General features: G+C 44.7%; 1 protein-coding gene across 1 annotated transcript; it reads left to right on the forward strand.

The window, feature by feature from the left end:
- The first annotated feature begins 17,014 nt into the window (after positions 1 to 17,014).
- Positions 17,015 to 96,523, forward strand: hk1 (hexokinase 1). Its single transcript, XM_052027599.1, has 18 exons — positions 17,015 to 17,451; positions 26,391 to 26,553; positions 32,663 to 32,811; positions 46,946 to 47,065; positions 50,278 to 50,373; positions 61,430 to 61,529; positions 62,287 to 62,470; positions 63,364 to 63,519; positions 65,300 to 65,533; positions 70,137 to 70,441; positions 74,759 to 74,907; positions 81,565 to 81,684; positions 82,754 to 82,849; positions 84,291 to 84,390; positions 87,649 to 87,832; positions 89,228 to 89,383; positions 89,485 to 89,718; positions 95,680 to 96,523. Exons 1-18 carry the CDS (start codon positions 17,389 to 17,391, stop codon positions 95,819 to 95,821), a joined length of 2,751 nt encoding a protein of 916 aa, XP_051883559.1. The 5' UTR covers positions 17,015 to 17,388; the 3' UTR covers positions 95,822 to 96,523.
- The last annotated feature ends 21,410 nt before the right edge of the window (positions 96,524 to 117,933 follow it).

A 117,933-nucleotide genomic window follows, 5' to 3' on the forward strand; every position in this document is an offset into this window, starting at 1 on the left:
AGCAGGTATAGGCAACTAGGAACAAATGAGGTACTTGAAGAGTATAGAAAAAGAAAATACTAAAAAAGGAAATCAGGAAGGCAAAAAGAAGACATGAGGTTGCTTTGGCAGATAATGTGAAGGTAAATCCGAAGGGTTTCTACAAGTACATGAAGAATAAAAAGATAGTAAGGGACAAAGTTGGTTCCCTAGAAGATCAGAGTGGTCATCTATGTGTGAAGCCTCAAGAGGTGGGGGAGATCTTAAACAATTTTTTTGCATCAGTATTTACACAGGAAACGGGCATAGTGGATATGGAAGGAAGGGAAACAAGCAGTAGTGTCATGGAACATATAGAGATTAAAGAGGAGGAGGTGCTTGCTGCCTTACAGCAAATAAAGGTAGATAAATCCCCTGGGCCAGATAAGATATTTCCTCGGACATTGAGGGAGACTAGTGTAGAAATTGCAGGGGCCCTGGCAGATGTTCTTAGCCACAGGTGTAGTGCCGGAGGACTGGAGGGAAGCTCATGTTGTTCCATTGTTTAAAAAAGGATCTAAAAGTAAGCCAGGTAATTACAGGCCAGTGAGCCTGACATCAGTAGTTGGTAAATTATTGGAAGGTGTTCTGAGAGATCGGATATACAAGTATTTGGACAATCAAGGGCTGATTAAGAATAGTCAGCATGGCTTTGTGCATGGTAGATCGTGTTTAACGAATCTTGCAGAGTTTTTTGAGGAGGTTACCAAGAAAGTAGATGAAGGAAAGGCGTGGATGTTGTCTGCATGGACTTTAGTAAGGCCTTTGACAAGGTCCCACATGGGAGGTTAGTTCAGAAGGTTCAGACACTAGGTATCCATGGAGAGGTTGTAAATTGGATTCGAAATTGGCTGTTTGGGAGAAGACGGAGAGTGGTAGTGGACGATTGTTTCTCAGACTGGAGGCCTGTGACTAGTGGTTTGCCTCAGGGATCTGTGCTGGGGCCATTGTTGTTTGTTGTCTACGTCAATGATCTGGATGATAATGTAGTAAATTGGATCAGCAAGTTTGCTGATGACACTAAGATTGGAAGTGTTGTGGACAGCGAGGAAGGCTTTCAAAGCTTGCAGAGGGATCTGAACCAAATGGAAGAATGGGCCAGAAAATGGCAGATGGAATTTAATGCAGACAAGTGTGAGGTGTTGCATTTTGGAAGGACAAATCAAGGTAGGACATACACAGTAAATGGTAGGGCACTGAGGAGTGTGGAGGAACAAAGGGATCTGGGAGTTCAGATACATAATTCCCTGAAAGTGGTGTCGCAGGTAGACAGGGTTGTAAAGAAGGCTTTTGGCATTCTGGCATTCATAAATCAAAGTACTGAGTATAGGAGTTGGGATGTTATGGTGAGGTTGTATAAGACATTGGTGAGGCCAAATTTGGAGTATTGTGTGCAGTTCTGGTCATCTAACTATAGGAAGGATATCAGTAATATTGAAAGAGTGCAGAGGAGATTTACTAGAATGTTGCCGGGTCTTCAGGAGTTGAGTTACGGGGAAAGATTGAACAGGTTAGGACTTTATTCTTTGGAGTGCAGAAGAATGAGGGGAGACTTGATAGAGGTTTACAAAATTATGTGGGGTATAGACAGAGTTAATGCGAATAGGCTCTTTCCACCTAGATTAAGAGAGATAAGTACGAGAGGACATGGCTTTAGGGTGAAAGGGGAAAGGTTTAGGGGGAACTTCTTCACTCAAAGAGTGGTGGGAGTATGGAACGGGCTGCCATCTGATGTAGTAAATGCTGGCTCACTCTTGAGTTTTAAGAATAAATTGGATAGACACATGGACGGGAGTGGTCTGGAGGGTTATGGACCGGGTGCAGGTAAATGGGACTAGCGGGATAATGTTTCAGCACAGACTAGAAGGGCCGAATGGCCTGTTTTCTGTGCTGTAGTGTTCTATGGTTCTATGGTTCTAATGGTTCCAAATGTTAACATTTGGAAGTGTTTGGTTTAAATCTGGATACCCTCAACATTGCCACTGTTTACATACTGGTTGTTTGACTCGAGTAAAAGATAGTTTTGGTACTGCACACCAAGTACTGAAACAGCAGCAGGGCGGAATAAGAAGCTGAGACCCTACACCTCTACTGCACAGCATATTAAACCATGGAGTGAATGGGGAGGGAAGAGTGGACCGACAGTGAGGGTCACAGCCGGACCTATGACTAACTGGACCCGTTGTTTTAAGAAATATTGCTCCATTCATAAAATTTGCAAATGTATAACGGTACATTTATATGTCACCATTTTAAAATAGCTGTATTTACATTACATCAGCAGGACAATATTATTTCTTTACGTGTTCCCTCAACAAAGCCTCCCGAGGGGATTTTCACACGTGGGATTCAGCCGTTCAGCAAGTCCGAAAATGTGGTCAGAAACTGCACTGCTCCCGGATTCCCAGTGCCAGGATGCGCCGACACTCTGTTTCTCCCCAATTCCTGGATCTGCGAAGGGCAGATGCTGCACTGGTCCCGGATTCCTGGACCTGGGATGTGCAGGCACTGCTCTGCTCCCAGATTCCCGGACCTGGGATGTGCAGACACTGCGCTGCTCCCGGATTCCCAGACCTGGGATGTGCAGACACTGCGCTGCTCCCGGATTCCCAGACCTGGGATGTGCAGACACTGCTCTGCTCTCGGATTCCCCCCCCTTTCAGCTGAAGATGGGTGGTCAGTCCAAGGGAAGGATTTTCCCTTCCTGGAGGACTTGTTACTCGCCTGTGTACAGTCGAGGGAACATGTGGGGCAGGCACTGGACACAGCTTACCTCCCACACACACTGTGGCACTTGCTCCCCCTTCAATCCTTTGTCTGCTGGTGTCACAGAGTTGTCCATACAGCAGACTGGACTCGTCCATGCCAACTGAGATGTCCATCTACCCTAATCCCATTTCCTGCATTTGGCCCATATCCCTCCATTCCCTTCCTATCCATATACCTGTCCAATGTTGTAACTGCACCTACCTCTACCACTTCCTCTGGCAGCTTGTTCCATACACCCACCATCATCCATATGAATCTCTCACCTTTCACAGTAAACCCATGCCTTCTAGTTTTAGACTCCCCTGCCCTTGGGAAAAGACTGTGACTACCTAGAATATCTATGTCCCTCAAAATTTCATAGACCTCGATAAGGTCAACCCTCCTTCACTCCACTGAGAACGATCGCACCACCAAGCAGGGTAATGTAAGAGACTGCATTACTCCTAGTCCCTCACAGCAGGGTCAAATGGACACTGTGTTACTCCTGGTCCCCAAGAGCAGGGTCCATTGGACACTGTGTTACTCCTGGTCCCCCAGAGCTGGGGTCCATTGGGCACTGTGTTGCTCCTGGTTCCCGACAGCAGGGTTCATTCAGACACTGTGTTACACCTGGTCCCCCACAGCAGGGTCCATTGGACACTGTCTTTCTCCTGGTCCCCCGGAGCTGGGATCCACTGGACACTGGTTACTCCTGGTTGTGCACACCTGGGATCCATTGGACAATGTGTTACTCCTGGCTGCCCGGAGCTGGGTCCATTGCACACTGTATTACTCCTGGTCCCCCAGAGCTGGAACCATTGGACACTGTGTTACTCCAGGTCCCCCGCAGCTGGGACTATCGGACTATCAGCTCCTGGTTCCCCGGAGCTGGGGTCCATTGGACACTGTGTTACTCCTGTTCGCCTGGAGCTGGGTCCATTGGACACTGGGACAACACCTTCACCACCTTAACTGAACTCTCTGCTAGGACATTAGATTTTGGGTGACATGGGCTTGAGGTTATATGTTGAAACCCCCAAACATTGGCAAAGGATTCAAATTCACTGCTCGAAAATTGTGGACCATTGTCTGATACTACTTCACATGGAACTCCATGCCTCGCAAACACAGCTTTCAGGAACATGGTAACTGCTTTGCTGGACGTTGATTGCAGTGTCGCAACCTCTGGGTAATTGGAAAAGTTTCTGTTACAACAATATGTCTCTTCCCATTGCAGTCAAACAAATCCACTCCAACTTTGAAATACGGCCTGTCTGGTACAGGGTGTGGTGTAAGTGGTTCTGCTTGCTGCTTTGGTCTGTAGGTAAGGCATATTTCACATGAAGCAGTAGTCCGGCTTATGTCTTGGTTCATTCTTGGCCAGTACGTCACTTCATGTGCTCTACGTTTACATTTTTCCTCCCCAAGATGCCCTTCGTGTATCTTCTGGAGTACCTCCTTGCGTAGTGACACTGGAATCACAACCTGTTCCCTTTGAAAACCATATCTTTCACTACTGACAGTTCAGCTCTGCATGCCCAATAATCCCGAATACACATTGGACAGTCATCCTTTGCTGCTGGCCATCCTATCCATATTGTATCCTTGAGTACTTTCATTGTTTCATCTGCCTCTGCTGCTTTCCTAATCTGCTCTGTTCTATCTGGAGATACTGGAAGAGAGGTGACTATCATGTCAACATAGGCCTGTATATCTGCAGTAACCTGTTGGTCACTTTTTTTCTGTCTTGTCAACTGCTCAAGACAGAGCATCAGCAGCAAACATATATTTTCCCGGTGTGTAGATCATCTTCACATCATATTTCTGCAGCCTTATCAACATGCACTGTATCCTCATGGGACAGTCATTCACTGGTTTGGACATAATTGAGACCAATGGTTTATGGTCTGTCTCCACTTCAATAGCTTGCCCATAAATGTACTGATGGAACCTTTCACATGCATATGTAGTGGCGAGAAGCTCTTTCTCTATTTGTGCATAGTTGGCTTCCACACTTATTAAAGCCCTTGATGCATAGGCCACAGGTTGCCATTTGCCATCATGCTGCTGCAGTAGTACTGATCCAAGGCCGTGCTGGGACGCATCAGCTGATATCCTGATACACCTTTCCGGATCATAAAACTTCAGCACGGGCTCTTCAGTTAGGACCCTTTTCAATGTCTGGAACCACTCTTCTTGCTCATGAGACCAAATCCATTCATTTTGTTGCTCAAAGAGTGACCTAAGTGGTGCTGACACTGTTGACAGTTGAGGGATGAACTTGGCCAGGTAAGTCACCATCCCTAAGAACCATCTCATGTCCTCTTTGTTTTGAGGCCTTTCCATGTTTTTAATGGCTGACGTCTTTCTTGGGTCAGGCTTCACTCCCTCTTCAGATATGACATCTCCTATGAAGGTCAGTGTCTTCACACCAAACTCACATTTCTCTTTATTTAATTTCAAATTGACATTCCTTGTCACGTCAAGCACTTGTCTCAGTCGAGTATCGTGTTCCTCCTTGGTGGACCCCCAGAAGATCATGGTCTCAACACCAGGTATGCCCTCGAAAATCATGTGGATGGTTTTATGGTAGACTTCTGGTGCGGACAGGATCCCATATGGCAGCCAAAAATAGCGATATCTTCCATGTGGTGTGTTAAAAGTGCACAGTCTCGAACTTGCTTCATCAAGCTTCATCTGCCAAAACCCAGACGATGCGTCAAGCTTGCTAAACCATTTGGCACCTGAAAACCGGGACATGATCTCCTCCCATGTTGGCAATTTAAAATGCTCTCTCTTGATGGCTTTATTGAGATCTCTTGGGTCTAGACATATCCGCAATGCTCCATTTTTCTCTCGCACAATGACCAGCGAACTCACCCAATCTGTTGGTTCTTCAGTTTTCTGTATGACATTCATTTGTTCCATGCATGCTAGTTCTTGTTTAAGTTTATCTCTAAGTTGAAACGGAACTTTCCTGCATGCATGGACAACAGGAGCTACTGCCTCATCTATGTGAATTTTGTGTACACCAGGTAAGCATCTGAGCCCCTCAAAGACATCTGCATACTCTTCCATGAGTGTTGTGTGGTCATCTTTGGTATGTGAAGCTACTATGAAAACTCTTTTCACTCGGTTAAGCTTTTCACATGCACTCAGACCTAATATTGGCTTTACTCTCTTTTCTACAATCAGTAGCTGTGATTTTAAGTGCTGCCCTTTGTGCTTAAAGGTCACCATACAGCCCCCTTTTACTGGAAATTTCCCTCCAGGGTAGCCTGTCACTTTTAACTTCACAGGGTAAATCTTACTCTTTACTGTGAGAGTCTTATAATCAGCCATGGATAACAGATTCACCTGAGCTCCGGTGCCAAGCTTGAATGGAATTACTGCCTCATTCACAGTTACTGGAACAACCCATTCTGTTTTACCAGCAGCCACAGTCTGTACAGAATCCACAAAGAATTCCTCCATTTCCTCATCAGCTGTGTGCACCTTTCTCTTGTTAGCCCCAGCTTTGCAGCACCTTGCAAAGTGATTCTTCTTCCCATAGCTATTGCAGGACTTCCCATAAGCAGGGCACATCTTTGGAAGGTGTTTATCTCCACATCTGCTGCATTTGATGTTTGATTTGCTGTTGCCTTCGGAAACGCCTTGGGAGCTGCTTCTCTGTTTTCACAGCATGTACTGTTGTGTCTACTCTGTACAGCTCTTTAGCTTGTGCTTGTGTGGTTTCTGCTGACCTACACATATTCACTGCCTTTTCCAGGGTCAAATCTTTTTCACGCAACAGTCTTTCTCTGAGTCCGTTATCTGGAATTCCACAAACTATTCTGTCTTTAACTAGTGAGTTTCTCAAATCTCCAAATTCACAAGACTTACTCAGTGTGTGAAGCTCAGCTAAGTATTGGTCGAAGCTAACAGCTTGTTCCTGATCACAGGAAAACAATTTATATCTCTCAAATGTGATGTTTTTACTTGGGATAAAATATCCCTCAAATTTTTCCATCAAGGTGCCCAACTCAAAAGCTGTCTCATCAATTAGAAAGCTGTTATAGATGTCCAAAGCATCTTCCCCAATCACGTACAGAAAAATAGACGCTTTCAATTTTTCATCGTTCCTTCCCGCTCCACTAGCATCTAAATATATGTTGAATCACTGTTTGAAGCATTTCCAATTATCGGCTAGATTGCCAGTAAACTGCATAGGCTTGGGAGGACTTAGAGAACGCTTCCCGGGGCTCCCGCTGGCTTCTCCAGGATCGTTTGTGTTACCGCACTGGACGCCGTGAGGCGCCCGTCTCCGCCACTCCGGATTCGGGGATCTGAACCTGATTCCCTTTCGATCGGCCCAGGGCAACGGAGGCCATCGCCCGTCCCCTCAGAACGGCGCTCGCCCATCTCTTAGGACCGACTGACCCATGTTCAACTGCTGTTCACATGGAACCCTTCTCCATGTTCCAACATGCCAGAGGCTTGTCCATAACGGGAACTCTCGGCCTCTCGCCTGAATCACTCTTGACAAATCCAGTGACTGCTGAACTTCAGGAACAATGTGCTCCTTTGCCACGCCGGCTGGCTTTTTCTCCATCTTCTTACAGCTTTTCTTTCGTACTCACTGAGTCTCTTTCTCAATTGCACACAGTATTCATTTACTTTCCGTGTTCAGACCTCACACCAACTTCTGACACCATGTTATGTTTGTTCTTCATCACGAGACAAACTTGTTTAACATCTGAACATTTATTAAAAACAACAAAACAGCAAACTACACAGACTTACACCACCAGGCTGGCTGGCTTTTCCCGCTCTTTCCAGCCACTTCCTGTTCCCTCATGTGACCCCTTGCATTGCCTGCTGGGAACTGTAGTTCTTTATTATAACTACATAATAACACATAATAACACAGGTCCCCCACAGCTGGGGTCCATTGGACACTGTGTTACTCCTGGTCCTGCACAGCAGGGTCCAAAAGACAATGTGTTCCTCCTGTTCCCCTGGAGCTGGGGTCAATTGGATACTGTGTTACTCCTGGTCCCCCATGGCAAGGTCCCTTATAATCAGTGTTACTCCTGGTCAGCTGGTGCAGGGTCCATTGGACACTGTGTTACTCCTGGTCCGCTGGTGCAGGGTCCATTGGGCACTGTGTTACTTCTGGTCCCCCGGAGCTGGGATGCATTGGACACTGTGGTACTCCTGGTCTCCTAGAGCTGGGGTCCATTGGACACTGTGTTATTCCTGGTCCCCCATAGCTGGGGTCCATTGGCATTGTGTTACTCCTGGTCCCCCGGTGCAGGGTCCATTGGAGACTGTGTTACTCCTGATCCCCCGGATCTGGGGTCCATTGGACACTTCTTTACTCCTGGTTCCCCACAGCTGGGGTCCATTTGACACTGTGTTACTCCTGGTGCCCCACAGCCTGAGTCCTTTGGACACTGTGTTACTCCTGGTCCCCCACAGCTCGGGTCCATTGGACACTGCGTTACTCCTGGACCCCTGGTGCAGGGTCCATTGGACACTGTGTCATTCCCGTTCCCAGAGCTGGAGACACAATATCCTGTTTGTCGGATGCTGTTACTCTCAGTCTCCCAGAGAACGGTGGCAGCACTGCCCTGCATGTGTGCCTTCATCCTCAGAGGATAAGTAGCTGAGAGCATTCATCCACAGTATCTGCTTCTCTTTCCTCTTGTCTTGCTGTGGTCAGAAGCCAGTTTACTTACGGAAGGCACTTTGCACATTCTTCCTCTTTACCACCTGCTCACCCCCTGAGGCCTCCTCCTCACTACCTCCTGGAGAAGAGGTTGGGTCTGTCCCCTGCACCTTGACAGCTTGAGATGGATGGACATGCCTCTCTTTACTGGTGATGTTCTCAGCTGGAGCCTCAGAGAGGACAGAGCAGAGGAGAGGGAGGTTTTCCTCCCTGGAGGGCGTATTGCCAGCTCTCCTTCTTATTGCTGATGTGTAGCTGAAGGAACATCGGGGCAAGCTCTGTAACGCGGCCTGCTTCCCCACACAACAGTGCAGGCACAGTCTTTGCTGTTTATGTAAGTAATGAACTGCTTGATACAGTGAATGGCATAACGCTATTACTGCGCCAGGAACCCACGTTCAATTCCTGCCTCTGTCTGTGAGGAGTTTGTAGGTTCTCCCCGTGTCTGAGTGGGTTTCATCCGGGTGCTCCGGTTTCTTCTCACATTCCAAAGACGTACAGGTTAGGAGCTGTGGGCATGCTATGTTGGCACCAGAAGCGTTGGCGACGCTTGCGGGCTGCCCCCAGAACACTCTACACAAAAGATGCATTTCACTGCGTGTTTCGATGTACATGTGACTAATAAAGAAATCTTCTCTTTTAAGAGAATTGATACAGCCCAATCGTTCTCCCATATAGCAAATAATTTTGTATATCGAATGATTGTTGAATATCAAATGACACCTATCAAATATCTGCATTATTCATAAAACATACAGTAAATCTATGGGGAGATATCATTCTCTCCATTCACTATATGAAACAGTTCAGTACTTACAATGTTTAATGTTCAGTCCTCGAACACTGCATGGGTAAAACATGCAGAGGCTGTTACGCAGGGCCCAGCCCCTCACTGTCCAACAGACTGGGATCTTTCCCCACAGAGCCTTTGCTGTGGCTGCACCAAGCTTCAGGCTTGAAGCCCAAGCTTCAGCAACTCCTGCTCCTTGGGAAGTGCTGGTCTCCAGGCATCTCCTTGCACTGGAAGATCAACAGCTGCAGGCAGACCCAAGTGCACCTCTCACTGAGATTGTGATCTCCCCGCAGCAGTCAATGTTTGTCTCAGTGTGTTTCCTTGAGCACAGTGTTACACAGGTGCTTAGGATGGATCTCAGCAAATACCATGGTATCTCTTTCCAGACACTCTTGGCAAACACACAGTCCATGCAGAGGCAGATAAGAGGTGGATGATTGTCTCATCTGCAAAGCAGGCACCTCAAGGGCAGATTGCGGGGGGATTAAGGCTCGAGTTGTACATGACGGAGCTGATGGGAAAGGCCCTTCTCACCACCAGCCACGTGAGGTCTTGGTGCTTGTTGAGAGCTCTGGTGATGAGACATTCTATCAATTGACTTTGACGGTCTACCTGGGAAACAGGATCCACCGTCCAGAAGGCATAGCCTGCAGGATATTCTGTGCTAACCACTACCTCCTGGAAGTGTGGGAAAAAATATTTTTAGAGTCATAGAGCAATACAGCGTGGATACAGGCCCTTCAGCCCAACCAGTCCATGCTGACCGTGGTGCCCACCCAGCTAGTCCCAATTTCCTCCGTTTGACCCATATCCCTCTAAGCCCCGCCCCTCCATGCACTTATCCAAATGCTTCTTGTACCTGCCTCAACCACTTCCTCTGGCAGTTTGTTCCATATACTCACCACCCTCTGTGTGGAAAAAGTTGCCCCTCAGGTCCCTTTTAAATCTTTCCCTTCTCACCCTAAATCTATGCCCCCTAGTTTTGGACTCCTGTACCCTGGAAAAAGACTGTTACCATCCACCTTATCTATGCCTTTCATGATTTCATAATATAAGGTCACCCCTCATTCTCCTATGTTCCAAGAAGTAAAGACCTAGCCTGGCCAACCTCTCCCTACAGCTCAGGCCCTCCAGTCCTGGCAACATCCTCGTAAGTCTTCTCTGCACTCTTTCCAGTTTAACCATGTCTTTCCTATAACAGGGTGACCAAAACTGTACACAGTACTCCAAGTGCAGCCTCACCAATGACTTATACAACTGCAATACAATATCCCAAGTCTGATACTCAATGCCCTGACTGATGAATGCTAGTGTGCTAAACACCTTTGTCGCCACCCTGTGATGCTCCTTTCAACGAATGATGCACTTGTACTCCTAGATCCCTCTGTTCCAATACAATCCCTAGTGCCCTACCATATACAGTATAAATCCTACGCTAGTTTGACTTTAGAGCCATAGAATAGAACCATAGAACAATATAGCACAATACAGGCCCCTTGGCCTACCATGTTGTGCTGACCTTTAAACCTCGCCTAAGACTATCTAAACCCTTCTTCCCACATATCCCCCTATTTTAAATTCCTCCATATGCTTATCTAACAATCTCTTAAATTTGACCAGTGTACCTGCCTCCACCATTACCCCAGGCAGTGCATTCCATGCACCAACCACTCTCTGGGTGAAAAACCTCCCTCTGATATCTCCTTGAACCTCCCACCCATTACTTTAAAGCCATGCCCTCTTGTATTAAGCATTGGTGCCCTGGAAAGAGGCACTGGCTGTCCACTCTATCTATTCCTCTTAATATTTTGTATACCTCGTGTAACCCGTCCTCTCTGTACAGGTCCCACCTTCCCTGGAAGAGATCCCAATGATCCACAAATCTAAAACCTTCCCTCCTGCACCAACTCTCAGCCACGCATTCATCTGCCATCTCCTCCTATTCTTACCTTCACTATCACGTGGCACTGGCAGCAATCCTGAGATTGCCACCCTTGAGGTCCTGCTCTTCAGCCTTCCGCCTAGCTTCCTAAACTCACTTTTCAGGACCTCATCCCTCTTCCTACGTACGTTGTTGGTACCAATATGTACCATGACTTCTGGCTGTTCTCCCTCCCGCTCAAGGATACTGTGGACCCGATCAGAAACATCCCAGACCCTGGCACCTGGGAGGCAACATACCATCTGGGATTCATGCTCAGTTCCACAGAATCTCCTATCTGTTTCCCTGACTATCGAGTCCCCTATCACTACTGCCTTCCTCTTCTCCTCCCTTCCCTTCTGAGCAGCAGGAAACAGTCTCAGTGCCAGAGACCTGGCTACTGCTGCTTGATCCCTGCAGGTCATCTCCCTCAACAGCTTCCAAAGTGGAAAACCTGTTACTGAGGGGAACAGCCTCCATTTCCTTTCTGCAGAAACATTTCTTCAAAGAACAGGTCCACCTGAATGGAAGATTGTATGGCAATGAGGCCAAGCCCATCCTTTGCAACACTGGGGACAGGTAGAACCTCAGCAGGTAGCAACACTTGACACTTGTGTACTTCAACTGAACACAGCTTATTGCAGCCACACATAAAGCTGGCGCAATGTGACCTGTGGAACACACCCTGTCTTGGATCTCCAGATGAAAGGGAAGGCTTGGGTGACTGCCACGGCAGAGAGGTGGGGTATGGGCCACCCCAGTACTACAGCAATGCTGAGAGCACCTTGCACCTGCTGACCGGGTTCCTGCCCGCCATTGAGAGGGAGTGCCGTTCCCACAGTCCCATTTTCTGTTTCATCTTGGCTATCTGCTCTGGTCAATACTTGTCACAGGCCCTGGCTCCTCTGAACCAAATTGCCAGCACCTTCAGGATCTGACAACGAAGAGAAGGTTCAGTTGGGGCCAGTTGTCAAGGAACATGGCGTCACTCTTGCTCCAGCTGACTCTGGCCCCTTGAGTCCAGTTCAAACTGGTTGCAGGTGCTAATCAATCTCCAGGGTGACTGTGGGTCTGAGCAGAAGTCGGTGATGTCCTCCGTGTACAGGGAGCTTTTGGCCTGAGTGTCTCCACTGCCTGGCATTGTCACTCCTCTTCCTAATCAATATACCAAGTAGCGAGGGGAAGTGGACAACCTCGCCTGACTCTGCATTTGATGGGGCAGCTTTCTGCTGCCCACTCATTAATTCGGACTGTGCTATCGCCTGTGTAAAGCAATTATGTCCAATCGCTGATACCCTCCCCGAGACTCATTTTGGAGAGCACATCGATTGTAAACGTGTGTGATAATCCATCAAGGGCCTTTTCCTGGTCCAAGCTGATCAGGCACGTACCAATCCCCTCTCCCGCACGGAGGGAATGGAATCCCTGAGCAGCACAAGGCGGGCAGACGTTTTCCTGCCTGGTACAGTGCAGGTCTGGTCTGGGTACATCACCTGCCTCAGGGAATCTATTGGTGATAAATTTGAACAGAATTTTGTCGTCCACTTTCAATAAACTTTATTCATAAAAATATGCACAAAAGTAGCATCGTCCAGTCTGAATGTTCATAGTGTTGTCAAGTCCATGGTGTCATTGAGTTAATATATTCTATCTTCAAAGCTCCAGTGCCACTCATGTGGCTTCTCCAATACATCCTTCAAGTGCTTGAGAGGCAGTTACACAGGACCCAGCCCCTCAGAGTCATAGAGTCATAGAGTCACAGAGCAATACAGCAGGGATACAGGCCCTTCGGCCCAACCAGTCCGTGCTGACCACGGTGCCCACCCAGCTAGTCCCAATTTCCTGCGTTTGGCCCATATCCCTCCAAGTCCCGCCCCTCCATGTACCTATCCAAATGCTTCTTAAATGATACTATTGAACCTGCCTCAACCACTTCCTCTGGCAGCTCATTCCATATATTCACAACCCTCGGCATGAAAAGGTTGCCCCTCAGGTCCCTTTTACATCTTTCCCCTCTCACCCCCTAGTGCCCCCTAGTTTTGGACTCCCCTACCCTAGGGAAAAGACTGCTACCATCCACTTTATCTATGCCCCGCATGATTTTATAAACCTCTATAAGGTCACCCCTCATTCTCCTATGCTCCAAGGAATAAAGACCTAGCCTGGCCAATCTCTCCCTGTAACTCAGGCCCTCTAGTCCTGGCAACATCCTTGTAACATCCTTCTTTTCTGCACTCTTTCCATTTTAACCACATCTTTCCTATAACAGGGTGACCAAAACTGTACACAGTACTCCAAGTGTGGCCTCACCAATGACTTATACAACTGCAACATAATGTCCCAACTCCTATACTCAGTGCCCTGACTGATGAAGGCCAGCGTGCTAAACACCTTTTTCACCACCCCGTCTACCTGTAATGCAACCTTCAACGAACTCTGCACTTATACTCCTACGTCCCTCTGTTCCAATACGCACCCCAGAGCCCTAACATTCCAGTGGCGGCAGGAACTTAGACTGTGGCTGCACTGAGGTTCAGTGCGTCCCTCAGCACATACTGCTGCAGCCTGGAATGTGCCAGTCAGCAGCATTCCCTTATGGATGTCTTACTGTACTGCAAGACCAACAAGTTTTGGGCAGACCAAAGAGCATCTTTCACTGAGTTGATAATTTTCCAGTGGCACTCGATGTCAGCATGGGTCCCTGATCTGAGATCAGATGGCTGTTACACGCACTTGCGTCCTTTTCCAGACCTTCTTTGCAAATGCACAGTTTGTGAAGAGAAGAGCAATCATCTCATCCTCATCTCAGCTGTCTCGAGGGCAGCGTGCTTTGGGAGTGAGACTCCAATCACGCGGGAAGGATCTGACAAGGAGGGCCCCTCTCACTGCCAGCCAAGCGAGGTTTGGTGCTTGTTGGGGAATTCTGTCGATGAGGCATTCCGCCAAAACACTTTGACAGTCAACTCAGGGAGCCAAGCCACAGGATCCAATGTGTCCTTCTCCCACAGGGCCTGCAGGATATTCCATGCCGACCACTGCTTGGCCGGCGGTCAAAGGTGTTTTTCTGAAGGAACTTTCCCAGGAAGGACAGGCAGTGTGGCAATGTCCAACTGAATCAAATATTGCAGCAAACAAGATGCTGGAGGAGCTCAGCGGGTCAGGCAGCACCTGTGGACAGTCAACATTTCGGTTTGAGATCTTTCATCTGGACTGAAAGACAAGTATAAAAATGGTGAAGGGAAGGGGTGGAGCAAGAGCTAGCAGGTGGATCCAGGTGAGAAGGGGTTGTAGGGAGATGGAGGAGGGTGGAGTGGAAATAGCGACAGGGGCTGGGAGGTGGCAGGTGGAGGCGACAAAGGGCTGCAGATTTTGAAATCTGATAAGAAAGGGAGCATGGAATCAGGTAAGGGAGGTGGGGAGAGCAGATGGGAACCAGTGGAGGAGTGCGTGGGTGACGGGCAGATGGACTGGGTGGAGGAGGGGTAAGAAACAGGGTGATGGGGGCTGGGGGTGAATGTGGGAAAAACTGGGTAGATCAGGAGGAGGGAGAAAAGGGACCGAGGGGGAGCAGTTTACCAGAAGATGGAGAATTTAATATTCATCCCATCGGGTTATAGAGTCCGCAGGTAGAATACTGGCCCATCTTTTGTAACACTGTGGACAGGTAGAACCTCAGTGGTTCTAGAACATTGAACAGTACAGCATTGGACAGGCCATTCGGCCCTCGATGTTGTGGTCTTGATGACAATTTACACTAAATGTCCTCCTCCCGTGTATTATCCATATCCCTCCATTCCCTTCATATTCATTTGTTGATCTAACAGTCTCATAAACTCCACCAAACTGCCTGCCTCCACTACTACCCCTGGTAACCCATTCCAGGCGTCCACCACTCTCTGCGTAAAAATCCTGCCCCTCACGTTGCCTTTAAACATCCCCCCTCTCACCTTAAGCGCATGTCCTCTGGTTTTTGACATTTCTACCCTGGGGAACAGATTCTGACTGTCTACCCTGTCTCTGCCTCTCATAATTTAAAAAACCTCTATCAGGTCTCCCCCTAGCCTCCAATGCTCCAGGGAGAACAACCCAAGTTTGTCCAACCTCTCTTTATAGCTCATATCCTCTAATCCAGGCAGCATCCTAGTAAACCTCTTCTGCACCCTTTCCACAATCTCTACATACCCCCTCTAATGGGGCAACCAGAACTGCACACAATACCCCAAGTGCAGTCTGACTAAAGTTTTACATAGCTGCAGCATGGCTTCCTTACACAACACCCCCACCAATGAAGGCAAGCTTCCATACGCCTTCTTTATCATCTTATCCACTTGCGTAGCCACTTTCAGTGAATTACGTACCTGGACCCCAAGATCCCTCTGTATCTCAATGCTATTAAGGGGCCTACCATTAACTGTATACTTTCTCCTTTCATTTGACCTGCCAAAGTTCAACACCTCACACTTGCCCAGATTAAACTCCACCTGCCACTTCTCTGTAACTGATCTATATTTCTTTGATAGTCCTTTACACTGTCCACAACTCCACCAAACTTGCTGACCCACCCATCTACATTTTCATCCAAATCATCGATATATATCACAGACAACAGAGGTCCCAGCACCGACCCTTGCAGAACACCAGTGGTCACGGACCTCCAGCCAGAATAACAGCCTTCCACCCCTACTCTCTGTCTTCTAGGGGCAAGTCAGTTCCAAATCCAAATTTGCAATTCAGCCTGGATCCCATGCATCTTTATTTCTGAATCAACCTACCATGAGGGACCTTGTCAAATGCTTTTACTAAAGTCCATGTAGATAACGTCCACTACCTTACCCTCATCAAGCTCCTTTGGCACCTCCTCAAAAAAAATCAATCAAGTTTGTAAGACATGACCTGCCCTGCACAAAGCCACGCTGACTGTCACTAAGCAGGCCATGCCATTCCAAATGTGCATAAATCCTATTCCTCAGTAGCCTCTCCAATAGCTTCCCTGCCACTGACAGGAGGCTCACTGGCCTATAATTACTTGGATTATCCCTACTTCCCATCTTGAACAAAGGCACAACATTTGCTACTCTCCAGTCCTCCGAAACCTCGCCTTTTGCTAGTGATGACACAAAGATTGTTGTCAAAGCCTCAGCAATCGCCTCACTTGTTTCTTTCAATATTCTGGGATCTATGCCATCAGTCCCTGGGGACTTATCCACCTTAATGCTTTTCAGAAGACCCAGCACTACCTCCTCCTTAACCTCAAAATGTCCCAGCACATTAGCACGCCCCACTCTATTCTCACTATCCTCCAATTCCTTCTCCTTGGTAAATACTGACGCAAAGTTCTCATTTAGTACCTCAGCCACTTGCTCTGACTCCAAGCACAAATTCTCTCCTTTATCCGTGACCTACCCTCTCCTTAGTTATCCTACACAGAGCTTGACTCAGCCATACGTGAAGGTGGCCATCAGGATGAGGGTGATGTTGGGTATACTTTTCCCCTCTGTTGTCCGGAGTCGCCCGTCCATCTGGAGAACACCAGGTCCCGAGATGTTCTCAGATTACAATGTGGTGTTTATAACCCTGTGCCTGCCACGCACTTCACAGTCCAAATCATTTATTTTGCAAGGTTAGCTGTAGTGCAAACAAATTAGGTCTCAAAAATCATAAGTTCCAGACTGTCTTGGATGGTAGGGAGTCGAGGAATAAATTGTGCCAAATCATTTTTGAAGAGAAGTCTTTTTATTCAAGACACGCACCAGCGATACTTGTTTGATAGCCTTATGTTAATTTGGCTCTATAATTCAGAAGACCTGGTGAAACTGGCCACAGCATCTGGAGCCACGGTCACTGGATGCCAAGCATTGGTGTTCGGACGTGAGGAACGTGCATTCACTCACCCCCACAGCTGAGTGGCTTCCTGCGTGGAGACGGTGGGTGCAGCCACTCACAGCTCCAGACTTCTTCTTGCCTTATACAGCAAGGGCGCTTTCTACAAGCCGATTACAACACAGGAAGTGAGTTGTTTCTGGGCTGCTGCCATATCGTCCCGAAACGGTCGCTGCATCTCGACCTGTGGCGGGGAGAAGGAAGTGGGTGCCAGGGTTGTGAAGAGGATACACCCCCCCCCCCCCTTTCTTCCTGCTCACCGAGGGCCGCCCCGAACTTCCCCTTCCAGGCGTTTGAGCCCTTCACAACCCCGGCAGGATGATAGCCGCACAAGTTTTGGCCTATTTCTTCACAGAATTAAAGGCCGATCAAGTTAAAAAGGTGAGCTTTCTTGTTCGCATCATTATTTGCGTCAATGTATCCTTTATATGTGAATTTTAAGCCAGGGGATCTACTTTATTTGAATGCCCTGTTAGTCGCAGGAAATGAGGTATAACGAGTGAAACGGGGGTTTATCTGTTAAATTTATATTGCTACTTTTGCAATCTGATCTAGGAATATAATTCTGAAAGGATTTGTAATGGCTTCCTTAATCTCACTGCAGTGTCCTTGAAACCAGCATGGCGGTGTCATTCATACTGTACAGAGAGGGCTGTTTTATGTTGGCGGATGCTTTGCTTTTTATAATCTAGGGGCTGGTGGTGACCAAAGATCATGTGTGTATACATTATTTTTTTTTGGAAGTTTAAAATCTACGGAATTGTTTTCTGCCGGCTTTTGCCCTTCTTTCCATAGTAAGTACCAACGCACAAGGGCCTTGCTTAGGATTCCTGTTTAAAAAGCTTTAACTCTTGCCCACCAAATTTCATTTCAGTGTTGGATGTGCCAGAAAGCAGCATTATTAATGAATTCAAAAACGAAATAATTTGGATGCTGGAAAACCTAAAATGAAAGCAGGAAATACTGGCTGAGCTGCATCAAATTCATTATTAATGGGAGTTAACTGATTTGAATGATACCGTTTAAACCAATGTAAATACTGTTTTTTTTCCCTGGGAGAGATATTGCCATAACTCTCACTAATTTAAATAATTATGTTATATTAGGTAAATTATGAAAGCTGAGAAACAGAAACAAGTGTCTACAGCTAAAATAAAACAGCAATTGTCACAAAACAGTATTAAGATTTACTCCAAAGAAGCTGAAACAAAGGATTTATGGAAGAATTCCGAACTATTCTATTCTGCTTTGCCTTGGGCCTGTTTAACAAATGATGACCTTTATGCACCATCTTAATGCCAGTAGTTTGTTCGTGAGGTCATTTCACCACTCCCTTTTCTTCAGGCCAAGTAGTTTTTTAACGCAGCTATTGTACCCTCTATAGCCTGCTGTTTAGCTCATTGGTTTGAATGACACACTTTCACTGGCTTGCAAACCCATGCTGGACTAAATCTGACAAAGGAATGTGATTTTAATTATTCATCTGCAATATTTGGTTTAATAAACCACTTCACAAACTGGAGAAAGAGGATTCCCCACCTCTGACCTTTAAAGCAATCGCATTTGTTAACTCAGTCCATGGAGCTCAAACAGTTGATCTGATATTGACCATATCAGTTGTGCTGCCTGTATATAGTGGGAAGCTCACACAGTTTTCTGAGACTTTTGCACAATATATTGTCCCTACAGAAAACCCATTCAGCTACTTGAACTTTCATCTCCTTATTGTGGCCTAGTGCATCCAAAGTGTTGTATTCTGAATGAGAAGAGTATGTAACATGTGAGCACAGTGCAGCTGCATTTGTTAAGTCTCTTTCTCAGTTTTTATAATCTGTAAATAATTCCTTTTCAAAAATGATTATAAGCTGATAGTTTAGTTTTCATTCCGTGACTTTGCACAACTCCAAGCTTTGGAATTCAAAATCATTTTAACTTGGTGTTGAGCAATATTTTACCCATTTCCACTCTCAGGAAAATCTACTCCTGACTTGTCAGCAATATTGATACCTTCTTTTGCTAGTGTGAAGATCTCCAAATAACGTCAACAGTAGTGTGGAATCCAAAATTACAGTTCTTAATTTACTGAGAATTCTAACGACAGTTCTAATTTATCACTGTGACCTCAAACCAGCCTCACGTTTTTGCCTGTGCACCTGCCCAACTCACTCTCATCCTGATGGCCACTTTGTGTGTGGCTGCATTGGGTCATTTCAGGCTGCTGTTCTTGCTTCTGATCTCTCCAATCTCATGTTTGCTGCAGCATCAGGATGATCATCAAGCTTTGTGCTCATTTATCTATCCTTCCTTTAGTCCACAGGAGCAGGAAGAGAGGGCCTGTGATCCCTGAGGTTGCCCTGAGGTGATCTCTCCAGGGACACAACTTATGAGTCATTTGCTGCACTCAAGGTATTGTCCCTGCAGAGATCTCCCTGGTAACCTCCTAGATCATCACCATGACCCCCTCGTTGAAAGAACATGTCCCCTGAAGACACTGTTCTTCACCAAGCTTTGGCTCTGACCTCTTGGTAGCACTCTTCTGTGACACCCTACCTTCCCATCATTACATTCGTTAAGGAGCTGTAACTGGAGAAATGCTGTTTGAATTGTGGTATATTCCTCTTGAAACTGGCTGTGAGATCACACTGGCTGAGTTTTGCTGACACAGGGACACCTGACAACAGTGTTCTGTGAACCATCCTGTTGAAGATCTTGATTTTTGTGGGAAGTTCCATAGCACCAGGATGACCCAGAATACAGTGTTAATGCAATTAAAATGTGACAATGTAATATCTGTGCTTGTGTGTTAATGCTAATAATGTATGCAAAAATGAAATGAAAATTCAAGTTAACAGTTCCTGTTGGTTGAGGGAGGAATCATCACAGAATTTTTAACTAAAAAACAAATTGTATTTATGTTGCACTTCTAACAAAAGAGAGTTATGAGAAACCAATTTTGATGCCAAGGGCAAGTGTTTTTAAAAAGGATGGTCAAAGATACCGTTTTTAAGGAACACATGATTAAGGAAAGAATTTCATAATTTAGGGCCTTAGCAACTGTAAATGAGTCAGTAATTGGGTAATAATTAAAACGGAATCATCAAGAGGCCAGATTGAGAGGAGAACAGGTGATGTGAGCATTGTATGACTGGAGAAGGTTATGGAGACATGGAAGGGCTAGGCTTTAAAAGGATATGAAGACGAGAATTTAATACAGTGCATCTAATGTGCTTGTACCATTTTTGTCAGCCTGGACCACAAGTGTGATTAAGTGACTAGAACTGGATACAATTTGGATGCAGGCAGCAGACATTTGGAACGTGACCTTAACTAGGAGAATGGGAGCCCTGGTTAAGGACCACTAAGATATGAGTTGGAATTTAAGTCCAAGTTAATAAATAAATTTGGAATAAAATCTAGTCACAGTAACAGTGACTGTGAAGCAACCATATTACTATAATCATACATCTCATATAGTTCCCTACCACAGAAAGGCATGCTTACCCAGTCTGGCCCATGTGACACCAGATCCACCAACACCGATGATTCTTAATGCCCTAGGGGGATGTTTAAGGATGAAGAGCTTTGTCAACAATATTCATGTTCCTTGAACAAATAAATCTCTCCCTCAGAACTGTAATGGAATGGTGGACTTGGCAATCAGCTCAAAATTCTGATAGTGAAACAACCAAGAGTGGTAAAGAATGAATTGCCAGTTAAATGTGGCTAAGGAAATGGAGCTTTCACGCCCCAGCTCTTCTCAGTTCATCAAGTCCATTATTTTCAGTTCATTAGCCAATTTATGCCTTCCCTAAGTAGGTTGTTTTGGATTCATTGAGCATCTTGTACATCCTCAAACCTTAGCAGTTGTCTTTCATCATTTACAAATCAAGATGTTGACACACTATTGATCTGGGGACATTACATTTGCCTGCCATTCAGCAGGTATCTCCTATCATCACAGCAGAACTCTGTTGCAGGCCATTCCTGAGTTACGAATGCCTGACTGATGGATTCCCATACTGTACAAACAAGCTCTGTGTCCACTTTTAGTAATTGTACTTCCTTATTGGTCTTGTGTACTTTTAGCGCCATTCATTACAATACTGTGGAGGTATGGTTAGCATATCGAGTGATTTTTGTCAATTTTTTGACGTGTAGACAAAATTGAGTCATATATATCTGCAAAAACAGAACCTGTTCATTACCCAGGGACAGCCTGTATCTTCACTACATAGTTAAATGAAATGGCTGATGCTGAACTAAGATGGTGAGTGTATTGAATAAGCTGTGGAGCATTTCAGAGACTCGCTTTAAACAGTGACATTACAGCACAGTCACAGGTATGGTTCCCTCTCTTTGGCCTCGGGACAATACACTAACTTCTGTAACAAGGAAAAGGGGCAGTGTTTGTGTGGAGAACTGTATTGTGTGGAGACAGGGTGATGTGCAGAGAAGTTAATCCAAAACTTGGACAATGAAACTTGTGGCAAAATTTTGCAGCCATACTTAGTTGCTACCTGGCTGGTAAGAGCAAGGAACCTAGACGGTTAAAATAGTGATTGGATAATTTTCACCTAACTCTTGAATATATTCATATTCGCTTTTCTTGTTGCTGGGAAGATGTTTCTCAACATTGAAAAGCTAGATATTGTGGTCAGTCAGGTTAAAATTTACCCCTTGCATCGGCTTGGCTGAGCATAATTCTCCCTATCAGCGAGCAGCAAAGCATGGCAGAGGAACCTTAGTCTTTTGCAGTCCCCTCTTGTTGAACAGGAAACCTGTTAACCTGTGTACAAAACAACAGCAAAGTCTTCTTGAACACAGTGACAATCAGTGTACCGTAGAAAATTGACAACACAGAACGAGGCTGTTCCATGTCAGTCTTCAACTACTTTTGCACTAGTTAACTGTGGTATTCACATTCACATCTCCTTGAGACACTGAGAGAGGCCATCGAGTTCGTGTCAGCTCCTCAAACGACCCCCATCAATCCTATTCTCCCACTTCCCTGTAACCTATCCTTTCTCGCTTGCCCATTAATGACCCCTGATTCTCCAACCATCATACTACACTAGGGGCAATTTGCAGTGGCCAGTTAAACCTACCAACCTTCTTTGGGATGTAGGGCAAAACGAAGCACCTGGGGGAAACCCATGCAGTCATGGAGGGAATACGCAGACTCTCAACACACATAACACAAGAGGCAGGGACTGAACCCAAGTCACTGGAGCTGTGAGGCAGCTGCACTACTTTCAGCATCCTTATTGGTCAAAAGGGTTTGAGGTTTCTGCCTCCACCGTCCTTTAAGGCCGAGGTCCTGACCCACACCACTCTGTGGATGAAAACATTTCTTCTTCAGCTCCATATAAATTTTTCTACCAATTACTTTAAGTAAGCTAAGAAATCTTTATTAATCACATGTACATCGAAACACACAGTGAAATGCATCTTTTGCATAGAGTGTTCTGGGGGCAGCCCGCAAGTGTCACCACGCTTCCGCCGCCAACATAGCGTGCCCTCAACTTCCTGACCCGTATATCTTTGGAATGTGGGAGGAAACTGGAGCACCCAGAGGAAACCCACGCAGACATGGAGAGAATGTACAAATTCCTTACAGACAGCGGCCAGAATTGAACCCAGGTCGATGGCGCTGTAATAGCGTTATGCTAACCACTACACTACCGTGCCTTCCCGGTATTGAAGCTTCCTGGTTGTTGAGCTAAAAACCATAAGTCCCTCTGATTTCCTCCACCTAGGTCCCTCTGATTTCTTCTACCTAGACTCCTCTGCCTCCTTTGTTTCAAAGAAAATAACTCCTGCCTCAATTCTATTAACATCCTCATAAATATCCTTAACATCCTCATAAATATCCTTTACATCCTGTCTTGCACCTCTATTGCGCTGACCAGGACCATCCACATTACCAATGTTGAATACGGTTCGAGCATATCCTCCCAGCTCTTGTATTCTTTGTTGAGGCTAATTGAAGGAAAGCACCCCATGTGTCTTTTCAACCACCTTATCGACGTATCCTGCTACCTTTTAAGGATCTGTGGACATGTTCTCTCTCAATGCCCTTTGGTTTATTGTATTTTTTCCTTGTCTCGTTGCAACTGCACAATACTAGAAGTCACCCGTTTAAGGTGCGTGGAGGAAAGTTCAGGGGACATGTCAGAGGAAGGTTTTTCACACACAGAGAGTGGTGGGTGCCTGGAATGCACTGCTGGGGGTGGTGGTAGGGGCCGATACGATAGGGTCACTTAAGAGACTCTTAGATAGGCACGTGGAGGAAAGGAAAATAGAGGGTTATGGAAGGTGAAGTAGTGAGGGGGATAGGTTGAATGGGATAAGGTTGAATTGAAAGAATTGAATAGGTTGGCACAACATCATGGGCTGAAGGGCCCGTACTGGGCTGTACTGTTCTATGTAAAATATATAGCACTTCTTTGTATTAAATTACAGTTACTGCTTTTCTGTGGAACTGACCAGGCCATGTATAGTCTATAGTCTAAAGCTTTCCTCGTGGCCAACTGCATGGCCAGCTTTTGTATAATTTGCAAACTTATTTTATCAATTCCCCTATATTCCAGTATAAATCATTAACATGTGTTGCAAAAAGCAAGGAACTGAGCCCTGTGGAGCAGCCTTCCAGTCATAGAAAAGCCTGACAACCATTACAATTTGTTACCTGCCACTGAGATGCTTTCGAACCCAATTTGTCACCTTCTCCTGGACGACTACTTTTTTGACCGGTCTGCTAAGTGGGGTTTTGTCAACAGTCTTAATAAAATCCATGTTGATTCCATCAAAAGCAAATACCCTCACCTCCTCAGTGTAACAATGGAAGGAAATTTCCAATTAACTTGAACTTTCCTGTTCCAGTTGAGTACAGATCAAACCTCCTCCCTGCCCCATCCTGATGGAGAATAGATAGTCCAGTTGTCTCATGGCTCCAGTGACCTGTTTGGTTCTGACCTGGGGTGTTGCCTGTGTAGAGTTTGCATGTTCTCTCTGTGACTGTATGGGTTTTTCCTGGGTGCTGCAGTTTCCTTGCTAATTCCAAAGATATGCTGGTTGTTAGGTTAATTGGCCATTGCAAGTATTGGTGGCTGGTGGGAGAGTCAAGGGGATATTAATCGGCATGTGTGAGAGAATAATTTACAAGTGGAAGAATGGGATTGCTGTGAGAACTGGCATGGACTTGATGGGCTGAATGGCCTCCTGTGTCATAAAAATGTGAACTTTGGGCCTAACCCCATAAATATAGGGCTACCTGACCCCATGCCACTTGTTGGGAAACATGCACTCCCCACACTTTATCCATTGGGATTGAAATGCAAGGGGAAGGAGAAGAGGTGATGCTCTAGTTGTACGTAGTCTTGGTCAGATCCCACTTGAAGCACTGTGGGCATGGAATGGTGGTGGAGGTGCATTGGTCTAGGGTGGTACTGCACTCTGACCAGAGAGATGCTGAGATTAAATTGGAAAACAGGTTGCACAGACAATAGCTTGTACTTCATTGAGTTTGGAAGATGGGGATGATCTGATGAAATCCGGAACGAGGTTCCATCATCTTTAGTTAGAGATGTTTAATTTCTGAATGAACCTAAGAAGGGTGAGGGAATTTGGAACCAATAGCTGTGGATACCTGAGGCCAATGGGAACTTTCAGGTGAGATTGAAAGACTATTGTTTGGTATGGATGTGGAACCCATGTGGGTAAAGAGGGTATAAAGCCATCCTGCTATGGTCAAACAGTTCAAGACACTTCAGGTGCTAAATAGTCTATCTGTTCCTAGGATATTAGTCAGTCAAATAATTTACTTGGTCTATTTTGCAATCTGTTTGGTTATTTCTCAGAGGAAAAGCTTGGTAAATTTCAGAGGTGTTCTTTTAAATCTCAAGCAGCTTCTTACTTTGACAAGTTTAGCATGATTGGAATATCGCCACGTGGGTCAATGAGGTTTCACTACTGCTTTGTAATGGCGCAGAAACCTTGGCACACCTCGCACAAAGGCAATCGAGGAGAAAGCATTACTTTTACATTGTTTGAAGAAGCATAATGCTATAATGCATGTTTTTCCACTAGAAATAAGTTGTTAATGAGCTGGTATTCTGTATATTGAAGGAGTATTATAGTTTTTCCTCAGCAACTGAAATACTTCACATTCATTGCATTGTTAAGTATTACAGCCGAGAAGACCATTTGTTCCATCAGGCCCATATTGTCTCCCAGCAGAGAAATCCCATTAGTTCCAATTCTTCGCACTCTTGCACCTTCTTGCTCTCTCTCACAGACCCACTTACTCCCCTTTGATTCATTTTGCTACTTACTTGCAGTGAGGGGTAATCTTTCCATATTTTCCCCATGACGTGGAAAGGGGCCATTTGGCCCACTGAGTCTATACCAGCTCTCAGAGCAAACCCATCAACCTCTTTCCCTTCTTATTTCCTTGTAACCTGTTCTCTTGCATACCCATCAACTCCACCCTGATCCTCCTGCTATCCACCTACAGCAAGAGGTAATTTACAGTGGTTAATTAACCCATCGTCCAAAGTGTCTGTGGGATATGGAAGGAAACCAGGGCACCCGGGGGAAACCAATGCAGTTGTGAAGAAAACATGCAAATTCCCTTCAGACTGCACCAGCAGCTGGAATTGAACCTGAGTCACTAGAGCTGTGAGGCTGTAGCAATATCTGTTGTGCTATTGTATTGTCCCCATTTACGGTAGTAATATAAACTCCCAGTGAATCTCGCTCTGTACAGTGAGAAATAAAACCTCAAATACAGATGTGGGGAGATGGAGTTTTAGAGAGGAATTGTTTTTGGAGGTACTTGGATGTAGGGAAGTAAGCTGAGCAGAGACTGAATTAATGTTATTAATGTGAAAAAGAGCACTGAGGAACTATAACATTTTTATCTATTATTAGATGAAGATAACTTCTGATTAAATTGAATCAGAGTCTGATTGTTCTGCACATGCTATTACATTGAGTTATATTAGGTCCATCTTAAGTGAGATTTTGCGTGTGTGTGTGTATACATACATGATTTTCAATTTGAACTCACAAGGGAACATGTTGCACCTTTGCACTGTGGACTTTACAAGTCATGAGGCAACTCCCAGAACTGTGAAAAGTTCGGGTTTCATGAGGGAGGAGCTTTAACCACAAAGCTTAGAATGGTTTCTGTGGTGGGTCATTCTAATCCACATTATGCCACTGCACAAGCGCACCACATCGTTTTATATTCATCTTGTTCAGTAGGTGTTCTTGGCTGTAAATACAACTTGATAAAATATTGTTATTATTTTCAACAGATTGACAAATATCTATATGCAGCACGCCTCTCAGATGAAACCCTACTTGATGTGATGGCACGGTTCAGGACTGAGATGGAGAAAGGACTAGGGAGGGACACTAACCCAACAGCAACAGTCAAAATGTTGCCCACCTTTGTTAGATCGACTCCTGATGGATCAGGTGAGGTGCTGACTATACTGAATTCATCTTGCAATAGAAAAATCTGCATCTCCTGCATGGGAGGATGCTGTGGGTGGAGGTGATTTAATGGGGAGGGGAATATACATCTGGTGTTGACATTGCATTGATGGTTGCAGAGGGGTGACCCGATAGAAGTATATAAAATTATGAGAGGCATAGATAGGGTAGATAATCTGAGTTTTTTTTCCCAGGATGGAAAGGTCAAACATGAGTTTGAGGTGAGAGTGGGAAAATTTAAAGTTTTGTGAGGCAAGTTTTTTTTACACAGAGTGGTAGGTGCCTGGAATGTGCTGCTGGGGAGGTGGTAAAAGATATGTAAGGCATTTAGACAGACACATGAACAGGAAGGAATAGAGGGAGCAAGAAATAATCTGCTGGAGGAACTCAGCGGGTCTGGCAGCATCTGTGGGGGGCGGGTGGGGAGAAGGAATTGTTGACGTTTTGGATTGAAACCCTGAAGATGTCCTGATGGTCGTCCATGAGGGTGGAGGGGAAACCACAGTTGCTGAATAACAAAGACATCTGATGTGGAAAGTGGTGTTGTTGCATCAGGTGTAGAAGAGCCACAGAACGTGGGACATTGGACATGGTGTGGGATGAGGTCTCCTTCAGTAACTTGTGGGCTTGTTGTGGATAGTGGTGCCCTGAGATGGACATAAGAAATTCAAAAAGGAAAGGTCCGTTATGGACTGTCTGAATGAGTTGAAATTGGCAGAATAGATGATTGTTTGTATGAAATGAGGAAGCAGTGCCAATACAGTCATCAATATAACGGGAGAGATTGGAGCCATGTGGTTGGTCCCCATGACAGCATCTTTGATTTAGAGAAAATATGTTGCTGAGAATTTCAATGTGAACATAATTTCAGCCAGGTGAAGGAGGATGGTTGTTGAGAGGAATTGGTTCAAGATCGAAACAGAGGGCTCTCATAATTCTGGTGTGGGATAGTGGTATACAGGGATTGAATATCCATGGAGGAAATGAACTGGTTGCTGCCAGGGATCTGGAACCTATTAAAGTGGTGGAGGACAGTTCAGAAACTTGGGGGGCCATTCTGTTGCACAGACTGTCCCAGAAGAAGTAGAAGTGAATAAATTCCTTCAAATCCACTGTTAGATAGTCTTGTTTCAGAGGAGGACATTTTGGGATATAGTGTGTGGTATTGGTTTATTATTGTCTTGTGTTGTCTTGCATACAGTTCATACAGATCAATTCATTACACAGTGCATTGAGATAGTACGGGGTAAAAACAATAACAGAATATGGAGTAAAGTGTCACAGCTACAGAGGAAGTGCATTGCAGGTAGACAATAAGGTGCAAGGTCATAACAAGGTGGATTGAGAGGTCAAGAGTCCATGTGATAAGGATATTTGGCACAACGGCTTCCTATGGTCCACAATGCTTTCTGATATTGGGATTTGCCTCACCTACTGTTTGGTTGTGATGTAGGCTAATCTTCACAGCCCGATTGCTACACTTAGTCAACAACTTCAGTATTGTTTTTGGATGGAGAAAGGTGGATTGGATGGACTTCTTTCTGCCTGGTAACTTTTTTGTGCATTGTTCAGAAGTTCCATGATAACTGGAGTACCATCAGGCCAGGAGAGCCACGACAGTCCTGCACCTGGCTTTGTGACCTGTGATATTTGGCCAGGTTTGGACTTATCATTAGCATTCCACTTAAAAACCAGACCATGTTACTGGCAGGTGAAGACAGCTGAAACATGTTCCCAGACTTTTATTTAGTTGGACAGACAGGATTAGTCTAACCGGTTTCACTGGAGAATAAATTTAAAGGAGAATTATTGTTCCAAATGGTGGGTCACTCAGGATGGGGAAGTAGAAATATCGGGTTGTCATTGGTACATGTAGAAGGGTCACATGGGGTAGGATAGAATTAATGGGCATTACGGTTTCTGAGTGTGAATAGATTTTTTTTAAATAATCATGGTCATTATGGTAGTTCAGCAAACTTCTTACCATTATTCCCCAATTTGGGAGGGTTACACTGCATTTTTTTTCATATTAATATTTTAAGTGTGGCACCTGGATGAATTAAATGTAAAGTTAAAAACTTGAGCACTGTAACTCAAAGGAATCTCCTCCGTTCTCATTGCCTTCATTCTATTGTTACCAGATTTGTACTTCTGAATTATAATTTCGCACTTTATCTCATTGTTTCAATCAAATTCTGACAGCTTGGACTTCACTGGGTGTCTCTGGGAAATGCTGTGGTGTTGCTGACTCGCATCGCCTCACTGCACAGAGCTAGATTTGAAGAAAAGCAGGTTCAACAGAGCTTTCCAGAGGATGCACAACTCACTGTTTGTTCTCTTTTATTCACAGACTATTAATGCAATTAAAATTACTGCTGTCAATAGCTTCTTGAAGTGGCCTGTCAAATTAATAACTGGAACACTTATCCTTTGCACAGTTACTTATACAGATAACATTGCCTGATTCTTCTGAGTGCTGAATGTTGTGTACCAATCTGGTGTGGTGTGTGTTTTATCCTTGATCTGGCTTTTAGCACGATCACATTGTTGGAAATAAGCCAAAAACTGTCATCACTGAGGGAAGGAACAAGTTGTATTTGATCTGTATCATTATCATGCCCATAATCCTTTCTTTAATACAAATTGCACTGCAGATATTGCAACTTTAGTTATTTTACCATGTTTAGGTTGTGCATAGGACATTCTTGTACATCTGTTAGTGTATTTCAGATTAATTCCCTGTGTAGCAGCATTTTTTTTGAGGAAGGAAGAGAGGGATCAATTAAAATACAACTGAGAGAGTCTTGCAGGTAGCTTGGGAAATGTTAGTCAATACATCTCTTGAAATGAGCAAGATTAAGTCCATTATCTTATCACGTTTCCTTCATGCACTGTTTCAGTCTTGTTTTCACTCTGTTAATCATCTCCTCAAAACATTTTCCAATATCGTGAGCTTTTGTGAGCAGCTTGAGTATCACTGGGAGGGAGCAGAGGTCACGCTGGGAGCTGGATGATGGCAGCATCTGGCAATCAGAAGGAGCATCGTAACGGAGGCTGGTTATTATGGCTGATGCCAGCACTGCAGATTTCTGTGACGGGGTGATTGGTGGGAGCCAGTGGATATTCTCTCTCTCTGAGGGTGGGCTGCCTGTTTTACCTGGAGTCTAAGTTGGATTTGCTGGGACTCAAAGTCGGAATCCCACACCCTCTGCCCTACCTCAGACTGAATGTCTTCATTTACTGTCAGTCTTCCTCAAAATTGGTATTGGTTTATTATTGTCACTTGTACCGAGGTGCAGTGAAAAACTTATCTTGCATACCGATCATACAGGTATAACACAGTGCAGTTACATTAAGTTAGTACAGATTGCATTGAGGTAGTACAAGTAAAAACAATAATAGTACAGAGTAAAGTGTCACAGCTACAGAGAAAGTGCAGTGCAATAAGGTGCAAGGTCACAACCAGGTAGATAGTGACGTCAGAGTCCATCTCATCGTATGAGGTAACTGTTCAATAGTCTTATCACAGTGGGGTAGAAGCTATCCTTAAGCCTGGTGGTACATGCCCTCAGGCTTCTGTATTTTCTGCCTGATGGGAGAGGAGAGAAGAGAGAATGACCCAGGTGGGTGAGGTTTTTGATTATGCTGGCTACTTCACCAAGGCAGTGAGAGATAAAGACAGAGTCCAAGGAGGGCAGCAGTTTCTGTACCTCCAGTTAGTGCAGATTAACATTTCACCAGACATCCTGTTAAGCAGGCAGATTGTGTATGCTGAAACAGGCCAGATTAAGTAAATGAGCTTGTAACACAACGGTTACACATTTCACGTCCGCTTTCTCCCATCTAATTGTAACCTGCCTGTGTCAGTCAGACACCACATGTACATCACGCATACCCCCACTCCAGCACTGGTTGTTTTGCCCTCCTGGTTAACCCAGGACTGCAGTTCTCTAAGGGATATTCTGGCTGAGGTCCACCATCCCGATGTGGACTTGCAGTTTAAAAACCTGGGGCTTATCTGATCTGCGTGACATTACAAGATCCCCTTGTAGCTTTCCTTGGTCTTCTAAATTATGATACTGTCTATTTTGATTTTTTTTCCCCTTGCACTATAGATTCGGCCCATTGAGACTATCCTTTTGAGCAATCCCATTTCCCCCACTTGTTTCTCTGTAATCTTTTTCTCTTTCCCATGCCCAGTAACACTTTGCTGATTCTCCCACCTCCCATCTTATTCTGGGGTTATTGATAGTTGACAATTAACCTAACAACGAGCCATCCTTGGGACGTGAAGCAAATTGGAGCACTTGGGGAAAACCCACATGATCACGGAGAATATGCAAACTCCTTGCAGACGGGTAATTCCAAAGCCTTGCAGTATCAGGGGGAGGTGCTGTTGTCTCCCTGCTGGAGTGTGGAGCTAAGTAAATCCCGAGCTCTTGAGGTCTGCTCTGGCTACACGTCCAGTGAAGGCCTCTCTCCATCACCAAGAGCCAAGCCTCCATGTGGTGCAATGGTTAAAATATGATGGGGATTCCATGAACCAGGTGAGCTTGCAGAATCCTTGGGGAATTTTGTACTTTGGAATTTCAGGGCATGACTGACCTTGTGATTCATGTTAAGTGCGAGGTTCATTGAGTGCAGACTTTCACTCACTGATCTGGAGGCTGAGGTGATGAGGTAACAGGCTCAGGAGACTGGCACGGGCCAAGGTCAGGTGTGTGGCTGGGCCTTGTGCAAAGAAGGTCACAGATCATTAGCACAACTGACTTAGAGAAATATAGATTCCATTTTTATTGCCCTTTGGACAGCATGATTAGTGGTTCAGAGCTGCCTGTTAACCCTGAGGAGATAGAGATCCTCTCGTTCAGGATCCTCTGCCATGTGTGTCCTGCCTTTGACCCTTGTACTATAACTCTAGCACAGTTGTCCAGTTCATCACAATGGTAAATTGCACAATTCTATTGAGTTTGTGTGATTTGCACATAAAACATTGGAATTCCAGTATAGCACACAGAAGTGTTGTTCTATGCCAGAGAAGCAAAGGACTGCAGATGCTGGAATCTAGATGAAAAACATGGTGATGCTGGAGGAACTCAGCAGGGCAGGCAGCACCCGTGGAGAAAAGCAGGTGGTCAATGTTTCGGGTTAGGACCCTTCTTCAAGACTGAAGATAGGAAAAGGAGAAGCCCAATATATAGGAGGGAAAAGCAGAGCAGTGACAGGTAGACAAAAGAGGGGAGGTGGCATGGGCGTAAGGTGGTGATAGGTAGATGTAGGTAAAGATAGTGATAGACAGGTGCGGGGGAGGAGGGGAGTCCATGCTTCTTCTTCCCTTCCCTAGCCTACCTCTTTTTTTTCTCCCCCTTTTTATTTTCCTTTCTCTCCTTACTTTTGACTCATCCCCTGGTGAATCTGCTCTCCTCTCCCCTGCACCTGACTACCACTGTCTCCGTGCTCCCTTTTAAGACATTCAGCATATTGCATTTGGCCCTTAAAACAGAGCTGTGGATACCTGGTTTGTGTCTTGGGCCAGGCTGCACTCTACACTTAAGGCTGTCAGTAAGAGGAAGATAAAACCTCCCACGTTGATTGTGACAGGTGGGAAACTGCAGCCGATGACAGAGGCAAATGACAACATTGCTGTTGAGTAGGAGTGGATCAAGTTGAGGGTTGGTGGGTTCAACAGCTCCACGGTGGACCCAGCCATGCAGGCAGGGCTGCAGAATCTCGTCGTCACCCAGTCACCTGGCTGCTGCAGCGTTTGTGGAGTACTCAGCCTTTCCTGAAGGGCTTGTCTGGTCATCATTGGAACTGCAGTAAATGACGAGCCTCGTCAATATTGGTTGAAGTTGGACGTGCATCACTCGTGCAATTGGAAGGATGCCAATCAACTACATGTGCTGATATAGTTGATTGGCATCTACATGCTCTTGGGCTGGAGGGGGGGTTGTTTGAATTGGTGGGGTAAGTGTTTGTGTTCTTCCTTGTGGCAGAAATGCAAATTAGAATATGTTCCCAGGGGTTTAATTCCAACGTTCAGCAGCCACCATAACTAAACAATCATTCTCTCCTCTGATGTGCCCTACAGAGAAAGGAGACTTTCTTGCTTTGGATTTAGGAGGGTCCTGTTTTCGGATTTTGCGCGTGAAGGTGTCTCATGAGCAACAGCAGAAGGTGGAGATGGAATCCCAGATCTATTCTACCCCAGAAGATATTATGCATGGCAGTGGCTCACGGGTATGCATTTATTTTATTCACTTTTTATTAATTTAACTTCTTTTCAAAGTTGCAATTGAAATAAAAGGAGAACCACAACATAAAATAAATTCTCTTTGGTTGAAAAATTACACAGGAGTGTATTTTTGAAAAGCCATCACACTTCCTTCTATTACCCTTCCCCTTCCACAGCTCCAAGGTTTTCTTTTTAAATTATGAAATATAAAGACTCCATTCCCTTCCATATAATTCGGGTCATGGTAAAATACAGATTTCAAACTGTGTGAATTTCTGTGAAGGGAAAGAGCTGTCCTTCCTCCTTGCTTGGGACTATTCTTCCTCAGCCCACAGCAGCGACACTCCGGATGCTGCGGCCTTTTGTCACTTTCCCAAATAGCCCATCTCCACGAGTTACATACTAACTTATATCGGCCACTGGATTATTGATGGCAAAACGGCACACGTCTGCATGCGTGATCCAGACCTTTGATATTTTCTGTTCCCCAATCTGAAGGTATGGAGGTGAATTGGTTAACAGTGGAGTTAAGCTAAACTGGCCTTCGATGAAGATGGGACCAGGGACCAACTGCGTCTTCTCGTTATATTCATTTTTGGGATGAGGCCATCACCAGTGAGGCCAGCATTTATTGATAACCCCACCTGAAGGTGGTGGTGAGCTGCTTCCTTGAACTGCCTCAGTTACTATGGTGAAGATGCTCCTGCAGTGTGTTGGAGAGGGAGTTCCATGCTTTGAGTCCAGTGGTGTTGAATAAATTTCCTCATCAGGATGGTGTGTGATTTGGGGCATGGTGGTGCTGCCCATGGCCTTGGTGATAGAGGTCACAGGTTTAGGAGGTGATGTCGATGTAGCCTAGGCATGTACCTACAGTGCATTTTATGGATGGTGCACACAGCAGCCAAGTGATAGAGGGAATAGAGACACAAAAGACTACAGATACTGGGATTTGGAGCGAAAACCAAACTGCTGGAGGAACTCAGCAGATCAGGCAGCATCTATGTGTTGGGGTGGGTGGGGGGAGAGGGAAGGGATAGTCACTGTTTTGAGTTGAGACCTTGCATCAGGACCAGTGCCAGGTTTCAACCTGACATGTTGACTATCCTATTACCAGTCAAGTGGTTGCATTGCCCTGAATGGTGTCAAGCTTTTCGAGACTTGTGCTCATCCAGGCAAATGGAGAGTGCTCCATCACACTCTTGACTTGGGCCTTGCAGGTGGTTGAAAGGCTCTGGGGGTATCAGGAGGTGAGTCACTTGCAGCGAGATACTCTGTCTCTGGAGCAACAAACAATCTGCTGGAGGAACTCAACAGGTCAAGCAACATCTGTGGGAGGAAAGAAATTGTCGACGTTTTGGGCCGAAACCCTGCATCAGGGTTTCCCATGCCTTCCTGCAGGTATCCAAATGTAACACCTCATTCTTCTTTGGATTTAAATTCCTTGCGCCATTATTCTGGAACTAGAATTCTGGAATTAAACTAGAGCTTTCCTCCTTGCTTCAACAACATGTGATTTTTTTATATATCATCTTCTTTCTCATGGCCATTTAGGTCTAAATCATTAATATTTAGTATAAAAAGCCTGTGACCAAGTACTGAGTCCCTTTGTAACTCCACTGGTACAGCCCTCCCAGTCACAAGACCCCCATCAGCCATTGTCCTTGACTTCCTGGCGCTGAAGCAGTATTAGATCCAATTTGCCACCTGGTCTTGGATTCCATGGCTTTTGACCAACCCATCATGTGGACCTTGTCAAAAACCTTGTTATAATCCCTGCAGACCAGTCACCAGACTACGGGAAGAATGTGACGACACTGGAGATTCACCAGAGTGTTAACTGGATTAAAGGAGGCTGAAGGGTGACCTGACAGAGGTGTATAAAATTATGAGGCAAATGTAGAGGGTAGATGGTAAGAATTATTTTCCATGGTGGGGGTATGTAAAGTAAGTGGGCATTGGTTTAAGGTGTAAGGGAGGAGGTTTAGAGGGGATCAGAGAGGAAATTTTTTCACATGAGAGTGGTTGATTTCTGTAGCACACTGCCGCGAGAGGTAGTGGAGGCAAGTACAAATGCCACATTTAAGGGACCTATAGACAGGTACTTAGATAGCTAAGACATGGAAAGCTACAGACGTAATGTGGGCAAATAGGATTGATGTAGATAGATGCAATGGTTAATATGGACGTGCTGGACTGAAGAGCTAGCTTCTGAGTCATACGATTCTCCATGACTACATGAAATACACAGCTCATTACATTCTCAGAAATACGCAGCTGATTTAGTCGGAATGACCTTCCCTTAAATCCGCACTGGCTGTGCCTGATTTAATCCGTGCCTTTGTATTGGAAGGTTAGAAAGGGATTATAATGGATCCTGATATTGTGCCCATCACTGAAGGTGGATGAACGGCCCTGTAATTACTTGCTGTACCCTTCTTCACTTTTTAAATAATGGCACAGTGTTGGCAGTTCTCCAATGCTGGCACCACTGCTGTAGCTCAGGAGAATGGAACATTTGTAGTCAGAGCTTTTACAATTTCCCTGCCAACTTAAAAGATGCTAGCTCTTCTACTGCATTTATTCCATCCACTCCTTTCCTTGCTTAACTCTAGCATCAGCTTCATCTCCCCAACAGCCCCTTTTTCTGGAGAATCTTTTCCCCATCCTCCACTTCCACACATCTGTGGATCGGCTTCCCTCAGTGAGGAAGAAGTGTCCTTCGTGTGGGGAAAACAATGCATGTTGTGGATTGAAAGATCATCTCTACAAAGAGTGCACAATGAAAGGGGTGTCAAATGTCAATGGAATGGATGAGCTGTACAGGGACAAAGAAACGAGGTCTGATCAAAAGCACCAGTTGAACTCGATGTACCTGGTGTCAAATGAGAGTTCTGTGGAAGGAAGGAGTACCTACTTGATGCATCCACACCAAAATGTTGGTGAATGGGAAACTAAGGACAATGCATGTTTCTCCTGATTCCTTACAACATAGAAGGCCATTCAGCCCATTGAGTTTTTGTCAGCTCTCCGAGCAAGCCCATTTCCCCTCTTATTTCTAGTCTCCCTCACGTACCCATCAGCTCCACCCTGATTCCTCCACCACCCACCTACGCCAGGGGCAATTTATACTAACCAGTTAACCTGACAACCCGCACGTTCTTGGGTAAGGGAGGAAGCTGGAATAACTGGGGGGGAGCTACATGGTCACAAGGAGAACATGTAAACACCACAAAGAAAGCACCCAAGGTCAGGATCATAAGAACACAAAATAGGAGGAGTAGGCTATTCAGCCCTTCATCTCTCCTCCTGCCATTCAGTATGATCGTGGTGATCTGCCTTGGGTCCTCTTCCGTGCCAGGTCCCCCATTCCTTAGAATTCCCTAATCTTTCAAAAAATGTATCTACTTCCTCTTTAAATACCTGGGTTATGGAACTGAGGTAGCAGCGTGCCACTGCGCTGTAAGCCATCAGTCTCAAGACAGTGCAATTAAAGCCAAAACGTGATGTGCCATTGACATACAGCAACTACGCCAAAGCTGTCTGGAGGATACTTCCTGAAGGCAGTGAGCCCAAGAAGCTGGAGAGGGATGTGGTAAATAATAATGGCGACTAGACTAGTACCACACCCCAGCTCGTACAAGGTCACGGTATCGGAGGATGTCCATATCAGAGTGCTTTGTCAGGAGAATCAATGAAGTGCCCTGCTCGATGGAAGTAGACATGGAGCTACCTGAGGAAGCACCACTAACCCTGCAGATCAACAACATCACACTGCAACTAGTTAGCACCAAATCTGGAAGGGCCGTCAGTTGCCCTGGAAGACTTTGTGGAAAAAGCACGTATACTGGGTAGTTATTTCAGATATATGTATTCCCACTTTAATTACTAAAGAAGGGATGTACATATTTTGTTTATAACATCGAGTGTGAATCCTGTTAAATACTGCAGCATGTGACCAACTTTTCTATATGTTGGAGGAGATTTTTCAGGTCAACTGGTTTTCGCCAGTACTACACTATCTGGAAGTAAGCCACAGTGGCGATGCTGTCTGTCATTGTTAGCTATTGTTTAGTAAAGTTAATTTGAATCAGTTACTATTTTCCAGTATCTTAGTGCTGAGATGGGACTTTCCCCCACCCCATGCCAAGCTGGAGGTCAACCCTCTGTTCCAAACAGTTGTCAGAAACCCTGAACAGCTGGCATTTCTCCTGTAGAACTGCTGAAGAATCATCCCCTCCCATCCATGGAATTACATTTGTTCAACAGCTGGAGCCCCTCACCCCCTGCCCACAAAACAGCTGGTGCCTCTTCATTCACAGAAAAACCTGGAGCCTGCCCCACAGCTGACATCATCCAGAACTCCATGTTGGATAACCTACCCCTCCCTGCACAGCTGCTCTTGCCCCGGGTACAACAGCTGTACCGAGAGGAGGTAGATACATTTTTGAAAGATCTGGGGATTTAGGGCAATGTGGAATGGCTCCAAGGAGATGAGGCCAGGAGCAGATCAGCCATGATCAAACTGTACAGCAGGGCAGGTTTGAGGGGCTAGGTGGCCTAATCCTGTTCCTATTTCCTTGTGGTCTTCTGTTCTCATCCCCAAGGTTCTCCTCCAGTTAAATCCATGGAGCCTGCCTACCTTTTTATTCTGGGTTCTGCCCTCTTTCTTTCCAGTCCTGATGAAGGGTCTCAGCCTGAAGCGTCGACTGTTTATTTCCCTCCATAGATGCTGCCTGACTTGCTGAGTTCCTCCAGCATTTTGTGTGTGTGTTGCTCCAGATTCCAGCATCTGCAGAATCTCTTGTGTCTCCACAAAATCAATGCATGGGAAACTCGACACCAAACCTTGCTGTGACCACAAAGCTCAGTGCCATGCCTGTTGATTTTGTTAGTATAGAAAGGAGGTCTAACTGCCATTCATTTTGGCAGGGGCTGAATTTATTGGCCATGTCCCTGCAGCACCAGAACTGATTTGATGAAGACTGTGCTGAGATTCCACACCTCTTTGCTGGAGTCTTTAGCTGAAGCACTGTTTCTATTGGTGTCTGGTTGTATGTGCTAAAGTTGAAAATCTCAAATCTCTGAAGGCACTGTGTTAAAACATCCCTTCAGAATTTTTTGAATATCCTTGTAAGAGGCCCTGTTCATGTACTAGGGAACATGTATTTCTTACATCTGTGGCCCTTCTACCTGCAGAGACATTGCTTTCTTCTTGCCACAGATGGCCACGTTGTTCTTTGCCCTCAGAGTGGGACCTCGACAATGTCTCCACACAGTCCATGTGTAGGCAAATTGTTATTTCACCAATGTATCTGCTACGTTCATCTTTTACTGCTGTGCCTGGTGAACTCCATTGTCCATTGTCTTTGCTGCTGAGTGCTCTTTGTATATTCTGCAGACACCAACATTTCAAGCTCCTTCCCAGTGCAACATTATTTGGCTTTCTTCAATTGTTGCTCAGTAACAGGTAACAAGGATGGAGCTTCTACATAACCTCCAATTTGGAGAGAAGCTGAAAACAGGCAGGATGGAAAGAAAAAGGGAAGAAACCCCAATGGGAGCTCTCCCACATGGAAATTTCTGCCATCTGTATGGCTGGATCTTTGGGTGTTGGATGGAATTATGAACCATTGGTTGAAATCATCCTCAAACCAAGGGCTCACCACTGATCATTCAGGATCAACAATCCCTTGAGGTCCACCTTCTGTGTTCAATTCTTCCAGCTGTTTCTCCATAACATGATGTTATGGACCACCCATCACTATCTGATTATCATAATTTATTCCAGAGCAAACACATCCACACAGACATTGCAACAACTAAGGCACTTGCAGATATTAAACTATTTGGCCTCTGCTGCACTAGTGGTCACTGTAAAAAGTGCTGCTTTCTGCGCTGGTGCTTCTGTGAAGTGCAACCTGGAGGCAGCAGTAGAGTACCATTTGGATATCCAGCTTTGACACCCAGATGCCACATCTCAGTGGTTTGATTGACGGGCATTGGCAAGGGCACTAGTAGAGTTAGCAGGAGTGCTGCCATTCAGAGAGAGACCACTATGTCTACTTCCATCAAGCAGGGCACTTCACTGACTCTCCTGCTGCCTGATTTCCAGGGTATTGCAGACTTTGCTCATCCTGCTCAACCACGTAGTGTAGGACAGACTTTCGAGCACCAGAGGCACTCTGACAGCTCAGCTGAGAACCAGAGGCACTCTGACAGCCCTTTTCAGCTGAGAACCTCAGAACTACCATGACAGCTGCCTGAAGTTCCACTATAGTTGTGCTCAGCAGGGCCACTGTACACCTTTGAAGGTGGCTGCAAGCTGTTCTTTGAGCATTGTTCCTAATCAGGGCTTGCACGTGAAAGCCTGCAACTCCAGGGATATTTGAATTACAGTAATTAGTTCCAGAATTCTAGGTTGAAACCAGACTTGTAAACACAGCTTTGTCAAAATAATCTCCACAGGGAGCTGAACCAGAAAGTATATTCCAGGATTTTTAAATGAGATCTAAATCATGTAGAAAAGGCAAAATAAAGATTGACTAAAAGAAGTTTGGATTTAAGAAAATAAAAGGCAAAGTAAAATCAGAAACTTAAAATTTTCATTATTTAATATATAAAGGAGACCTCTATAATTAAAGTAAGACCAGAGAGACTATTTATTTATAATTTACTGTGTGCCAGTGTGGCACTGCTGTGTAGCACTGACTTGGCATGTCCTCTTTGACACTCACCTACTTTTATTGATGCACCATAGAAAGCATCCTATCTGGATGTATCACAGCTTGATATGGCAACTGCTCTGCCCAGGACTGCAAGAAACTGCAGAGAGTTGTGGACAAAGCCCAGAACATCATGGAAACCAGCCTCCCCTCCACAGACTCTGTCTATACCTCTTGCTGCCTTGGTAAAGCAGCCAGAATAATCCAAGACCCCACCCACCTGGGTCATTCTCTCTTCTCCCCTCTCCCATCAGGCAGAAGGTGTAGGAGCCTGAGGGCACATACCACCAGGCTCAAGGACAGCTTCTTTCCCACGGTGATCAGACTATTGAACGGTTCCCTTATACGATGAGATGGACTCTTGACCTCAAACTACCTTGTTATGACCTTGCACCTTATTGGCTACCTGCAGTGCACTTCCCTGTAACTGTGACACTTTACTCTGTATTCTGTTATTGTTTTCACCCTGTACTACCTCAATGCACTGTGTAGTGAATTGATCTGTACAAACAGTATGCGAGACAAATTTTTCACTGTACCTTGGTACAAGTGACAATAATAAACCATTTCCAATACCAAAACCAACAAAGATGGTCAGCATGGTTTCACTAAGGAGGAATCCTGTCTGGCCCATTTGATTGAATTTTTTTGAAGAGGTAATAAAATGTGTTTATCAGGTATGTGTGATTGGTCTGGTATGGACTTTAGTAAGGCTTTGACAAGGTCCCAGATGGGACACTGGTCCATAAGGTTATAAACCAGGGCAAGTTGGAAAATTAGGTCCAAAATTAGCATGGTAATGGGAGGCAGCATGTGATGGTGGAGGATAATTTTTGTGATTGGAAGCCTGTGATCAGCTGGAACCCTTACTGTGTGCTGTATACATTAACTGTTTGCATATGAACGTAGAAGATATGATTGATAAATTTGCAAATGACATGAAAATTGGTGGTGTTGTTAATAGCGAGAAAGGTAGTTCTAGGCTACAGGATGAATGCAGGGCAGGATGGGCACATCAATGGTAGCAGGAACTAAATCCTGGTAAGTGTGATGAATTTTGGAAGATACAAGGATAAGGTGCTAAGCAATATTGAGGAACAGAGAGACCTTGATGTATAAGTCCAAGGATCCTTCATGGAGGCGACATAGGAAGATAAGGCAGTGAAGAAGGCATTTGGGATTAGCCAGGGAATAGAATACAAGAGCAGGGAGGTTATAAACTTCCTAAAACATTGGTTAGGCCATGGCTGAAGTACTATGTATGGTTCTGGTCACTGTACTATAGGAAAAATGGAATTGCATAGGACTGGGTGCAGAGGAGGTTCATCAGGATGTTGCCTAGGATGGAGCGTTACAGTTATGAAGAGACACTGGCTAGGCTGGGTTTGTTTTCTTGGAGCAGAGGAGGCTGAGGGGGACCTGATCGAGGTTAGAACCATAGAACAATACAGGCCCTTCGGCCCACCATGTTGTGCCGACCTTCAAAGCACTCCAAAGACTATCTAACCCCTTCCTCCCACATATCCCTCTATCTTAAATTCCTCCATATGCTTATCTAACAATCTCTTGAACTTGACCAACGTATCAGCCTCCACCACCACCCCAGGCAGCACATTCCATGCACCAACCACTCTCTGGGTGAAAAACCTCCCTCTGACATCTCCCTTGAACTTCCCACCCATTACCTTAAAGCCATGCCCTCTTGTATTGAGCATTGGTGCCCTGGGGAAGAGGCACTGGCTGTCTACTCTATCTATTCCTCTTAATATTTTGTATACCTCTATCATGTCTCCCCTCACCCTCCTTCTCTCCAATGAGTAAAGCCCTAGCTCCTTTAGTCTCTCCTCATAATTCATGCTCTCTAATCCAGGCAGCATCCTGGTAAATCTCCTCTGCACCCTTTCCAACACCTCCACATTCCTTCCTATAATGAGGCGACCAGAACTGGACACAGTACTCCAAGTGTGGCCTAACCAGAGTTTTGTAAAGCTACATTGTTACTTTGCGGCTCTTAAGCTCGATCCCACGACTTATGAAAGCTAACATCCCATGAGCTTTCTTAACTACCCTAACTACCTGTGTGTTAACTTTCAGTGATCAGTGGATATGAACCCCCTGCTCCTCTACACTGCCCAGAATCCTGCCATTTACGTTGTATTCCACCTTGGAGTTTGTTCTTCCAAAGTGTACCACCTCACACTTCCCCAGATTGAACTCCATCTGCCACTTGTCAGCCCAGCTCTACATCCTATCAATATCCCTCTGTAAGCTTCGACAGCTCTCCACACTATCCATAACACCACCGATCTTTGTGTCATCTGCAAACTTGCTAACCCACCCTTCCACCCCCTCATCCAAGTCATTAATAAATATCACAAAAGTAGAGGTCCCAGAACCGATTCCTGTGGGACACCACTAGTCAGAGCCCTCTAATCCGAATACACTCCCTCCACCACAACCCTCTGCTTTCTACAGGCAAGCCAATTCTGAATCCACACGGCCAAGCCTCCCTGGATCCCTTGGCCTCTGACCTTCTGAAGAAGCCTACCATGCGGAACCTTGTGAAACGCCTTACTAAAATCCATGTAGACCACATCTACTGCACTACCCTCATCAATCTTTCTGGTCACCACCTCAAAGAACCCTATCAGGCTTGTGAGGCAAGATCTTCCCTTCACAAATCCATGCTGGCTATCCCTAATCAATCCACGATTCTCTAAATGATCATAGGTCCTATCTCTTAGAATCCTTTCTAGCAGCTTACTCACCACAGATGTAAGGCTCACTGGTCTGTAATTCCCTGGACTATCCCTACTACCTGTTTTGAATAAGGGGACAACACTCACCACCCTCCAATCCTCTGGTACCATCCCTGTGGACGACGAGGACTCAAAGATCCTAGCCAACAGTTCAGCAATCTCCCTCGCCTCCCAAAGCAGCCTGGGGAATATTCCACCAGGTCCCGGGGACTTACCTGTCCTAAAATTTTCTAACAGCTCCAACACATCCTCTCTCTTGATACCTACATACTCTAGAACATTACCCTTACCGATACTGTCCTCAGTGTCATCGAGACCTCTTTCCTTGGTGAATACTGAAGAGAAGTATTCATTGAGAATCTCACCCACTTCCACAGCTTCCAGGCACATCTTCCCACCTTTGTCTTTAATTGGACCTACTTTACTCTCGTCATCCTTCTGCTCTTCACGTACGAGTAAAAAGCCTTGGGATTCTCCTTAACCCTACTCGCCAAAGCCTTTTCATGTCTCCTTCTCGCTGTCCCCAGCCCCTTCTTAATTTCCTTCCTTGCTACTCTATATTCCTCACGAGCCCTGTCTGATCCTTGCTGCTTACACCTTATGTATGCTGCCTTCTTCTTCCTAACTAGTTGTTCCCACTTCTCTTGTCACCCATGGTTCCCTCACCCTGCCATTCCTTCTCTGCCTCACCAGGACAAATTTATCCCTAACATCCTGCAAGAGATCCCTGAACAATGACCACATCTCCACAATACATTTCCCTTCAAAAATGTCATCCCAATTTACCCTCTCAAGTTCTCGCCTTATAGCCTCATAATTTGCCTTTCCCCAATTAATTATCTTCCCGTCCTCTTTGCTCCCATCCCTGTCCATGACAATGCTAAAGGTTATGGAGCAGTGGTCGCTGTCCCCCAGATGTTCACCCACCGATAGGTCTGTCAGCTGACCCGGTTCATTACCTAATACTACATCTAATATGGCATTCCCTCTAGTCAGTCTGTCAACATACTGTGACAGGAATCCGTCCTGTACACACTTAACAAACTCCGCACCATCTAAACCTTTGCCACTAAGTAGGTGCCAATCAATATTTGGGAAGTTGAAGTCTCCCACAATAATAACCCTGTTATTTTTGCATCTTTCCAAAATCTGCCTCCCAATCCGCTCCTCAGTATCCCTACCGCTACCGGGGGGCCTATAGAATATTCCCAGTAGAGTAACTGCTCCTTTCTTCTTCCTAACTTCCACCCATACTGACTCTAGGGAGGATCCTTCTACATTATCCACCCTTTCTGCAGCTGTAATAGTGTCCCTGACCAGTATCGCCACCCCTCCTCCTCTTCTCCCCCCCTCCCTATCCCTTTTAAAACACTGAAAACCAGGAATATTCAATATGCATTCCTGCCCTGGTGTCATCCATGTCTCTGTAATAGCCACAATATCGTAGTCCCATGGATGTACTTATCCAAGCTCTCAGTTCATCTCCTTTATTCCTGATGCTTCTTGCATTTAAGTAAATACACTTTAGCCCATCCACCTTTTCTACTTTTATACCCTGTACTCTGCTTCTCCTTCCTCAAAGCCTCTCTGCCTGTTAGATCTAACTTTTCCCCATCCCCTTCTTCCTCTGACCTACTCCTCCGGTTCCCATCCCCCTCACAAACTAGTTTAAACCCTCCCGAACCACCCTAGCAAACCTGGCTGCAAGGATATTGGCCCCCTCAGGTTCAGGTGTAACCCGTCCTCTCTGTACAGGTCCCACCTTCCCCAGAAGAGATCCTGATGATCCAAAAATCTGAAACCCTCCCTCCTGCACCAACTTCTCAGCCACACATGTATTTGCCATCTCCTCCTATTCCTCCCTTCGCTATCGCGTGGCACTGGCAGCAATCCCGAGATTGCTACCCTTGAGGTCCTGTTCTTCGGCCTTCTGCCTAGCTCCCTAAACTCACTTTTCAGGACCTCATCCCTCTTCCTACCTATGTCGTTGGTACCAACATGAACCATGACTTCTGGCTGTTCTCCTTCCCACTCAAGAATCCTGTGGACCCATCAGAGACATCCTGGACCATGGCACCTGGGAGGCAACATACCATCCAGGATTCATGCTCACTGCCACAGAACCTCCTGTTTCCCTGACTATTGAGTCTCCTATCACTACTGCCCTCCTCCTCCCTTCCCTTCTGAGCAGCAGGACCAGTCCTAGTGCCAGAGACCTAGCTACTGCTGCTTGATCCCTGCAAGTCATCCCCCTCAACAGCCTCCAAAGCAGAAAACCTGTTATTGAGGGGAACAGCCTCCAGGGTCCTCTGCACTATCTGCCTGTTCGTTTTCTTTTTCCTTTTCTCTCCCCTGACAGTCACCCTTCTGTCTACTTCCTGGACCCCAGGAGTATCTGCTCTAAGGGGGGGTGAGTGTCTCCTGATGTACAGCATCTACATAACTCTCTCCCTCTCTGATGCTCCGCAGTGTTTGAAGCTGCAACTCCAGCTCATTAATTTTTAGCTGAAGTTCCTCCAGCCTCAAGCACTTACTGCAGACGTGGTCATCATGGAACACAGCAAGTTCCACGAGGTCCCACATCAAGCAGCTGCAGCACACCACCCTGTCCTCCATCCGAACTAATTCTTTATTTTCCCCCTACCTAGTTTCTCCTACTTAAAAATTTATAACAGGTAAAACCTTACCTTTACTTACCAGCTACTCTCCCGCCTTGCCCCTTTAAGCCGAAGCCCCTTGAGCCAAAGCCCAAATCACTCTGCTCCCACTCGCTCTGCTGCCCGCTCCGATGCTGCCCGCTGGATATGGCAGGTTTTTTTTTAAGCTGCCAGCGCTTTACCTGTTGACGTCACGCGCCTGCGCAGTCCTGCCCCCACTATTCCCGATGAGAACTTATATTAAAAAAAACTTATAAAAAATAACCTTATAAAACAAAACCTCAAATAATGAAAACCTTATAACAAAAAACACAAAATTTTGAGGATTTATAGCAGGAATCTTTTCCAGTTATCAATTCTATCCAAAATTTTGAGGGTTGGGCATTGGACGTTGTCTACATGGACTTTAGTAAAGCATTTGACAAGGTCCCTCATGGTAGAATGGTCTAGAAGATTAAATCACATGGGATCCATGGTGTGTTGGTAAGTTGGGTACAAAATTGGCTTAGACAATAGAAGGTAGTGGTGGAGGGATGTTTGACTGCAGGTCCTGAGCAGTGGTCTTCCACGAGGATCAGCACGGTGACCACTGTTGTTGGTGACCACGAGGTTGTTGTTTGCAATATATAAATGATATGGATGAAAATGCGGGTGGGCTGATTTGTTAGTTTGCAGAAGTCATGAAGATCAGTGGATTTGTGGACAGTGAGGAAGGTTGTCAAAAGGATGCAGCAAGATATAGGTGGGCAGAGAAATAGCAGACGGAGTTTAATTCAGACGTGAGGTGGCACATTTTGGGAGGTCAAATGCAAGAGGAAAGGCAGGACCTATAGGATCACTGATGTACAGAGGGATCTTGGGGTGGGAGTCCATAACTCCCTGAAAGTGGCAACTCAAGTGGATAAAGTGATAAAGAAAGCATACAGCATGCTTGCCTTCATCAGTTGAGGTATTGGATATAAAAGTTGGCAAGTCATGTTGCAGCTGTATAAAACTTTGATTAGACCACATTTGGAATAATGTGTACAGTTCTGACTGCTGCATTACAGGAGTGCAGGCTTTGGAGAGGATCCAAAAGAGGTTCACCAAGAGGCTGCCTGGATTAGAGAGTGATGACTGTAAGGGGAGATTGGACAGACTTGGATGGTTTTCTCTGCAGTGTCAGAGGCTGAGGGACAACTTGACAGAAGTACATAAAATTATGAGGATAAATAGTCTTTTCCTAGGATGGAAATGTAAAATACTGGAGGGTATAGGTTTAGGGTTAGAAGGGGAAAGCTTAAAGGAGATGTGCAAGGCAAGTTTTGTTTACATAGAGAGTGGTAGGTCCCTGACAGAGCGATATGGACCACGTACAAGCGGATGGGATTGGTTAGGCATCATGGTCGGGGCAGACATGGTGGTCCGAAGGGCCTGTTTATGTGCTGTACAGTTCTATGTTCTATAGCAGAGGGTGTAAAGGGTTTGGAGGGGGTCTGAATATTTTCACCCGGGGGCTGGTTGGAGTTTGGTGTGTGCTGCCTGAATGGATGGCGGGGACAGGAACCTCCCACAACAATTAGAGATGTTTTTAGATGAACACTTGCATCACCAAGGCATAGATGGTTATGGACAAAGAGCTGGTAAATGAGATTAATGTGGTTGGGTACTTGATGGTCAGGACGGACTTGGTGGACTGTCTGTCTCTATGAATTACAGCAGTAGAACCAATCCAATCAAACAGGAACCAGGCCTCACTGTAATTTTAAATTATTCAACCACAAATACATTTTAGACTCTCTCGTTGGCAGTTGAGAACTCTGGGATATCCTCTGGTTGTGCAAGTCATTTGATTACATCATTTTATGTTTAGTTTTACCGACCCATACCTGAATGAACATGCTGTGTTAACATTTGCAGCTCACATACAATGTGTAAGATGGCAAGGTTTTGAGTTTCCCAAAATCCATAAGGATCTGAGCAAGGTTTTCTGACCTCTGTGCCTAACACTCTGCCCTGCAGCTCTTTGACCATGTTGCCGAATGCTTGGGAGATTTCATGGAGAAGCAGGAAATAAAAGACAGAAAGCTTCCGCTTGGTTTCACCTTTTCCTTTCCCTGCAGACAGACCAAACTGGATGAGGTGAGTGTGAAACCGATCAAAGTTAGCTCTAGTGGGGCTGTGTAACAAAGTACAATGTTCAGGGTTGTAGAGTTTAAGGTGAATAATATCTGTCACTGCTGGGTCAAGCAAAAGAGTGTGTCACAGTGAGAAATTAATTGTCTCTCTGCTGAGTCAACTGTTGGGGAAGGAGAGAATTAATCAAATCATCACGTGGGCTGCCACTGGCACATTGTAAGTAATTTCCTATTGTGAGAAAATGAGTAAATTTGGATGCAACAATGACTAGGCTGCAGAATTAAGATTGATGAAAGCACTGGTTAGTTTAGGCAATTAATCTAATTAAAAGATATTGTACTCAGTTCATTTCAGAGAGCCTTATTAGTTGATAATAAAATCTTCATCAAATGCTGGAGATGGAAATGGAATGATGCACATTTGTAATTAAAATAAGGAAAGATTGGTAGTATAACGATGCAGGTGAGCAGTAACAAATTTGCAAGAAGCACGAAAGGAAAAGTAAGAAACTTTAAAGCTCATGTTGAATGGAGCTGCATGAGGTAATACAGATACCAATGGAATGTCACCTGGAAATGGTAACAAGAAGGTATAAAAAGTGGATGCTGCAAACAGATTTAGGATTCAAAGGTCTAGGCTGTTATGGTTTATGTCTCAGATGCAGCTCATAAATGTGTTTGTATATTTGATAACTGTAATGTCTGACAGTCATTGTGGTGAATCCTATTGATTTGAATAGCAAATTATGAATCTGCGCATACTCTCTAACGTGGCAGAGCCCAGCCCAACAGGAACATAAGCTCCAACTGACCTCCCTTCTCTAGCCAAATTATGCAGAATATTTATTGCCCCAGTCAGGACGGGTAACAAACAGTTGAATCTGAGACCTCTATACTTGCTGTACTTTTGATATTGCAATCTCTTGATTCATCATCCGATTCAGACAATGGGCTTCTCCAAAGCATGTTATAAGAAGAAGCTATCATGTTATATTAGGACTAACAGAGGCTTCATTTGTTTATTGGAGACTGCAGATGATGGAGATCTGGAGCAACAGATGAAATAGCTGGAGGAACTCAGCAGGTCAGGCAGCATCTGTGGAGGGAAATGGACAGTCGACGTTTTGGGTTGAGACCCTTCATTGGGATCTGATCTGTGCGAAAAGCAGGGAGGAGAGGGGAAGACGTGCCTGGTGGTAGGAACCGGTTGGGAATGGCAGAGGTTGCGGAGAATGATGTGTTGGAAGTGCAGGCTTAAGAGCTACTATACCGTCTTTTCCCACACCTTACAAAACTGAAATTACGGAAAAAATTTTTGGTTTTAATCCTGGTCAGAAGGGCTTGATAGCAATAATTTATGATTTAATTATGAAAATTAGTTCAGAACCACTGAACAAAATTAAGAATGAATGGGAAAGCGAACTCCAGACATCTATACCTGCAGAGACTTGGAAGAAAATTCTTCATTTAGTTAATACATCTTCAATGTGTGCCAGGCACTCTTTGATACAGTTTAAGGTAGTCCACAGGACCCATATGTCAAAAGATAAGTTAGCTCGTTTTTATCAACATATAAATCTTATATGTGACAGATGTAAATCGAATGTGGCTTCTTTGACACATATGTTTTGGTCTTGTCCTCTTTTGGAAAAATATTGGAAAGATATTTTTAACATTATTTCAAATGTATTGAAGATTGATTTACAACCTCATCCTATCACTGCAATTTTTGGTTTACCAAGGATAGAATCTGGCCATCTATCTGCCTCCGCTAACCGTATGATTGCCTTTGTTACATTAATGGCCAAACAATCCATTTTGCTTAAATGGAAGGATCCAATACCCCCTACTACTTTTCAATGGTTCTCTCAAACTATATCATGTTTAAACTTGGAAAAAATTAGGAGTGGTACTGTCGATCCTTCACTTAAATTTGAGGAAGTTTGGAGTCCATTTATTCAATATTTTCACATGATATAGATCCCCTTATAATAACCTTTCAATTTAGAGGAATGGAGTTGATGACATAATATTGCTCTGTTTCTATTGAGAAATTTTAGTCCAGTTTTTTTTGGGGTTTTTTTTGAATTTTTTTTCTTTAGCTTAGTTTGGTTTGATATATTGTTTACAATTTTTCTTATTGGTTTGGGTTTCTTTTTCTTTTTTTTATATTTTATAATAAATCTTTTTCTTTTATATTATATTCATTCACTAACAGATCATTGGATCTACAGATTTTTTTATACTCTGTTGTTCTTTATGATTATCCATGTCATGATTGCTCTCCTGATCTCTTTGTATTACATGTACAAACATTGATATATTAATCTGCATTAATTTGAAAACTAATAAAAAGATTGAAAAAGAAGAAGTGCAGGCTTGTGGGATGGTAGGTGAGGACTAGGGCAACTCTCTATCCCTGTTATGTCTGGGGCGGGGGAATTGGGGGAGAGGTACGCGTACTGGAAATAGAAGAGATGGGGGTGAGGGCTCCATCGATAGCAGTGGGAGGAACCCTGTTTTCTGAAAAAGGAGGACATCTCAGATGTGCTGGAGTGGAAAGCCTCATCACAAGATCAATTGGAGTGGAGACGGAAGAACTGAGAGAAGGGAATTGCATCCTTGCCGGCAACAGGATGGAAAGAGGTGTAGTTGAGTTAACTGGGAGTCAGTGGGTTTGTAGAAGATGTCAGTGAATAATCTGTCTCCTGAGATGGAGATGACGAGATCAAGAAAGGGGAGAGAGCTGTCGGAGATGGACCAAGTGAACTTGAGGGCGGGGTGGAAGTTGATTGCGAAGTTGATGAAATTGATGAGCTCCGCATGGGTGCAGGAAGTGGCACCAATGCAGTCGTTGATGCAGCGGAGAAAGAGTTGGGGAGCATTAGCGGTGCAAGTTTGGAACATGGATTGTTCCACATAGCCAACAAACAGGCAGGCATAACCAGGGACTATGCGAGTGCCCATGGCTATACCTTTGGTCCGGAGAAAGTGGGAAGAGCGGGAAGAGAAGAAGGGTCTCTACCTGAAACGTTAGCTGTCCATTTCCCTCCGTAGATGCTGCCTGACCTGCTCCTTCGTTTGTTGCTTCATTTATTTATAGACTTGTCCTTTTCACTTTTTACACTTTGATTTCAGTGCATGTTTCCATTCTGCATTACTGAAATATCAGTTGCAGAAGTTGCTAGGTATTCAGCGAGTTTTTTTTTCTATTAGGGTGTTCTGATCACATGGACGAAAGGTTTCAAAGCAAGTGGAGTGGAGGGATCTGATGTGGTGAAGCTCCTGCGCAAGGCTATTGACAAGAAAGGGGTACGTTTAACACTGCGTGAAATAAATAATCCATTCCTCCTTTCTCACTGCAGCTGCTGCACTGATACGGACACTGAAGAATTCAGACAATGGACATTTCCGGAATAGATAATGTCAGAACTAATGCTGTCGTCATCCCAGCACGTGCATTGACTGCTGAGAATATTCCAGTGCATCTGTCATGTTGTTATTTTGTCCATTTTCTATGTGCCCTTTTGATTATGGGACAGCCGGAGCAGAAGTGTTTGCTGATTATTCCCTCTCCTGCTTAAGATTTCTGATGCAGTTCCATTAGCTTTCAAACGCTGTAGAGAGATGGTAAGGTGGGCAGATTTTTTTAAAATTCATTTACAGAACATGGGCATTACTGCAGATTGGTTGTCATTCCCTAAGTGCCCTTGAAGAGTTGGTGGTGACCTGTCACCTTGAGATGTTGCAGTCCTCCTGATGAAAGTGCTTCCATTGTATTGGCATATAGAGGTTTCCAGAATATTGACCCAGCAATGGGATGTATTTCTAAGTCAGGATAGTGCATGACACAGAGGGGAACCTGCAGGTGGTGGTGTTCCTAATTGCCTGCTGCTGTTGTCCTTTCTGGTGCTAGAGGTTGCAGGTTTGGGAGGTTTACTGTCAGAGTAGCCTGGGTGGGTAACTGCAGTGTATTTTGAAGGGAGCCCACGGTCTGTCTGCAGTGTGCTGGTCGTAAAGGGAGTGAACGTTTTTGTGGCGGATCAGGTATTTATTAAATGGACTGCTTTGTCCTAGAAGATGATGAACTTCTTGACCTGTGTTGAAGTTGTAAAGGGAGAGCTAGGAGTAAGGGAAGCAGGGGGTGGGGTGGGGTGGGGGAGGCACTGCACCTTCCAGAAGTAAGGGTCATCCATTGGGTTTAGTCCAGGATTGTTTCAATGGAGTAGAAAAGAACACTGCAAAGAAAAAACAATCAGTTGTGAATTTAAAATAATGAAAGAACTTCAAAGGATTTTGTTAATGTCCTTTCTTGAGAAGATAGTTTTAAATTCTGCACTTCACCTGCACAGTTCCATAGGAGGCAGCAGCTTCTGTTACTTTGCCTAATGGCATTCTTTATATGTCGGCCAATCCAGTGTGCATCAGCTGATTTGTTTTTCCACAGAATCTGTCCTTCCCAACAACTGCACAGGTTCACATTCTAAAGGGGATTATGAAGTAGAGCAAGATACTGAGCAACGTCAATGTTACAAAACTATTGCAAAAGCAAATACAACAGACGCTGGAATCCTGAAATATAGCCTGAGAATGCTGGAAATACTTTGCAGGCCAGTTAGCATCTCTAGGTAGAAAAGCAAAGTTACATGTCAGGCGGATGATGAGGTCTGCGCAGCATAAGGGAGGGAGAGAGTTATGTAGACACGGTCCATCAGGTGACAGTCACCCCCCTTAGAGCAGGTACATCTGAGGTTCAGGAGGCAGATAGAATGGTGACTGTCAGGGGAAGGAAGAGGAAGAAGAAGTCAGGCAGGCAGACAGAGCAGGGAACCCTGGAGACTGTTCCCCTCAGTAACAAGTTTTCTGCCTTGGAAGCTGTTGAGGGGGATGACCTGCAGGGGCCTAGCTGCAGTAACCAGGTCTCTGGCACTGGGACTGGTACTGTTGCTCAGAAGGGAAGGGTGGGAAAGAGACATGCGGTAGTGATAGGGGACTCGATAGTCAGGGAAACAGATAGGAGGTTCTGTGGCAGTGAGCGTGAATCCCGGATGGTATGTTGCCTCCCAGGTGCCAGGGTCTGGGATGTCACTGATCGGGTCCACAGGATTCTTGAGCGGGAGGGAGAGCAGCCAGAAGTTGTGGTCCATGTTGGCACCAACGACATAGATAGGAAGGGGGATGTGGTCCTGAAGAGTGAGTTCAGGGAGCTAGGCAGAAAATTGAGGAACAGGACCTCAAGGGTAGCAATCTCAGGATTGCTGCCAGTGCCACGCGATACTGAAGGCAGGAATAGGAGGAGGTGGCAGATAAATGCGTGGCTGAGAAGCTGGTGCAGGAGGGAGGGTTTTAGATTTCTGGATCATTGGGATCTCTTCTCGGGAAGGTGGGACCTGTACAGAGAGGACGGGTTACACCCGAACCAGAAGGGGGCCAATATCCTTATGGCGAGATTTGCTAGGGTGGTTCGGGAGGGTTTAAACTAGTTTGTGAGGGGGAAGGGAACCGGAGGAGTAGGTCAGAGGAAGAAGGGGATGGGGAAAAGTTAGATCAAACAGGTAGAGAGGCTTTGGGGAAGGAGAAGTAGAATACAGGCTATAAAAGTAGTAAGGTAGATGGACTGAAGTGTGTTTACTTAAATGCAAGAAGTGTCAGGAATAAGGGGGATGAACTGAGGGCTTGGATAAGTATGGGGGACTATGATATCGTGGCTATTACTGAGACGTGGCTGACGTCAGGAGAGGAGTGGATATTGAATATTCCTGGTTTTCGGTGTTTTAAGAAGGATAGGGAAGGGGGGAGAAGAGGAGGAGGGGTGGCGATACTGGTCAGGGACACTGTTACGGCTGTGGAAAAGATGGATGTTGTAGAAGGATCATCTCTAGAGTCCATATGGGTGGAATTAAGGAACAAGAAAGGAGCAGTTACTCTACTAGGAGTATTCTATAGGCCCCCCAGTAGCAGTAGAGATATAGAGGAGCAGATTGGCAGGCAGTGTTTGGAGAGAAGCAAACATAACAGGGTTGTTATAATGGGAGACTTCAACTTCCCAAATATAGACTGGTACCTGCTTAGTGCCAACGGTTTAGATGGGACGGAATTTGTTAAAAGTGTCCAGGAGGGATTCCTGATGCAGTATGTTGACAGGCTGACTAGAGGGAATGCCATGTTAGATCTAGTTTTAGGAAATGAACTGGGACAGGTGAAGGATCTATTGGTGGGTGAGCATTTGGGGGACAGTGACCATTGCTCCATAACCTTTAAAATTGTCATGGACGGGGACAGGTGCAGAGGGGACAAGAGGATTTTTAATTGGGGAAGGGCGAACTATAAGGAGAGAACTTGGGGGTGTAAATTGGGATGTCCTTTATGAAGGAAAATGTACCATGGAGATGTGGTCGCGTTCAGGGATCTTATGCAGGATGTTAGGGATAAATATGTCCCGGTGAGGCAGAGAAGGAATGGCAGGGTGAAGGAACCGTGGGTGACAAGAGAGGTGGAACGACTTGTTAGGGAGAAGAACGTAGCATACATGAGGTATAAGCAGCAAGGTTCAGACAGGGCCCGTGAGGAATATAGGGTAGCGAGGAAGGAACTTAAGAAAGGGCTGAGGAGAGCTAGAAGGGGACATGAAAAGGCCTTTTTCAAGTACGTGAAGGGTAGGAGGATGGCTAGGGTAAAGGTAGGTCCGATTAAGGACAAAGGTAGGAGAATTTGCGTGGAGGCGGTGGAAGTGGGAGAAGTTCTCAGTGAGTACTTCTCTTCGGTATTCACCAGGGAGAGGGCTCTCGATGATGCGGAAGGGAGTGCTGGTAGGGGTAATGTTCTCGAGGTTGTAGATATCAAGAGAGAGGATGTGTTGAAGTTGTTAAATAATATTAAGACAGATAAATCTCTAGTGCCTGACGGGATTTTCCCCAGGCTGCTTCGAGAGGCTGGGGAGGAGCTTGTTGAACCGTTGGTAGGGATCTTTGAGTCCTCGTTGTCCACGGGGATGGTGCCAGAGGATTGGAGGGTTGCGAATGTTGTCCCCTTGTTCAAAAAAGGTAATAGGGATAGGCCAGGGAATTATAGACCGGTGAGTCTCACGTCTGTGGTGGGTAAGCTGTTAGAAAGGATTCTAAGGGATAGGATTTATGAACACCTAGAGAATCATGGACTGATTAGGGACAGCCAGCATGGCTTTGTGAAGGGAAGATCTTACCTCACAAGCCTGATAGGATTCTTTGAGGAGGTGACCAGGACGATTGATGAGGGCAGTGCGGTGGATGTGGTTTACATGGATTTTAGTAAGGCGTTTGATAAGGTTCCTCATGGTAGGCTTCTTCAGAAGGTCCGAGGCCAAGGGATACAGGGAAGCTTGGCTGTGTGGATTAGGAATTGGCTTGCATGTAGAAAGCAGAGGGTTGTGGTGGAAGGAGTGCCCTCGGATTGGAGGGCAGTGACTAGTGGTGTCCCGCAGGGATCGGTTCTGGGACATCTACTTTTTGTGATATTTATAGATGACTTAGATGAGGGGGTGGAGGGCTGGGTTAGTAAGTTTGCGGACGACACTAAGATCGGCGGTGTTGTGGATAGTGTGGAGGGCTGTTGGAGCTTACAGAGGGATATTGATAGGATGCAGAGCTGGGCTGACAAGTGGCAGATGGAGTTCAATCCGGAGAAGTGTGAGGTGGTACACTTTGGAAGGACAAACTCCAGGGCAGAATACTGGGTAAATGGCAAGGTACTTGGCAGTGTGGAGGAGCAGAGGGATTTGGGGGTTCATATTCACAGTTCATTGAAAGTTGCCTCACAGGTGGAAAGAGCAGTTAAGAAGGCCAATGGGATGTTGGCTTTCATAAATCGCAGGATTGAGTTTAAGAGCTGCGAGGTGATGATGCAGCTTTACAAAACTCTAGTTAGGCCACATTTAGAGTACTGTGTTCAGTTCTGGTCGCCTCATTATAGGAAGGATGTGGAGGCATTGGAGAGGGTGCAGAGGAGATTTACCAGGATGCTGCCTGGATTGGAGGGTATTGAATATGAGGAAAGGCTTAAGGTGCTAGGGCTTTATTCACTGGAAAGGAGGAGGATGAGAGGAGACATGATAGAGGTATATAAAATATTGAGAGGAATAGATAGAGTAGACAGTCAGTGCCTCCTTCCCAGGGCACCAATGCTCAAGACGAGAGGGCATGGCTTTAAGGTTATGGGTGGGAGGTTCAGGGGAGATGTCAGGGGTAGGTGCATGGAATGCACTGCCTGGGGTGGTGGTGGAGGCAGATACATTGGACAGGTTCAAGAGCTTGTTGGATAGGCATATGGAGGAATGTGAGATGGAGGGATATGCGGGAGGAAGGGGTTAGGTAGTGTGAGGGTGGTTTGATGGATGGCACAACATGGTGGGCTGAAGGGCCTGTTTTGTGCTGTATGGTTCTATGGTCCTGCAAAGCGAGTTAGGTGCTAAGTTAGAAGACACAACCTCCAGGGTGGTGATCTCAGGATTGCTACCTGTGCCACGTGCTGGTGAGACAAGAAGTAGGAAGCTAGTGCAGTTTAACATATGGCTAAGGAGATGGTGCAGGAGGAAGGGCTTCAGATTTTTGGATCATTGGGCAGGTGGGACCTGTACAAACACATACGGTTTGCACCTGAACTGGAGGGGGACCGATATCCTTGGGGGAAAGTTAGCTAGTGCTGCTCAGGGAGAGTTTAAACTAGAGTGGCAGGGCAGCAAGCTGAGTGACTGTGGGGAATATAGATGTTAAGCCTAGAAGCAAAGACAGACATCGACAGATTGATGAGCATGGTGGGACTAATGTTCTGAGATGCGTCTATTTCAATGCAAGGAGTATCGTAGGTAAGGCAGGTAAACTTAGAGCATAGATCAGTTAGTGGAATTATGATGTTGTAGCCACTAGTGAGACTTGATTGCAGGAGGGGCAGGACTGGCAGCTCAATGCTCCAGGGTTCTGATGTTTTAGACGTGATAGAGGGGGAGGTATTAAAGGAGGAGGGGTGGCATTACTCATCAGGGAAAATGTCACGGCACTGCTCAGAGAGGACATACTGGCAGGCTCGTCTACTGAGGCAATATCAGTGGAACTGAGGAATAAGAAAGGGATGACCACGTTAATGGGACTATATTATAGACCTCCCAATAGTCAGTGGGATTTAGAGGAACAAATTTGTACAGAGATAGCAGGCAGTTGCAAGAAAAATAAGGTGGTGATAGTAGGTGATTTCAACTTTCCACATATTGACTAGGACTCCCATACTGTAAAGGGTTGGATGGGATAGAGTTTGTCAAGTGTGTACAGGAAGGTTTCCTCAATCAATATGTAGAGGTCCCAACTAGGGAGAGTGTGATACTGGATCTCCTCTTAGGGAATGAGACAGTGCAGGTGACAGAAGTGTGTGTAGGAGAACACTTTGGATCTAGCGATCATATTTCCATTAGTTTCAAGATAATTATGGAGAAGGCTAGGCCTGGTCCTTGGGTTGAGATTCTAAATTGGAGTTAGGCCAATTTTGGTGGCATCAGAAGGCAGGTGTGGATTGGGATAGGCTGTTTTCTGGCATAGAGATGTTTGGTAAGCGGGAGGCTTTCAAAAGTGAAATATTGAGAGCACAGAATCTGTATGTTCCTGTTATAATAAAAGGCAAGGCTAACAGGTTTAGGGAACCTTGCTTATTGAGGGATATTGAGGCCCTGGTAAAGAAAAAGAAAGAGGCACATATCAGGTATAGGCAGTTAGGATCAAATGAGGCACTTGAGGAGTATAAGAAATGCAAGAGAACACTTAAGAGAAGTCAGGAGGGCAAAAAGAGGATATGAGGTTGCTCTGGCAGACAGGGTGAAAGAGAATCCCAAGGGTTTCTATAGCTATACTAAGAGCAAAAGGGTTGCAAGGGATAAAATTGGTCCTCTTGAAGATCAGCGTGGTCATCTATGCATGGAGATGCGGGAGATCTTAAATGAATATTTTGCATCTGTTTTAACTCTGGAGACAGACACAGAGACTATAGAACTGAGGTAAGAGGGTAGTGAGGTCATGGACCATATCCAGATTACAGAAGAGGAGGTGCTGGTTGTCTTGAGGCGAATGAAGGTGGATAAACCCCCAGGGTCTGACAAGGTATCCCCTCGGACCTTGTGGGAAGCTAGTGCAGAAATTGCAGTGGCCCTGGCAGAGATATTTAAAACGTCCTTAGCTACGGGTGAGGTGCTGGAGGACTGGAGGATAGCTAATATTTTTCCGTTGTTCAAGAAAGTCTCTAAGAATAAACTGGGAAATTATAGGCCAGTGATCCTGACATCAGTCATGGGTAAGTTACTGGAAGGTATTCTAAGGGACAGGGCATATGATAGACAGGGCCTGATTAGGGATAGTCAATATGGTTTTGTGCCTGGTAGGTCATGTCTAACCAATCTTAGAGTTTTTTGAGGAGGTTACCAAGAAGGTTGATGAGAGAAAGGCGGTGGACGTTGTCGACATGGACTTTAACAAGGCCTTTGACAAAGTCCCGCATGAGAGGCTGCTCCAGAAGGTTAAGTCGCTTGGAATTCAGGATGAAGTAGCCAATTGGATTCAACATTGGCTCAGCGGGAGAAACCAGAAAGTGGTAGTAGATGGTTGTCTCTCTGACTGGAGGCCTGTGACTGATGGTGTTCCGCAGAGATCGGTGCTGGGTCCATTGTTGTTTATCATATATATTAATGATTTAGATGATAATGTGGTAAACTGGATCAGCAAATTTGTGGATGACACCAAGTTTGGGGGCATAGTGGATAGCGAGGAAGGCTATCAGAGTTTGTAGTGTGATCTTGACCAGCTAGGAAAATGGGCTGAAAAATGGCAGATGGAATTTAATGCAGACAAGTGTGAGGTGTTGCACTTTGGGAGGACAAACCAGGGTAAGACTTGCACAGTGAATGGTAGGGCTCTGAGGTGTGCGGTAGAACAGAGGGACCTGGGAATACAGATCCATTCTTCCTTGAAAGTGGCATCACAGGTGGATAGGGTTATAAGGAGAGCTGTTGGCACTTTGGCCTTCATAAATCAGGGCATTGAGTACAGGAGTTGGGATGCTATGTTGAAGTTGTACAAGATGTTGGTGAGGCCGAATTTGTGCAGTTCTAGTCAGCTACCTACAGGAAAGATAATGTGATAAAAATCCAATGGCTGCATATTGATCCTTGGGCTGTTACCAGCTCCTTTCTGGTGCAGAGTGGATTGCAAAATTACCTGAGTAGCAGTAACTGAGCTTTTAAAAGGTGTGCATTTAAGGTGAGAGAAGGTACGTTCAGAACAGATGTGAGGGGTACATTTTTGGCACATGAATGAGAGGAAAATAGAGGGATATGGGCATTCTGTAGGTAGGAGGGATTAGCTATGTTGGCACAACATTGTGGGCCGAAGGACTTGTTCTATAAGCTTGAAAGAGTGCAGAGAAAATTTACAAGGATGTTGCCGGGACTTGAGGACCTGAGTTATAGGGAAAGGTTGAATAGGTTGGGACTTTTTTCCCTGGAATGCAGGAGAATGAGGGGAGATCTTACAGAGGTATATAAAATTATGAGTATAGATAAGGTGAATGTATGCAGGGTTTTACCCCTAAGGTTGGGTGAGACCAGAACTAGAGGTCATAGGTTTAGGGTGAAAGGTAAAATATATAAGGGGACTCTATGAGTGAGTCTTGGAGCCTCTGCAAATATTTATTATACTTCATGTTAACTCAAACAGTTTGAAATTTGTCAACTTTGTTATTGTATAGAGAATCTCCTCTCTGGTGAAAAGTATTGCCCCTATTTCAATATTGCTTTCTAAGGAGTTGGAAATGGTGCTTTATTAAAAGAACATTAAGACATGCATCCTTCCTGTGCCATGTAATACTGTACTGGTGGACAACAGATATATATGGAGAGCAGCTGATCACATGGACACAGGAAGTACACATTCCATATTATGTAAAGAACACATGTTAAATCCTTTCTATAATTAGGGGGAGAAAAGCAAAAAAGAGCCTAACATCCAAAGGAGGTCTCCAGTCTCTCTGTATTTTGGCACAATATTCTCCAGATATTTGTGTGAATGACTGACCCTACAGGTCCCATCTGTACCTGTTCCGGGACTCACCTTCAGTTTGTCTGCCCACAGCAGTGCCACCCCTGTGCTAGAAATCTCCTTTTTGTTGCATCCACCACCTGTGCTGTATCTTTATTGGTCTGCATGCTGGAATGCACTACATAAAGGAAAACCAAAATAACTGCAGATTCTAGAAATCTGAAGTAAGAACAAAATTCTGGAAACAGTCAATAGATCATGCAGCAACTGTGGAGAGAGAAACAGAATTAATGTTTCAGGTGGAATGAATGACATGGATTGGTGCCAATTGAGGGAGAGTGACGAAGGTTTGTTCATGGCAGCTTGTCTGTCTAGAGGAGGTGTAATTAGAGGGAATGTTGGAGAACAAGGAGACAAAAAAAAAGCAAGGCAGTTGCTGGAAATCTGAAATAGAGGAGAATGTCCAGCAAGTCAGGCAACGTCTGTGGAGACAGAAAAACTGGGTCATTTTTCTCTTTCCATTGATGCTACCTGATGTGCTGAGTGTTTCCTGCATTGTCTGCTCTTACTTAAGTTAGCAACCTGCTTCATTAAACAACAAGATCTGTCAGGCAGAGATGCATTCTTTCTCTTCTGTGTGGAGAATGGGATGGGATTACTTTATGTTTGGAAAGCCCTTTGGAAGGGTACTAGGTGAAGGAAGCTAGAGAAGAGCAAGGCATGGTAACCCCTTGTGAAACGTCACTGGCAATGAAGAATTGAAAACAGACAATTGATGTGGCTGAGAAATTGGCAAAGTAGTAGGAGGCTGAAAGGAGGGTATTGGACAGGCACTGATATGTGCAAGATGTGGCAAATGTGCAAGTGGCATCCCACAAGAATTTGTGCTGGTGCTTTATATCAGTGTTATCAACGATTTAGGCAAAGGGACAGAAGGCCACATATCTAGTTTTATTGATGATGGAAATATAGGCAGAATGTGAGTAGTGAGGTTGTAAACATAAAATTAAAAAGAAATATTATTAGATTAATTGAATGGGGAATAAAAGTGGCAAATGGATGTCAATATAGCCACATGTGAGTTCACACACTTTAGCTTTTCCAAATGGTGAAAAGCTAAAAGCAGTGAAGTTCCAGAGGGTAAGGTATTGGGTGTGTGCTTCATTAAAATGACATGGACAGATACAGAAATATTCAAAAATGCTAATGGGATGGTGACCTTTGCGGGAGGGCAGCACCCCATGGAGGACCAGAAGGTGGTAAATATGTTGCAGCTTCACAAAGTATTGGACAAGCCACATCTGGAGTACTGTAATCGGGTCTGAGCACGTACAGTAATCAGGTCCGAGCACGACATCTATGAAAGGATGTCTTTTATAGACATAGAAAAGGATGTCTTTTCTCTTTTAACCTGTTTGAATTGTTTTTGAATCTCTCTGACTGTCCAGAGAGATTTAAAAGTAATTCCAAAGCCATTGACAGTTGGGAGCTGTCAAGGGTCACCTAGGAGTGGGGTTTTAGGATCCACTGACACTCAGAGCTGTGTGTTTCATATTTGCACTGATTTAGATTTGCTGTCAGTTCTTCTGGTCCAAGCCTACGGGAACAAGGGTTGTGGCTACAGGGAGGCCTCCTGTCTCCATGTACACTAAGTGAAAACCAGCACCAGATTGGCCAAAGGTGCCGGAAGACTGGAGGGTAGCGAATGTTGTGCCTTTATTTAAGAAGGGCTGCAAAGAAAAACCTGGGAGCCATAGACCAGTAAACCTAATGTCTGTGATAGGTAAGTTACTGGAGGGGATTCTGAAAGATAAGGTGTACATACATCTGGAGTTGATTAAGGGTAGTCAGCATGGCTTTGTGCTTGGGAGGTCCTGTCTTACAAATGTGAGTGAGTTTTTTGAAGTGATGAAGAAAGTCAATGAGGGCAGGTTGGTAGACAAGAGGGGATAGATTTAATAGGAACTTGAGGGACAACTTTTAACATAGCGGGTGGTACGTATATGGAATGAGCTACCAGAGGAAGTGGTTGAGAAAGGTACAATGACGACTTTTAAAAGACAGTTGGACAGGTGCATGGGTAGGAACAATTTAGAAGGATGTGGACCAAACGCTGGCAAGTGGGACCAGCTTGGATGGGAATCTTGGATGGCATGGACCAGTTGGGCTGAAAGGCCTGTTTCCATGCTGTATGACTCTGAATCTGTGACCTGAACCAATGCACCATCATCCCTCACCTCTTCCAGTTTATCTAGAAATTTCTTTATTTCTTGGACTATCATTCATCTTTATCACTGAGAAATATTTTCTTTCCTCCCAAGGGCTATGACGTAGATATTATGGCTGTGGTGAATGACACTGTGGGTACCATGATGACCTGTGGATTTGATGACCAGCGCTGTGAAGTTGGCCTTATTATTGGTAAAAAAAAATTGTAATCATTTTCGTCTCCACTGTTGTGCTGAAGTACTGCTATAAGTAATGAATCGTACATATTGTGAAGTCCTGAGTGATTTCTGGGCCAGTGTTAGCTGGGGAACACATTGCAAGACGTGAGAGTCAGGGCTTATCTAAAGCAAAGTAATATTAGCAGGTAAATTGGGGCAGTCACACCCTCACATTGCCCTGCATTAAAATCACCTCAAGAGTGTGTACTCACCCACCCCAGGCATGTGTACTTGCCCGCCCCAAATTGTTTTTACCTGTACTACATCAATGCACTCTGTATTAACCCAATGTAACTGCACTGTGTAATGAATTGACCTGTACGATTGGTATGCAAGACAAGTTTTTCACTGTACCTCGGTACAAGTGACAATAATAAACCAATAGCAATACTCTCCCACCCCAGGCGTGTGTACTCGCCCGCCTCAGGCGTGCGTGCATTGTCCACCTCAGGAGTCTCTGAATGTGTACCCTTCACCACGTGTGTGCGCCATCGCATGTACTTGCCACCATGTGTACACTGTTCCACTCGGGTCCCTCGGAGTGTGATCTTACTACCAGTTCCTGAGTGTGAACTCACTACCAGGTGCATGCAGCATCCTGCTGGGGAGTGGGACCTAAGTACTGGAGAGCAAATGATCATAACCTGACTTTACAGGGAGCATGGAACTTTCATTTATATGAAAAATAGCTGTGGCTGAGCTATTAACCATCTGTCTTAATCTGCACCCAGGTACTGGAACTAATGCCTGTTACATGGAGGAGCTGAGGCACATAGACTTGGTGGAAGGTGACGAAGGACGGATGTGCATTAACACAGAGTGGGGAGCATTCGGCGATGACGGCTCGTTGGAAGACATCAGAACAGAATTTGATCGGGAGTTGGATCGTGGTTCCCTCAATCCTGGGAAACAATTGTAAGTCTCACTTTTACACTTATTTATTAAATGAAAAGCTGCTCATGGAACTTTCCAGCATTTTGCATCAGTATAACTCATCAGGATGTCACTTGCCTCATCTCCCATTGTTTTCCCATTGATGCCTAGGTGTGTGGAGATGGGATGATGCTGGTCAGGGACAGTTAGCCCCACTTTTGATTCTGCCTCTTCAAGACAGTGCAGACTGGACCCTACTCTCGGATATCCTGAGATGATACCAATTGTGTAGAAAATACAGTTTTCCTGTTTCTGCCTGATAAGAAACATTTTTAGATACTCCTACTAGGAGTATTGCAGTTGTGGGAAATTTGAAACAAGAAAGATAATACAGTTGGTGAAAATAAGAAAAAAATGCAGATGCTGGAAATCTAAAACAAAACCAGAAAATGCGGGAAATACTCAGCAAGTCATGTGGGAAGAGATAAACAAACAATCTGCTGGAGGAACTCAATCAGGTCGAGCAGCATGTGGGAAGAGCAATGGAGTCAACCCTTCAGGTTGGAGACCCGTTGTCAGAACTGGAAAGGAGACATGAGAAGCTTGTAATACTCAGCAGTCAAGCAGTGTCTGTGAAGGGAGAGACAGTTGATATTTTAGGAAAGAGACAAGAGTAAACCTTCCACAAGAATAGAGAAGTGTGCTTTTTAATTTGTCCTTTTCATCTCAATGGTTGTTTTTGTTTATAATCTGTCAGTACCCAATCTGCAGGTACAGGAGCAAGCTGGATACCACCAGCACAAAAGCAAATGATTTCTCCACAATGACTACTGCAAGAATAATGAATTTAGATAACTAGTGGCCAGGCACAGGAGAAGCTGTTGTTGAATGGTTAGGAGGCATGATGTGAAAGCTCATGGATGTACAATTTACAGGTTTGAGAAACTGATCAGCGGGATGTACATGGGAGAACTCGTAAGGCTCATTCTTGTAAAGATGGCAAAGGAAGGGCTGCTTTTTGAAGGAAACATCACACCAGAGCTTCTTACCAAAGGCAAATTGGAAACAAAGCATGTATCTGCCATTGAGAAGTAAGTAATGCTTTGAATAATATTAATTCCATAACACGGTCCCTTCCTAACATATTCTTGGTTTTAAACAGTATGGATAAAATCCGGAAGTAATTCTTCACCTTCCAATTCATCCTGTGTCATGGCTCCACGGGAATAGGAAGCTCTCTTCCTCTTCACCAAGTGGCTGAGTTTCCAAGCAAGGTGAGGGAGAGTATACAGACGGATTTGTTGGTAAGGAGCCTGAGTCTGCCTTGCTTTGATATTCAGCAGCAAACTGATTATGTCTCCATCAGAGTGAGATCAGACAGCTATTGAGAGCCTTCCCTCTGGCCCCATCAGGTTTGGAACTTGCTGCTCGGTGATTCCCTTGTGGGTGAGGCTGATACATTTGGAGCAGATCCCCTACATGTAAAAGGTATTGGGGATATTAAGGGAGTTTTCAGGAATTATTGAAATGGAAAGTATTGGTATTGGTTTATTATTATCACTTGTACCGAGGTACAGTGAAAAATTTGTCTTGCATACCGTTCGTACAGATCAATTCATTACACAGTGCAGATACATTGAGTTAGTACACAGTGCATTGAAGTAATACAGGGTAAAAAAAACAATAACAGAATACAGAGTAAAGAGCCACAGCTACAAGGAAGTGTATTGCAGGTAGACAATAAGGTGCAAGGTCAAACAAGGTAGATTGTTAGGTCAAGAGTCCATCACATCGTATAAGGGAACTGTTCAATAGTCTTATCACTGTGGGATAGAAGCTGTCCTTGAGCCTGGTGGTATGTGCTCTCAGGCTCCTGTACCTTCTGCCTGATGGGAGAGGAGAGAAGAGAGAATGACCCAGGTTGGTGGGGTCTTTGATTATGCTGGCTGTTTCACCAAGGCAGTGAAAGGTAAAGACAGAGTCCGTGGAGGGGAGGCTGTTTCCATGATGCACTGGGCTGTGTCCACAACTCTCTGCAGTTTCTTGTGGTCCTGGGCAGAGCAGTTGCCATACCAAGCTGTGATGCATCCAGATAGGATGCTTTCTATGGTACATTGATAAAAGCTGGTGAGTGTCAAAGGGGACATGCCAAATTTCTTTAGCCTCCTGAGGAAGTAGAGCTGTCTTGGCTGTGGCATCTACGTGGTTGGACCAGGACAAGCTACTGGTGATGTTTACATCGAAAAACTTGAAGCTCTCAATCATCTCCACCTCAGCATCATAGAAAACCTACGGCACAATTCAGGCCCTTCGGCCCACAAAGCTGTGCCGAACATGTCCCCACCTCAGAAGTTACTAGGCTTACCTATAGCCCTCTATTTTTATAGAACATAGATATTTTATAGAATATAGAACATCATTGGTACATACAGTGGCATGTATTCCGCCCCACTTCCTGAGGTCAATGACCAGCTCTTTTGTTTTACTGACATTGAGGGAAAGGTTTGTTGTCATCTCCTTCCTATGCTCCGACTCATTGTTGTTTGAGATACGGCCCACTGCAAACTTGTAGATGGAGTTAGAGCAGAATCTGGCCACACAGTCATGAGTAGAGTAGAGGGAGTAGAGTGGAGGGCTGAGGACGCAGCCTCGTGGGGCACCAGTGTTGAGAATAATCATGCTGGAGGTTTTGTTGCCTATCCTCACTGATTGCGGTCTGTTGGTCAGAAAGTATTTAATGAAATGAAACACAATCCTGGACAATGTAGTTGCACAATCTGAAATTTCAGAAGTTTCAATGGCCATATTTCCAAATCACTGTCTAGTTCCCCAACACTTGAGGTGTTCCAGTGACCCGTCTTTGTTTTGCAGAAGCAAAGGAGGTTTGGTGAAGGCCAGAGAAATCCTAATGCGCCTGGGCCTTGAGCCATCGGAGGAGGATTGCATTGCCGTACAACATGTTTGTACAATTGTTTCTTTCCGCTCAGCCAACCTGTGCGCTGCTGCTCTTGGAGCTATCCTGAACCGACTTAAAGATAACAAGGGAGTGCCACGGCTTCGGACCACAGTGGGAATGGATGGATCGCTCTACAAGATGCACCCACAGTAAGTCTCTGCAATCACATTATGCAATCCTGCCGCTTCCAAATTGGGTACAGGTTTCAGAAGCAGGGACCCACCTGGTTTGAGAGGGTGGCCTGATTTCATGAGGGTTCTCAGCTGCCAATTTTAAGAATTGAAAGCTAAGTAGCAGAAGTCTTGTCTTACCAAGTGCTGTTAATGCCGGTGGACTGTGGACATTGTACCCAGACAGAATGGGAAAGGTTTCACTTACACCCATGCCTGATGACTGCATTACTGCAGGTGGCTAAGATAAATTTTGTGCACATAATGTATGTGTAACTATACTGCACTCACTGCATTTCTCTGGTGGAATTACTCTTTTTATTGGGAGAAGTTGCTGTAGTTTCTGTCATTAATTTTGTTTCCTCCACTTTTTAAATAGACTCTTATCTGAGTAAATAAAACAAGCTGCTTTCATATAACTAGGGCGGCTTTTGGTTCACAAATGCAAGGACAAATCCATTTTGCGCACTCGTTGAACCGTTATCAATTAACTAACAGTCGTCTCGGACTTTTCTTTGACAACTTCCTTCTCAGCAGTTAGTACTGACAACCTCCCAGAGTTGTCCAATGACAGAGGAGCTTTTGTGGCTCCTGCCTCTCATCCAGGACAGAACTAGAACATTCTTCGACCTCAGCTTAATTTCTTCAGCTTTTAGTTCTTGTAACTGAAATACTTCGTTACTGGTCAAACATGGTAAAATTATGGGGACCCTTCTGAACCCAGAAACCTTCAACCCATCCTGCAAATCAGACAGGAACCTATATCTTGGTGCATGTGTAAATTGGGAATGTAGTAAAAGCAATGTAGAAAAGGTATCTGGGTTAAGTGTGAGCCTACAATGATTTAAGGTTCCATTAATCAGCTCTTGCGGTATCAGCCTGCACTGAACTGAAAAAAGAGCACATCAAACACGCTACGTTCCTTCACAACTGCTCAGGCCTAGGCCTAAACCCAACCCATGGCAGAATCAATAAAAGGTACAATCTTTCACAAATTTGAATAATCAGCATTAAATTAATTTTATCCTTCCTACTCATTTATAAGTATAAATGCAGTGTTTTATTTTATAGAGAGAATGAACCAAATTACACCTGGTCTGCAGAAAAATAAATAGATTGATTTATTAGGGTTATTACTCCCAACGCTCTTATTTAAATACAAAATAGATGATAGGCTGACCACATTCCCCAGAGTCTCCCCCACTATCTATTTTGTCTGCTACCCCTCCCTTTCTCTCCTCCATTCTTTCATTCTCTTGGTGTTGAAAATCCATTGATTTCTGTGTTGAATGTGCTCATCGACCGAAATCAAGTATTCTCTGGGGTGGAGAACTTCAAAGGCTCATGGGTCTGTGAGTAAAGAATTCTCTCTCTTCTCAGTGATAAGTACTCTGTCTAAATGCAGGGCTCTGTATTTGGACTGATTCCATTTGCTCTCTATTATTTCCAATGAAGATTATTGACTCCCCCTGTATGTTATAAAAGGTTTTACATCAAGATCTAAGTTTTTAGATTTAAACAAATGAGTGATTTAATTTAACAAAAAGCATGTAAAAAAAACTAACAATGGGTAGAAATTCTTTCTGTGTTAGTTTTTTTTATTTGTCCTCCTTTTATTAAATTAGAACACATTAGTTTAAACCTAAAAGACCTGGCATTTTGACGCTCTGGCATTTTGACGCTCTTCCACTTGTCAAATGTATGGGACACAAAAACCACTGTTTTATTGTTTTGTTTGAGGAGTGCGGTGGTGTTGTGGATGGTGTAGAGGACTGTCGAAGCTTGCAGAGGGATATTGATAGGATGCGGAGCTGGGCTGAGAAGTGGCAGATGGAGTTCAATCTGGAGAAGTGTGAGGTGGTACACTTTGGAAGGACAAACTCCAAGGCGGAGCACAAGGTTAATGGGTAGTGTGGAGGAGCAGAGAGATCTGGGGGTTCATATCCACAGCTCACTGAAAGTTGACTCTCAGATGAATAGGGTAGTTAAGAAAGCTTATGGGATGTTAGCTTTCATAAGTCGTGGGATCGAGTTTAGGAGCCACGAGGTAATGATGCAGCTCTACAAAACTCTGGTTAGACCACACTTAGAGTTCTGGTCGCCTCATTATAGGAAGGATGTGGAAGCGTTAGAAAGGGTGCAGAGGAGATTTACCAGGATGCTGCCTGGATTGGAGAGTATGGCTTATAAGGAGAGACTAAGGGAGCTAGGGCTTTACTCATTGGAGAGAAGGAGGATGAGGGGAGACATGATAGAGGTATACAAGATATTAAGAGGAATAGATAGAGTGGACAGCCAGCACCTCTTTCCCAGGGCACCAGTGCTCAATACGAGAGGGCATGGCTTTAAGGTAATGGGTGGGAGGTTCAAGGGAGATATCAGAGGGAGGTTTTTCATGCAGAGAGTGGTCGGTGCATGGAATGCACTGCCTGGGGTGGTGGTGGAGGCAGATACGTTGGTCAAGTTCAAGAGGTTGTTAGATAAGCATATGGAGGAATTTAAAATAGGGGGATATGTGGGAGGAAGGGGTTAGATAGTCTTAGGCGTGGTTTAAAGGTCAGCACAACACGGTAGGCTGAAGGGCCTGTATTGTGCTGTATTGTTCTATTTGGAGTACAGTGTGCAGTTCTGCTCACTGCATTACAGGAAGGATATGGAGGCTTTGGTGAGGGTGCAGAAGAAGTTCACCAGGATGCTGCTTGGATTAGAGAGCGATAAGGAGATATTGGACAAATTTGAATTGTTTTCTCCGGAGCATCAGAGACTGAGGGGCAATTTGATAGAGGTTTTTAAAATAATGAGGTGCATTTGATAGGGTAAATAGGGTCTTTCTCCTAGGTAGAAATGTCAAATATTAGAGGACATAGCTTTAAGGTGAGAATGAGAAAGTTTAAGGGAGATGTGCAAGGCAAGTTTTTTTTACACAGTGGTGGGTGCCTAGAGCCAGGGGTGGTGGTGGAAGCAGACACGATAGTGGTGTTTGAGGCCTTTAGGCAGGCACATGAACATTCAGGGAATGGAGAGATATGGATCACATGCAGGCAGATAGGTTTAGTTTAACAAGGCATCATGGTCAGCACAGATATCATGGGTCAAAGTGTCTGTTCCTGTGCTGCACTGTTCTACGTTTTTCCTATCAATTGCCTCAAAGAAAAAAGTAAAAGGTGGATTTTGACCTGTGAATATCTCGTATATGTCCAGAAATTCCATTGCTTAATGCTGTATTTTTCAGTGTTATGTGATTGCAAGTGAATTTTACTTTTCTGGAGTGAAAGCAGAATGGACAGTTTCTGGGTTGTTTCACGTCTTTCCAGCTATTCGACCAGGTACTTCCAGGCCCGAGTTACTCTTGTGCCTCTGATGCGATTTCCTTTTCAGGGTGCGATGGATGACATCATTTCCCTGTCTGGAGTATTGCAGGGGAACTGGACCATGTCCCAGGAGTGACCATCATTGGACACTCCCGGGACACCCTGGTCTTCCCAGCAGCACTAGTCTGGGACCCCTATCAGGTAAGCCTGCAGTTACCTTTCATCCTCTGGGGCAACCCACCCCCCCACACACCTGTCCCGATCTCCATCCTGACCTCAGTTACTCTGAAGCCCAGACCCCAGCTCCCCAAACTGCAGCCCCAGGCCCTGAGTTCCACCTTCCACCCCCCCCCCCCCCCCCCCCCCACCTCGAATTCCCAGCCCAGTGATGTGCTCAGGCCCCCAATAGAAGCCTGTCATTTTTCTCCTCTCTCACCATGTTGAGGTACAATCCCTCAATGTCTCGTTGCCCCTCACTACATGACACAGCACAAAGAAATGTGGATCCCCTTTTCTCTCCAGGTGCTCTCCACCAGAGCACGGGCCTGCTCCCTAGAGTCCGGCCTCTCAGCCATGACTACCCAGTGCATTATCATACAGGAAAATTTATCGCACCCATTGTTTTCTGCCAGACACCTTGGGCACCAGTGAAGTTTTGCAGCAAGTGTCCCAGTGAACTAAATATTTCTGGCATCCTGCTGCAAAGGCAACCTGGACACACTTAGCTCCTGAAATATCTTCAGAATTATTTACTGGGACTTCTAGGATAGGAATAACTGTCAGTCACAGTGGGAGTAACTACCTGTCGGACTGAACACATTGTTCAGAAGCAGCTGGTTCCTCCTTCACACTGTGCAAAGAATCAGCAAAACTTGTATGTGTAAATAGTTAGTAATCTGGAGTCTCTGATTGTACTCAACAAGATGCCAAGTGTCTTGACTGAATTACTGTTACTGTATAATGAATCCTCTCTCTGGCAATGTGTTCCTTTTAGAAATATCTTGTAACAAATGAACATAGAAACGCTGCAAACAGGACAAGCTTCAACTAGCCAGACAAACCCCATGACTATCTCGCATGATAATCACAGTTCTGAACTACTATTTTCAGCAGGTATCCGGTGCAGCTCAGCGCAGGAACCAAAGCTGGAACCTGCACTGTGTAAATTTACTCGGGCAGCTCTACGCATCTTTCTTTTGAAGCTGTTGTTTGGGTAACCTCCCACCACTCTGCTGCACAGGAGAATTCCCACAGTTTGATGTCTCTTGCAGGTTTGCCAGACGTCTCCAGAAGACAGTGAGGCGCTTGGTTCCTGACTGTGAAGTCCGATTCCTCCTTTCGGAGAGTGGCAGTGGGAAAGGGGCTGCCATGGTGACAGCAGTGGCCGAGAGACTGTTGTCACAGCGCAAGGAAATGGACAAAACATTGGCGTCCTTCACCCTCACGCAAGAGCAGCTGTTTGAGGTGAAGAGGAGGATGAGGAAGGAGATGGAGGTGGGCTTGCAGAAGAAAACTCATGACACTGCCACAGTGAAAATGTTACCCACCTTCGTTCGCAGCACCCCAGATGGGACAGGTACCAAGTTACACATTATACTCTACCTTCAGTGCTTGCTATGGTCAAGGCTGAGCAACCTGCCTCCTGTTTTACTACTGGAGGATAAATACAAGTGTTAAATTATCTGTGAAATTAATGCCAAGCCTAAGCAGCTGCTTTAAACATCTGAGGGGTAGACTAGTCTTCTGTGTATCATTCTCTGTATTTGTTTATGGTTGAGTGGGATGAAGAGAGAAATTACTCCAACATGAAAACTGGAAAGTTGAATGAGTCAATCAAGTCATAAACACCTATTTATTTGTGAAACTCCAGTAATATCCTGGCAATATTCCTGTGCTCACTGGGATTTGTTGCCAGTGCTCTGTGAGAACACTGGCAGGGTGATATCATCTCTCTACTCCAAGAAGAAGTGGGGATGGGAGTCAGTACAGCTTGATTTTGTTCATATATGCAATGCTTTCTGATGAAATAATCAAGGCCGGACAGATTTGCCCTCGTCTGCTTTGGGAGTGAGTCAGAGAAGCCACCAGGGGAGGTTCTGGAACTGGGTACTAAGATTATCCTGCGGGATTGAGTGTACCAACATGAGTTCACAAGATCTGCCATCCTCTTATTTTTTAGAAACTGTTCCCATTTATTTTTCCGTGGAAATACCATTATAAAAATAATCAGAAGGAAACGTCCAATGTGCAGGCACTCCTGATTTAGTTTATTTCACCCACACCCTTCCTCCCTTTGAGCTTCAACTCCATCCAGCTGTTCCAAGTCTTCAGGCTGAATCACCTTAAGCCTCCCCTGGTGGCTTCTCTGATTCACTCCCAAAGCAGACAAGGGCAAATCTATCTGGCTGTGATTATTTCATTCTTTCACCAGAAAGCATTGCATATATGTACAAAATCAAGCTGTACAGACTCCCATCCCCACTTCTTCTTAGAGTAGAGAGATGATATCACCCTGCCAGTGTTCTCACAGAGCACTGGCAACAAATCCCAGCTGGATATTCCCTTAGCTCTCGGACCCACAGTGAGCCTCCCCACAACAAATTATTCCCTTCAGCAATACTAATGGCAGCATTCAGAGAAATAATAAACATAAATTAAAAATAACCTTATCAACGATGTTACTGTGTCTATTCATCTCACTGATTACTTGCCTATAGGTCTTACTAAAAATCTTGTATAGGTTTGAACCTCGGGGTACAAATTCTCCACATGTAACAGTGCATAAAGTTTAATGTTTTGGGTGAAAAACCACGCTACCGGTCTGTGTCCAGATTACACCTGGCATTTCTATACACGTTACATACTAGCGCACACAGGGCATTAGGTGCCTAGGATATGCTGGATGACAGCATGTTACTGGTGTGCCCCCAGCTGAAATTAGGTCACATTTTTCTGGTTTAGAAACCAGGGGGTCACTTTTTTACAGTGCTCCAATCACAGTGACAGCAGGATTGAGGTGTGTGCTGTAAGGCACTGCAGTATAGAGGCTGTTGGATACCACAGGCAAGGAATGCAAACTTGATTGTGGGTGAGACGTACTGACGTGTTTCGACTTTCTCTTTGCCATGGGCACTACTGTGTTGTTCTCCTTGCTGACTCATTTATATCCCATTACAAGGTCCTCGCAACTTTCTACCACCACCTGTCTTTGTGACTTGGTCCCTTTTAAGATATCTTGATTAGACACATGTACATCAAAACACACAGTGAAATGCTTCTTTTTGCATAGAGTGTTCGGGGACAGCCCGCAAGTGTCGCCACGTTCCTGGCGCCAATGTAGCATGCCCGCTACTTCCTAACCCGTACGTCTTTGGAACGTGGGAGGAAACCCACGCAGACACGGGGAGAATGTACAAACTCCTTACAGTGGCTGGAATTGAACCCGGGTCACTGCCGCTGTAAAGCATTAAGCTAATTCATTAGCTGTGCAACACTTTTGAAAATTATGAGCATTCGATAATGTGCTACGTTAAAAGAGTCCCTGTGTGCGCTTGCCCGTTGCCTGCAAGAACCAAAGATAGACACAGTGGCAGTGGTGGAGCTGCTGCCTCAGCTCCAGTGACCCAGATTCCATACCGATCTCGGTTGCTGTCTGTGTGGAGTTTGCATGTTCTCTCTGTGACTGCATGGGTTTCATAGGAAGAGGATAAAGAGGGGGTGTGCCCACATATCCCACCTTCCAAGAGTCTACAGGGAGGTTATGCTCCGACTTCATAAACTTCTGGTCACCACACTGTGGGAAGGATGTGAATAGTGCTGGGGAGCGTGCAGACGAGATTCACCAGGATGTTGCAGTTCAGTTATGAGGGGAGACCAGTGAGGATAGGTCTGTCTTCTCCGGAGCAGAGGAGGTCAAGAGGAAACCTGATTGAGGATATAAAGTCATGTGGGGTATGGATAGAGTAGACTGCTGGAATCTTTTCCCCTCACCAAAGATGAATAAACTAGAGGACATAGATTTTAAGGGGTAAAAGATTTAAAGGGGATTGGAGGGGGACACCTTAGGAGCGGTCACTCTCTTGAAGGATGTTCTGACTTCGACCTCTGAGACAAAAATCACAAGGTCGCCAAATGCTGTGGGGATTCACACAGGTGTAGTGTTATTCTCCCTTTCAAAGCGTGCATAAAAGGCATTGAGTTAATCGGGGAGTAAAGCATCACTACCATTTATGCTGTTGGGTTTCGCCTTAGAGGAAGTAATGGCGTGCAAACCCTGCCACAGCTGTTGTGCATCCGATTGTGTCTCTAATTTCAAACAGAATTGCCTTTTCATTTTCACGATGGCCTTCTGTAGGTCGTAACTGGACTTCTTGTAGGGTTCTGGATCGCCGGTCTTGAATGCCACAGATCTAGTCCTCAGCAGACTGCAAATCTCCTGGTTCATCCAGGGCTTCTGGTTTGGGAAAACTCAGTATGTTCTCGACGGCACACACTCATCCATGCAGATCTTGATGAAGTCGGTGATGACTGTGACATATTCATCCAGATCCGAAGATGAATCCCTGAATACGGTCCAGTCCACTGATTCAAAGCAGTCCTGTAAATGGCCCTTTGCCTCCCTTGACCATACCTTCGTGGTCCTCCCCACTGGTGCTCGGTCCTCAGTCTCTGCCTATATGTCGGGAGTAGAAGTGCAGCCAGGTGATTGGACTTGCCAAAGTGCAGGCACAGGGTGACACAGTGGGCATTCTTGATGGTGGTGCAACAGTGATCGAGTGTGTTGGCTCCTCTGGTTCTGCAGGTGACATGTTGGCGGTAGTTTGTCAGAGACTTCTTCAAGTCGGCCTGGTTGAAGTCCCCCGCAATGATTGGGAAGGCATCAGGGTGCGCTGTCTCGTGACTGTTATCACGGCACTCAGCTCCCCGTTTGCCAGGGGTGGAATGTACACCCCTACCAGGATGATGGCGGAGAACTCCCTCGGCTGATAGAACGGATGACACTTGACCGCCAGATGTTCCAGGTCAGGGGAGCAGGACTGAGACAGTCTGTGCACCACAAAGAGTTAATCACGAAGCAAACGCCACCGCCTCTGCCTTTACTTGATGCCGCCGCCTGGTCCATGCAGTGGATAGTGGCGCTGTGTCTGGAGTGCTGGGAGTGAGCCATGTCTCTGTGAAGCAGAGTACACAACAGTCCCTGATGTCCCTCTGGTGCTGCAGTCTTGCTCTGGAGTCTTCAGTTTTATTTTCCAGAGGCTGTACGTTAGCTAGGACGATGGGGGGGGGGGGGGGGGGGACGGTGGGGGCAGCTATGTGGCCTTAGGGCCCTGCGTTTCTGTTTTACCTGGAACCCTCCCCGACAGCCACGTTTCCTGAGACAGTGGAGAAGTTCCCTGAGTTTCCAGCGGCTGCGCTCACTCCCTGGGTGGTCTGGAGTCCCGAGTTCTTAAGATTGTTAGTTTTTGTTTAATGACAGTCTCTGTGGCTGCAGATTTCAGCTGTAGTAGTTGGAAATGGGAATATTTTATAATTCCCTTGGTAGCTGCACACAAAATGTCACTTCTCTCCGGCGCCATCTTTGAAAGCATTTTCTGCATTTATATATATGTATATAGATCTGCATCTATGAATATAAACTAGGCAGGGACTGTCAGACATTTAACTACAGTGGCAATAAGGGGCATGGGGGGAAAGAAATCAGCAAAGTGGTATTGAGACCAAGATTGATTTTATTCAATGATGGAGCTGGTTCAAGGGGCTTATTGGCCGACTCCTGCTCTGGGTTCTTTTTATTCTTATGTACTGGTATGTTTTTATATTTCAAATAAAAATCATGCATCAACATTAAGTAAGCATCAAAAAAATGTTAAATTTCTTCAACATTTGTTAACAGAAAATGGGGATTTTGTGGCCCTTGATCTTGGAGGAACCAACTTCCGTGTTCTACTTGTAAAAATCCGTAGTGGCAAAAGGCGAATGGTTGAAATGCACAACAAAATCTACGCTATTCCTCTGGAGATCATGCAAGGAACAGGTGAAGAGGTAAGCAATCTTCTTGATAAATCAATTGCCTAAGAGTTGTTTCTCATCCAGTTTGATGCACTAAATCTGCTCTACCTTGCACTAATGCACAATTTGACCCTCCCACCCCACCAAAAATTTGTGAAATAGGAATTGATTTATTATTGTCACTTGTACCGAGGTACAATGAAAAACTTGTCTTGCATACCGTTCATACAGATCGATTCATTACGCAGTGCATTGAGGTAGTACAAGGTAAAACAATACGGAATGCAGAATAAAGTGCAACAGCTACAGAGAAAGTGTAGTGCAGGTAGACAATAAGGTGCAAGGTCATAACGACATAGTTCATACCAGGAAACCATTCAATAGTCTTATAATTGGTCAAACGTGTGTAAAAATGGGGCTTGAGTGGTTCCTGTTGGGAGTGTTTAAAAGCTGGCAGCTGCTGCCTCAATACTGTACTGAAAGATGTCAGTCCTTAAAGCAGAGAGTGGCTGTGTAGAAGGTGACGGGGGATATGGCATTCTTCTGCGGGTGTTCACTCTCACACACACTCTGCTCTGTTGCAGTCCTACCTCACAAGTATCAGAGATCACAGTGTGCAGCTATTATGTGACATGCTTAACAATACTGCTGCTTTTCCTCACACCATGTGCCTAATTCTTTACCAACAAGTTGTCTGAGAGGCACCATATCTGAAAGTTCACATATATGCCCTTTATCCACAGTTATTTATTCGAATTGTCCATTAAATTTCTCAAACATATCAATTCTTTGCTCGCTATCTATTAGCTCATTGTAAATTCTCACTAATTTTGTCTCAATTCGTGAATTTCAGGCATTTGTCCTCAGTGACATTAGCTGCTGGTCACTCAGTTTATTTTTCTCTCCCTTCGTGAACAGAGTTGCTAATTGAACACTCTTCTGTCCTCACCTGCTCCTGTCTTCCAGTTGAAGAGCCAATTGGAAAACAGCCTTTGACAGCTGGTACTGGCGAATGTAAAGCTTTGAGCAAAGAGCAGTTCACCTCCATTAGGCTGATAATCAGCAGTGGGAGCACCTTGTGCCTGTTACTGGCACCATATCAAAATGTAAATACCATTCAATGTAAACTGCCTTCATTGAGTGATTCTTTATTTAGATTCTAGATTGATATCCCATTAGCTGAAAAGTGAAATTGCACTTTAAGCAGGATCTGACCAAACAGCAGCAGCCAGTCTCTGTTCCATGTCTTCAGAGTGTGAGAGGCCCTTTCCCACTGCCGGAAGGGCTGCTCCTTACATTTTGGCTGCCATTTGGTGCCATGGTGAAGGAACTACAGTGTATTTTCCAAATTAGGGTGGTGTGTGGCTTTGAGGGCATCCTCCAGGTGGGGGTGTTCCCCGTGCTTTTGCTGCCCTTGTCCTTCTAGCTGGTAGAGGTCGTGGGTTTGGAAGGTGCTGCCCAAGGAGTCTTGGTGAGTTGCTGCAATGTAGATGGTACAAACTGCTTTTACTGTGCATCGGTGGTGGAGTGAATGAATGGTTGTGGATGTGGTGGCTATCAAGAGGGCTGCTATGTCCTGAGTGGTTTTGAACTTCTTGAGTGTTATTGAAGCTGCACTCATCCAAATAACGAGGAGCGATTTTTTTTTCTTGCGTTCGGGATAGCGGCGAGTGACTGCGCAGGCGCGTGACGTCACTCGGCAGCGCACGGGCGATTTAAAAGTCGGAGGGTTACCTTCAGTTTTTCTTTCCAGCAACCAGAGAGCGGAGAGTGCCGGAAAATAACGAGGAGCGATTTTTTTTTTCTTTCTAGCGTTCGGGATAGCAGCGAGTGACTGCGCAGGTGCGTGACGTCACTCGGAAGCGCGCGGGCGATTTAAATAGCAGACCAACATATCTAGCGGGTAGCGTCGGAGCGGGCAGCTGAGTGAGAGGGAGCAGAGTGGGTTAGGCTTTGGCTCAACGGGCTTCGGTGAGAGCGGGAAAGAGGCGAGACTAATAGAGAGGGGGTAAGTTATTAGTTTATTTGTTGAACACAGTGGTATTCAGCAAGATGCATCTAGGGTTGGTCTTATGTTTGGAGTGTCAGATGTGGAGACCCTGGGAGACTACCAGACTCCTCGATAACTACATCTGCGCAAAGTGCACCGAGATGCGGCTCCTCAAGGAACGGATTGAGAGTCTGGAGCTGCAGCTCGATGACCTTCGGTTGGTTAGGGAGAGCGAGCAGGAAATAGATAGGAGTTATAAAGAGTTTGTAGACAGCACCTCTGTGGCGGTCCCCCTCAAAAACCGATATCTCATTTTAGATTCGGTTGGAGAGGATGACCTGATAGAAGAAGACCTCAGCAACCAGGACCTTGGCACCGTGCCTGGTACTGTGGTCCAGCGGAGGAAGCGAAATGCAGTGGTTATTGGGGATTCTGTAGTAAGGGGTACGGATAGCAGATTCTGCGATAGCAACAATGAGTTGGATGGTGTGTTGCCTCCCTGGTGCCAGGGTACGGGATATCACGGACCGGGTCCAGAATATTCTGAGGGGAGAGGGTGAGCAGCCAGAAGTCTTGGTACATGTAGGTACCAATGACATAGGTAGAAAAAGAGAAGAGGTCCTGAAGGAGGAATACAAGGCATTGGGGAGAAGGTTGAGAAGTAGGACCTCAAGGGTAGTAATCTCAGGATTACTACCTGTGCCACATGTCAATGATAGGAAGAATAGAAAGCTCTGGCAGATGAATGCGTGGCTGAGTGACTGGTGCAGGGGGCAAGGCTTCAGATTTTTGGATAATTGGGACCTTTTTTGGGGGAGGCATGACCTATTCGCTAAGGATGGGTTGCACCTAAACTCCAGAGGTTCCAATATCTTGGCGGGAATGTTTGATTTAGTTGTAGCGGAGGGTTTAAACTGATCTGGCAGGGGGATGGAAACCAGGATGTTAGGTTACAAGATGCTAAGGTAAAGGAGGGAGTTTATAGAAACAAGTACAATGAGGATGGCAAGAAGGACAGGCAAGTGAGAAGTCAGGATAATCTGCTGAATAATAGAAATACAACAAGTCCGGATGTTAGGATACAGAATGGTAGGATAGGGGATGAGGTATATAGGAACATGTCTAAGGTAGTATGTAGTGAAGATGGTAAGAAGGATAGACAGGTGGAAAGCCAGGATAATCTGCTGAACAATAGAAGTACAACAAAATTAATAGCAGATACTGGACTAAACATACTGTATTTAAATGCACGTAGCATTAGGAATAAAGTAGATGACCTAGTGGCACAACTACAGGTTAATAAATACGACATTGTGGCAATCACCGAGTCATGGCTTTATGATGGATGTAATTGGGAACTGAATGTCCAGGGGTACACAGTGTATAGGAAGGATAGGCGTGTAGGCAGAGGGGGAGGTGTGGCCATGATGGTTAGTAGTGATATAAAATCGATAGAAAGGAAGGATATTGGGTCAGAGGAGGTGGAATCCTTGTGGGTGGAGCTAAGGAATAGCAAGGGTAAAAGGACAATAGTAGCAGTCATATATAGGCCCCCTAATAGCAGTCAGCAAGTGGACGATAAGTTGCAGTTTGAGATAGAAAAAGCATGCCAGAGTGACAATGTGAAGATAATTATGGGGGATTTTAACATGAAGGTGGACTGGGAAATCCAGAATGGCGGTAGTACTCAGGAGAGGGAGTTTGTGGAATGTCTAAGGGACGTTTTTCTAGAGCAACTTGTTGAAGAGCCCACCAGGGGATCGGCTGTTTTGGATTGGGTGCTGTGTAATGAACCGGAGGTGATTAGGGAACTAAAGGTAAAGGAACCACTGCGAACCAGTTTCAAGTTTGAGAAGGAGAAACTGATAACTGGTGTATCGATATTTCAGTGGAACAAAGGAAATTACAATGGTATGAGAGAGGAGTTGGCCCTAATTGATTGGAAGAGTAAGCTGGCTGGAGGGACGGCAGAGGAGAAATGGAAGGAATTTCTACAGGAAATAAGGAAATTGCAGGATAGATATATTCCAAGAAAAAAGAAGGTTTTGAATGGAAAAAAGGCACAAATGTGGATAACGAGAGAGGTGAAGGCTAAAATAAAAGCAAAAGGGGCGGCGTACAAAGAAGCAAAAATTAGTGGGAAAACAGAAGACTGGGAAGCTTTTAAAAACCTGCAGAGAGAAACTAAGAAGGTCATTAGGAAAGAAAAGATGAATTATGAAAGGAAGTTGACGGATAACATTCGAAAGGATACTAAGAGTTTTTTTAAATACATAAGGTGTAAAAGAGAGACACGGGTTGATATAGGACCTATTGATAATGGTGCAGGAGCTATTATAATGGACGATAGAGAGATGGCAGAGGAATTGAATGAATATTTTGCATCGGTCTTCACCGTGGAGGACATCAGCAATGTGCCGGTTAGTCAGGAGTCTCACGAAATGGAATTGAGTTCAGTTAAGATTAGTAGGGAGAAGGTGCTAGGAAAACTAAAGGGACTAAAGACTGATAAGTCTCCCGGACCGGATGAGGTGCATCCCCGGGTTCTGAAGGAGGTGGCTTTAGAGATAGCGGAGGCATTGGCGATTATTTTCCAGAAATCGATAGATTCCGGCGTGGTTCCGGAGGACCGGAGGGTCGCTAATGTAGTTCCATTGTATAAGAAAGGTGGGAGGCAGCATAAAGGAAATTACAGACCTATTAGTCTGATGTCAGTGGTGGGAAAGTTATTGGAATCTGTCCTCAAAGACGGGGTTACGGAATACCTAGAGGCGCAGGGCAAGATAGGTCCTAGCCAACATGGTTTTGTGAAGGGAAGATCCTGCCTGACCAACCTATTGGAGTTTTTTGAAGAAATCACAGGTAAGGTGGATAAGGGAGAGGTGGTAGATGTTGTGTATTTAGACTTTCAAAAGGCCTTTGATAAGGTGCCTCACAAGAGACTGATTAATAAGATGAGAGGTGATGGAATTACGGGTAGGATAACAGAATGGGTGGAGCATTGGCTGGTTGACAGGAAGCAAAGAGTGGAAATAAAAGGATCTCGTTCTGGTTGGTTACCGGTTACTAGTGGTGTGCCGCAGGGGTCGGTGTTGGGACCGCTCCTTTTTACCTTGTACATTAACGATTTGGATGATGGAATAAATGGTTTCGTGGCTAAGTTTGCGGATGACACCAAGATAGGGGGAGGAGTAGGGAGTATTGAAGAGATAGGAAGGTTGCAGAGGGACCTAGACAGTTTAGGAGAATGGGCAAGGAAATGGCAGATGAGATTCAATGTAGGGAAATGTGCAGTTGTACACTTTGGAAGCAGAAATAAGCGGGCAGATTATTATCTAGGAGGAGAGGAAATCCAAGGCACGGAAGTACAAAGGGACTTGGGGGTACTCGTGCAGGATACCTTAAAGGTTAACCACCAGGTCGGATCGGTGGTAAAGAAAGCGAATGCTATGTTGACATTCATTTCGAGAGGTATAGTGTATAAAAGTAAGGAAGTGTTAATGAGGCTCTACGGGGCACTAGTGAGGCCTCATTTGGAATATTGTGCGCCGTTTTGGGCCCCACATCTTAGGAAGGATGTGTTGACGTTGGAGAGGGTTCAGAGGAGATTTACGAGGATGATTCCAGGAATGAAAGGGCTTACGTGTGAGGAGCATTTGTCGGCTCTTGGACTGTACTCGCTGGAGTACAGAAGAATGAGAGGGGACCTCATAGCGACATTTAAAATATTGATAGGAAAGGACAGAGTAAATGTGGCTAGGCTGTTTCCCTTGGTGGGTGAGTCCAGGACCAGAGGGCACAATCTTAGAATTAGAGGGTACAGTTTCAAAACAGAGATGAGGAAAAATTTCTTTAGCCAGAGGGTGGTGAATTTGTGGAACTCCTTGCCACGTACAGCAGTGGAAGCCAGATCAGTGGGGGCGTTCAAGGAGGAGATAGGTAGATATCTAAATAGTCAGGATATCAAGGGATATGGGGATAAGGCCGGTAATTGGGATTAGTATAGTTGATAAGGCCGGTAATTGGGATTAGTATAGTTGATAAGGCCGGTAATTGGGATTAGTATAGTTGATAAGGCCGGTAATTGGGATTAGAATAGTTTTTTTTTCTTCTTTCCCCATTCCCCATTTCTCATTTCTATTTCCCTTTCCTTGGAGCAGACTCGATGGGCCGAATGGCCTGCTTCTGCTCCCTTGTCTTGTGATCTTGTGAGAGTGTTCCTTCACACTCCTGGCTTGAGCCTTGTAGATGGTGGACAGGCTTTGGGGAATTAGGGAGTGAGTTACTCTCCACAGGATTCCCAGCTTCTGACCTGTTCTTATAGCCACACTATGTATATGGCTACTTCTGTTCAATGGTAACCCTCAGGGTATTGATAGTGAGGGCTAGTAATGCCATTGAATGTCTGTGGTATGTCGTGTCCTTCTAGATTACTAGACTCTCTTCACCAGTTATGTTTGCACTTGGGTATCCCTGAAAAGGAAGCACCTGTTTTCCAGTAGTGTGCTCGAGGTCTTCCACAACCAGTCGAAACCTGAGGAACTGGTGCATTTTGCTGAAGTAATAATCAAACTAAGTTTTGTTCAATCTTTAAAAAAAAAGCATCTTAGGCAAACGATGACTAAATGTCAGGTGGGAAATCATGCTGATTGTATATATCTATCAATAATAACCAGGTAATTCTTTCTTCTGATTTTCAGCTGTTTGACCACATTGTCCATTGCATCTCCGACTTCCTCGACTACATGGGCATGAAAGGTGCTCGGCTTCCTCTTGGCTTCACGTTTTCTTTCCCCTGCAAGCAGAAGAGTTTAGACGAGGCAAGTGCATTTATTTAAAACGCTTAAAGAAAAATATTTGTTGTTGCGTACTCTAATGTGGATTTAATGAATCCTAGCCTTGAAATTAAATTGTATAGCATTGATAACTTCAGCATAATTGAATTGAAAATGTAATAATGCAAAATAATGTAAGGTGCAATAATGGCCAATTGCCAGCCTGGAAATTCGACTAAGCAATTGAGTTATTGGTGTGATTTCCTTGCCCCATTCCCATGTAACATTCCTTGTGGGGTTATTAGACTAAGTTGTCCAAAGACCTTATCACTGCCACTGTGCTGGGACTACTTGGTTGTTATAGTGTATGCCATATTGGGACCACACGAATGTAAATCCTGTACATAACTTTTAATCCTTCAAGCATCCCCACTGTAAAGGTACTGACCCACCCCCATGCATGGATCTCATCACAATCCACCCCCTACTCACCCACCCACCAACCCTCTAAACTCCTGAAGCTGTTGGGGGACTTGATGTACAGACCCCACTTGATGTCCTACCCAGTTCTCTGATCATGGACCCAACCCAGGCACCATTCATGGTCACTTTCACCTCCTCGATGACCCTCCAGCTGCAACTTACTTGATCCACTCTTTTCACCAACTGCTTACCTAATTGCCAACCCAACCCCAGATTAAAATAGTTGGCCTCTCTCTCTCCCACAACTTCCTGGACCTTGCCCTCATCTTGGATGCGCAGTACTGTAGACACAGATGTTCAGTAGACTGAGATCTTCAGCCTCTGACGAGAGTGGCTAAAGAAGTCATTGGCACACCATTACTCTGACCACCTAGCGTGCCACTTGGGACTCATCATAATATTTGGACCACAGTCTGTAGTGAATGACTTTCCACTATCCTCATTCTTATCCTGGTCCACTTTGTTCTGTCCAACCATAGACCCTGTCCTAACCACCCTTTCGTACTGCCCTGCTCTGTTCAGACAGTGCCTTTCCCAAAGGCGGTGCCATGACACTACACAGTACTTTTTCCATTTTAAAGTGATTTTCCATGTCAGCTATGAAATTATAGATTTTTTTTGTCTTTCTCAGGGTATTCTTCTTAAATGGACGAAAGGCTTTAAGGCAACAGATTGTGAGGGAGAGGATGTAGTCACTATGCTCAGGGATGCCATTAAAAGAAGAGATGTAAGTTGACAAATTTCAATCAGTCTTTCATTCTCAGCCCTCGTCCCCAGCCCTCTGTTCTACTCCCTATATACTCATGACTGCGTGGCCAGATTCTGCTCTAACCCCTCTACAAGTTTGCAGATGATATCACTGTTGTAAGCCGTATCTCAAATAATGATGAGTCAGGGTACAGGAAGGCGACAGAGAGCTTAGTGACATGGTGTCATGACAACAACCTTTCCCTCAATGTCAACAAAACAAAAGAGCTGGTCGTTGACTTCAGGAAAGGGGGTGGTGTACATGCACCTGTCTACATCAATGGTGATGAAGTCAAGAGGGTTGACAGCTTCAAGTTCCTTGGAGTGGATATCACCAATAGCCTGTCCTGATCCAACCATGTAGACGCCATGGCAAAGAAAGCTCACCAGTGCCTCTACTTCCTCAGGAGGCTAAAGAAATTTGGCATGTCCCCTTTGACACTCACCGACTCTTATCAATGCACCGTAGAAACCATTTAATCTGGATGCACCATGGCTTGAGACAGCAACTGCTCTGCCCAGGACCTCTCACTGCCTTGGTGAAGCAGCCAGCATAATCAAAGAACCCACCCACCTGGGTCATTCTCTCTTCTCTCCTCTCCCATCAGGCAGAAGATACAGGAGCCTGAGGGCACATACCACCAGGCTCAAGGACAGCTTCTATCCCACTGCGATAAGACTATTGGATGATTACCTTATACATGAGATGGACTCTTGACCTCACAATCTACATAGTTATGACCTTGCACCTTATTTGCTACCTGCAATGCACTTCCCTGTAGCTGTGACACTTTAATCTGTATTCTGTTATTGTTTTTACCCTGTACTACCTCAATGCACTGTGTAATGAATTGACCTGTACGATCGGTATGCAAGACAAGTTTTTCACTGTTCTTCGGTACAAGTGGCAATAATAAACCAATACCAATACTATTCATTTAAGTTTCCATTTCTTTGTAAATGAACATGATATTGTACAAGTTCAAGAACAGGAGTTAATCATTGGCATATTTACCATCATTATGCACCAAATTAGCTGGAATACACAGCACAGTATTAAGGCCATTCAGGTAACACACCTGATTCCCCTCCTGTCTTTCCTCCTCCAACAACTGAGACTTCTGTTTCTTTCTCCCTCTTATAATTATTTTGTTTTGACTTCAATGCACTTATAAAATTTAGCTCAAGTTCTGAAAAAAAATGGTGGATTGTAGGTTATTATAATGATTTTAAATAATTAATGGCAGATCTCATGACTGGGAGGCTTCTTTAATTGAACTCTGCCAAAAGTTAAGAAAAACCCAGAAGAAAATAAGTTTTGAATATTTGAGACAGGTAGAGCATCTGTCTCTGATGTAATGCTAACCTGCTGCAGCTGAGCAGCCTAAAATTCTTCCTGATTTTATAATTTCTCCCTCCAGGAGTTTGAGCTGGATATTGTGTCAATTGTGAACGACACGGTTGGGACAATGATGACATGTGCGTATGAAGATCCACAGTGTGAAGTTGGTATGATTGTTGGTGAGTAAAGTATTTTGAATCTTCTGATACCCACTACATTTGGCTCATTTAGAACATAGAACAGTACAGCACAGTACAGGCTTTTTGGCCCACAATGTTGTGCTGACATTTATCTAACCCTTCCCTCCCACATAATCCTCCATTTTCCTATTATTCATGTGCCTATCTAAGAATCTCTTAAATGTCCCTAATGTATCTGCCCCCACAACCTCTGCCGGAAGCGTGTTCCACACACCCGCCACTCTCTGTGTGCCCCCCTATACCTTCCTCCAATCACCTTAAGATTATGCCCCCTCATGTTAGCCATTTTTGCCCTAGGAATAAGTCTATGACTGTCCATTTAGTGTTAGTAAATGATGATAGCTTAGAAGTTTAAAAAAAACTGAAAATGCTGGAGTTAAAGTTTCAGGACTGACTTTTCTGATGGAAAGTTCTGATGAAAGAACATCAACCTGAAACATTAAACTCCATTTCTCTCTCCAGTGATGCTGCCTGACCTACTGAGCATTTCTGGTTTTTATTTCAGATGTCCAGCATCTGCAGTTCTTTGTCTTTTGATAGCATAGGAGTAAGCCTAAACCCATGGATTAAATGCTGAGATCTATTAAAGATGCGCTTTGCTTGATGGCAGGAGAGACAGGCTAATTGTGTGCGGGTGTTTGTATATAGTTATTTGTAGACTTGAATTTCGGATACCTCAATAATGGAATTAGGGTGAAAGATAGATGGCCCTGGACAAGCTGGTGCAGAACGGTAGCTGAGGGGAACCATGGAAACCCCTCAGGCTGGTCAGGGAATAAAAACATGAATCCAGTCTTTGAATTCCTGTACTCTGGGGAAACCTGCGCCCGTCCCGTCATCCCTTTGAGAAAAGTAGGTGAAGTCTGCTCTCCTTGCACTCCATGCAGCACAGATCAATAGTAACTTGGAGTGATCCTGAGGTGAGAAGACTGAGAGTGACGGTGACCCTGGCCTCCACGGGCAAGGCATTCCAGGCACACACACTCACACCCAACCTCTCTCTATTTGAGGTTGTGGGAGGTCAGAGTTGTCTCTAAAGGCAGAGGATGCAGAATGAGTGTTGGACCTTGGAGTAGCTTGGTTTCAGGGGAAACAGAACTATAAAAATATGCTTGAACTTCAGTATATAAAAATTGTCATTTTTCAGACCAGTGAGGTTGAAAATCTCTCTGCAGACAATACTGACTATTGTTTTGCTGCTCATGTTAATTGGATGGGCCTATTGTAGAAAGATGGTGCTCAGGCTAACAAAAATCCATTTAAAAAGTCAGGAATGCTTTACAGCGAATAAAGGTAGATAAATCCCCAGGGCCTGACAAGGTATCTCCTTGGACCTTGAGAGAGACTAGTGTAGAAATTGCAGGGGCCCTGGCAGATATATTTAAAATGTCCTTAGCCACGGGTGCGGTGCCAGAGGACTGGAGGATAGATCATGTTGTTCCATTGTTTAAGAAAGGCTCAAAGAGTAAACCGGGTAATTACAGGCCAGTGAGCCTGACATCAGTAGTGGGTAAATTATTGGAAGGTGTTGTGAGAGATAGGACATATAAGTATTTGGACAGCCAAGGGTTGATTAAGGATAGTCAGCATGGCTTTGTGCATGGTAGATCGTGTTTAACTAATCTTGTGGATTTTTTTGAGGAGGTCACTAAGAAAGTAGATGAAGGTAAGGCTGTGGATGTTGTCTACATGGACTTTAGTAAGGCCTTTGACAAGGTCCCACATGGGAGATTAGTTCAGAAGGTTCAGTCAATGGGTATCCATGGAAAGGTTGTAAACTGGATTTGAAATTGGCTGAGTGGGAGAAGACAGAGAGTGGTTGTGGATGGTTGTTTCTCAGATTGGAGGCCTGTGACTAGTGCTGTGCCTTGGGGCCATTGTTGTTTGTTGTATATATCAATGATCTAGACGATAATGTGGTAAATTGGATTAGTAAGTTTGCTGATGACACTAAGATTGGAGGTGTAATGGACAGCGAGGAAGGCTTTCAAAGCTTGCAGAGGGATCTGGACCAAATGGAAAAATGGTCCAGAAAATGGCAGATGGAATTTAATGCAGACAAATGTGAGGTGTTGCATTTTGGAAGGACAAATCAAGGTAGGACATACACAGTAAATGGTAGGGCACTGAGTAGTGCAGAGGAACAAAGGGATCTGGGAGTTCAGATACATAATTCCTTGAAAGTAGAGTCACAGGTAGACAGGGTTGTAAAAAAGGCTTTTGGCATCCTGGCATTTATAAATCAAAGCATTGAGTACAGGAGTTGGAATGTTTTGGTAAGGTTGTATAAGTCATTGGTGAGACCAAATTTAGAATATTGTGTGCAGTTCTGGTCACCGAACTACAGGAAGGATGTCAGTAAGATTGAAAGAGTGCAGAGGAGATTTATAAGAATGTTGCTGGGTCTTCAGGAGTTGAGTTATAAGGAAAGATCGAGCATGTTAGGACTTTATTCCTTGGAACGGAGAAGAATGAGGGGAGATATGATAGAGGTTTGTAAAATGATGAGGGGCATAGACAGGGTTAATGCAAGTAGGCTCTTTCCACCTAGATTAGGAGAGATAAGTATGAGAGGACATGGCTTTAGGGTGAAAGGGGAAAGGTTTAGGGGGAACATTAGAGGGAACTTCTTCACTTAAAGAGTGGTGGGAGTGTGGAATGGGCTGCCATCTGATGTGGTAAATGCGGGCTCGCTCTTAACTTTTAAGAGTAAATTGGATAGATACATGGACGAGAGAGGTCTGGAGGGGTATGGGCTGGGGGGCAGGTAAATGGGACTAGCCAAATAATGTTTCGGCACAGACTAGAAGGGCCGAATGGCCTGTTTTCTGTGCTGTAGTTTTTCTATGGTTCTAATTGGATCTCCCAGGGGGGCCAAGACACAAGAGGCAAGTGTGCGCTAAATTTCCCTACTTTGGGTTTACCCAATTTTCGCTTGTATCTCATCCTCACAGTTCATTTGTTACTGTGCTCAACAATTCCTAACTCACTGTCCATAAAAGGTAATTTCTTTTTTCCCTGTGTCTATGCCAGGAGTCCATTCATCTACCGGAAGGAACTTTTCATGCTTACATTACTTTACATTCATGCAAGCAAGTGATTTTAATTTTGATTCTTTACCTTCAAATTGCTTCTGTATTCATTAAACCCTTAGCTTTCATTTTCTCATCTGAAACTATGTGTGGTAAATTTCTGATGCTCCAGTCCTCTTAAGCGGATGTCACTGTTCCTGTTCAGGGACTGGCAGCAACACCTGCTATATGGAAGAGGCAAGAAACACCGAGACGGTGGAGGGAGACGAGGGGCTCATGTGCGTGAACATGGAGTGGGGAGCTTTCGGTGACAATGGATGCCTTGATGATATCAGGACGGAGTATGACAACGCAGTGGATGATCTGTCATTAAACCAAGGGAAGCAAAAGTGGGTTGATACAATGCAGAATTTATCTCCTCCTCTGAAATCATGTGAGATGAATTGAGTTACTTTGAAGTCGAACAGTATCAGCTGGACATCCTGAAAATATTTCTGGTATCTGAGCTGCATTTACTTAATATTTTGGAAATCTTGCACCATTTGAGATCAGCAACAGCAGAGCATTATCAATTCCCAACCGTGTTTCAATGCCACTAGTATTGATATGGTACTGATGTTTGTACCATAAGCTTCCCATGTATTTCTAAATGCACATAGAACTGGTTTTGAAATGCCTATTATGAAATAGATATAAATACTTACTGGAATATGAATAGAAATAATTAATGTTAATAAAGCAATGAGAGTCATAGAGTTTTACAGCACAGAAATGGGCCCTTTGACAGCCACACCCATGCCAACCATTTTTCCCATCTACACTAATCCCATTTGCTCTCACTGGGTCTGTATCCTTCTATGCCTTGCCTTTTAAAGTGCCTGTCTAAATGTTTCCTCAACATAGTGATTGTATCTGACTCTACCCCCTCCTCTGGCAGCGAGTTCCATATATCAACCACATTCTGTTTTTTAAAAAAAAACTTCCTGCTCAAATTCCTTCTAAACCTCCTTCCTGTCACCTTAAACCCAAGCCCTCCCTCTTGTTTTTAATGCCCCTACCATGGAGAAAAGATTCTGACTATCTACCCTATCTGTGCTTCTCATAATTTTTTATATATCTATCAGGTCCACCCTCAGCCTCCTTCACTCCAGAGAAAACAATCCCAGCCTATCCAACTCTCCCCGTAACCAAAGTCTTCCAATCCAGGCAACATCCTGGTGAATCTCCTCTGCACCCTCTCCAGTGTAGCCCCTTCCTTCCCATCGTGTGGTGACCAGAATGGCACACAATACTGATGGTGCAGCCTAACCAGTGTTTTGTAAAGTTGCAACATAACATCCCAACTTTTAGATTCTCTGTCCTGACCCTTGAAGGCAAGCATGCCATATGCCTTCTTCATCACCCTATTTACCTGTGTTGCCACTGTCAGGAAAATATGGACTTGGACCCCTAGGTCCCTCTGTTCATCAACATTCCTTAGCACCCTACCATTTGCTGTGTATGTCCAAACCCTGTTTGACTTCCCAAAATGCTTCGCCTCACACATGCTGGCATTAAATTCTACCCGTTAATTCTCCACCCAATTTTCCATCTGATCTCTATCCTGCTGTTGCCTTAGACACTGGTCCTTGCAATTCATAACACCCCCAACTTTTCTGTCGTCCCCAGACTTACTAATCACACCTCCTATATTCACATCCAGTTGAGATGTACGGTGGAGTAGGATACTTAAATTGAAAGTGCTGCTTGAATGCTGAAAGGTTTGCTGTCACTGTCATTACCAGATATGAAAAAATGATCAGTGGGATGTACCTGGGTGAGATTGTGCGAAATGTGGTCATCGACTTCACCAGACGAGGATTCTTGTTCAGGGGGCAAATCTCGGAGAGACTAAAGACAAGAGGCATCTTTGAGACAAAGTTTCTCTCTCAGATAGAAAGGTATGTAAACTTCTGTTCTTAAGATTTTACACATTTAGTTTGTTTCTGCTGAGATTCATGGCTGACGTGTCACTTTGTTCTTTACCTGTCTATGAACACAGTGATCGCCTGGCCCTGCTCCAGGTCCGTGCAATCCTTCAGAACCTCGGCCTCGACAGCACTTGTGATGACAGTATCATCGTTAAAGAGGTGTGTGGCGTTGTTTCCAAAAGAGCCGCCCAGCTCTGTGGTGCAGGAATGGCCGCTGTCGTTGACAAAATAAGAGAGAACCGGGGCTTGGACCACCTGGAGATCACTGTTGGTGTTGATGGAACTCTCTACAAGCTACACCCACAGTAAGTGTTCAACTTCTTAAAATTACTTTTGTGTTGATGAAGGCTGATGAATGGAATGCTGTTCTTTATTACAAGCACCAAGCATTGCCATTCAGTGTTCCAAAGCCAGGAAGACTATTGCCAGATATAAAGTCATTATCCCTCAACTATTTTATCAATGTGCCTCAGTAACAAACCTGGTGAATCAGTATGGATCTGTTCCCTTTCACACCAAAGCAAAGCTTAGGTCTGACTCAACAGTGCAAACCAGGAGCGGTTTAGTAGTGTGGGTAGATACCCTCTAGTAAATGGACTGAGGTTGTCCAAATTCATTCACGTTGGGTTTAGTCTGATTTAAAATCAAAAATTATTGTATAAATTCATGGTTTGCCATGGAGCAAATTACAAGATTTACTTTTCAGTAAGATGAATTTCCAAGTAAAAAGAAGTGATCGAGAAAGAGAGAGAGAGGGGTTTTAATATCTGCTGCCACCTCACAACTCCAGTGACCCGGGTACAAACCTGGACTCTGATGCCGTCTGCAAGTTCTCCCAGTAACCAGGTGGGTTTCACCTTGGTGCCACGGTTTCCTTCCGTATCCCAAAGACTTGTGGCTTGTTGGATTAATTGACCATTGTAAATGACCCTGTTGTATCAGTGAGAAGTAGAATATAGGAGCGAGTTGATGGAACATTAAGAGAATAGGTTACAAGGAAAATTAGTGGAATAACAGAATTGCTCTGTAAACTGGCATCCACTCAGTGGGTGAAATGGCTTCCATTTATGTTGAAAAGAAATAATGGAAATATGCCTGTGTTTTCTGGGAATCTTATTACCACAAGTGGAGTCATTTAAAGAATTTCCGCACCAAATGCGGGCACTTGGGGAGGTCCAGGCAGATCTGTGCGTTCCCCCTGATTTATAACTGACATATCCAGCACTGGAGGCCAAAGAACATTGCATTCCGCACAATTCGACACCTTGTGATCACTTTTTAAAACCTTGCTGTAAAATGACTTTCCTTTGCCCAGTTTCCCAATTGATTGACATCCTGTTGTAATCTAAGACAACCTCCTGCACTGTCCACCAGACCACACCACCAATTTTGGTGTCATCCTCAAACTTATTAACCATGACACCTACGTTCTCATCAAAATCATTGATAAGTATGATAAACATCGGGGGACCCGGCACTGATCCTGGTCACGGGCCTCCAATCTGAAAAAATTCTCTCTCCCTCCCCCCTCCCATTACCTGCTCCCTTCTAATTTGTAAGGATTGTTGTGGGATCAATGGACACAGGGTCAAGAATACAGTGAGGGCATTTACTATCTCCAGATCCACCCTTTTCTAAACCCAAGTACCTTTTATTAGTATATTAGAGGCAAGAGGGTAGCATAGGAAAGAATAGGTCCCCTCAGGACCTATTCTTTCCTATGTGTGAAGTCAGGGGATATGAGTGAGGTCCTGAATGAATGCATCTCTTGTCATTATTCACCAGGGAGAAGGCTGGAGGATTAAGGCAGGAATATGTGGATGTTCTAGTGCATGGCTGTATCAGGAAGGAGGAAGTGCTATAAATATTGGAGCACGTTAAGGTGGATTAATCCCCAGGGCTGGATGGGATATGGAGTGAAGATTGCTGGGGTGGTGATGGAGATTTTTGCATCTTCGTTAGCCACGGGTGAAGTACCGGAAGACTGGAGGTAGTTGGTGTTGTTCCTTTATTCAAGAAGGGCAGTAGGGATGAGCCAGGAAACTACAGGCCAGCGAGGGAAGTGGCAGGGAAATTGTTGGAGAAGATTCTGAGGGACAGGATTTATGTTCATCTGGAAAGGCAAGGACTGAACAGGAGAAATCAGCATGGTTTTGTGTAGGGGAGATCATGTCTCACAAATCTGACTGAGTTTTTTGGGGATGTAACCAAGAAAATTGGTGAAGGCAGAGCAGTAGATGTAGTTTACATGGACTTCACTCAGTCTTTTGTCAAGGTCCCACATGGTAGGCTGGTCCAGAGGGTTAAGGCTCAAGGGATCTGAAGCCTTTTGGCAAACTGGAACAAAAATCGGCTTGACGATAGGAAGCGGGGGTAGTGCGTGCTTTTCTGACTAGAAATCTGTAACAACTGGTGTACGCAGGGATCACTACTGGGACGTTTGTTGATAAATATATACATGGCTTGGATGAAAATGTAGGTGGTCTGATTAATAAGTTTGTAAATGACACAAAAAAAGTCATAGATAGTGAAGAAGGGTGCCTAAGGATACAGCGGAATATAGGTCAGCTGTAAACTTGGGTGGAGTGGTGCCAGATGAAATTTAGTACAGACAAGTGTGAAGTACTGGACTTTGGGAAGTCAAATTCTGGTAGGACATATAGAGCAAATGGCAGGGACCTTCACACCATTGATGTACAGAGGAACCTTGGGTTGCGGGCCCGTAGATCCATGAAAGTGGCGACGTGGGTGGATAGGGCAGTGAAGAATGCATTTGGTACGCTTGCCTTCATTGGCTGAGGTGTTGAGTATAAGAGTTAGGACATCATGTTGCAGCCATACAAAACATTGGTTAGACTGACCTGCAGTATTGTGCACAGTTCCGGCCCCCACACTACAGGAATGGATGTAGTAGCAATGGAGAGAGTGCAGAAGAGGTTCACCAGGATGTTGCCTGGAATGCAGGGCTGTAGTTACAAGGAAGTTTGGAAAAGCTGGGTTTCTTCTCACTGAAATGTAGGAAGCTGAGGGGTTTGTAGAAGTATGAAGGGCATAGATAAGATGAATAGTCAGTCTCTTTCCCCAGGGCACTAGAGGACACAGGTTTAAGGTGAGAAAGGAGAAATTTATAGATTTGAGGCATAGGTTTTTCACACTGAGGGTGGTGGTTGTCTGGAACGAGCTGCCAGAGGAGGTGGTAGGGGCAGATACTATATCAATGTTTAAAAGGCATTTGGACAGGTAGTTGGATAGGAAGGGCGTAAAGGGATCCAAGCAAATGGGATTGACGTAGAAAGGCATCACAATCTGCTGTACGATTCTGTGATTCTATAAGGATGCAATGCCTGGGGATTAATTTCTCCAACCCTATATTTTCACTATTGCCAAATTTTTTCAGCTCCTCATCGACTCAACCTGCAGTCCCCCACTTTTTCCAGGTTTACTCCTGTTTTCCCTGTCTTCGCTGCCATTTCCTCATTCCCCAAGTGTAACTTTTCCTGCCATTCTCTATGGGCCAAGGAAGCAGGTCTGGCCCTCAGAATTGGTTCAAGTGAATAAATCGCTGAGGGTCTCACCAAATGTGCTCATTGACATTACTGAAGAACTGACTACTCCAAACTAACTAAAGTTTAGTATAGTAGTGTCCATAGGTTATTTTGTCTTGCCGCTCGCTAAAATAACAAAACATCCTCTGTTGTACCAATCACTGCTCTTAGTTTTAACAACTTATCAAAGGTTATGCTACATGGTGCATACAATTCTTCAAGGTACACTTGCTTTCTTGCATGTTAAGCAGTTTAGCCTTTAAAAAAATAACAAACCCACATAAAATGTATCAGCAGTTAACTTTTTAAATAAGCAGATCTATATAATTAACTAATTATTAACAGACACATATATGTAATTCTAAAAACAAACTGCTGGAGGAACTTGGGGTCAAACAGCATCTGTGGAGGCAAAGAGATGGTCATAGAAGCCCAGGTAGTTAGGTGTGTGGATGATGGACAGATGGAACCAGGCGGGCTAACAAATCTCGGTAAAGGGGGATAGTGGGTGTGTGAATGGAGAAGGTGAACAAAAGGAGAGAGAACCTGGGTAGACTGTAAGGAGTGCGCAAGGAACACGGGGGTTGTGGGTTACCTGAAACTAGAAAAGTCAGTATTCATAGCGTTGGCTTGTAGACTACCCGAGTAGAACATGTTGTTCTAGTTTGCATTTGGCCTCTCTGTGGCAGTGGAGAAGGGAATGGGCAGGGGATTTGAAATGACGCAGCTGAAAGCTCGAGATGACTCCACAGATGCAGCTGAGTTCTTCCAGCAGTTTGTTTATGCTCCAAATTCCAGCATCTGCAGTCTCTTGTGCCTCTATGCATACATGTATAGTTAACTGACCAAACAAAACAATCTGACTTTACAGATTTCTTTAGTCTATTTGCCTCTGCCCAATAAGCTAAACTTAACACTTCGATAACATCCATTCTATGTATTTTTAATTCCCATGAATCACGGAAAAGTAAGCTTTATGCTCACAATCTGTACCACAATTGTTCTGTTAACTTTTGATAAACATAAATACACTGTCTAAAATATTTTTGAAATATCAACTGTAACACTAAATGTATTGCTGCAATAGTTGCACTGATACATTGTTTTAGTACAATATTAAATTCCCCGATCATCATGGTGGGATTTCAACTCTTTCCTGGAGTTCTGGATCACTGATCTCTTGAACATAGTTACAAGGGTCCAGTCATTTAAAACTGAGCTGCATAGAAATATCTTCTTTCAGATGGCGGTGAGGCTCCCAGAATTCTCTACCAAAGATGGTCGTAGAGTCTGGATCATTAGAAGTATTTAGAGTGGAGGTAGATCATTTTTTGGAAGATTTGCCAGTTGAGGTTTCTGTGGAGCTGAGGTCTGGGACAGCTTGGCGATGATCACATTGAATGGTGGGGCAGGCTTGAGAGGCCACGTGGCCTGTTTTCTAGCGCTTGTGTGATCTAACATAACTTAGCTATTGTGTCCCTGTTTTGAAAAGGTAAACTGTTCAAAGTGGGTCCAGTTTGCTCCAGAGTTGCCGATTGCACCCAAAGTGGAAAGCCTACCCCATTATGTTTAAATACAGGAAAATAGCAGCAAATCACCCAGGTGTCATGTGTGTCAGGAATAAGTTAATGTTAAAGAAACACCCGTAGCATTGGTAAACATTGCCTGAAAGTAGAATTAGCTTCAAAGAATGTTTTGCTGTTTTCAAGTCTCCTCGAACCAGATGTCATTCCCGTAATGACTGGTTGATCATTAGATGGATGCCACGAATGGTGGGGGTGGGAACAAGTTGTATACAACTGGGAGTTGGTGGGGTGAGGAGGCTACAGACTCAGTCAATCTCACAACAAGCAGGCCATTTGGCCCACTGGGTCCCTGCCGGTTCCTAAGGGTGCAATCCCATTAGTCCCATTCCCCCACTCCTTGTTTCCCTGCAGCTCATTTTCCCCCCACACATGTCCAATATCCCCTTTGATGACACCACAAAGGGCATTGTTAGTCAGCCAGTGGATGGGAAAGGGAATGTTACTCCGTGAGTAGATGTTCAGTGGAAGGGGGAAGGATGATGTTCCCTGAGGAATCCATACTTCCTAAAGCCCATAGCGAACCTGACAGGATCTGCTGACGTTTGCAGTCAGTGGATGGAACAAAGGCAGGAAGAACCTGGGTGAGCAGAACATAAAACACGAGTCTGTTTGATGCAAACAGAAAAGCTACACATTGGAAGGGAGGCCATCTTCCTGCTGCTTAGAGCCCCAGTTTAGCACTGCATAGACCAGAAAATCCCAGGTGTGGTCAGGGCTCTGTAATGCTAAGTAACATCAGCCAGGACAGCAGCTCTGTGAGACTTTCAGGAATAGATTAATTCTACTCCCAATCCCAGGTTGTAATTGGGACCTTGATTCTAACTCTGTGTGGTATCATGTGCTCCTTTCAATCAGGAATGCATTTGTTTAACTTCCAGTCTGTAATCCTCACCAACCTTGTGAAACTTTTGATCACTACCTGACTACATCCATTTACTGAACAGGTACTATCTTCCCTCTGCACACCTCCCATCACCCCATCTCATCCCCTCCCTACAAACTGATTGGTCAGTCCCTCCACCTGCCCGTGCGGACCCTAGCCCTTTGTTTATTGGTGGACGTATTGTGCAACTGGGATCAGCTGAGTACATTACCTGGCAACCTCACTGAGATGTTGTTTCTTTCTCCTTAACAGCTTTTCAAAGATCATGCACAAAACGGTGAAGGAACTAGCTCCAAAGTGTGACGTGACGTTCCTGTTATCAGAAGACGGCAGTGGAAAGGGAGCTGCCCTGATAACAGCGGTGGCATGCAGACTTCGTGAATCTGGGCAGTAGGACCCCTTAAGGACAGGACAGCCTCCTGTGGCAGGGGCAGTATCACATATCCCTTGCACCTCTCTTACTAAAACAGCTATTGCTTGATCATCAGAGTTGAGGTATTTTACAAGTGTGATGTGCTGAGTTTGGCATAGATAAACATCCAAAAAAATTGAAATACCCTAAAGAGTAGCAACAACACACTTGTTAATTCAAGGCTGCTGGATTTGCAAAAGTCCCAATTTAAAATAATCACTGTGTTCAGTATCAACTTCAATTTCAATGTCACCCTAGCATTTAAAGTGTCTGTTCATTGATTTTCCTAAGGCTATTGAAGGATTAAAACTGGAACCTAGTTCCACGTAACCTCCTTTGTTATAGCCATATGACATTCTAAACAACAAAGGATTTCTGCTTTACTGTTGTCTACTATGTAATTTTGTGTAGTGCTGTGGCGAGTCTTCACAAAGGTATATCTATATATTTGGTAACTTAAAATTCACCCAAGAAATGAAATCAGTTATTGCAATCTGAAATGTATTTTCAGGAAATTTAGCTGGGTGTTGTGTTACACATTGTTTTCATCTTGTCTGGGAATATGTCGAGATTAATGAAGATGCATGCCTTATGATGTAGCAGAACCTTAATTTTATACACTCCGTTTTAGGCACTCTGTTTTAAAGTGAAATCATGAATACATTAAAGTTGATCTGTTGTGCATCACTGAAAAGCCTGACTTCTTTTGGAGAATATTATGGGACACTGTTCCAAGTCTGGTCACAAAACACTGGAACAGTACTGCACAGTGATAGTCCCTTTGACCCACCTTGTCTGCACCAACCATGATCCCATCTGCCTGCACATGGTCTCTATCCCTCCATTCCCTGCCTGTTCATGTGTCTAAATGACTTTCAGGTATTGCTATCATATTGGCTTCTACCACTTCCCCTAGAAACACGTTCCAGGCACCTGCCATTCTCTGTGTCGGAAAAAAAACTTGCTTCCTCTCGCACCTTAAACCAATGCCCTCTAATATTTCACATTTCCTGGAAAAAAGACTCTGACCATCTACCCTATCTATACTACTCATAATTTCATATACTTCTATCAGGTCTCCCCTCAGTCTCTGACCCTCCAGCAAAAACAATCCAAGTTGTCCAGCCTCTCCTTACAGCTGAGACTCTCCAATCCAGGCAACATCCTGGTGATCCTCTTCTGCACCCTCCCAAAGCCTCCACATCCTCCTTGTAGCACACAATACTCCCAATGTGGCCTAACTAAAGTTTTATACAGCAGCAACATGACTTCCCGACTTTTGTTTGCCTTCATTGGTGCTCTAACCACACCTGCTTTACCAACCACTTGTGTTGAATCCTTCAGGGGGCTATGTTCTTACATCCCAAAATTCCTCCGTACATCAAAGCTCCTAAGGATCCTGCCATTTGCGGCATACTTTCCTCTTGCATTTAACTCCCAAAGTGCAACACCTCACACTTGTCTGGATTAAACTCAATCTGCCATTTCTCCACCCAACTTGCCAACTGATCTGTGTCCTTTGACAACCTTCCTCACTGTCCACAGCTCCACCAATTTATGTCATCTGCAAATTTACTAATCAGTCTATCTACACTTTTGTCCAAATCATTCATATATATCACAAAGAACAGAGGTCCCAGCACTGATCCCTGTGGAATGCCACTGGTCACAGACCTCCAGCTAGAGAAACACCTCTCCACCACTACCCTCTGTTAAAGGATGCTGTAGATAAGGATGTGTGGGATCGAACCAAGTGTATGAGGATCACAGAAGAGTAACTGGGCTCAAAAGGGGAATTTCTCAGTAGCCTGGGAAATTAGAGTTTATTCAATAGACGAAACACACAAGATCTTCTATTTATTAAGTGAAGACATGAAGAAATGAAAGTGTGTTGACCCTCAAACCTGCTCTTTACGTAGCTCCATGGAAAGCATAACTGAAACAATTAATTAAAATGACAGGAACATGGACAAGAAAATAAACCCAGCATTGCACAGATGATTCAGGAATCTCTGAGGAGCTGCCTGTCTTTCTTGCTGATCTTTGGGCCAATATCCACTTCACGGTCTTCTCTGATACGACTCTGCAATCACACTCATGGAATTCTCTTCACTAAGGTTTTAATTATAAAGAAGGTAGATTTGATTATCAGCATTTATTCTTCCAGCTTGGTCTACAATTGACAATTGTAGTTCTGAGAAATCGGGCTGTCAAGAATGATGTGAAATGGAGCTGGGGCATAGATGGGCAATGGGGAGTTGGAGGAATTGGGGCAGAATAGTGTAGGGAACTGTGAGACTGCTCAAGGAATGCTTGGGAGGGGAAGTTATAGGAGGGATGGGGACTGGGTTGGTTATTAAGGATCCAGGACTCAGACAAAGAAAGGGGCTGAGAGGGGACAGTGGGTTTCTGAAAGTGGACTGTCGAGAGAGAGATTGGGGATTTGGGAAGAGGATTGCTGGGTTGCAAGACTTAGTGAGAAAAGGTTACAGGAAAATGGAATCCAGGGCAAGAGGGTTATTGGAGATTAGGGCCTTGGGGAAAGAGGATTAATGGGTATTATCAGTTGTATTACTTTGCACTGTTCACTTTCTTTATATCATCAACAAACTTGATTATGTTACACTGTATATTTTCATATACAGTGCTGAATACCGATCCCTCTTACAATAATTTACCAGCCTGAAAACAATCCATTTATTCCTATCATCTGTTTTCTGTCCTTTAACCAGTCTTCATTCCTTCCTAATACGATATTCCAAGTTTGTGAGCCTTTATTTTATGTAACAACCCTTTCATTTAGTTCTTTTTCAAATAGTTTTTGAAAATCCAGATACACTCTGTCCTAGTGGGCCCCCATTATCAACCCTGCTAGTTGCATCCTCAAAAAAGCATCTATTAGATTTGTCTCAATTTTCCCCTTATTAAACCATTTTGGCTCTATGTAATTATATTACAATTTTCTAAGTGTCCTTAATGTATTTCAAGCACCTTGCCAACAACAGATATAAGTTTCATTGGTATGGTTTCTTATTCTTGCACCCTTCTGAAAGAGTGATGTCACTGTTACTATCTGCTGGGTCTGTTCCAGCATTACATGACTGTCGGATTATCCTTGTGGCTACCCCTTTTACAACCTGGGGATATATTCTATCATGTTTCGGGGATTTGTCTGGTTTTAAGTTTCCTTAATTTCTCCAAAGTTTTCCCTTTAGTAGTATTACTTACATTAAGTTCCACACTGTCATTGATTCCCCTCTAATTTCCTTGGGGCAAAGGAAGCTGAGGGGTGACCTGATAGCAGTACATAAAATTATTGGAGGCACAGACAAAGAAAGTAGAGTCTTTTTCCCATGGTACGGGTATCAAAAAGAAGAAGGCATGGATTTAAGATGAGAGGAAGGAGTTCAGGGGATCTGAGGGGAAAGTTTTTACACAGACTGTGGTTGATATGTGGTACGTGCCGACAGAGGAGGCGGTGGGATCAGATACAATCACTACATTTACGAGACATTTAGTGCTTGAATGGGCAGGGCATATAAGAATACAGATCCAAATGGGATCAGTGCACACAGGCAAAATGTCGGCATAGATATGGTAGGCTTAAGGGCTCATTTCAGTACTGTACAATTCTATGACTCTAATTCTGCTACATTAATTGTATCTTCTGCAATGGGTGCATATGTTAGAGGATACAATAAATAGCAGAAATAAATTGGTTTAATGCTGCAGCCATTTCTTCAATCACCATTATAATTTCGATGGGCATTGCTAGGATGGGTTCTGCATTTATTTTGCTGTTCTTGTTAATGTTGTGGAAGTTTTTACAGCTTTTTAAGTATTTCTCAATTTGCTCTCAACATGTTCTCTCCCTCTTATTCCAGTTTTTGGTCATTTAGTCACTTCTCATTTGGTCTCTTCTCATAACTCACCCAATCCCCGGGTTTACTACTGCTGTTGGCAAAGTTATCAAGTTCTTATTTTCATCTAATACATCCTTAACCTCTTTAGTCAGCCACAGACCAATTACTATCCCTGTAGAGTTTTATTTCTCTGTGAATTGTGCATTTGCTAAGAATTTTGAAATAGTAAAGCTCCGATAATCTGCTATCTGCCTATTTGGAAATCCATGGCAGATCCAAAATGTTGACTGTTTCACAGATGCTGCTTGACCTGCTGAGTTTTCCAGCATTTTCCGCTTTTGTTTCAGGTTTCCAGCATCTGCAGCTTTTTAAAAAACTACTCAGCGTCTGGTGGTGGGTGCTGATTGGTGCCTCCCCACTCACCTGGGCCCTGGCTCTCGCCCTGCCACCCAGTCACAGAGACACAGCTCCCGTGCTCTTGTCATTCACCATGGCCCTGGCTCCCGTGCTCCCTGTCACTCACCAGGTCCCTGCTTCCCACACTCCCTTTAAATTCATCAGGGCCACATTTTCCTTAGTTCCTTGACACTCACCTGGTTCTGTGTCTCATGGTCCCTTGAAACTTGTAACCTCATATTCCACAATAGCAGCCTACAGCCCAATGGTGTGAACACTGAATTTTCCAATCTCAGGTAACCTGTACCCCCCTACTCCTTTGCCTCTCCAGTCCACGTGTTCCCTCTCCCTTTGTTCACCTTTTCCATCCCTGACCCTCCTCGTTACCCAGATTCACCACCCCCCTCGCCTGGTTCCATCTGTCCATCACCCACATACCTGTCCACCTGGGTTTCATCTCCCTTGATTTACCTTTCCCCTTCCCCCCCCCATCTGACTCCCTCTGCCCATCATCCCCCTCCTCACCTTGTTCCACCTATTGCCTGCCAGCCCCTGTCTCGCCCCTCCCTCTCACCTCTTTATACTGGCTGTCTTCCCTCTACACTCTCAGTCCTGATGCAGGGTCTCAGCCCAAGACGTCGACCATCCCTTTGCCTCCACAGATGCTGCCTGGCCCGCTCAGTTCTCCCTGCAGTTTTTTGCTCCAGATTTTCAGCATCTCTTGTGTCTCCCTCAAAACCCCCCCGGCCTTGTTTCCCTAAGCTCCCTTGATACTTACTTGGCCATTGTTTCCTGAACCTTATCAGGTTCACTGGAAGATGGATTATTCCACTGCATACCATCTAAAAAAATAGTGAATTAGAAGTGTGTTGGTGTATTAATCAGAATAATATCCAATAGCCTGGAAAATCTGCTAGCCCAACAGCACTAAAGTCCTGAGCATGCCAGAATAACAGAGCTTTACTGAAATGCTTGCTATTGTTGTCTATTACAGGCCCTTTACTCTAATTCCCAATCTACAGTACCAATGCACCCTCCATACATAATGGGTATTGTTTAAGTTCAAGTCCCTAATTTATTTATACCTGTCAAGTTCCAAACAAAAACTCTTGCGTTCTGTAATCACTTTTTTCTGGACTATGAGTCTGTAAACAAGATCAGTTCCATCTGCCGCAACAGCCAGGACCTCCCGGTGGCCACCACTTCAATTCCCATCCCACTCCCATACCAACATGTCTATCCATGGCCTCCTCTACTGCCACAACTGAGGCCAGACGCAGGTTGGAGGAACAACACCTCATATTCCTGCCTTGGGAGTCTCCAACCTGAATGGCCTCAACATCGATTTCTCTAACTTCCAGTAACCCCAACCCTTCTTTCCCCCACCCCCCCCCCCCCACAATCCTTTGTCTTCCCTTATTCCTATGGCTCCCTTCCCCCACCTTGATGACCTGCCTGTCTCCTCTCCTCCCCTCCCCCATCCTTTATTCCATGGTCCACTGCCGTCTCCTACTGGATTCCTTCTTCTTTAGCCCTTTGCCCCTTCCACCTATCACCTCCCAGCTTCTCACATCACTCCCTTTCATCCCCCCTCCGTCACCCACCTACCTTCCCCCTCTCACCTGGACTCACCTATCACCTGCCTGTGTGTGCTCCTCCCCCACCCCTGACCTTCTTATTCTGGCTTCTCCCACCTTCCTTTCCAGTCCTGATGAAGGTCTCAACCCAAAATGTCAACTGTTCATTTCCCTCCATGGATGCTGCCTGACCTGCTGAGTTCCTCCAACACTTTTTGGTGCATTGCTCCAGATTCCAGCATCTGCAGAGATGCCTGATCTAAGAAAACCTGTTGTTCCAAAAACCATTTCCAAATCCATTCTGTGAACTCTTTCTCCAAACAAATTTTGCTGATTTGCCTAATTCGTTGAACTTTAAAGTCCATCTGTTTGTTGTTTTGCTCTAAATTTTGCTACAAAATGTCCTTATTTCCTGATTAATTCCCTTTCCTTTTTTTTACAGTTTTAGGGACTTGCAAACCACAAGATTTTGTTTTCTTTGTTAACTCTTATCTCCACCCATACTGATTCTACTGGGGATTAGGGACTCAATGAGAATGGATTACTGGGGATTAGGGTTTTACGGAGAGGATTACTGTAAATTAGAGATTTGGGTGAAGGATACACTGGGGACTACTAGTTTGAGAAGAGCAAACTTCAATAAAGGCATTATTTATGTGATAAAGCCTTGCGGAAGTGGGGAATGAGAATAAGTGGTTTATGGCAAGAAGGTTGTTGTTCGTTAGCAGCCCAGGTAGAGGGACTTTCACTGAATTAGACCACAGGAGAGATGGTTACTGGAGATTAGGGGTTGGGGAGAGAATGTTACTAAGGAATAATATTTGGGTTGCTGGGCACATAAACATGGAGAGAAACTGTTACTGGAGAATAAGACTACAGGGAGATATTAACAGAAATTGCTGGAACTATTCAGCTGGTAGGGCAGCATCTGTGGAATCACCCCTCCTTCCACAGATGCTCTCCTATTTGCTGAATATGTCCCATGTTTTATTTCAGATTTCCAGCAACTGCAATTTTTGATTTTCATTTGTCTCCGGAGAGAGGTTCGCTGTTGAATGGATTATAACAGAGCAGGAGAATGGCGATTAGATTCTCAAGAAAATAAAGGGTTACTGAAGACTTGGTTTGTGAGGGGTGGAGAGTATGTGGAAAGGCACTTAGTGCCCTAGGAAGAGGGAGTTAGTATGGAACATAAAACAGAACATTATAGCACAGTACAGGCCCTTCGGCCCACGATGTTGTACTGACATTTTATCCTGCTCTAAGATCTATCTAACCCTTCCCTCCCACATAGCCCTCCATTTTTCATGTGCCTATCTAAGAGTCTCTTAAATGTCCCCAATGTATCTGCCTCCACAACCCCTGCAGGGAGTGCGTTCCACACACCCACCACTCTCTGTGTAAAAAAAACCTACCTCTGACATCCCCCTTATACTCTCCTCCAATCACCATAAAATTATGTACCCTTGTGTTAGCCATTTTCACCCTGGGAAAAAGTCTCTGACTGTCCACTCAATCTGTGCCTCTTATCATCTTGAACACCTCTGTCAAGTCACCTCTCATCCTCCTTCTCTCCAAAGAGAAAAGCCCGAGCTCACTCAACCTATCCTCATAAGACATGCCCTCCAATCCAGGCAACAACCTGGTAAATCTCCTCTGCACCCTCTCTAAAGCTTCCTATAATGAGGCAACCAGAACCAAACGCAATACTCCAATTGTGGGAACTGGGGAGAGAAGATTAATGGGTAATAGTAAAAAATCTGCAATGCTGGAAAGCTGAAATAGAAACAGAAAATGTTAGTAACAGCAGATTAGGCAGCATCTGTGGCAAGAAAAACAGAATTAACATATGAGACCGTCATCGGAACTGCGGAAAGGGATAAAAAAATTTTAAGTTGCAGACAAGGTGGGGAGGGATGGATAGAACAAAGGCAAAGGGCAAGACTAAAGGTGTTACTATGGTAATTAGAAGATGTTTATGCTTCTTTTTGTCAATATTGTTAATGGCAGGGCTGTGGAAAGCGTCCAGCAGGACTGTGGGATATGTCCAGCAGGGCTGTGGGTCATGTCCAGCAGGGCTGTGGGAAGTGTCCAGCAGGGTGGTGGGTCATGTCCAGCAGGACTGTGGGTCATGTCCAGCAGGGTGATGGGTCATGTCCAGCAGGACTGAGGGAAATGTCCAGCAGGGCTGTGGGAAATGTCCAGCAGGGCTGTGGGTCATGTCCAGCAGAGCTGTGGGACATGTCCAGCAGGGCTGTGAGACATGTCCAGCAGGGTTGTGGAATGTGTCCAGCAGGACTGTAGGTCATATCCAGCAGAGCCGTGGGACATGTCCAGCAGGGCTGTGGATCATGTCCAGCAGGGCTGTGGGACATGTCCAGTAGGACAGTGGAACATGTCCAGCAGGACTGTGGGAAATGTCCAGCAGGACTGTGGGAAATGTCCAGCAGGGCTGTGGGTCATGTATTGGTATTGGTTTATTATCGTCACTTGTACCGAGGTACACTGAAAAACTTTCCTTGCATAGTGATCGTACAGGTCAATACCAGAGCAGGTAGTTGTGGCAACGTTTCACTCTGCACAAAAAGCATGGACCACGGGCTCCGTCAGACTGCAGAATTTATAAACAACCTGTGAGTTCCTGAGGGTGCTTAACAAACTGTTACATTCTACTGTGCAACACTCCCCATCCCAGTTCCCCAGTGGTGAAGGGAAGGAATCCCACAAGAGAGCAAGAATTTGAAACAAAGGTTTGGAAGAGATGGTTACTGGATGAGGGGGTGAATTGGAAATAAGATGTCACTGCTACAGTGGGTTACTGGGGAACGGAGCTTCAGTGACCTGTGGCTTCTAGGAAATGAAGTCTTCAGGAATCTGAGGCAGGGAAACAAGGGTATCCATGCAAATTTAGATGAAAACATGGTCTGGAGTTAATGAAAGAGAGTAGCAATTTGGGCTTGGTAGCTGGAAAAATGTGGTATTTGAGGTTTGGGAGATTGGGTCTCAATGGGACAGGGAGCTAGGACAGCAAGTGGGAGGAGAACGTCGCTTTGGATGTGAGGAGAAGAATTTCAAGCAAAGCTTGGAGCTGGACACTGAATGGGACTAAAGAGAAGCACCTCGTGAACGGGTGAATGAACAGTGATACATTAACTTTGGTATTCCAGAGAGAGTGTGGGGCCACGCAATAGCAAGCTCAGGAAGTGGAAATGCTGCTGCGTCTACTGTTGGTATTTGTTTACTTTTCTTACTCAGTCAATAATTAGCAACAAAATCCAAGCCTTGGAAATAACCTCTGGAATCGAGAAGAACAGGATCTTGGTGTGGGAGGGCACAGAGGAGGGGGAAGAGTGTTATCACAAGCTTTGGATGAGAGGTTCCTGACGTAAAGCTGTAGAATGCTTCTCCGGAATGTGTGAGGAAGAAGTTGGAACATCATTTAAAAGAGATAAAACCAGAAAATCCAGTTATGGTGAAAGGCGCTACCTCTTTTCCCCCTCTGTGTTCTTACATGCCTGACAATAGTCTCTTTCCCTTGTTCTCAGTAAGTCCTCTCAGTGAGTCCAGTTCACCACTCCTCCAATCTCAGATTCCCCAAGGTCAAACTTCCCTTTAGCGACCCTCAGTATCCAGGTTTTTCTCAGCCGTTCCCACTATTCCCATTGCCCCTCCTTGTATTCCCTCTTCCTTGCCTGTACACAGGAAGTAGAAGCATGGCCAGATTTCCTGAAGTGCAGGTAGGGGATGGTGTGGTAGGCACACATGATGGTGGTGTAACAGTGGGTCGAGTGTGTTAGGTCCCCTGGTGTTACAGGTGACATGCTGGTAGTAGTTTGGCAGACACCTCTTCTTCAAGCTAGCCTGGTTGAAGTCCCCTGCAATGATGGGGAAGGTATCAGGGTGCTCCGTTTTATGTCTGTTAGTCACATAGAACATAGAATAGAACATAGAACACTACAGCACAGTACAGGCCCTTCGGCCCACAATGTTGTGCCGACATTTTATCCTGCTCTCAGATCTATCTAACCCTTCCCTCCCACATAGCCCCCTATTTTTCTATCATTCATGCATCTAAGAGTCTCTTAATGTCCTAATGTATCTGCCCCCACAACCTCTGCAGGCAGTGTGTTCCACGCACCCACCACTCTCTGTGTAAAAAACATTACCCTGACGTCCCCCTTATACCTTTCTCCAATCACCTTAAACTTATGTCCCATCGTGTTGCCCTGGAAAAAAGTCTCTGACTCTCACAGTGTTCAATTTGACCAGTGCCAGCTAGACGTTTGCCTGGGGTGGGATGTGTACTGCAACCATGACAACGGCGGAGAATTCCCTCGACAAATAGTATGGACGACACTTGGCTGCCAGATGCTCCAGGTCAGGGGGAGCAGGACTGAGACAGAATCATCTGCCATTCAAGGTGATCACGGCTGCTTTCCTCAGGCCTTAATACACTTTGGTGCCAGTTCCACACAGCTCTCACCTCCCCAATCTTCCAAAGGTTCTTTTTAAATGCTTCTAACAATCTACCCTCGACAACCCTCGGAGTAGAGAATTCCAGAGATTTGCCACCCTCTGCAAGAAGTTGTTCCTGTGACCTCAGTTTTAAATGACCACTCCCTTTTCTTGTAACTATATCCCCTCACCTGAGATCCTCCTACTAATGGACACATCTCAGCAACAATCCTCAAATTTTTATCCTCAAATTTCCCTCTTTCATTCCTACTGCAGTGTTTCTTCTTCCCAACGTGTGATTTGCAGTTTCTCGCATTCAATGTTCCTTCTTTATCATAGAACAGTACAGCACAAAACAGAGCCTTCAGCCCACAATGTTGTGCTGACCTTTAAACCACGCCTAAGACTATCTAACCCCTTCCTACCACATATCCTTCTATTTTAAATTCCTCCATATGCTTATCTAGCAATCTCTTGAACTTGACCAGTGTACCTGCCTCCACCACCACCCCAGGCAGCGCATTCCATGCCCCAACCACTCTCTGGGTAAAATACCTTCCTCTGATATCTCCCTTGAACCTCCCACCCATTACTTTAAAGCCATGTCCGATTGTATTGAGCATTGGTGCCCTGGGGAAGAGGCACTGGCTGTCTACTCTATCTATTCCTCTTAATATTTTGTATACCTCTATCATGTCTCCTCTCATCCTCCTTCTCTCCAATGAGTAAAGCCCTAGCTCCCTTAGTCTCTCCTCATAATGCATACTCTCTAAACCAGGCAGCATCCTGGTAAATCTCCTCTGCACCCTTTCCAACGCTTCCACATCCTTCCTATAATGAGGCGACCAGAACTGGACACAGTACTCCAAGTGTGGCCTAACCAGAGTTTTGTAGAGCTGCATCATTACCTCCTGGCTCTTAAACTCGATCCCACAACTTATGAAAGCTAACATTCCATAAGCTTTCTTAACTACCCTAGGTACCTGTGAGGCAACTTTCAGGGATCTGTGGATATGGACCCCTAGATCCCTCTGCTTCTCCACACTACCCAGAGTCCTGCCATTAACTTTGTACTCTGCCCTGGAGTTTGTCCTTCCAAAGTGTACCACCTCACACTTCTCCAGATTGAACTCTATCTGCCACTTCTCAGCCCAGCTCTGCATCCTATCAATGTCCACAATCCTCCACACTATCCACAACACCACTAACCTTTGTGTTGTCTTTCTCCAGGTTCTTGCAACATCCCGCTCAATAATTGCTGGAACAAAACAAAAATCAAAAACATTGAACCTTTGTAATCTAAACTCTATCAAATAAATCCAAATAACATTGGCAAGTCCTACAATGAGCTCTCATGTGATCAGGCATATGAATGGCTTGTGCAGAATCTCAAACATTAAGGAATGCCGCCAACCAGAACTGACATGCTGTATCTGAAAGTTGGATGTATAATTCTTATGGGATGATTCCAAGAGAAGGTGGTTATGCTCCATTCCTGCAGTCTCTCCTGGTCAATATTTATCTCATTGCCGTGCACAGGTTGACATAAGCTGGCTTCTGCATTTACCTTCATTTCAGAAGTATATGAATGGCATTTAGGAATGTGGAAGGCACTAAAAAATCAAGTCATTGTTGGGGGCAGTGTAGCACAGAAATAATCGTAGAGTGATACAGCACAGAAGGAAACCAATCAATTTGCTGTATCTCTTTGACACTAATTTACTCCCACTCTTCTGCCCTTTCCCTAAAGCTGTGTAAATATTTTTCCTTCAAGTATGCCTCCAATTCAGTTTTGAAAGTTACTAATGAAGGTTAGGTCCCATGGAATCCAGGGAGAGCTAGTCAGGTGGACTCAAAATTGGCTCGGAGGTAGGAAGCAGAGGGTGGTGGTTGAAGGTTGTTTCTCGGAATGGAGGCCAGTGACTAGTGGTGTGTTGCAGGGGCTGGTGTTGGGACCCTTGTTATTCATTATTTATATAAATGATTTAGATGTGAATGCACAAGGCTTGATCAGTGAGTTTGTGGATGACACGAAATTAGGAGGTGTTGTTGATAGTGAAGAAGGTTATTGCAGATCGCAAGGGAATCTTAATCAGTTAGGGAAGTGGGCTGAGGAGTGGCAAATGGATTTCAATACAGATAAGTGTGAGGTGATGCATTTTGGAAAGTCAAACCAGCGTAGGACTTATACTATGAATGGTAGGGCACTAGGGAGTTTAATGGGACCCAGGAGTACAAGTGCAGAGTTCATTGAATGCAGTTTCACAGGCAGACAGGGCGGTGAAAAAGGCATTTAGCACACTGGCCTTGATCAGCCAGGGCATTGAGTATAGGACATTATGTTGTAGTTGTATAAGCCGTTGGTGAGGCCACACTTGGAGCACTCTGTGCAGTTTTGGTCACCCTGTTATAGAAAAGATGTGGTTAAACTGGAAAGAGTGCAGAAAAGATTTACAAGGATGTTGCCAGGACTAGAGGGCCTGAGTTATAGGGAGAGGTTGGCCAGGCTAGGTCTTTATTCCTTGGAGCGTAGGAGAATGAGGGGCAACCTTATATTATGAAATTATGAGAGGCATAGATAAGGTGGATGGTAACAGTCTTTTCCCCAGGGTAGGGGAGTCCAAAACCAGGGGGCATAGGTTTCGAATGAGAGAAGAAAGATTTAAAAGGGACCTGAGGGGCAACTTTTTCCACGCAGAGGGTGGTGAGTATATGGAACAAGCTGCCAGAGGAAGTGGTTGAGGCAGGTACAATAGTATCATTTCAGAAGCACTTGGATAAGTACACGGAGGGGCGGAGCTTAGACGGATATGGACCAAACACAGGAAATTGGGACTAGCTGGGTGGGCACTGTGGTCGGCATGGACTGGTTGGGCCGAAGGGCCTGTATCCATGCTGTAATGCTCCATGACTCTAATGAAGTAACTTTAAACGTGTGTACCACAGATCAAAGAGCTGGTAAACTAGTAAACATCTTCTGTACCCTTACCTTAGCAAAAACCTTGTTCTGTACTTGGTTTGTTTCCTTGGAAGAGTTTCACAGGATGCTATACAAGGTGCTTTATACTTTATTTAACCTATCCTCTACCTACAATAGGAGGTAATTTGTTGGTATTTGTATTTAGCACCTGAATTTACCTGTACTGGAGTGTTTAATAAGACAGGCGATGGAGATGGGCCAGTGTAAAATGAGCTTGTTACTACGTCTGACACATGCAGTGGCTGCTCCTGGAGTATTTGGGACAGAGGCATTAAAGGTACTTAAAAAGTCATCAAACTGTGTGTACACCAGTTTATTAATATGTGCCTTAAGCGTTAGAATCTGTGAACCTTCATGATTTGCTGACCTTTCAACGGAGTAAATGACTTTCAATAGTTTTGCTTTGTAATCAAAAACACTGAACACTCTATTATATCAGCAATGAAAACATTTACCTTTCACTTGATGGCTGCTAAGTAGAAGGGTCAAGGGTACGCTATCTTTTCCACATTAACGTAGAGTTAATCCAGTTTTGTTTAATGAAGCAGCTGATTATTAGATTGAAGGCCCCCACAGCCGGCACGCATTGGGTATGTGAGCTGCATTATACCAAGTGAGCAGGGCATTGGTTCAATTACCCAGATGCACACAGTGCCACAACTTAAAGTGAATGAAAATAGAAATTAGTTTCAGAATGTCACAGGAATATTCAACATCCAGGATTATGAAAATGGAAGGTATCATTTCATCTTGTTCACAACAAAAATAACATCCAAAGTAGAAAAGTAGAAAGCATGTTAGTTATAGAGCAAAGGAGAATGTAGGACCAGAGGATGAGGCCAACATGGGGCCTGGAGACTGCCACAGGTGGACAGGAGGTGCTTTATGGGGCAAGAGGGTGTGTAATAGGGTAGGGAGTCTGCTCTTCCCATCATTTATGTTCATTCTTCCACTAAACACCTCCAAAATAACACTCCTCAACCAACCTGCCCCTGCTGTACGGTACTGCCCCACTCCACTCCAATAGTAAATGTCCAAGGCAAGACATTCGAAAACGTGGTCCACTTCCCAAATCTCAGAAGTTGGCCCCCACTAAAGGCAGAGGTTGGTGATGAAATTCAGCATCGCTTTTTGTGTGAAAGCAAACCTTCAGGCATCTAATGGAAAATGTTTGAAAGTTAGGAGCTTAAACCTGGAACAAAACTCATTGTATACTGGACAGCAGTGATCCCTGTCCTCTTGGACACTTGTAAGACTACCTGTCTCAGGCACCTCAAAGCACAAGAGTTCCCCCAAATTTGTGTTTGAATGTTGCTCCAAATCCATTTGAAGGATAATCAACATCTTGGGCCTCAAGGTACAGTTCCAATAGGTGGGCCCTGTCATCCACATGATGGAAAATATTGGAAAGAGTGCACCGTCTCCTCTATCACTCACCCACCCACCCATCCACCTGTGGCAGTCTCCAGGCCCCATGTTGGCCTCATTCTCTGGTTCTACATTTCCATTTGCTCTATAAATAATGTTTTCTACTTTGGGTGCTTTCTTTAATATATGAACAACATCCCCAACACAGGGTGCACTATCCAGTTCCAGTGGGCGAGCCACCTTGTTCACAGCCCAACACCAGATTCTCAAGGCACTCAACTCTAACCTTTGTCACAAAAAGAGATTGTGAGGAGGAAAAGGGAAATGACTCAAGGATATTCTCAAAGCTTCCTTGGAAAAGTATAATATCTTTATTGACTTTTAAGAGTCCCCGGCCCATGTGACTGCTCAAAATGGAGGAACTTATGAGATAGCATTGAGAATCTCTGGTGTCTTTGTTGGGATCATGCAGAAACCCAGTGAAAGTAGTCAATGAAGAAAAATCCTTTCCTTCTTCCCCTCACTCCACACCGTAATTAGAGTCATAGAGCATGCGGCCTTCAGCTCACCAAGTCCGTGCCAATCATCAAACACCCATTACACTAACCCGACAGTAAATCCCAGTTCTTTTATTCTCAGCAACTCCTCCCAGATTCTGCCATTCACCTACAAACTTGGGGCAATTTACAGCAGCTAATTAACCTGCCAACTCTCATGTCTTGGGATGTGGGAGGAAACCCGAGCAACCAGAGAAAACCCACGCAGTCACATAGAAAATGTGCAAACACCACACAGACACCATCTGGGTTCAGTGTTGAATCTGGGTGTCCAGCTCGATGAGCTGTGCCACTGTGCCACCCAAATTAATTCATTTTTGTAGTTCCCAAGATCTATTTGATTTCACTGAAACAAAATGACATTTTATGAATAATGTCCATTGTTATTAACTGCATTCAGCAGTAGCTTTTGGCAAGGAAGCTTTTCGCAAATCATTACAAATTCCTGGATGAATGTTGCTATTATGTCATAAGGCTTCATGAAAGCTGCATCTCATGCTTAACCTCTGTATGTTGATCATAGAATGGTGACACTAGCGCATTCTTTGCCAATCAAACTGTAAGTTAAATCAGCTAATAAATAGTTTACCACTTTAGCGATATGTCTGTTAATGATTATGGTTGCTAATCAAATATTCTATTTCAAGAAGTGAACAATAAAATGTATGGAATAAAAATAGAAAATGCTGAAAATACTCAGTAGTTCAGGCAGTAACTGTGGAGACAGAAACAGATGTAATGTTTCAGGTCAATGACTCTTCATTAGCTAATCACCACATCAGTGCATCTTTCCAACCACTAACCAATCTGTCCATCCCACTAACATGTGACTCCATCACACTAACCTGTTTCACAATTGTACATTACCTATCATTCCACTAAACCGTAACTATCCTACTAAATTGTTTGTACATCCTACTAACCTGTCAAAACATCCCACTAACTGGTCTAACCATCACAATAATGACTACCCAACATAATATCATCTGTCCATCACAATAAGCTGTTTATCCATCACTGCCTACTGTCCATTGCATTAAGTTCTAGGTTCATACCACCAAGCCCTCTGTCCCCACTAACCCACCTGTTTATCCCACTAACCCATTCATTCATGATGGTCTTTCCACCCCACTAACTTATCTCTCCCTCCCATGAAGGATCTGTCCATCAAAGCCTCACTAACCTGTGTCACTCACTAACCTATCTTTTTATTCCTTTATTAAACCATTTCCTCATCACAGCCTTTTATCTGCCATTCCCAGAACCTAAAATAGAAACAGAAGTTCTTGGCAGGCCAGGCAGCATCAGTGGAAGGAGAAATGGTTAAAGTTTTAGGTCTGGGACCCTTCACCAGAACTGGGACAAAGAGAAAATAAGTTAGTTTTAGGAAGCAGGGAAGGAGGGGGAGGGGGATGGGTGAATAGGGTGAACCCAGTCAAGTAAAGCTTCTTTGTATAATGGAGAATCCAACTGTTGATAATAGAATCCTGTCCATCCTTGTCACCCTTTTGTTCATCATACTGATCTGTCCATCCATCACATGAACACATCTGTTCATCCCACTTATTAATTATACAGTCCCACTGAACTGTCTTTCCATAAATAGATAGGTATAGATATGGACGATGGTTGGCGCAGATATAGTGGGCTGATGGGGCTGTTTCTGTGCCGTATGATTCTATGACCGTATGACTGTATGACCTGTTTGTCCATCACAGCCTCCTTTCTGTCAATCCAGGATTCGGTCTGTTCATTATAACCCCCAGCCTGCCTATCCCTCTAAACCATCTGTCAGTCAAAGCTTCCTATCTCTACACCCCACTCACCCACTTGTCCTTCACTTAAAGCTCTCTGGATAACCCCTGAATCCATATGTCCATCCCATTCTCCATCTGTCCATTGCATCAATCCATTTGTCTGTCACTCTAGCCTTTCAGTCTATTCCAATAACCCTTCTGTATATCACTCTAAACTATCCAGCCATTACCCGAGTCCATCCGTCCACCTCATGAAACCATCTATACCTGTAGCCCACTATGCGTATATCCATTGCACTATTCCCATCACTCGAATCATACTGCCCATCAGTCTAAACCTTTTGTCTATCACACCAACCCATCCGTCTGTCATTCCAACTTATCCATAAATTCCACTAACCTATCAATAGAACTCTCTCTTCTTCTTAGCCAGCCCCTCTGGATCAAGGAAGACTTGCCTCCCTTCCACTTTTGTGGGTCCTGAAATGACTGATGAGGCTACTGTGCAAACCACAATCTCTTCAGCAGACGGGGCAGGTGGTTCCTGGTGGGGTGGCCAGGTGGACACCTTGTGGGCTGGTGCACTCCTTCCATTGTTTACACAGTGCTCTGTGTGCTCCTGATGCACCTACTTGTGGTTCACAACACTATCCCAACTGCTCCTTCCTCACTCTGAGCAGCCATGGGCCAGGGATTCCTGAAGATCAGTGGGGATGTTGCATTTTTTTTCAAGGAGGCTAAGAGTACATCTTGAAAATTCTCCTTTGTCTACCTGGTAATTTTAAATTTTTTAAAAACTTTATTTATACAGCACGGTAACAGGCCCTTCTGGCCCAACAAGCACGCGCCACCCAATTAGACCCATGTTAATGTGGGAGGAAACCAGAGCACCCGGAGGAAACCCACGCAGACACGGGGAGAACGTACAAACTCCTTACAGACAGCGGCCAGAATTGATCTCAGGTCACTGGCGCTGTAATAGCATTACACTAACCGCTAGATTAATGCAATTTGACTACTGAAGTATAAGTGATCTTAGTTTTGGATTGTACTTGTTGTAGGGTTGAACAGTTTTCCATTAATTCTGGAGATTCACTCCATTCCCATAGGAAGTTTGTTAGAGGTGAGAAAGATTGATAAAAGTGTTGGCTCTATTATAGACCCATTGGTTGGGATCATGGCTTGCATGCCATCCTGAAACAAGTGTAAGATGGAGATGAATTTCCACAGACAAGTGAATTTGAGGAGAGTGCCCCACAATCCCTCCCAGTTGATGGAGTCAAATGATTTAGCGAGGTTGAAAATCACCATATGTAGTGGCTGCTGCTGTTCACTCAGGTTCTCTTTGAATTGTCACACAGTGAAGATCACGCTACCATACCTCTTGATGGGAGGAATCCATGCTGCGATTTGAGGAGCAGTTCTTTGGACACTAGGAGGAAGTGGTTGAGGAGGACTCTGGTAATTGTTTTCCAAGTGACAGGCATCAGGGCAATCCCTCTGTAGTAACCAATGATCCACCTCAGTAACCCATGTCTATCACACTACTCATCTGTCGTTCAACTAATCCACTTATCCATCAAGGTCTCCTGTCTGTCCTACACCAAACCACCTGTCCATCACAGCAGAATCTCTCTCTAACCAGTCTGTCCATCTTTTCCCCCAAGATTACTCCCTTAGATACTGGGCTGCCTGAAAATGTTCTTTTCTCACAGTTTGACAGACATGTAGTTCTGATCTTTCAGGAAATTCCCTGAACTCTTAATTAGCCAAGTTTGCAAGCAGTACCGATTCCTGTTTAAATTCACTGTTTCAAAATGTAGATGGAACTAGACAATTTCAATTGTTGTAGATCCAGATAAGGAGATACACATGCAAATTCAGGTCAGGAGAAATTTAGTCACCAAGGCTCCCAACGTGGGTTGGTAAATGAAGCAGAAACTATGTCAATATTGGAGATTAGATTGGCTAGGTAAATAAGGGAAGATGGTATGAGGAATGAAGAATTGGTGCGGGTAAATGTGATTTGACAGTCATGTGCAAGGTAAACATGGTTTGTTTGAGCCAAATGGCCTTTTTTCATGGTGTGATTCTTGAGTACTTCCAATCTGAAATTAGTCATGCAATAGTTGGAAACACTGGATGGAGGAAGAATCTTCAAGTAAACTCACTACTTTTTGCCACTCAACTACATCCCTGTTGTCCCATCCACTGGAAAAGAGGTGGCCTGAAACCATTGACCCTGCTGTCACTCTGTGTTTCAGACACTCTAACAATGGTAGTCTTTTCTCTCTGTTGAAACGTTCATAATTTTGAAGAACCCTTGTTATAACCCCTTAACTGTATTCTACTCCCAGGATAACAATATCATTTAATGTGGAACTGTTGAATCACTTTTGCCATACAAACCCCCTGGTACAACACTACTCGCAGAGCTTTGTTTTCAGTGTGGAACCTCATTAACAGGAACACAGACCAGAGAAAAGGCTGTGAAGTTACTTTGACGACCTGTGGCAGCTCACCATCAGCACCTTGTTAATTGGCTGAAACACTGCAAAGTCAAAGGTAAAAGTGAAACAAAAGCAAACGACCAAAGTAATTCACTGAATGTAACTTAAAAATGATTAACCTTACATCTTTATTTGATTAAAAGGCACATTATAAATGCTATTGCCCATCAATACAAAATTCAAAATGGCATTTTTGTTGAATAGATTGTTGTTAAAATCATTTAGATTAGAGAACATATTTCAAAAGTACTTCACGACTCTAAAGAGCTCTAAAGAGCTTTGGGACATTCTGAGGTCATGAAAGGTACTGATTAGAATAAACTCTTTCTTTTATTCCTTTATCCTGTGTTTACACATGCTGTATTATCTTCAGGAATGTACAGAAAAGAATGCAAGGTAAAGCACCAAATACATAACAACAGAATTAGGAGCAACAGTAGGTCACACAGCACTTAGAATCTGTTCTGCCTTTCAAAAACATTATGGCAGATCTTAGCAACTCAAAAACTTCAATGAAAATTGATTTGCAGGGGGCTCAGTGGATTCCATACACATTCAGCTTCTCAGATAAACTGATTGTAAACAGGCTTAGACACTCAAACTAAATGTAGATAGTGCATGGTCAACTTCATGAAGATCCCACATAAAAAACTAGGATCAGTGAGCCAGGAACCTGGGTTGGTAAACTGGAGCCAAGATTGGAAAACTGGAAAAGGACCAGAGTATTGGGAACCAGGATCACAGAACAAGGAACAAATGAGGAACCGGGAATGGAGAATTGAGAATCTGGCCACTATGTACAGATCTCCATAGTTGTCGTGTGTGTGAGCCTATATGGGAATTGGAAGGTCAAAGGGCACCAACGTCCATGTTGATCATTAATGCCTCACGTGTCTGAACTCTGAAGGGTATCAGTGATGTACAGGACAAGGAAACATTCAAACACGAAGGATGTTCTGAACCCTTTGTGGCTTCAGTTTTACCACAACAGGAATCAGTGTATCTCACCAATTGAAGGAAAATCAGGAACCAAGATCAGAAAATTGGGAAATGGGATTAGAGTTGTGAAATAAAAACTAGAAAATACTCAGCAGGTCAGGCAGCATTTATGGAGAGAGAGTCAATGTTTCAGCTTGATGAATTTCCATTCAATGGAGAAAAATTTGAGATCAAACGGGTGACTGGCCTTTCAGTGGGAGAGCATTTTTAGAACAGTGATCACAACTCACAGAATATAGAACATAGAACAGTACAGCACAGGACGGGCCCTTCAGCCCACAATGTTGTGCTGAACGAATTAAACCAATGGCTCCTAATTAATCTAATCCCTCTTCCCGGCACATTGACCATATCCCTCCCTTCTCTGCATATTCATGTGCCTATCTAAGAGTCTCTTAAACACTCCTATGCTATCTGCCTCTACCACCACCCTTGGCAGTGCATTCCAGGCCTCCCCACCACTCTCTGTGTAAAAAAAACTTGCTTTGTACATCTCCTTTATACTCCCCACTCCCATGTAAAAGACATGGCCTTTAGTACTAGACATTTCAATCCTGGGAAAAAGATACTGCCTTTCTACTCTATCTATGCCTCATATCATTTTATAAACGCCTATCAAATCTCCTGTCAGCCTCCGCTGCTCCAAAGAAAAGAACCCCAGCTTATCCTACCGCTCCTCATTGCAAATGCCCTCTAATCAAGGCAGCATCCTGGTAAACCTCTTCTGCACCTTCTCCAAAGCCTCCACATCCTTCCTACAATGAGGTGAACAGAATTGAGTGCAATACACTAAATGTGGCCTAACCAGACTTTTATAAAGCTGTAACATAACTTCCTGGATCTTGAACTCAGGGCCTTGACTAATAAAGGCAAGCATGCCAAACGCCTTCTTTACCACCTTATCAGTCTGTGCGGTCATGTACTTGGACCCCAAGATCCCTCTGTTCATCAATGCTGTTAAGCATCCTGCCATTAACTGTGTACTTTCCCCTTATGTTGGATCTCCCAAAGTGCAGAAGCTCACACTTGCCCGGATTAAACTGCATCTCCCACTTGTCCGCCCATATCTGCGACTGATCTATATCCCACTGTATCCTTTGGCAATCTTCTATGTGATACACAACACCACGAATCTTTGTGTCGTCTGCAAACTTACTCACCCACCCAAACACATTTTCATCTGAATCACTTATATATATGACAAACAACAGAGGTCCCAGTGCAGATCCCTGTTGAACACCGCTAGTCACAGACCTCCATCTGGAACAAGACCCATCCACCACTGCCCTCTGTATTCTATGAACAAGCCAATTTTGGATCCAATCAGCCAAGTCATCGTGGATCCCATGCATCCTAATTTTCTGGATGACCCAACCATGCAGGACCTTGTCGAATGCCTTCCTAAAATCCGTGCATACAACATCCACTGCTCCACCTTCATCAATCACTTTCATCACCTCCTCGAAAAACTCAATCAGATTAGTCAGACACGACCTGCCCTGCACAAAGCCATGCTGACTGCTTCTCCAAATGCTCATAAATCCTCTCCATGAGTTTCCCTACCACTGATGTGAAACTCAACGGTCTATAATTTCCAGCATTATCCTATTTCCCTTCTTGAACAAAGGAACA

This window comes from Pristis pectinata, chromosome 12 (assembly GCF_009764475.1).
Source record: "Pristis pectinata isolate sPriPec2 chromosome 12, sPriPec2.1.pri, whole genome shotgun sequence".
NCBI classification, from domain to species: Eukaryota; Metazoa; Chordata; class Chondrichthyes; order Rhinopristiformes; family Pristidae; genus Pristis; species Pristis pectinata.

Coding starts and splice junctions, on each gene's coding strand:
- hk1 (XM_052027599.1), top strand. CDS start 17,389: ATGATAGCCGCACAAGTTTTGGCCTATTTCTTCACAGAATTAAAGGCC. Junction 47,066..50,277: donor GACAGACCAAACTGGATGAG/GTGAGTGTGAAA, acceptor TTTTTCTATTAG/GGTGTTCTGATCACATGGAC. Junction 61,530..62,286: donor TGAAGTTGGCCTTATTATTG/GTAAAAAAAAAT, acceptor ATCTGCACCCAG/GTACTGGAACTAATGCCTGT.